The sequence below is a fragment of the Neovison vison genome, chromosome 1 (genome assembly GCF_020171115.1).
Source record: "Neovison vison isolate M4711 chromosome 1, ASM_NN_V1, whole genome shotgun sequence".
NCBI classification, from domain to species: Eukaryota; Metazoa; Chordata; class Mammalia; order Carnivora; family Mustelidae; genus Neogale; species Neogale vison.
In genome coordinates this window covers 148,966,448-149,088,343 of record NC_058091.1, presented here as the reverse complement: position 1 = coordinate 149,088,343, position 121,896 = coordinate 148,966,448, and the positions used below count along the sequence as shown (strand labels likewise).

General features: G+C 47.9%; 5 protein-coding genes and 2 pseudogenes across 14 annotated transcripts; 2 read left to right on the top strand and 5 right to left on the bottom strand.

Moving 5' to 3' along the window:
- Window positions 1–1,937: 1,937 nt before the first annotated feature.
- Window positions 1,938–2,497, bottom strand: LOC122909972 (annotated as a pseudogene).
- Window positions 2,498–9,229: 6,732 nt separating this feature from the next.
- Window positions 9,230–51,419, top strand: ZSCAN31 (zinc finger and SCAN domain containing 31). Of its 6 annotated transcripts, XM_044261250.1 has the most exons (6): window positions 9,408–10,406; window positions 20,009–20,480; window positions 21,443–21,593; window positions 22,058–23,156; window positions 25,316–25,547; window positions 25,650–25,932. In XM_044261250.1, exons 2-4 carry the CDS (start codon window positions 20,100–20,102, stop codon window positions 22,855–22,857), a joined length of 1,332 nt encoding a protein of 443 aa, XP_044117185.1. In that variant the 5' UTR covers window positions 9,408–10,406; window positions 20,009–20,099; the 3' UTR covers window positions 22,858–23,156; window positions 25,316–25,547; window positions 25,650–25,932. The 6 variants fall into 6 exon arrangements, with proteins under 6 accessions (XP_044117183.1, XP_044117185.1, XP_044117186.1 ...); XM_044261248.1 differs by lacking the exon at window positions 9,408–10,406 and adding an exon at window positions 9,230–9,293 and having other exon boundaries at window positions 25,316–25,932; XM_044261251.1 differs by lacking the exons at window positions 25,316–25,547; window positions 25,650–25,932 and adding an exon at window positions 51,236–51,419.
- Window positions 38,797–41,487, bottom strand: LOC122909907 (annotated as a pseudogene).
- Window positions 44,856–79,920, bottom strand: PGBD1 (piggyBac transposable element derived 1). Of its 5 annotated transcripts, XM_044261175.1 has the most exons (6): window positions 79,839–79,920; window positions 79,437–79,554; window positions 63,374–63,775; window positions 50,899–51,028; window positions 50,060–50,156; window positions 44,856–47,055 (listed from the first exon to the last, which is right to left on the bottom strand). In XM_044261175.1, exons 1-6 carry the CDS (start codon window positions 79,841–79,843, stop codon window positions 45,501–45,503), a joined length of 2,307 nt encoding a protein of 768 aa, XP_044117110.1. In that variant the 5' UTR covers window positions 79,844–79,920; the 3' UTR covers window positions 44,856–45,500. The 5 variants fall into 5 exon arrangements, with proteins under 5 accessions (XP_044117110.1, XP_044117126.1, XP_044117134.1 ...); XM_044261191.1 differs by lacking the exons at window positions 79,437–79,554; window positions 79,839–79,920 and adding an exon at window positions 70,308–70,518; XM_044261199.1 differs by lacking the exons at window positions 79,437–79,554; window positions 79,839–79,920 and adding an exon at window positions 70,308–70,518 and having other exon boundaries at window positions 63,374–63,770.
- Window positions 75,466–77,528, bottom strand: ZSCAN26 (zinc finger and SCAN domain containing 26). The gene has a single exon (XM_044261267.1). It carries the CDS (start codon window positions 77,269–77,271, stop codon window positions 76,306–76,308), a length of 966 nt encoding a protein of 321 aa, XP_044117202.1. The 5' UTR covers window positions 77,272–77,528; the 3' UTR covers window positions 75,466–76,305.
- An 8,982-nt stretch (window positions 79,921–88,902) lies between the features above and the next one.
- Window positions 88,903–90,427, bottom strand: NKAPL (NFKB activating protein like). The gene has a single exon (XM_044261265.1). It carries the CDS (start codon window positions 90,425–90,427, stop codon window positions 89,216–89,218), a length of 1,212 nt encoding a protein of 403 aa, XP_044117200.1. The 3' UTR covers window positions 88,903–89,215.
- Window positions 90,428–97,022: 6,595 nt separating this feature from the next.
- ZKSCAN4 (zinc finger with KRAB and SCAN domains 4) lies at window positions 97,023–104,041 on the top strand. The gene is made up of 5 exons (XM_044261235.1): window positions 97,023–97,642; window positions 99,102–99,246; window positions 100,375–100,457; window positions 101,727–101,850; window positions 102,726–104,041. Exons 1-5 carry the CDS (start codon window positions 97,208–97,210, stop codon window positions 103,583–103,585), a joined length of 1,647 nt encoding a protein of 548 aa, XP_044117170.1. The 5' UTR covers window positions 97,023–97,207; the 3' UTR covers window positions 103,586–104,041.
- Window positions 104,042–121,896: the final 17,855 nt, after the last annotated feature.

Sequence of the window (121,896 nt, the reverse complement as noted above, 5' to 3'; positions counted from 1 at the left end):
AAATGCTTTCCACCACTGTTTAAAATTTCCCTTTTAGTCTCAAAGTACAGTCAGTCAATGATGGCCAGTGTAGTGGTCAGTGGACCTATCACGTGATCCTTAATGAAGCTGGACGAAGGCTGTAGAATTCAAGCTGTCCAGGAGACAACACTCACCTCTGTCTGCTGAGGCCTGGGATTCCAGAGATTCGCGCTTGAGCAGAGCCTTCTTTAGCTGCAAGTCGGTACTCCAGGGCCTCTGAGCTGGGGTCAGCACCGTCATCTTGCAACAGAGCAGCTGCCTCTGGTCACCACCGAGGACCTGGAAGTTTCACTTACCGATTCATCAGAACTTCTAGTATACTTTCTCTGTGCTAGTACTTTGTTTTCCAGGCACTCGTTCTAAGAACCTTATGAATCACGATTCACTGAACGCAGGTAGCAACAGCTCTATGAGCGAGGAACTACTATTATCTGTGCTTTTGTGCTGAGGAAATGGAGGCCCAGAGTTGAAGCAACTTGCCCAAGGTCAGCCAGCTAATCAGTGGTGATGCTAGTGTGGGGGGGTCAGGCAGAGGGACCCCAGAGCCCATGATCTTAGCCGCTGTCGCGTGCTCCCTCGTTACATACATTGTGCTCTTATGAAGACTTTGGGAGCTAGTGTTAAGTTTCCAGAATACTGCTGTCTTTTTGTATCTGAAAAGTTGAGGGCAACATTTCTTGCTTACAGGGCTTTGGGACCAATAAGGTGACAGTACATACAATCACCTAACTCAGAATGCTGTATGTGGTTTGTCCCCACAAAAAGCAGGCTTCCTTTCAGAAATTTATAAACAACTGTTTTCTAGTTACTTTCTCCCATGGAGCTCAGACTTAACCACTTCTGTGGAGAATGAGGAGCCTGAAGGTAAGACCCTTGAAACGACTTCAGTGCTCAAGGGCTGGCAGGCAGCAGATCCCAGTCCACAGCCCTGGGCACCAGGTCACTGCCTGGAGGGCTCTGCCACGTGTCCTCTGAAGGTGTCGCTCTCGACCCGCAAGAACGACATGTAGCCTGGTCTCTTGTTAATGTTGCTTCCACTTTATTCTCATACCACACTTGCTTATATGCAGTAGGGCACCCTATCAGAAGACAGATATTCTCAACACATCCAATACAGACCTGCTGCTAGGCTTCCCCAGTGTCTGCTTTTCCTCCCCGACATGGGCTGCCGCCGATATTGACTTGTTTACGTGGAGGTCTGTTTTGGCACCTGGCCAGGCACCATCTTGCAACGGCGGGGACTTCCTTGGCCACAGGCGGTCCCCAACAGAAGGAACATCCACAAGTCGGCATATGGAGGACACAAGCTCATAGAAGACTCAGGGCTGTTTTTGAGCCTGAGATTCTTGAACTCCCACTCAAGTGGTCCAGAAAAAAGCATTTTAATGATTCCTAGCCTCTAAGAGAAATTCGGCATTTCCTTTCATTTTAATGGAAGCAACAAACCAATGTGGTGTTAAGCCATAGGACTTAGTCACCAATAGATAGTACAGATGTTTTCATACCACATCACAGCCGGGCAGACATTGTCAAAGTCATTTATGCTTAAAAAAACTTGGAAACTCTTTCAGTTACTGGGCCTGTCCCTTGGTCTTACTATTTGGTGCATTAATTTTAAAGAACACATAGATAATTTTATCACTGAATTGTTTCACACTTGGTTAACTGTGTTTCAGTACAATCGAGTTCTGGGGCATCTGGGTGGCTCAGTGGGTTAAAGCCTCTGCCTTCGGCGCAGGTCATGATTCCAGGGTCCTGGGATCAAGCCCCACATCAGGCTCTCTGCTCAGCAGAGAGCCTGCTTCCTCCTCTCCCTCTCTCTGCCTGCCTCTCTGCCTGCTTGTGATCTCTGTCAAATAAATAAATAAAATCTTAAAAAAAAATACAATCGAGTTCTTTTCTAATCCTTCATGTTCTTAAAAATACCAGTACTCCGAAGGGGCAAAGAGGTTTATGATATGAAAAGAGACTGAGAACTTCTGGGTCTTCCAGAAACGACCCTCACTGCGGTGTTGAGACTTCAGGAAGAGACAGCTCGTCTCAGACACTAAGCCCTTGGCTCTACCTGCGGCCCTGGCTCCTCCAGATGCCTCTGCAAATACTCCAGGAGCACCACCGCCTCGTCCCCGCTCTCCGGCTGCTGCTGCCGCACCCAGGCCTGCAGCTCCTCGGGCAGGATGGTCAGGAACTGCTGCAGCACCAGCAGCTCCACGATCTGCTCCTTGCTGTGCGTCTCGGGCCACAGCCACTGGCGGCAGAGCTCCCGCAGCCGGCTCAGCGCCTCGCGGGTCCCCGGGGTCTCGGGGTAGCGGAAGCCCCGGAAGCGCCAGCAGGAGTTTTCTGAACACTGCACAGGGTTGGCCTCCCCCACCACGGCAGAGGCCTCTTCCTCTTCCTCCTTTACGACCAGAAGCCCAGTCTGGTTCTCTGCAGATTGGCCCTCCAGGGCTGTCCCTTCCTTCGATTCTCGAGACATCCTGGGCCAAGGCAGGGACTTGGGCCTCACGCTAGTGGGCAGCTGTACTTCTGCAGACGATTCCTGCACGTGGGAGAGCGGTATCAACCAGTGAAGTGTTAGTAGTCCCTCATCTCCCTGTGCCCAGGGCTCAAGGACATTGCTGGGGAGCTCTGGGAGCACTGCTACACCAACAAATCTGGCCAAAGTCCGTGAAACTGAGTCTCATCAAGTCTCTAGATCCAAATACCAGCAAACAGGTGAAATACAGAAGCAAATTAAATGAAGGTTTTTCAAATTGGCTACACATTGGAATAATTCGAGAACTTTAAAAATATCCTGATACCTTGGGTGAACCAAGATCAATTACATCAGTCTGTGGGGGTGGGGGGGGCCTGGGCATTTAATAACTTATATTTTTTTAGATGATTCCAATGTGCAGCTGAGTTTGAAAACTAGTAAGTTAAAGATACTAAAATAAGCAATCAGCTAACAGTGTGAGACATTTTATAGGACAGAAGACTGAAATTGTTCCATAAATATTTTTTTTTTTAAAAAAAGGAGGAGAAGGGGTAAGGAAAACTGTCATAGATCAAAGGAAACTGAGTTGGAGCACCTGCGTGGCTCAGTTGGTTAAGCATCTGCCTTCGGCTCAGATCGTGATCTCAGGCCCTGGAATCTCAGGGTCCTGCAATCGAGCCCTGGGTTGGGCTCCACCCTCAGCCCAGAATCTGCCTGTCCCTCTTCTTTGCTCCTCCCTGCCTCCCCAGCTCATACTTCCTCTAAGATAAATAAAATATTTAAAATAAATAAATAAGAGACTTAGTAGACAAATCAACCGAATGCAAGTGGTAAGTTATTTTCGGATCCTATAAGGAAAACCAGCTGTAAAAAAGACCTATTTCAGGGGACCTGGCTGGCTCTGTTGGTAGAACATGCAGCTCTTGATCTCAGGGTCATGGGTTTGAGACCCACTTTGAGTATAGAGATTACTTAAAAATAAAATCTTAAAAAAATCATCTCAAATAATTAGGAAAACTTGAACACAGCGATATTTAGGAATTACTGTTAATTTTGTTGAGTCTAATAATAAGATTACATTAAGGTCCTTTTTAGAAATTGACACTGAAGTATTTGTATTAATTGGTAAACAGATAAGATTGTCGCTGGGTTTTCTTCACTAAAAGAAAGAGTGAGAGAAAGATGAAAGTCGGGGAGAGAAAGAGGAGAGGGAGGGGATGGAAGAATGAAAGAAAATGGCCAAAAGACAGTGGTTATTGAATTCAAGGTTCATCTGAAATGTTGGAAATCCACCCCCTCCTGCATTTAAAAACCAAGTCCTACCTTCCTCTTTCCTTCCTGCATTAACAGTGTAAAAGCATTTAGGTGGGGTCACGGGAGGTGGGAGCCCACTTTGGGGGCCACTTTGGAGCCTATGTGGTGTGAGGGGGGTGTTGTGAGGGTGGGGAAGGCGGGAATGACGGGAGAACTACCACCACCTATTTCACATCCCTATTCACATGTCACCGCCTGTCCTATTTGGGGTTTCAGCCAGGGGAACGGAGTGAGAAGGCACCGGATTGAGAAACTTGTTAAAAAGAGGCCGTGTTGGGGCACCCCGGTGGCTCAGTGGGTTAAAGCCTCTGCCTTCGGCTCAGGTCATGATCTCAGTGTCCTGGGATCAAGCCCCGCATCGGGCTCTCTGTGAGGCAGGGAGCCTGCTTCCTCCTCTCTCTCTGCCTGCCTCTCTGCCTACTTGTGATCTCTCTGTCTCTGTCAAATTAAAAAAAAAAAAAAAGTGTTTCCTGGTTTGTTTAAAAAAAAAAAAAAGGCAGTGTTGGTCAAATAAGGAAATGTATGGAATGAGCAAAATTGCTCATTATCAGAGAAGAGAATTACAAATCCAGAAAAAACCCAATCTGGTGTGAACCCTGTAATTTGGATTGGAGTTAGCAGTGTTAATATGAACTCAATTTCCCACACTTAAGTAACAACACAGAAACACATAAGGTCTGTACTGAAGTACCTCGGGCCAGGATTCCGGACTCTCGAGCTCAGACGCGGGCACATGTCCAGCACTGGGCCAGACCCTCATTCCTAATACATGAGGCCCTACACCTTCACTGTTAAAAACCATTCTTGATCCTGCTGAATCCAGGCAGCCCCAAGGAAAAGGCATCCCCAAACTGTAATGCCTTGGGGATCATAAGCATCACAACACAAACCAGTTTGGGTCTTTGCTTAGGGACAGATTTTTCTGTATTTTACTTCTCCCTCTTAAAATAGAGACATCATCCATTACAAAGAGAACTGATGGAAGATAAGGTTTAAAGAAACATCAGAAAAGCCAAGACCACGCATGAGAGAAAATGCGCTGTCATAATTAGAAATAACCACAGTAATAACCATGGCAAATCTTTAAGCCGTTCTTACCCTGTGCCTGGCACTGTCTTAGGGGCCTTACTCACCGTAACTCACGGGTCGCTCACAAGCCTGTGGGTTAGGTGACCTCATTGTCTCCCCATTTTATAGAGCAGTCTGCCGAGGCACAGAACCTACACAAATGTAGGTTCAGTTCTCTAGGTAAGAGATTCTGAGATGTATGTGCAAGACATTTATTGAGTGCCGTAGAGAAGCACTATTGAGTGGAGAAGGAGGTTGAAAAGACACATCAACAAATTCTGCAGGGAGCTCTGGAATCAGAGCAATTGTCCTTGGGAGTGTCTTGCCTCAAAGCAAGGAGTCAACATTGCACAAAGCCCTCAGAAGTCAGTGGCCGCTGAACGGGACAGGCCATGTTTGGGGACATGATCTTGAGCTGTGGAGTTGTCATTGTGCCTGAATGATGTTTATCAAGAGCTTCTCATTCACTGAAGCAGCGGGGGGAATGTGTGCCTCAGTTGTGACAGAAGGAGATGACCACCAAGCTATAGATTCACTGCAAGAATCAATGACTGAAGTCTAATATCCCACATTTAGAGAGTGAAATGATACAGACAGGATCCACAATGGAAACGATGCAGTAAACAACCAGGTAGAAAACTGTGAGAGGGAGACGGTGCCCCAAAGAAGAGTGTGTTTCAAGGAAGAAGGAGTATTATTTTTTTTTAAGATTTTATTTATTTATTTATTTGAGAGACAGATCACAAGTAGGCAGAGAGGCAGGCAGAGAGAGAGGAGGAAGCAGGCTCCCTGCCTCACAGAGAGCCCGATGCGGGGCTCGATCTCAGGACCCTGAGATCATGACCTGAGCCGAAGGCAGAGGCTTTAACCCACTGAGCCACCCAGGCGCCCCAGGAAGAAGGAGTATTAAAAAACGGGAAAGGTTGCCAAGAGGCTAAGATGACAATTTGTCACTAGAGTTGGGAACGTGGAAATCAAGAAGTTTCAGCGGAATGGCAAGGACAAAAACAAATAAAAAAAAAAGATTTCGGTGGGTTTATAAAAGAAGGGGTATTTTTCCATTTCTGAAACATGAGCTTAATTATTCAGACCCACTCTCTTAGCGAAAACAACCTGTGCAGCATGCATTATTTAGAAGTAACTTCTTAAAAGCATTGCAGAGCTCCTAAGATAGTAAGGATTCTTCATGTAAAATCTAAGCAGAAGTGAAAGTTCAGAGAGGCGAGCAAGTACTTAGGCTGATTTTTATCCTGAGACCTTTCGCCAAACAACAACTTGATCTTCAGTCTGATGGTCTTTTTTTTTTTTTTTACGATTTTATTTATTTATTTGATAGAAATCACAAGTAGGCAGAGAGAAGGCAGGCAGGGGGATGAGGGTGGGAAGCAGACTCCCTGCTGAGCAGAGAGCCCGATGCGGAGTTCGATCCCAGAACCCTGAGAACATGACCTGAGCCAAGGCGAAGGCTTAACCCACTGAGGCCTCCAGCCACCCCCAGTCTGACGGTCCTGAAAGTATAAGACAAAGCTGCAAGCCTGCCTAAGGTAAGCATCTGCTAAGAGACCCTCCTTTGATAAACCCAGCTTCCATGGGGCAGATGCAGCCATGGACCCAAAGTAACCTGACTCCTTCCCACATCTACCGGCTGCAGACTGGAAAGGAAGTTGCCTCGGTATGAACAGAACAGAACAAAACAGTGCCTGACAATTGTAACTACAAGGTCGCTCTCGCACAGATTTGCTTTCCAAATCCACAAAACTGAGATGGGCCCAAAAGTCTCGAATCATGCATTCAGTTTACAGTTATTCGCCTCTTACCTGACAGAGGCAAATGCGAATCCTGTTAGGAGTACCCACTGTTCTCCTTGCTTTGAGTTTATGATACATACATTCTTCTATATTCTGTGTATAGATACGTATCTATATATATTCTCTATATATTCTGTATCCTCTATATACATATGTACATACATGTTTACATGTTCTACTTGCTTTGAGTTTAGTTCTTTATCTAGCTTCTTATGCTGAGAGGAAAGGCTATTGATGTGAGATCTTTCTTGTTTGATACAGGTGCTTACAGCTATCAGTTTCCCGCTAAGCATGGCTTTAGCTACATCCCATACATTTTGGTATACTGTCATTTTGTTAATAGGCATCTTGAAGTATTTTCTAATTTCCCTTGAAGTTTCATCTCTGACTCATTGATTACTTAGGAGTGTGTTGCCTAATTTCTAAATATATGTGAATTCCCCAAATTTCCTTTGATTATTGATTTCTAATTTCATCCCAGTGTGGTTGGAGAACATACTCTGTATGATTTTAATCACTTGAAATTCGCTGAGGCTTGTTTTATGACTTACCATAAATCTGTCTTTGAGAATGTCCCATGTGCATTTTAGATCTCCATGGTTTTTACTTCTTTGCTTGTTTAATACCAGTGTGATTACCGTACAGTGTTATATTAGTCTCAGATGTACAATGTGTGGCTCAACAATTCTGTACATTATTCAGTGCTGATCACAATAAGCGTTTCCTTAATCGCCTTCACCTGCTTCACCCTTCCTCCCACCACTGTATATTTAAGAGTGTGGTTTCTTTGTCTCTGTTTTTACTTTGATCATTTGTTTTGTTTCTTAAATTCCACACATGAGTGTGAAACCAGGGGCGCCTGGGTGGATCAGTTGTTAGGGATCTGTCTTCAGCTCTGGTTATGGTCCTGGGGTCTTGGGATCGAGCCCCACATCGGGCTCCCTGCTTGGTGGGAAGCCTGCTTCTCCCTCTCCCACTCCCCCTGCTTGTGTTCCCTCTTTCTCTATGTCTCTCTCTGTCAAATAAATAAATAAATAAATAAGATCTTAAAAAGAAATCATATGGTATTTGTGTTCCTCTGACTTTTTTCACTTAACATTATACGCTCTAGGTCCATCCACATCGTTGCAAATGGCAAGATTTCATTCTTTGTTATGGTTGAGCAATACTCTGTTCCATTTATATACATGAATATACTATTCTTCTTTAACCACTCATCTATCAATGGGCTCATGAGCTGCTTCCATATATTTGCTGTTGTAAATAATGCTGCTATGAACAGAAGGGTGCATATATCTTTTTGAATTACTGTTTTCATTTACTTTGGACAAATACCCAGTAGTGGAGTTATGAGATTATATGGTAGTTCTGTTTTAATTTTTCAAGGAGCCTCCATATTGTTTTCCACTGTGACTGTGCCAGTTTACATTCCCACCAGCAGAGCACAAGGGTTCCTTTTCTCCACAAACTCGCCAACATTTGTTGTTTCTTATGTTTTTTGAGTTTCGCCATTCTGACAGGTATGACATCTCATTGTGGTTTTGATTTTCATTTCTCTGATGATGGGTGATGTTGGGCATCTTTTTAGGTGTATGTTAGCCATTGGCATGTCTTCTTTGGAGAAATGTCCATTCATGTCTAATGCCCATTTTTATTCTATTTTTTTAAAAAGATTTATTTATTTGAGAGAGGGAGTGCTTGTGGGGGGAGGGGCAGAGGGAGAGAATCTCCAGCGGACTCTCCACTGAGCAGGGAGCCCCATGCAGGCCTCGATGCCACGATCCATGAGATCATGACCCAAGCCAAAACCAGGAGTTGGGCTCAAGCAGTTGAGCCATCCAGGCCCCCCTGGAAGAAACTTGCTGAAGGTTTACCCACATATCAACAAATATAAAATGTGTTTGATGGGGCACCTGGGAGGTTCAGTCTGTTAAGCGTCTGACTCTTGATTTCAGCTCAGGGCTGTGAGATTGAGCCCCGCGGTGGGACTCTCCGGTTGCTCCGGGGCTCCTCTCCCTGTCCCCGCCCCTCCCCCCATGCTCCCGCGCGCTCCTCCCGCATCCTGCTCCGAAGCTCCCCGGCCCTCCGCTGATGCTCCCATGGAGGTCCGCCAGCTCTCCCCCGCCTTCTCGGCCGCCCGTTCGGCTTAGCACGGGTGCCTGTGTCCTACGTGCACAGGTGGCTGCGCCGTAATCGACTCCAACGCTAGTTTCCTTTCACCTGCGCGTCAGCTTCGTGTCGTTACTCGTGCACCTGTCCGCGTCTCAGCCTCGGCTCCTCGACGCCGGACGACAATCGCAGCAAACCTGCATTCCAGCCTCACAACCGCCGTCTCCTGTTGTGCTGCCAACACCAGGGGCGAGCCCTGGAACTGGAGGGACCGCCGCGTTTCTGAGGCCGCCTGAGCGCAAAGGACTGGCGCTCCTGGGCGGGAGCCGGACCGAGGTGGCCACCGAGACGCAGCGCCCTCCGGCGTCCTAGAGGGGACAGGAGAGCCCTTGGCAGGCGACGGGGCTCAGGCTGCTGACGCACTTCCGGCCTTCGTGGCTGCTGGGGTGCGGGGCTGCTGCTCCCTGCCGGGGCTCCGGAGCGTCCCCGGTCGGGAGGTGAGTTTCGGGCCCGGGAAGAGTGAGGGTCCGCGCCTTGGACTAGGCGGGAGGAGCCGTGGGCGCTGGCCTGGCCCCCGGACGCCGCCTGCAGCCGAGAGGGGTGGGAGAGACCCCCGCGGGCGGGGCTCCGTGGCGGCGCAGGAGTGTGGGGCGGGGGACAGCCGGCTGGGACTGCGCCCCGTGGAGCCGCACCCCCATGCCCACCCGCTGGGTTTAGCCGGTGTTCGCGCTGTGAAGTGCTCTTTTCTGCCGATATTTCAGAGGAAATATCAAGCCTCGGGAATGGTCATTCCGAAATAGTTCCGCGCGTGTATCTTCCAAAATTGGCGTTTTGGGGCCGCGAGTGGGGCCGGCAGGACGGTCCGCGCGTGTGGAGCGCCCGGAGCGCCGCGCGACGCCCAGTCCTGGGCGCCTCGCCGCGTGCGTCTCTGCGGCCGGTTCGCCGCGTCGGACGCAGCTACGGACCATTCGCTGCGGGCAGCTGCGTGCGGGCTGAGAACCGGCCTCCGGCCCCGTCTCGTCCCGTCCACGGCCTCGTCGCGGGGAAGACCGGCCCGGCCCCCGGTAGAGGACGCCGCCTCCGGACCTGCCCGTTTCCTCGTGATGGTCAGTGGTTCCTCCACTGGGCACAACCGCCGCACGGTGGTTTACGGTTTTCGTATCTCTCTTGTTGCTAATACGCGGAAGCTAGCAAGAAAAATGCTCTTCCAGGATTTTCCTTCTTGATTTTAGTTAAGTAACAGGAAATTCTGTTACAAATTCTGCAGTTGTGTCACCTTTATCACGTGTTCGCTGGCTGACACCCAGCAGGCCCTGAGCAGCTGTGAAGTGAATTCTTTTGCGGGTGACGGGTAATGCACAGAAACTGGATATCGGACTGGGGATGAGCTCTCCGGCTTCCCTCAAGAGTGTACGTGTACCTACCTACTACCTACCGACACGTTCCCAACCCGCCTCCAGCAGGATGACTTCTGTTTCACCAAGCTGTAAATCTTCCCTGCCCCTCCGTGAGCTACAATCTCCCGTGCACACCCAGCTCATAGCACAGCTCCAGAAACATCTGTGCGAAGACGAAGCACTTTTTTACAAAGATGAAGCTGTTTTGCTTTTGTTAGTATCTTTCAAAGTTAAACTAACTTGAAGAATACAGTAACGTTATACATACGTGGAAGTCTTTCCAGATCCAGTGCAATATCCTCTACCCCCTTCTTTCAGCTCTTCTTTCCACTCTGGCTTTTCTGCTTCCACGGCGGCCCCCACCTTCCTTCCCTCAGCTCATTCACCGTCCAGGAACAGGGCTTCTTGACACATCAGTCCAGTCTTTTCACTTCCCTTCTTAAAAGCCTTCCATGACTTTTGCACTTAAAATCCAGGCTCCTGGGCCCTGCATGATCTGGCGTGTCTTGCCAGCCTCAGTTTTTACCACCTTCTCTCACTTGCCTGGATCCACTCCAAGCTCCTTTCATGTGTTTGACCACACCCCTTCTACCTCAGGGCCTTTGAACAGAGTGGGGTGCTCTTCCTGTCCCCACTCTGCTGGTTGCATGGGTCACTCCTTTTCACTCTTAAGGGCTCCACCTAGATGTTACCTCACCTCCCACCGCTCTGTCCTCATAGGTCCTCCATTTATTTGGTCCTCAGGGTTTGGTTGGTTTTCCTCACAGTACTTCTGTCACCGAGTCCTTATTTCATATGTCTGCCTCCTTACCCACTTTTGTTGTTGATGTTACTTTTAGTTTGTCTTTTCTATTGGAATGTAAGCACCAGCAAAACAGAGAGGGGTCCTCTCTTCTTCACCCTTGAATCACTAGTGCCTCCCAAAGCCCTGGAATGTCACAGGTGATCAGGGACCATCTGTTGAGTAAAATGAGTGAATAAATGGCGACGGTATCTGTCTTAGAACACAGTCAGGAACCAGGATATCAGGAGAAATCAAATAGGGAAACTTTGAGTGCTTAATATAAACTGCACCACATCTATGTAGTATATTTAAAAAACACAAGAGTTTTAAAGTCATAAGTTGTCAAAATTCCATTTCTTGGGGTTGTAGGATTGAAGTTCTTGGTAGAACGGAGGTCCCCCTCATGCCTCAGCTTCTAGAGGCGGCCTGCTTTCCTCTACCCGAGGCTCCGTCTTGCGTTGACAAGCCAGCAGATGTGCCTCAGATTCTCCCCATGCTTCAAATCTGATGTGCTCTTCTGCCACCAGCTCAGGAATCCTCTACTGTTAAAGAAATCATGCAAGTAGTTTAGCCCCACCCAGAGAGCAGTCTTGCTGTCATAAGGACAACTAATTTGTAATCTTAATTATGTTGCTGAGTGAACTTGGGAGACCCCAGGCCCTGAGGCTTTGACTTAGTTGGTCCCAAAGATATCGCCAAAGGTCTTGTCTCGTGACATAAGGAATTTAAGGACAGATACAACACAGTAATGACACCTTCTCAGAGATGTGAGCGCGCCAGTGCATTGCTGCCCACTGAAGTTTGGGTCTTTTTTACAGACAGTTGTCAGTAAGGGGTGGAATATTCATTTCCTGGGGCGGGGATTTCTTGGAAGCAAGGTTTCGTGCTAGTTTGATTTGGCTTCTTTTGGCTTTGTTTTGGAGTACTGCCAGGGTGGGCCTCTGACCTTCCCCACAGCTGACCATGAGCTCCTCCTTACTGGCCTCTAGGCATCCAGTTAGAGCCTCACTGACTGCCTACTCTGACAATTAGATCTTAATTATACCTTTTGCCATGGAAACAAACAGTCAAAAGAGAAATACTTGAGGACAGAGATCATGGGGCCATCTTTGAATTCTGCCTACCACAGTCCTATTTATTTATTAGGCAGTTGATAGACATTTGGGTTGTTTCTACTTTGGAGTTACTATGAATAAATCTGCTCTCAACATGTATTTAGTTTTTAGTGGAGTGAACACTCGTTTCTTTAGGATCTGTATCCAGGAGTGGAATTACTTAGTAACACCTGTGTTCCACTTGTTAAAAAATGATGACACTATCACTCAGTATCTGAAACTGGAGGACAGAGCTGAAGACGTGTGCTGACTAGATAAAGTCCTTCTGAACAGAAGAGATTGCTGATCTCTAGGCGCTTTGAGAAGCATGGAGTTCATTATTGCTGGGTCTTAATGGGGTCAAGGGGGCTGACATCGTCTGTGGAAGTGTGGTTTCATGGAATAGACTGTTGTCTGTTGTTGGGACTTAGATGTGTTTATTGGGATGAGTTATTCTGAATTGGCTGATTTTCAGAAGCTGTGGTGTCACTGATTGATTGACTTGCAAAAATACGTTCTCTGAAGTGAATTGTTGAAATGATTGAACAAACCGCATCTGGGCTACTGGACACCATGGGTACAGACCAAGCAGTCTTTTCCTAGGAATGAACGAATTTTTTCTCATTCTAAAGCTTTTTTTTTTTAAGTCTTTATTTATTTATTTGACACAGAGAGAGAGAGATCACAAGTAGACAGAGAGGCAGGCAGAGAGAGGGGGAAGCAGGCTCCCTCCTGAGCAGAGAGCCTGACGGGGGCTCGATCCCAGGACCCTGAGATCATGACCCGAGCCGAAGGCAGTGGCTTAACCCACTGAGCCACCCAGGCACCCCTCATTCTAAAGCTTTAGTAGATCTAAAGAATTTTCCGGGGGCATCTCGGTGGCTCAGTTAAGTGTCTGCCTTGGTCTCAGGTCATGATCTCCAGGTCCTGGGATTGAACCTCTGTGGACTTCCTGCTCAGCAGAGAGCCTGCTTCTCCCTTTCCCTCTGCCCTTTCCCCCAGCTCGTGTGCTCTTGCTTGCTCTCTCAGCTAAATAAATAAAATCTTAAAAAAAAAAAAAAAGAATTTTCCAAAATGTTATACTTTGAACTCTCAGCATTCACAGCTGGGCACTCCATTCGTTCCATACGCTTGTGATTCACCCTTAAATTGTAAGAAATGTATTCACTTTTCGAATTTTTTAAATGAAGTGTGTCATTGTTTGGTATTTCCCTTCTCCTGACAACAGGGACCTTAACACTCTAACATTGAACGGAACATGCACCACATCTTGTCATTATACGTTAGAATTTTAATTTCATACCCTTCCCCTTTGTGTAGTAAAACATTCTCATGCAAAAACGAAAGTGTGAGGAAGGATGGCCTTGGAGAAATTGCAGGTCGCCCCTGCCCCAACGCTCCTCTTCCGTCCCAAAGACAAACAGTGTTGCTTGGGAATTCAAATATCTTCTTTTTTAATACAAATGTTAGCATGTTAGTTACACTCGTTTCTCACCTTCCTCTTTTCAGTTAACTGTCTTGGCAGCCCTTTCATATTTGTCATAAAGAGCTCTCTCATGTTTTAAAACTGCATCGTAATGCAATAAACCAGCTCCTGCAGTCTGCGGAAGCCGTGCCCTGCGGGCCCGCGCGTGGCGTTCCCGGCCTTTTCCTGTCGCAAAGCGGGGCTTCAGTGATAACCGTGGATGTACGGCACTTTTCGTATGACTGAATGTATTACTTTTTAGGGATTTTTTTTGCCATAATCGTTTAAATTTACTGTCAGATTTCGTCAGTTCTTGGGCTTCCGTTATTTCTTGTTTCACACCTTCTCTCTGATTTCACTTGTATTTGCTGTGCTGCACCCTTGCCTTTACGAGGGGTCCGTGGGTGGCGTGTGACTTCGCTGCGCCCACTGCTTATTCTCTCTGGCTGCGGGCGGGTTCTGCGTTGTTCGTCCTTCTGCGCACTCTGCTTGTGTTCTGGACTCCGGTTCTGCTCGTCCGGTCCGTTTCCCTTGCAGGCCGTCCGGCTCCTCCTCTGACAGCTTTTAAGATCGTCTCTTTGTCCGCAACAGCTGCCGCTTCACTGTATTCTGTCTCCATGTGTGCTCTTGATCGGAGAAGTCACGCCTTCAGCTCTGGAAAATTCTTAGTTTTATTATCATCAGTGATTTATTTCTCAGCCATTCAGTACTTCCTCGTCTTCCGAAGCTCGTGTATCAAAGTCGTATTCTCTTGGCACAGGTCATTTCATCTGAATTGCCCCGTAGTTCCCGTTTCCTGCCGCATTCAGGGTGAAGTATTTAGTGTCGTCAGATACTGAACAGTCAAAAACTTCTGTTACTCTTCAGCTGTATCACTTCTGTGGTGTATCCTCTAGTGTATTTTCAGTGTCAAAGTTTTTTCTATTCTAAGATTTTGAATTCTTTTTTATATCTACCTGATGTTATTGGTTTCACTGTTTTGGTTTCACTGTAGTTTTCAAAATCACTTACTATAAAAATTTCTTGGACTATGGATAGAATAAATTTCATCCCAAGTGAATTTCTTTTTTTTATTTTTAAGGATTTTATTTCTTTGACAGAGACACAGTGAGAGAGGGAACACAAGTAGGGGGAGTAGGAGAGGGAGAAGCAGGCTTCCTGCCAAGCAGGGAGCCCGATGCAGGGCTCTATCCCAGGAGACTGGGATCATGACCTGAGCTGAAGGCAGATGCTTAACAACTGAGCCACCCAGCCACCCCCCCCCCAAAAAAAAAAAAGTGAATTTCTATTTGAATTGTTGATTGTCTTTCTTAGGGTTAGAGTTTTGCATGTTTTGGAATTTCTTTGGAATGGGAAAGCATTTTAGATTTCTCTTACTTCATTCAGCATCACATCTAAGACCCTTTCTGGGTCTTATGCCTAGGGCTTTCATGTTGCTGCCCTGAGCGGTTATTAGGTGGGCAGACCTGGTATGGGGCCAGCAGCTCTCAGCGTTGGTTACTGCAAATGAGGCTGGTCCTGTCCCTGGGCCCCTGGCCCATAGCTCCCGATAAAACCATAGGCCGAGTCAGCAGCAGATCGTTTTTTCCCTGCCGCACCCCTCACCCCCATGAGTGTGGAACTCCCTTGATGCCCCTGGCGTCAGAAAGTGAGCCTGGATGCCTGCGCTCTGTCACACACCGTCACCTCGAATCTTTAATCCCTCCAGAGCTGAATTCTAGGCTGCTGCTGGCTGCGTACAGACCCATTAGCCCGTCGCTTCACTGCACTTCCTGCTGTGTGTGTCTGTTTCTGGTCCACTGTCATTTTTATCTCGCATTTATGGCTGGCCATGTCCTTTTCTTCATCTTTTTTTTAACATATCATCTCTTATGGGGCGCCTGGGTGGCTCAGTGGGTTAAAGCCTCTGCCTTCGGCTCAGGTCATGATCCCAGGGTCCTGGGATCGAGCCCCACATCAGGCTCTCTGCTCCGCAAGGAGCCTGCTTCCTCCTCTCTTTCTGTCTGCCTCGCTGCCTACTTGTGATCTCTCTCTGTCAAATAAATAAATAAAATATTTAAAAAACAAAGCAAAAACATATCATCTAATGTTTGGAGCCAGTTGGTAATTAGGGGTAACCAGCTGTGCCGTGTTACTCTGGAAATCTGAATCCAACCTTCAGATTGTTACTTTTGAGCTGCCATTGGGATTTTCAGGGTTATGTCCCTCGTGGGATCTAGAGGTAGGCTTCGGCACACATTGGGAAGGTCACCACAGGTCCTTTAGTCTGTCTTGACCTTTCTTGAATATTTCTTCCAGGATTTTTAACTACCTCCTGAATATTGGCCTATGTATTCAATGTTTTATTTTGTTTGTCCTATTTCCTCTATAAAAGAGGATATTCAACTCATTAATACTGCTTTGCTAAGAATACCAGGTAATTAGTAATTAGTTTAGCAGTTGCTGTGGACCAGAAACTGTTCTGAGCTTTTTTGTTTTTTTATTTCTTTTCAGTGTAACAGATGTGCTGAGCTTTTAATATGCATTTCGTTATATAATTATCACAACCGTCTTCTTTTTTTTTAAATTATTTTTATTAACATATAATGTATTATTTGCCCCAGGGGTACAGGTCTGTGAATCGTCATGCTTACACATTTCACAGCACTCAGCATAGCACATACCCTCCCCAATGTCCATAACCCAACCACCCTCTCCCTACCCCGCTTCCCCCGGCAACCATCAGTTTGTTTTGTGAGATTAATTGTCTCTTATGGTTTGTCTCCCTCCCGATCCCATCTTGTTTCATTTTGTCCTTCCCTACCCCCCAAACCCTCTGCCCTGCCTCTCAAATTCCTCGTATCAGGGAGATCATATGATAATTGTCTTTTTCTGATTGACTTATTTCATTTAGCATAATATCCTCTAGTTCCATCCATGTCGTTGCAAATGGCAAGCTTTCATTTCTTTTGATGGCTGCATAGTATTCCATTGTATATATATATACCACATCTTCTTTATCCAGTCTTCTGTTGATGGACATCTAGGTTCTTTCCATAGTTTGGCTCTTATGGACATTGCTGCTATAAACATTTGGGTGCACGTGCCCCTTCGGATCACTACATTTGTATCTTCAGGGTAAATACCCAGTATTTACTGGGTATTTGTGGGTGATTGCTGGGTCTTCGGGTACCTCTATTTTCAACTTTTTGAGGAACCTCCATTCTGTTTTCCAGAGCGGCTGCACCAGCTTGCATTCCCACCAACAGTGTAGGAGTGTTCCCCTTTCTCCGCATCCTCGCCAGCATCTGTCATTTCCTGACTTGTTGATTTTAGCCATTCTGACTGGTGTGAGGTGGTATCACATTGTGGTTTTGATTTGTATTTCCCTGATGCCGAGGGATGTGAGCACTTTTTCATGTGTCTGTTGGCCATGTGGATGTCTTCTTTGCCGAAATGACTGTTTATGTCCTCTGCGCATTTCTTGATTGGATTCTTTGTTCTTTGGGTGTTGAGTTTGGTAAGTTCTTTATAGATTTTGGATACTAGTCCCTTATCTGATATGTCGTTTGCAAATATCTTCTCCCATTCTGTCAGTTGTCTTTAGTTTTGTTGACTGTTTCCTTTGCTGTGCAAAAGCTTTTGATCTTGATGAAGCCCCAATAGTTCACTTTTGCCCTTGCTGCCCTTGCCTTTGATGATGTTTCTAGGAAGAAGCTGCTGCAACTGAGGTCGAAGAGGTTGCTGCCTGTGTTCTCCTCAGGGATTTTGATGGATTCCTGTCTCACATTGAGGTCTCTTATCCATTTCGAGTCTGTTTTTGTGTGTGGTGTAAGGAAATGGTCCAGTTTCATTCTTCTGCAGTCACAACAGTCTTCTGAGAGGGGTGCTTTGGTCAGTCCTACTTGAGAGAGACTGTATGATTTGAACATTGCTATGCAGCACTGTTTCTCTAAAGACGATTTTAAAGAATACATTCTACTTGGTTCACCAGAGGATGCCAAATTGCACATAATTGAATTGAGCAGGTAAATAAAACATTGGGAAAGATTGATCCATAATTTTGTGGCAAATCGCCCACGAGAACAGATGGGAACTTCTCAGGCAAGGCCAGGGCGCTGGGAGGGAACTCAACACAACAGGCCAAGCAAACGAATCCTCTTGGTGTTTTGTCATGGGAGGTATTTGGAATCGGTAGCAGGATGGGGCCGGGTTGAGTGGAGACAGACAGGGGAGGCCTGGTTAGGAGCACTGGGTGACGCATACAGATCCTGGGAGCAGGGGTGGCGTGGGGAGAAGAGAGAGTCTCTCTGCCCGTGCTTCTCCCCTTCCCTTGCCACAGCTTGACGAAATGACGATTCAGTTACTGATCCTGAGAACATCCCTGGAGCCCTTGCAGCGGGCGGCACAGGCTGGGACCGAGGGTAGAGACAGGGCTCTCAGGGGCACAGACCAGGAGGTCAGTCCTAAGCCCAGCAGCGGTGGGGGAGGCCGCCCCACCCGTGGCGGTGGGGCTCTGAGGAGTCTGCCTTGTGGTGCTCCTTGGTTTTTCAGGAGCAGAAGTTGTGACCCCATAATCAACCACATGACAGTTCGTGCCTGTGAATCTAACCCCATGGGAAGCCACACTTTCAATAATAACAAAATTCAGTGCAAGCTCATAGTTAGGGATTCTCAGATTTACAGGCTTCGGGACTGAATACTCAAAAACCCTGACACGCAGATTCTGCGGTAATGAGTGAAAATGGCGCGGTTGTTGGCCTTGGACACTGGCAAAGTGCAGGCTCCGCAATCTTGGCTAACTCTCCATGCTCTCAACTCTGTAACCTAATTTTACATGAACATTGCACAAACGTTTGTCTCTCCCCCTGGAAACGCCAGGCTGGCAAGGGCCGAGTCTGCTTCCTCTCGCTGCTGTGGCCAAGGCGCCCCACACTGTGCCGGACGTCTGCTGGACACACAGTGTTTGCCTGAATGGAATGAAGACATTTTCCCACAATGGAGCATCGCTGAGAAACTTCTAAGTTCTCTCAGACATTAATAATTTATTAACACAGGCGGAAGTCATATATGAAACGCAAATTCTACCCCAGAAGTGAACTAGAGTGTAGCCACCATTCAGCCTCCCTGTGTCAGCGCCTCAGCCCTGCCTAGACGCCTACCATTTCCTCTCGGGACCACACTGTCCCTCTCGCACACATCTACTGCGGGACACGAAACACAAGCCTCGCCGCCCCCACTTCACAGTAGAGTCTAGTCTGAGCGGCTCAGCCCGGCGTTCAAGGCTGTTTTCCGGTTCGGCGTGTCTTTCCTCACCTGACTTCCACACGCTTCTGCCTGCACCCGGCCGTCTGCAGTTGGGCCCGCAGGACTCCTGCGCGGTGTGACCGTAAATAGCCGAGGTCTGTCGCTTGCTTGGCCTGTTGCGTTGAGTCCCCTCCCAGTGCCCTGGCCTTGCCTGAGAAGTTCCCGTTTGTTCTCGTGGGCGTCGCTCACACACGCCTGCTCCCAAGCCACAGTCGTTCCCTGCTCCGAACCCCGTCAGAATTACTTCTGCTCTCCGGGCCGACAGCTGGGTGCGTGCTCCGATAGCGCTCGTCGGATCGAACCGCTGGCCGCCCGTGTCCGGGTCCTTACCTGATGCCTTTTCCATCACTGCTGTTTCTTTGTTTCCTTTCTGTAAGTATTTCAGTTAGCAATAATCGCGCCTCATTGGCTACAATACTGCCACTGCACAAAGCTCTTCCTGTAAGTATTTCAAATGGTACAAAAATGAGAAAAAATACAGTTTTCTGTGAAGGTAAATTGCCTTTTCTCTCTTCTGCACTTACCTACTCCTTCCCCAGTGGCTGCCCCTGTGCCGTCAGATTTTCGTTGCTCTGATAGCGTGGTGTGACAAACAGCTATTAATCTTTGGTGGCCAGCAGCAATCGGCATTTCTTTCTTTTTTCTAAAATTAAATTAAATTTAATTCCTTCAGTGTTTAGCCCATGAATCTGTGGGGTTCAGCTGACCTGGGCAGGACTTACTTGTGTATCTGCAGTGCCCTGTGGGTCTGCCAGACAGTTCTGCAGACCTCATCTGGGCTCGCTCACGTTCCTGGGGCTGAGCAGAGGGGACACTCCATCTGCCCTGCTGGGGTGACAGGCCTGTCCCACACGCCTCCTCCATTAGGAAGCAGATGCTCCTTGCAGTTGTGGAGGGCAAAGGGCAAGCCAGCTACAGTCACACTAGTACTTCCCAAGCCTTTGCTCGTGTGACATTTGCTGGTGTCACCCTGGCCAAATCTGGTCACATGCTTGAGCACAGACTCACAGGGGGTGGGGAGGGGGTTGTACAGGAAAGAGGAAGGATGGGGGCAGCTGGTGGCTGCTGCCAGGCGCTTTTCTCCAGATGCTACACACGTAACCTAGACGAGAGCGTGAGTCATTGTTCTGTCCTTCACTTTTCCCCACTTCTTAATTTCCATTAACACGTGATGTTTCATCATCAGGTGTGTCTTCTAAAGAAGAACACATCAGGAAATCTTAAATGAGGTTCCTCTTGACCCCTGGCTGGAGTGAACCTTCTGAATTCACCCTAGAATGGCTTCAGCAGAGGAGCAGGAGGGACTGAAGATTGTGAAGGTGGAGGAAGACGTGATCTGGGACCAGGAAACCTGCCTCCGAGAGAACAGCTTTTCTACCCAGGAGGCCTCCCGCCAGCTTTTCAGGCACTTTTGTTACCAGGAGACCCCGGGGCCCCGCGAGGCGCTGAGCCGGCTGCGGGAGCTCTGCCGACGCTGGCTGCGGCCCGAGACGCACAGCAAGGAGCAGATCGTGGAGCTGCTGGTGCTGGAGCAGTTCCTGACCATCCTGCCCGCGGAGCTGCAGGCCCGGGTGCAGGAGCAGCAGCCGGAGAGCGGGGACGAGGTGGTGGCTGTGGTTGAAGATCTGGAAAGGGAGCTTAGTGAGCCCGAGAACCAGGTGAGAGGGGCCACGGGCTCCCAGACACTTCCCAGACACGGAACAGGGCGAGGTTTGCGGACGCAGGCAGGTGGCTGCGGCCAGTTTTCGGGTGCCGTGGAACCGTCTGCCTCCAGCCTGCTCGGCTTAAAACCATCAAGCATTGTCTCATATTAGGAAGCCAGTTAGGGGCTCTCCCATGAGTGGCGGTGAAGACTTTTTTTTAACTTGAAGTCTCTCTTTACCAGTCCTGTGGGGGTGGGGTGATCTAATCCACTCTCCTGAGGTGGGGAGGGAAACAGGCACAGAGCAGCAAGGCCCTACAGGGAGTCAGGACCCAGACGCCGTGAGGGGGTGCAGCGCTGGGGAGGCAGGGCTCTTTTGGGCTTGCTCGTTTCAGCCCCAGGCAGCGGGGAGCGGGGGCCGGTGCACGGGCTGCCGGGATGGCTCCCGTCCTCCATGGACGTGGGCAGGGGCCGCGGTGCTCACCGGCTGTTGGCAGGGGACTTTGTTCTCTGCCATGTGCGTGTGCACTTAGGGCTCACTGAGTGTCCTCGCGTCCACCGGCTTCCCCGAGAGAGACAGCGGGAGAGGGAGGATGAGGAGGGAGCCCTGGCACTCGGTAGGACTTGGTCTCTGAGGTTGTGGACTGTCACTTCTGCCCCAGGTTCCCTTCTGTAGAAATGAGTCACTAAGCGCTGCTTCCTCTCCAGAGGGGAATTAGGGTCCACCTTTCTAAAGGACGGCGCGTCTAAAAACTCAAGGCAAAAAAAATAAATAAATAAAAATAAAAACTCAAGGCAGCGGTTTAAAGCAGCGTCAGCACGCCAGGCCACCGTTGGCATGTGGGGTCGCACTCTGGGCCTCTCCCCGTGCCATTCCTCTAGAGTGTTTCCTGTGGTTGCATGCGATGTCCTTCACTGAGCGTCAGCGGGGCTCCTGGGTCCCGTCTCATGAACACAAATGTCCCTACCTGCCTTCAGGCCCTGGCTCACGAACACGGCCCTTCTGAGACGCTCTCAGAGGATGTGCCGCATTTGAAGGCCAAGCAGGACTCGGTAGCCATCCAGCTTCAGTCCATGGTGACACAGCTCCAGGGTGAATCTTTGGGTCCCCACAGACTCGGAGAACGAGGTAAGGACGTGGCTGGGTCCCCTCGGGATCTCTGGTGGCTCTGCAGAGGGCAGCAGTTACGGCTGTGGACTCTGGGGTCAGTTGGCCTGGGCTGGCCCTTAAACACTGCGTCTTAGTAGCTCTGCGACACTGGGCAGGTCAGGTAGCCTCCCTGCACCCTCACCTTGCGCATGCATGGGACAGAGAGTCACAGTCCCTCAGTCACAGAGTCGTGTGGACGTGTAAGAAATTAACACAGGTGAAGCGGGAACAGCACCTGTTCACACGTGCTCTCGGGAGCCTCGGCCCCAGCCATGCCCACGGTGCTGCCGACCCGCCCTGGCCCGGTCTCCTCGTGTAGCCCTTCTGTCCTTCCCACCTCCGGTGTTGTGTTCTGGGAACGTGTGTGTGTCTTGGGGCTCCCTGGGCCCCGTCCTGTGGTTGAGCTCTTTCCTGAAGGGTGTTCGGCGTGTGCATTCTCCCAGGTTGTGAACCTGTACCTGAACGCCGGGAGCTGGCATCGAAGCAGGAAGTCTTGAAGGAAGTGGAGCACTTTGGAAACCGCAGACTCCCCGGAGATGTCCCCGTAGATTTTAAGTACAGAGAACCTTGTGCACCGCAGAGCAGAGCGGCAAAGCAGAGGGGACAGGCGGCCGGAGAGAGACGGCACAGGTGCAGTGAGTGTGGGAAGGGCTTTACTCAGAGCTCAGTCCTCGTCCAGCACCGGAGAACCCACACGGGGGAGAAGCCCTACGAGTGCGAAGAATGCGGGAAGACCTTCAGCCAGCGGTCGGGCCTGATCGAGCACCAGCGGAGCCACACCGGGGAGAAACCCTACAAGTGTAAGGAGTGCGGCAAAGCCTTCCGCGCCAGCAACGGCCTCGTCAGACACCGGAGGATCCACACCGGGGAGAAGCCGTACACGTGCGAGGCGTGCGGGAAGGCCTTCCGCCTGAGCTCGTACCTCGCGCAGCACCAGAGGATCCACACGGGGGAGAAGCGCTACCGCTGCCCCGAGTGCGGGAAGGCCTTCAGCCAGAACGCGGGGCTCTTCCAGCACCTGCGCGTGCACACGGGGGAGAGGCCCTACCCGTGCGACCAGTGCGGCAAGCGCTTCGGCCGGAGGACGCTGCTCGTCAAGCACCAGAGGAGCCACAGCGGCGAGCGGCCATTCGCCTGCGGGCAGTGCGGGAAGGCCTTCGGCCACCACTGCAACCTCGTTCGGCATTTCAGAACCCACGCCGTCGCCAAGCTGGCCTCATTCCGCGCACCCCCAGACCCTTGAGTGGGGCCGTCTAGGAAAGGAAGATTTTCGGGCGGCGTATTTTGTTTTTACCAACTTTATTCTGCTTTGGAACGAGGAGCTCGTCTGCAGCCTGGGCTGCGTCTCCGCGGCGGCTGTGGGTGTGGCGGTTGCCCGGCAGCCTCGTCCTCCCCGTCCCTCGCTTCATTTCTGAGGATTTCCCTAAAAAGGGACCAAAAATTACCTGGAAATAGATTGGTATGGAGGGGCTGGTCTTGAGTGATACTGAACAGCGCACGGCTCTGCGGCACTGGTATCTGTAGGGACTCTTCAAAGGCCGGGTAAGTTCAAGGGATATTCAGATGGGAGCCTTTTTCTCCCCCTGTAAAAGTTAACCTTTTTTTTTTTTTTTTAAGATTTTGTTTATTTATTTGACAGAGACACAGCGAGAGGGAACACAAGCAGGGTGAGTGGGAGAGGGGGAAGCAGGCTTCCTGTGGAGCAGGGAGCCCGATGTGGGGCTCGATTCCAGGACCTGAGATCATGACCTGAGCCAAAGGCAGATGCTTAATAGCTAAGCCGCCCAGGCGCCCCAAAAGTTCAGTTCAACACACTGAAGTTCTGGGAGTAAGAATCCTTGCCTTTTGCATGGGGGACCATCGCCTGGGTCTCCCCAAGGACTGTGGTAGCTGACCTGTCCGGTGCGTCCATCGGAAGGGGTAGCAGCATGCTCTCCATCCTGGCGGTTTGGAGCGGCGAGCCCTTGCTATCCAAGTGCAGGTCATTACCGTACTGAGGGCCTCTGTTTGTTACAGATGATACGGGGATGCTTGAAAACACGCACACCGTAAAACGCTTTCATTCACGGCCTTTCTGCCGACATCACCCCCCCCCCCGCCCCCGCCGCAGCCCTTTTGGTTAGTCGGGGGCCCTTGTAGGCAATGTCCTGCGACTCCGTGAGTAGGAGCAGCTGTGGAGACCACCAGGCCTGGGCCTTGAACTGTCTGAGTGACACACGGGCTCTGGCTCCAGACAGTCTGGGTTCAGATCCTGCCCCTCCACGTGTGAGCTGGGCGACTTTGCATGACTTATTCAACCTGTCGTGCAGTCTCCCCCTCTGTACCAGGGTGATTAACTGTGCCCTTCTCATGGGGCGCTTGAATTAGAGATTTCAGCTATTTTAATTAATAAGAAAGCTAATTTAAACATATTAAATTAATGTAAACTTTAAAACATTTACCGCAGCGCTCTGCAAACATGCGCTCGGATTTATGAAGAGATGGTCCCGTCTGAGGAGCGGAGGAGGAGTGGCCGCGACTGACTAGGGTCGTAAATGTCTCGGCTTCTGTACTTTCCCCGGCGCCAAAATCCGAAGCCGGACTTCCTGAGAGAGGAGATAAAAGTTCAGCTTGGAAGTGTGCTGTGCTAAACCTTTATCTTAGGAGTTTATAAAAAGTTAGAAGAGTGCGTGTGCATGCGTCTATATTTGGCTTTCCTTAGACTTTAGGGACCACAGCAAAAAAACTCTTTAATATTCCTTGACTGTTTTATTTGTGAATAGAACAATTAGCTGAATTCAGATTATTTGGAATACGTGTCAGATTTTAGAGTAGCTACAAATCAGTTGGGATCTTCTTAAAGCAGAGTGTAATTCAGAAGCTCAGAACGGAGGCCAGGAAGCTGGATTTTCGGCCAGCTCCCTGTGCCGCCGCCGCTGCTTCCAGGGGCCCAGCCCTGAACGCAGATGTGGTGCTTCGGCTGTGCACACCTCTTCCCAGCAACGGGGGAAGCAGGCTTCCTGCTCCACGGAAGCCTGTTCTCCCTTTCCCACTCACCCTGCTTGTGTTCCCTCTCACTGTGTCTCTGTCAAATAAATCTTAAAAAAAAAAAAAAGGTTAACTTTTACAGGGGGAGAAAAAGCCCCCCATCTGAATATCCGTTATCCCCGCATCCTCCAGGGACAGCAGCATGGAACCCCCGAACCCATGCTCCCCGCGGGAAGGCGAGTGAGCTGCCCCCAGTGCAGTCGGCGGGGGTTTGAGAAACCGCGGTAGCTACTTGTCCTCTCTCCGGGCGGGACTGGGAGGAGGGGTGAGCGGGGCAGAGGGGCGGTACTGCCCCCTGCTTCTGACCACACTGCAGACCCACGGGCCTCCCCCACGGCCCTCCCTGGGGCTGGCCGGCATCCGGACATGAGGTCTCTGCCGCAGTGTCCTTCCCCACGGTGGCAGCACAGACCTCACTCAGCTCCAGCTCCGTCCCTCCGGGCACTCTGCCCCCAGTGCTCGCAGCTGCTTCCCTTCTCCCCTCCTCACGGAGGACCCAGCAGCCACCAGAGGCCAGAGGGGTAAAGGAGAAGAGCAGAGGGAGGAGAGGCCTCCCAGTGGGGTGGGGTGGGGGGCGGGGGAAAGGCCTGAAGGGGCAGTCTGGCCACGAGGAGAAAACTGAAGGGGGAATTTGGGAATGTTTTATTTATTTATTTTTGCGGATTCTGTTTCAGCGATCTCGTTCAAATGTTGCCTGGTGAACTGGGGAGACTGGGGGCTCTGGGGTCTCAACTCAGCACACCCCAAAGATGTCAGCAGAGGCTCTTGGTCTCCTTGTGAGGAAGAATTCAAGGACAGACCCGCAGCACAGCAGATGAGTGTGACACAGACTGGAAAGTTTACTAAAGTCGAGTCCACTCGAGACGTGCGAGCAGGCCGGCTTGAGAGAAAGAGCTGCCTTCCTGGGTTGGAGTTTTACCTTTTAGTTCTTAAGGGAGGGGGATACTCATTATTGGAGGTGGGGATTTCTTGCTAGCAGGATTTTGTGCCTTTTTCTTATTTGACCAGGGGTTTCCAGTCATGGTGCCATCGTGGGCATGTCTGGTGGGATCCGGCTTCTTGCAGATACTGCCTGGACGGGCCTCTGACTCCCCACAGCTGGCCATGGCCTCCTCCTTGGGATGAGCTGAGTTGAGACCCCAAGGCCTCTGGTCTCCCCGCTGGCCTCCGGGCATCTGTTTAGAGCCTCATTAACTGCCTGCTCTACCAGTTGCAGTAATATTTGTGAAGAAAACATTAAAGACTCAATTTCCAAATATCCCCTTTATTAAAATTAGTCATAACACTATAATTTATGAATCTATTAATTAGTTATTTTCCATTTTCCAATTAGAACATGGCTTGTTTGGTGCAAAGATACCAAAAGCTACAGCAGAAACAAACCAAATGAAACCCAGAGTGTCTTTGTGAGTGTTCGTTCCTCCCCAGAGTTGGGGGCTTTCCTGATTGCTTAGTCTTACAGCTGGCTTTCTCTCATGGTGTGCACAAAAGATACTCAGACCTGACGGAAGAACCCTACCTGGCCCGTCTGAGACTCAGGTTATCTGTAAATTAGGAAGGACTTGCACATAAAAGCGTGTACGCATTGTTCAGACAGCCCGCCGCTGTTCTCTGTGGGGGTTGTTGCTTTTCCAGTGGTTTTGAAACCTGGTTCCCTGTTCCTTTTAGTCTCGTTTCATTTGCAGACTACGGCTTGAGTCAGATCTAAGGATATTAGATGTGGATCAAGAGAGTGCTGCCCGTGTGCCTCGTATGTGCTTTGGTTTTTCCCAGCAAGGCCCAAGACCACTGAAGGTGCTCAGGACACTGATGGCCTGTCCTTATGTGTGCATCCCCGGACAAACCAATCCTTCGTTGCCTTTGAGGTGGGAAATCCTGTGGGAGAGCTTGGCATCGCGAGGAATATTCTCATCCACTTCCGCGAGGCTCTCAGTCTCCTGAAAGCACCACGTGCCTAGAAGGAGCGCGTGTCCTTTCTCTTCTCATTTGAATGATTCAGTCTTTCATTTTTCCAGCCAGAAAATTTTATTCCAGCCTTATACTAATAACATCAATTAGTATAACACCGAATTAAGACAAACGACCCATAAACCACCCCCCAGATTAGTCCCACCCAGAGAACATGACCAGTAACCCTCAACAGCTGAAGTCAGGGTCAGTTCTGGATGTCCACAGAGTTCAGCAGGTACACCTGTGAGGGGCCAGGCTGGGCCCACGCACCCATTTCCAGACGGCCCCCAGGTGTTGGTAGGCAAGTGACTCCGATCCTACAGCTGTGCCAAGAAATGTTGATGCAAAATGAACAAACCTTTTAGAATTTCTTTTAAAAAGGGAGAGGTTTTTTTTTCCAATTTATTTATTTTCAGAAAAACAGTATTCATTATTTTTTCACCACACCCAGTGCTCCATGCAAGCCGTGCCCTCTATAATACCCACCACCTGGTACCCCAACCTCCACCCCCCCGCCACTTCAAACCCCTCAGACTGTTTTTCAGAGTCCATAGTGTCTCATGGTTCACCTAAAGGGAGAGTTTTTTATTCAAACCCAAGTTAGGGCGACTGCCCAGAATACCGTGTGCATGACGAAGGGAGTGCTCTGGTGAGGGGGCACTTGGTGTAGGGCTAGATTCAGTTTTTACAGAAGTTACAAATCATTAGACAAAGGGCATTTCAGCAACCTGCAGGGCTTGTGTTCCTCTTCTAGTGCCCGCAGGCTGCGCGACTCACAGCAGCCAGGACGTCCATGCCTCTGTGTTCTGAATGCGCCTCTTGGGTTATTTTCTTTAGGGAGGCAGACGTGCAGACCGCTGGGGCCGAGGTTTGAACGAGTCTTCTGACCTGGGCAAATGTTGGTGTAGAGCTTCCCCAGAGCCCAGGGGCAGCGCCCACACGCAGGGACGGGTGGACACTTGGGGTGCACCTCCCAGCGAGGGGGTCGGGCTGAGGGAAGGGATGAAACCGCCGCCCGCTGAGCTTGTGCCCTGGCCGCACAGTCGCCCTACGAGAGGAAGGCGCGCGTGGTTCCCGCTTTGCTGCTCGGATGCTCGGCGCGCTGGGAGCCCCCGTCTCCTGTTTTCTGCCCGGTGCGTGGAGAGTTGGCGCCTTGCTCCCGCGCACAGGAGGCCGGAAGACAGCGGTGCGGTGCCCCCGACTCACGGACTCGTTCTCGCCGCGTGGAGGGCGGGCAAAGGCCGCGCGGGTCTCTGGCAGGAAGTCCCGTTCTGCGGGCGCGGGCGCGGGGCGGGAGGTATTTCTAGGTCTGGGCGGGGCCGCGAGCGCGGAGGCCAGAGAAGCCGGAGCGGCCGCGGAGTGCCCCGCCCGGGAGGCGGTCGGTGCGGCCTCGGCGGACAGGGTGCGGCGTTCTCGCGGTGCGCGCGGCCGGCGTGGGTGCGGGCTCGGCTCCGCGGTGACGGCGCCGAGCGCGGGGGACCCGGCAAGGTAAGCCCCGCATCTTGGGCCTGGTCCCGACGCTGCTGCTGCCGGCGGCGGGCGCTGTGCTGGCCGCGGACCACGGCCTAAGCCCGTGTGCTCTGAGTCCGCCTCCGTGAGCAGCGCGGGGAGCTCGCGGCGGGACGGCCCGGCCCCGGTTACGCAGCGCGGGTGGGCCGCGGGGCCGGTGCGCGTCGGGGTGTAGTCCCGGGCACGGCCACAGGGTGGCGCCCGCGCGTCCTCCTCGCTGATGCGCCCCGCGGGTCGTGCGTGGGCCTGTGGGTCGTCTGGCACTTGGGTCTCCTAGATCACGGCGTTCCCCGTGGGAGGCGTCTGTGTCCGCGTAGCCCCGGGGCCGGCTTCTGCTCTTGTTCCCCGGCCTTTGCGGGGCAGGTGCAGCCGCAGGTTCTGCCGCGGTCGCCCGTCGGGTCGGGAAGGCCTTGCCCTGCGTCCGGGGCTGCTTGTCCGCGCGGAGCGGAGCGGTCCGGCCCGTCCCTTCGCGTGGCTGTCCCGGCGTCCGGCCAACACTGCTCGCGGGGCGCCTCTGGCCAAGGCCGATTAACCTCAAACCCGGCTTCGTTCCGGGACGCGTGTGGCCGCGGGGAGCGTGTGCGCGGCGCCGTGTGGCCGTCACCGCCGTGCGGGTGCGGGTGCGGGCGGAACCCCGCCGCGACGCCTCGAGCCCGCTCGTTCCCCGGGTCGCCGGCGCACGACTTGACAGCTGTTTGCCCGGGCCCGTGAGAAGCCCGTCGGCGTTGTCACCGCTGTTGTGACGAAGATTCTGTTTGGGCGCCTGGTTCGAGCGTCTGCCTTTGCCGTGGGCCGTGATCCCCCGTCCTGGGATAGAGGTTCGCGTGGGGCTCCCCGCTGCAGGGGCCCGGCGTCGCCCTCCGCGCTCCTCCCGCTCGTTCTCTCAATCCGTCTCTCTCTCCAATAAGCAAAAAAAAAAATTTTTTTAAGTTGAGAGATTGTAGTTACTCGAGAGCCCACGCACACAGGCACGCCCTGCAGGGTGGGCTGGGAGCGGCAGAGGGAAAGGGAAAATCAAGACTCCGCGCTAAGCAGGGAGCAGGACAGAGGGCTCTGTCCCAGGACCCTGAGATCACGACCCGAGCCCAAGGCAGACACGGATCCGGTTAACCTACTCCGCCACCCAGGCGCCCCGCTGGGGTCGTGTAGATGGGTAGATGGCGTTGGGTAGTATGGACGTTTTAAGGATCATTGTTCTCCCACTCCAAGAGCGTGGAATGTGTCACATTGTGTCATCACCAGTTTCTTTCACAGTGTTTTATAGTTTTCACAGTACAAGCCTTTCACTTCCTTGATTAAGTTTGTCCCGGCGTATTTCATTATATTTGGTGCAACTGTAAATGGGACTTGACTTAATTTCTCTTTGTTAGTTCATTATAAGTGTACAGAAATACAGCAGTTTTTCTCTGTATTGTTTTTTGTGACTTCACTGAATGTATCAGTTCTAATGGTTTTCTGGTGGTGCCTTAAGAGTTTTCTCTATGTAGTGTCATGTCATCTGCAAATAGTGAGTTTCCTTCCTCCTAACCAATTTAGATGCCTTTCTTTTTCTGTTCTGGTTGCTGGAGCTGGGATTTCCAGTACTATATTGAATAAAGATGGCGACAGTGGATCCTCCTCTTGTTCCTGACCTAAGGAGAAAAGCTCTGATTTTTTTCACCATTGAGTGTGATGTTCACTGTGGGTTTTCATATATGGCTTTCTGAGGTATTGCCTCTACACCTTCTTTGTGACGGTTTGTATCATGAATGGATGTTGTACTTTGTCATATACTTTTTCTACGTGCATTGAAAATATATGGTTGTTACTTTTTGTCTTGTTGATATATGGTTGTTACTTTTTGTCTTGTTGATGTGAGGTTTCCTGTTAATTGATTTGCAAATATCAAACCACACTTGCATCTGAAGGATGAATCCCACTTGATGGGATTGATGCATGCTTTTTAAAGTATGTTCTTTTATATATACTTCTATATACAGTGTATATAAAGTATGGAAAGTGACTTTTCCATAAAGTCATAAGTCCATAAAGTAAAAGTAATACTTTTAAAAATGTATTCTTGGATTCAGTTTGCTAATACTGAATACTGTTAAGGATTTTTGCATCTGTGTTTGTCAGGGATATTGGCCTGTGCTGCTTTTTTTGTGGGGTCTTTATCTGGTTTTGGTCTCTGGGTAATGCTGGCCTCATAGAATGATGTTGGAAGCCTTCCTTCCTCTTCTTTTTTGAGTGTTGTTGTTGGTGGTGTTTGAGAAGAACAGGCATTAACTCTTCTCTAAATGGTAGGGGCGCCTGGGAGCTCAGTGGGTTAAGTGTCCAACTCATGATTTCAGCTCAGGGCATGATCTCAGGGTCCTGGGATGGAGCCCCAAAGCAAGCTCTGAGCTCAGTCCAGAATCTGCTTGATATTCTCTCTCCCTCTCCCTCAGCCCCACCCCACCTGCACAGTGTCTCTAAAATAAGTAAATCTCTCTAAAAATATATATATATTTTTTTGGTAGACTCCACCCATGAAGCCATCTAATCCTGGTTGGTTTGTTTTGGGGGAGTTTTTTAAATCACTTACTTACTTTCATTGATAGTAATCAGTCTGTTCTATTTTCTATGTTTTCCTAATTCGCCTTTGGAAGGTTATGTTGCTAGAAATTCATGCATTTCTTCTAAGCTGTCCAGTCTGTTGGCATATAATTCTTAATTGTATTTTCTTATAATCCTTTGTATTTCTGTGGTGTTGAGTGTTGGTAATCTTTTTTTCTATCACTTGTTGTGAGTCTGTTGACTGATTTTTATAGATATACTTAATTTTACTGCTTTTTTGCTTCCTCCTTTATTTACTCTTATGGTCTTTCTCTTTCACTAACTGAGTCCCCTTCACCACTTCTGGTAAGGCTGGTTTAGTGGTGATGAATTCCTTTTACTTTTTTTTGTTTCAGAAACCTTTTATCTTCTTTTATTCTGAATGATAGCCTTTCGGGTTAGAATATTGTGGGATGCAGGGTTTATTTCAGTATTTTGAATATATCTTGCCACTCCCTGCTGGACTGCAGTTCCTGTTGAAAAATCAGTTGATAGCCTTATGGGGTTTTTGTTGTATGTAACTTTTACTTGAATTACTATTAAAATTTTCTTTATCTTTTTTTAAAAACTATTTTTGTTAACATATAATGTATTATTTGCCCCAGGGGTACAGCTCTGTGAATCATCAGGCTTACGCAGTTCACAGCACTCCCCATAGCACAGACCCTCCCCAGTGTCCATCACCCAACCACCCTCTCCCTGACTCCCCTTCCCCCAGCAACCCTCAGTTTGTTTTGTGAGATTAAGAGTCTCTTATGGTTTGTCTCCCTACTGATCCCATCCTGCCTCTCAAATTTTTCGTATCAGAGAGATCTCATATGATAATTGTCTTTCTCTGATTGACTTATTTCGCTCAGTGCAATACCCTCTAGTTCCATTAACATTGTTGCAAATGGCAAGATTTCATTTCTTTTGATGGCTGCATAGTATTCCAGTGTGTGTGTGTGTGTGTGTGTGTGTGTTTGTGTGTGTGTGTGTATCACACCTTTATCCATCCGTTGATGGACATCTAGGTTCTTTCCGTAGTTTGGCTACTGTGGACATTGCTGCTATAAACATTTGGGTGCATGTGCCCGTTTGGATCACTATGTTTGTATCTTTGGGTTAAAAACCTAGTAATGTGATTGCTGGGTCATAGGGTAGCTCTATTTTCAAATTTTTGAGGAACCTCCATGCTATTTTCCAGAGTGGCTGCACCAGCTTGCATTCCTACCAACAGTGTAGGAGGGCTCCTCTTTCTCTGTATCCTTGCCAAAATCTGTCCTTTCCTGACTTGTTAATTGTAGCCATTCTGACTGGTGTGAGGTGGGAACTCATTGTGGTTTTGGTTGGTATTTCCCTGATGCTGAGTGATGGGGAGCACTTCTTCGTGTGTCTGTTGGCCATCTGGATGTCTTCTTTGCAGAAATGTCTGTTCATGTTTTCTGTCCATTTCTTGATTGGATTCTTTGTTCTTGGGGTGTTGAGTTTGATAAGTTCTTTATAGATTTTGGATACTAGCCCTTTAATTGATATGTCATTTGTGAATATCTTCTCCCATTCTGTCAGTTGTCTTTTGGTTTTGTTGACTGTTTCCTTTGCTGTGCAAAAGCTTTTGATCTTGATAAAGTCCCTGCTGGGGTCCAGCCTCAGCGTGTCCAGGTGTCCCCAAAGGATGAACCATGTCAGCAAGAGGAATGAGAGAGCCACACAGAGAGTTCTGGTCAGTAGTCTGGCATCTCTATTTTATTCTGATTTTAGAGCTTCGTATGTAGGCAGTTTACTTGGGGTAGGGGGTTACATTCATGCAAAGGACATCAAAGGACTCAAGCACAAAGACAGTTTTCTCTTCAACAAATGGTGTTGGGAAAATTGGACAGCCACGTGCAGAAGAATGAAACTGGACCATGTCCTTACACCACACAAAAACACAGACTCAAAATGGATGAAAGACCTCAATGTGAGACAGGAATCCATCAAAATTCTTAAGGAGAATTCTTAAGTTCAGCACATGTTATTCTAGTTAAGCTATAATAGACTGGTACCAGGGATGGGGGACAGGGTCTTGCTTCTTGAGTAATCATGTCCCTCAGAAAGCCACGGGAGGTAGCACAAATGCGTGCTTTTTGGTAACTTACTCTGCAGTCTGCAGGAAAACAGAACATAGGTTAACGGAAAGCGAGAAGCTTTAGGGATGAATTAGATAGTATGGAACTGCAGGAAAACAGGATATGGGTTAATGGAAAATGAGAAGCTGTCTGGAGAAACTAAGTATATAAGAGAGAAGTAGGAATGAGAAGGTGTTCCCTTTGCAGGAGGCAGGGTGTATTTTAACAGCTCGGCTTGTGAAAGCCTTGGACAAACATCAACGTAGGGAGGAATCCGTCTATCTCGGCTACATAACTAAAGCTCTCCGGTGTCCTAGGTACAGAATAATCTACCTCCTTGAAGTTGCTCCGGCCCACAAGCCTCAGATGTTTGCAGCAGATTAGTAAGGGGCTCTTTATTTGAGAGAGATACGGGGATCAGAGGAAAAAGCAAGAGACTATCAGACCATGCTTATCTGCGGGGCGATCCAGCCCTTGGCAGGATTAGGCCTGCATCAATTCAAACCTTAACCAACGGGGGCAATACCCTTGACCAGGCCTCATAGCTCCCAACAAGTCCCAGTAGTTCACTTTTGCCCTTGCTTCCCTTGCCTTTGGCGATGTTTCTAAGAAGAAGTTGCTGCAGCTGAGGTCGAAGAGGTTTCTGCCTTTGTTCTCCTTAAGAATTTTGATGGATTCCTGTCTCACATTGAGGTCTTTCATCCATTTTGAGTCTGTGTTTTTGTGTGGTGTAAGGACATGGTCCAGTTTCATTCTTCTGCACGTGGCTGTCCAATTTTCCCAACACCATTTGTTGAAGAGACTTTTTTCCCATTGGACATTCTTTCCTGCTTTGTCAAAGATTAGTTGACCATAGAGTTGAGGGTCTATTTCTGGGCTCTCTATCCTGTTCCATTGATCTATGTGTCTGTTTTTGTGCCAGTACCATACTGTCTTGATGATCACAGCTTTGTAAAGGAGCTTGAAGTCTGGAATTGTGATGCCACCAACTTTGGCTTTCTTTTTCAACATTCCTCTGGCTGTTCAGGGTCTTTTTTGGTTCCATATAAATTTTAGGATTATTTGTTCCATTTCTTTGAAAAAAATGGATGGTATTTCGATAGGGATTGCATTAAATGTATAGATTGCTTTAGGGAGCATAGACATTTTCACAATATTTGTTTTTCCAATCCATGAGCATGGAACATTTTTCCATTTCTTTATGTCTTCCTCAGTTTCTTTCATGACTACTTTATAGTTTTCTGAGTACATATTCTTTGCCTCTTTGGTTAGGTTTATTCCTAGGTATCTTATAGTTTTGGGTGCAGTTGTAAATGGGATCGACTCCTTAATTTCTCTTTCTTCTGTCTTGCTGTTGGTGTATAGAAATGCAACTGATTTTGGTGCATTGATTTTATATCCTGACACTTTACTGAATTCCTCTATGAGTTCTAGCAATTATGGAGTGGAGTCTTTTGGGTTTTCCACATAAAGTATCATATCCTCTGCAAAGAGTGATAGTTTAGAGGCCCCTGGGTGGCTCAGTGGTTTAAGCCGCCGCCTTCAGCTCGGGTCATGATCTCGGGGTCCTGGGATCGAGTCCCGCGTTGGGCTCTCTGCTCAGCGGGGGGCCTGCTTCCTCCTCTCTATCTGCCTGCTTCTCTGCCTACTTGTGATCTCTGTCAAGTAAATAAATAAAATCTTAAAAAAAAAGAGTGATAGTTTAACTTCTTCTTTGCTGATTTAGATGCCTTTGATTTCTTTTTGTTGTCTGATTGCTGAGCCTAGGACTTCTAGTACAATGTTGAATAGCAGTGGTGGTAATGGACAGCCCTGCTGTGTTCCTGACCTTAGGGAAAAGCTCTCAGTTTTTCCCCATTGAGAATGATATTCAGGGTGGGTTTTTTGTGGATGGCTTTTATGATATTGAGATGTGTACCCTCTATCCCAACACTGTGAGGAGCTTTGATCAAGAAAGGATGTTGTACTTTCTCAAGTGCTTTTTCAGCATTTGTTGAGAGTATCGTATGGTTCTTGTTCTTTTATTAATGTATTGTATCACATTGATTGATTTGTGGATGTTGAACCAAACTTGCAGGCCAGGAATAAATCCCACTTGGTCATGGTGAATAATTCTTTGAATATACTGTTGGATCCTATTGGCTAGTATTTTGGTGAGAATTTTCACATCCATGTTCATTAAGGATATTAGTCTATAATTCTTTTTGATGGGGTCTTTGTCTGGTTTTGGGATCAAGGTAATGCTGGCCTCATAAAATGAGTTTGGAAGTTTCCCTCCCATTTCTATTTTTTGGAACAGTTTCAGGAGAAGAGGAATTAATTCTTCTTTAAATGTTTGGTAGGGGCGCCTGGGTGGCTCAGTGGGTTAAGCCGCTGCCTTCGGCTCAGGTCATGATCTCAGGGTCCTGGGATCGAGTCCCACATCGGGCTCTCTGCTCAGCGAGGAGCCTGCTTCCTCCTCTCTCTGCCTGCCTGCCTCTCTGCCTGCTTGTGATCTCTGTCTGTCAAATAAATAAATAAAATCTTTAAAAAAAAAAATGTTTGGTAGAATTCCCCTGAGAAGTCATCTGGCCCTAGGCTCCTGTGTGTTGGGAGATTTTTAATCACTGCTTCAATCTCCTTACTGGTTATGGGTCTGTTCAGGTTTTCTAGTTCTTCCTGGTTCAGTTCTGGTATTTTATATGTCTCTAGGAATGCATCCATTTCTTCCAGATTGTCAAATTTGCTGGCATATAATTGCTCATAGTATGTTCTTATAATTGTATTTCTTTGGTGTTGGTTGTGATCTCTCCTCCTTCATTCATGATTTTATTTATTTGGGTCCTTCCTCTTTTCTTTTTGATAAATTTGGCCAGAGGTTAATGAATTCTTTCAAAGAAACAGCTCCTAGTTTCGTTGATTTGTTCTGCTTTTCTTTTGGTTTCTATTTCATTGATTTCTTCTCTGATCTTTATGATTTCTCTTCTCTTGCTGGGTTTAGGCTTTGTTTGCTGTTCTTTCTCCAGCTCCTTTAGGTGTAGGGTTAGGTTGTGCACTTGAGACCTTTCTTGTTTCTTGAGAAAGGTTTGTACTGCTATATACTTTCCTCTCAGTACTGCCTTTGCTGTGTCCCAAAGATTTGAACAGTTGTGTTTTCATTTTCATTTGTTTCCATGATTTTTTTTTAGTTCTTCTTTAATTTCCTGGTTGACCATTCATTCTTTAGCAGGATGCTCTTTAGCCTCCATGTATTTCAGTTCTTTCTAACTTTCCTCTTGTGATTGAGTTCTAGCTTCAGAGCATTATGGTCTGAAAATATGCAGGAAATGATCACAGTTAAGACCTGATTTGTGCCCCAGGATGTGATCTATTCTGGAGAATGTTCCATGTGCACTAGAGAAGAATGTGTATTCTGTTGCTTTGGGATGGAATGTTCTGAATGTATCTGTGATGTCCATCTAGTCCACTGTGTCATTTAAAGCCTTTATTTCCTTGTTGACCTTTGGTTAGATGAATCTGTCCATTTCAGTCAGGTGGTGTTAAAGTCCCCCACAATTACTATATTATTGTTGATGTGTTTCTTTGATTTTGTTATTTTTTTTAAAGATTTTATTTATTTGACAGAGATCACAAGTAGGCAGAGAGGCAGGCAGAGAGAGAAGGGGAAGCAAGGCTCCCTGCTGAGCAGAGAGCCCGATGTGGGGCTCAACCCCAGGATCCTGGGATCATGACCTGAGCTGAAGGTAGAAGCTTTAATCCACTGAGCTACCCAGGTGCCCCTGATTTTGTTATTAATGGATTTATATAATTGGCTGCTCCCATGTTAGGGGCATAACTATTTAAAATTGTTAGATCTTCTTGTTGGACGGACCCTTTAAGTATGATATAGTGTCTTTCCTCATCTCTTATTATAGTCTCTGGCTTAAAAATCTAATTTGTCTGATATAAAAATTGCCACCCCAGCTTTCTTTTGATTTCCATTAGCATGGTAAATTGTTTTCCACCCCTTCACTTTAAATCTGGAGGTGTCTTTGGGTCTAAAATGAGTTCTTGTAGACAGCATATTGATGGGTCTTGTTTTTTTTTTTTTTTTAATCCATTCTGTTACCCTTTGTCTATTGTTTGGGGCCATTTAGCCCATTTACATTCAGGGTAACTATTGAACGATATGAATTTAGTGCCACTGTATTGCCTGTAAAGTGACCGTTACTGTATATTTTCTCTGTTCCTTTCTGGTGTATGTTACCTTTAGGCTCTCTCTTGGCTTAGAGGATCCCTTTCAGTATTTCCTGTAGGGCTGGTTTGGTGTTTCCAAATTCTTTTAGTTTTTGTTTGTCCTGGAAGCTTTTTACCTCTTTCTTTTCCAGTGACAGCCTAGCTGGATATAGTATTCTTGGCTGCATATTTTTCTCGTTTAGTGCTCTGAATATATCATGTCAGTCCTTTCTGGCCTGCCAGGTCTCTGTGGATAAGTCCACTGTCAATCTAATATTTCTACCATTGTATGTTACACACTTCTTTTCCCAAGCTGGTTTCAGGATTTTCTCTTTGTCACTAAGACTTGTAAGTTTTACTATTAGATGACAGAGTGTGGGCCTGTTTTTACTGATGTTGAGGGGGGTTCTCTGCACCTCTTGGATTTTTTTTTTTAGCAATACAAAAGATAAATATTTATTCAGAACAAAACTTAACAATCGATTTTACATTCTAAGCCACAAGGAAATAGCAAAACATAAAGCAAAGGGAAAACAAAAACTAAAACAAAAGCAGTGTACTGTCTTTTCTACTTTAACTTGATAACACTTAGTTGACCCAATGCCCTCTTGCTTGACCTGTTTTGCAAGCACATTTTAGAGTTAACAGCTTATGATTCCAGGTTAAAATCACCTTTCTCCTGTGAGTCAGGAAATTGTGGATGAGCTCCAGTTTGAGGCTTCTCTGGGGTTTCTAGCTATGGAGGTTAAGGTACAAATGCAAACGTCTGGGAGGTTTCCTTATTCAGGAACACCCCCATTTCTAAGTGGTGGCAATGAATGATGTAGGGTAAGGCCCCAAAGGACTTGGCACTTTAATCCAGATAAGATACCCCAGGGAGCAATGAGTACCCTCTAGCTTATGTTCCTTTGTCCCTTCCCTATCTCCCAAGTATTCAGAAGCCCCTGCTAAATCCCTTTCTGCTTCCTTCCCCAGATGATTTCTAAGCATTCCTCTGGGCTCATCATTCTGGAGAGATCAGACTTTCTGGGCCCTCAAGTGTTGAGGAAAATGTTGCGAAGTGGGAGGGGTAGTGGAATGAGCACTGGGCTTGGGGTCCGGGAACTCTACTCTAGGCTAGCTCTGGCACCAGACAGCTCTGTGATTTTGACCCAGTCATTCAACCTCTCTGGGCCTGTTCCATATGTTGGAAATCCAGGGGATTGGTCTAAACCAATTTTTAGGTCCTTTCCAACAAGAAGATTCCAAATTCCATGATTCTGTGAAAAATGGCTTCTGAGCCACTGAACAGCTGTCCCAAAGTCCATGCATTTTAATGCCATAAGAGAGGCCCTTGGCCACCATTCAGAGCTTATTGACTCAGATTACATACACTTCTAACAACACTGGTTTCACAAATTTTCAGACCACATAGATTAGAAGCAGCAAATTAAAGCAGGAGGGGAAGAGCTGCAAAAAGTAGACACCCTGACGGAAGCCACAGTCAACAATGTTCTCAATTCAACAGACACTGATGGAGTGCCTACCACATGGTGGGCCCCGTACCTAGTGCTGGGGCATAAAGATGAGCAAGGCAGCCCAGTGGGTGAAAGTCCAGGGAAAAGACAAGGCGTGGGGAGTAAAAAGTACAAAAAAACCCACACAAAAAACCCACACACACAAAAAAACAAAAACAACTCATACAAAAATGAAAACAAAATTTTAAAAAGGGCGAGGCGACACATCTGCGCACAACAGTTCTCGGTAGTTACTGATGAGAGAGTCACCAATTCAGAAAAGGCTGAAATGGAGTAAACTCGGTTTAAGAAGGCAGAGAGAGATGTCTCTTGTAGGTTTAAAAAGATCTCCTTCAAAAACGTAAAAAATGGTCTAAAAAAAAGTTTTGGCACTTAAGAGGGGTAAGCTGGCTCTGTATTCACCCTGGCAGGCAGGCGAGTGTTCAGTGCCCAGCCACCCCGGTCAGCTGAGCTGCCACGGAATTGTGAACTGCTTTGGGACACTGGGCAAAGGCGTGTCCTCGCTTGCCACAGAGGTTACACACGATGCCCTTCCGACAGTAAGGGCTCAGGTGTCCCTCCTCGCCGCACCTGGAGCACCTGTCCTGCGTGCAGCTGCCGCTCATGTGGGTCCGGGAACCACATTTAAAGCACGTCTTGGGCTGCCCCTTGTACCAGCTGTAGCCCCTCTCGGCCCCCAGGAAGAAGGCCCCCTGGCAGGTGCCTAACCCCGCCCTCCCCTTGGCGCAGCTCGATCTCACGCTTGTACTCCCGGTCCAGATCCCAAACCTGTCGGTCATGTTCACGGGCACGGCCAGCACATCACAGTGGCGCGTGAGCCAGGTCAGATGTCTTCCACGTGCACCGTCTCCTTCCGGAAGAGGATGAAGAGCGTCTTCAAGCTGGACTTGCTCCGCCCCAGCACCACAAAGTTCTCCCAGCGGTCCGCCTGCTCGCGCTTCTCCTCGTAGACGCGTAGGACCAGGGCCAGCTTCTCCGCCACGCGGAAGCTCACGTCCAACTCGCGGCTGCCAGGGATCCGGATGACCGCGATGTCGTCGCTCGGGTCCATGCCGGTGGAGCGCAGGGTGAGCGCGAAGTCCGGGTGGGGCAGGTGCCCTCCTCTCCCTGGAAACAGACGCGCACCAGGAAGCGCCCCTTACCCGGGCCACCGCGGGCCAACGCCCCCGCCTGCTCGTCCTGAGCGGACCGCCCCGCCGCATCCTCGGCCTTCTTCCGAGAGAGTGAAATACTAAAAGGATGGCAAAGACCCCAGATAAATATATGCTAACCAAACCAGAAGAGACCCGAAACTGTGGGGAGAAGAATGGAGGAAAAAATTAAAAAATAAAAAAATACACATATATTAGACTGGTGAATAGAACAGAACCACCCACTTGATTTTGGGTATATTCTGGTCTCTTAGAAGAAACTACCTTCCAGAATTTTAAAGAAAAGAAAACTTACATATACAAAAATAAGGGTAAACACGGTGAAGGGATGTAATATGACTGTAAAGATGAAAATTTAAAAAGATTCTAAAAAAGGAATTGATAGGTCGGTTGGAAAAAGAAGGGGAAAAAAGGAGAGAGTATGATCAGGCTGGAGCTAGATTTAGGGTATATTTTCATTAAAACCTATATGTTTACAAAAAATAAGGTTAAATACAATGATGGGATAAAATATGACTGTAACAATGAAAATTTTAAAAGGTTTTTTTTAAAGGTATTGATAAAATAGTTTTAAAAAATTAGAAGAGGAAAAGTTAAAAAAATAGAATAAGACAAAAATAAATTTAAAATTTTAACTTTGCAGGGCACCTGGGTGGCTCAGTGGGTTAAGCCTCTGCCTTTGGCTCAGGTCTTGATCCTAGTGTCCTGGGATTGAGCCCTGCATCGGGCTCTCTGCTCAGCGAGGAGCCTGCTTCCCTTCCTCTCTCTCTGCCTGCCTCCCTGCCTACTTATGATCGCTCTCTGTCAAATAAATAAATAAAACCTTTAGTCCTGCAAAGTTAATTTTTTTTAAAGGATCTTGGGGGAAAAGCCATGAATTCTATGCATTGTTTTCCCTTAGCTCTGGAGCTGCACTGTTCTCCTTGATTGGTGAGCTTGGTCTTGGCTGGATGTTCTTGCTCATCTTCTGGGGGAGGGGCCTGTTGTGGTGATTCTCAAGTGTCTGCCCCAGGCAGAACTGCACCGCCCTTGCCAGGGTCCAGCTAAGTAATCTGCTCAGGTTCACTCTTGGGAGTTTTTGTTCCCCGAATGCTTTCCATGGATCTCTGGAGGACGGGAATGAAGATGGTGGCCTCCCTATCTCTGGCCCAGAGGAGCCGAGAGCTCGGGGCCCTGCTTCTCAGTGCGCCCTCGGAGAAAAGTGCTCAGTCCCTCCCATCTCCCTGGTCTCCGGCCACGCTCTGAGCACTCTGACCGAGCATTTCTATCTCTGGCGCATGGCCCCATGCCCTGCTGTGTGCTCCCTTATGCTGTTCTTCCCAGAGGAGGAAGAAGGGGGTCTCCCCGGATCTGCCACTTGTGGGGACCCTGCTCGAAGAGCAGTGGCCCGAGTGTCCCCCGCATCACGGTTTAAGGTAAGCCCGAACTGAGAGCTCACTCCTTGGCTCTGTCTCTGTATTTGGCTTCCCCGCTCTGATGCCTGGGGGCTCTACCACACTCAGGCACCTCCAGTCTTTCTGTGACCCCATGGGACCTGAAACCACACTGTCCCCCAGAGGCCCCACCCCCGCTTAGCCTCTGGAGCAATGTCCCTCGGTGGAGCAGACTTGTAGAAGTTCCGATTTTGTGCTCCATTGCTCCGCTGCTTCCCGGGGCCGGTCCCTCCCCGCTGCGGTCTATCTTCCCGTCGCTTCTGATTCACTTCTCTGCGCGTCCTACCTTCCGGAAAGTAGTGATTTTGTTCCTAGAATTGCTGCTCTTCTGTCTCCTGTTGAGTTTTTAGTTGTTCAGAGTGGTTTGATAACTATCTAGCTGATCTCCTGGGACCTGATGATGTTTCAGACTCCTACTCCTCCACCATCTTGCCTCCTCCCTTGGGGGCGAGAGCTGACATTTTATATTGACTTTGGCCATTTTAATTAGTATGTGTCTTGATGTGGACTCTCTTGGGTTTAAGAGGGTTCCCCTTTCTCTGCTTTCTTGCCAACACTTGTGTTGTGTTGTTGATTTTAGCCATTCTGAGGTGTGAGGCAGTATCTCATTGTGGTTTTGATTTGTATTTCCCTGATGCCGAGTGATGGAGAGCATCTTGTCATGTGTCTGTTGACCGTCTGGATGTCTTCTGCCCATGTTTTAATTGGAGTATTTGTTTTGTCGGTGTTGAGCCATATAAGTTAAGTTGGCTACTAACCCTTTATCTGATATGTCATTTGCAAAGACCTTTTTCCATTCAGTAGGTCGCCTCTCAGTTTTCTTGTTTCCTTTGCTGTGGAGAACCCAGTGGTTTATTTTGGCTTTTATTTCCCTTGCGTCAGGAGAATAATGTTGCTATTGATGATCAGTGTCAGAGAAATCACTGCCTGTGTGCTCTTCAAAGATTTTTAGGGTTTCAGATCTCACATTTAGGTCTTTAATCCATTTTGAGTTTTGGGTTTTTTTAAATTTTTTTTAAAAGATTTTATTTATTTATTTGTAAGAGAGAGAGGAGCGAGAGTGAGCACAGGCAGACAGAGTGGCAGGCAAAGGCAGAAGGAGAAGCAGGCTCCCCACCAAGCAAGGAGCCCGATGTGGTACTCGATCCCAGGACGCCGGGATCATGACCCGAGCCGAAGGCAGCTGCCTAACCAACTGGCGTCCCTATTTTGAGTTTATTTTTGTGTGTGGTGAAAGAAAGCGTTCTGGGGCTTCTGGCTGGCTCAGTCAGTAGAGCATGTGGCTTTTGATCTTGGGTTGTGAGTTCAGGCCCCACACTGGATGTAGACATTACTTGAAAATAAAAGCTTTTAAACAATTTTTTTAAAAATGCAAAGTAAATAAGTAGAAATACAAAGCGATCAGAGAGTGATTGAGTGTGTGTATGTGTGTGTATTTTAAGCAATGTCTATACCCAGGCAGTTTTCCCAACAGCATTTGTTGGAGACACTCTTTCCCATTGTATATTTATTTCTCCTTTGTCAGATCGACTATAACTGTGGAGTTATTTCTGGATTTTGTGTTCTCTTTGATAGATCTGTGTGTCTGTTCTTATGTAGTACCATACAATTTTAGTTACGACTACTCTGTAATATAACTTGATATCTGCACTTGTGCTATCTCCCATTTTGTTCTTTTTCAAAACTGCTCTCTTTGGGGTCTTTTGTTTAGGAAATTTTAGGATTTTTTTCTAGTTCTGTGAAAAATGCTATTGGTGTTTTGATAGGGATTGAGTGACATCTGTAGGTTGCTTTGCATAGTATAGATGTTTTAACACTATTTGTTTTTCCAGCCCGTGAGCATGGGATGCCTTTCATTTGTGTTGTCTTGAATTTCCTTCATCAGTGCTCCATTATTTTCCAAGTACAGGTCTTTCACCTCCATGGTTACATTTGTTCCTAGGTATTATTTTTGGTGCAGCTGTGGGGCTATGTTCTTAATTTCTCTGTTAGTTCATTACAAGTGTATAGAAATGCAGTAGGTTTCTGCTTACTGATTTTGTGTCCTGCTTCCTTATGAATTTATTTCTCAGCTAAGAAGTTTTTTGGCGGAGTCTCTAGGGTTTTCTATATATGGTATCATGTCATCTATAAACAGGAAGAGTTTTATTAATTCCTTACCAATGTGTATGCCTTTTCTTTATGTTGTTTAATTTCTGCGGTGAGGACTTCCAGAACTATGGTGAATAAAAGTGATGACAGTGGAATTCCTTGTCTTGTTCCTGATCTGAGGAGAAAAGCTATGTTTTTCACCACTGAGTATGCTGGCTGTGGATTTTTCATATTAGACCTTAATTATGTTGAGATCTGTTCCCTTTGGACCTACGTTCTAGAGGGTTTCTGTCATGAATGGATGTTGTATTTTGTCAAATGTTTTTCTGCATCTATTGAAATGATCATAAAAGCATTTTAGTGCTTTCCCTTATTAATTTGATGTATCATGTTGATTGTTTTGTGAATATTGAACCACCCTTGCGTCTGGGAAATTAATCTCACTTGATAGTAGTGTATTATTTATTTAATATACTGTTGGATTCAGTTTGCTGATATTTTGTTGAGGATTTTTGCATCATATGCATCATGACCTACTTATTGCAAAAGGAGGCTAGCTAGGGGCCTCCCTCTCCAACTGGTTCCTGTAAGATCTGCCCCAAGATCTCGTGAGAGTTGGGCTGGGATTTCATGAGATTTACCCAAGATGGTGTAAGAGCTGGGAATAGAAAGAGGTGGCTTGATTTTGGGAGTGCAAGTCCCAGACAGATCGTCCTCAAGTCGGCAGCTTGGGAGAGCCTCGGGCGATGGCCTGTATTCTCACATGAGCCTGCTCGTGCGCACATTGCTCCGTCCTGCGAGGACTGCCCTCCTGTTTCTGCCACCTCTGCTCTACTGTGAGGAAGGGACCACAAGGTCCATTCATCTCTATTTCTGTGCTGTAGCCTCTAGTTCCTTTTTACGTGGTGTCTTTATCTGGTTTTGGTATCATGGAATGATTTGGAAGTTTTCCTTCCTCTTTTTTTTGGGATATTCTGGGCGTAGAATTGGTATTAACTCTTCTTTATTTTTTTTTAAAGATTTTATTTATTTATCAGAGAGAGAGAGGGGAAGAGAGCAAGCACAGGCAGGCAGAGGCAGAGGGAGAAGCAGGCTCCCTGCTGAGCAAGGAGCCCGATGTGGGACTCGATCCCAGGACGCTGGGGTCATGACCTGAGCCAAAGGCAGCTGCTTAACCAACTGAGCCACCCAGGCGTCCCTTAACTCTTCTTTAAATGCTTGGTGGAATTCTCCTGTGAAGCCATCTGGTCCTGGATTTTTATTTGTTGGAGATTTTTGATTACTGATTTAATTTCTTTGCTGGTTATGGGCATGTTTGAAGTTTTCTCTTTTTTTTTTTTTCCTGATTTTTTTTTTTCTTTTTAAGATTTTATATATATATTTAACAGAGAGACAGATCACAAGTAGGCAGAGCGGCAGGCAGGGCAGGGGGTGGGGAGCAGGCTCCCTTCTGAGCACAGAGCCCAATGTGATGCTTGATCCCAGGACCCTGGGATCATGACCTGAGCCAAAGGCAGAGGCTTAACCCACTGAGCCACCCAGGCGCCCCTGTTCGTGATTCAGTTTTGATAGTTTGTGCTTTGAGGAATTTATCCATTTCTTCTAGGCTGTTCAGTTTGACATACAGCTTTTTCTCCATGGGCTTTATGTCCACTTTACCCTGCTGGTGACTTCTCCTTTCCTCCCGTGAAGATGCTGCTGTTACTTGATTTGCTTCCTGTTTCCTCAGTTTTCTTTACTCTTGGCTGCTTCTGCCAGTCCCGAGGCCCAGCAGCCACAGCTTTCATTTCAGCCTCCAGAGGCACTGCTTCCCCCGTTTCTCCTTTACAGTACGCCCTGCAGCGTGCTGGCCGGGCCCCCTCTCCTGCCCACCATCTGGTCCAGTTTTATAGCAGCACTGAGGTTTTCAGCCTGTTATCACCTAAGGTCTTTCTTCGATCATCCTTATGTCATGGGCTCTGCCGGATTTTCAACTGCAGATTCAGCACCATGCTGTGGTTACTATGACAGTGCTTGCATTTTTAAAAAATCTCCACAAAAAATTAATTTGTGCGCTGAAAGAATGAAACTGTACCTCTTTAATCAGTTCAACAAATGATTTCCCATATCTCACATCAAAAATTAGTCATAGAAAAAGATAACACTCAAGTTCAACATTTTTACAGATAGTTTTTAAAAAAATTACTTGTTACAGTAGTCTTTGAAACTCTACACAGATTCTCGGCATTTTAAAATACTTACTTAATAATTCCATTACATGCATCAGGTTTGCTTTGGAAGGGTATAATCGGATTTGTACCTGTGATATTTTTGTCCTGTTAATATTGGCATCATGTTCATTTTTTCTGCCTTAATCTGACGGATTAGCGTTGTGCTCCAAGTAGAAATGTGCAACGTATCTCCGAAACTCTAGGAGATCTAGAGTGGTGCCCGGGTTACAGGCTCTATGTAGCTGCCAGGCGTTGTTCATGGCCACATCAATTATGTAACTCACCAAAATTGAGTACCATTTCTTGCTTCTTATTCTCACCCTGTACTTGGAAATGATTTGATCCATTTTGGCGACACCTTCCCTGCACTCACCATACAGTTTCACTAGGGCCGGCTGAGCTCCCTGGTGGACGTCCTCCTCATTAGCAGAACACCTGAGCTCCCGGGCTGGTGCTATGCCCACAGCGTTGGAGCACAGGCTGATAATGCCATCGCCATGCCAACGACACAAAATTATCTCCTCGTTTTCTTCTACTCGGAAATCAAAATATCCCTTCTTCATTTTCCTCATATGTTCTGCATTCATGAGGGGACATTTTTCAGTCCTGTTCTCTCGAATTGTTCCTGTTGCCCTCAGTCCTTTTTTCTTCAAGGCTGACACCAATTTGATACTCGTGAAGAAGCTATCAAAAAACAGGTGGTAGGGATACTGGCCTCTCTCTAGAAGAACATCAGCGAAATGCAGCACGAGATTCCCACCTAAACCCAGATCGACGTCCTTACCCACCATCACTGCTGAGTCTTCTTGATAAGGCTCAAACCACACCAGATAACCCTGTGTGGTTGTGCCACACCAGATTTTATAGCCAATTCTAAGAGGTTTCCCATTCAGGAACTGGTCACTGTCAAAGCATTCACACATCGTCTTACCAAAATAATAGTACTCTTCCAGGGGAGCATAGAGGAGGAAATTTCTATTCATTTGCTTTATGAGAGGCCTCAACTTTGTAAACTTATCTTTTTGATCTAGGTGGCTATTATCTGCAAAATGTAGGTATGAGAAAATCAATTCAAATCTGTCCCTTCTAATTGCATCTCTAACCAGGTTCTGGTCAGCATCAGAGATGTCCCAGTACATTCCCCTTCGGGGACGCCTCACAAATCCACTCAAAAGCAAGATACCCAAGACACACCTTATTTCCGGAACTGTGACTTCCAGGTTGACATTTTTCTGAGATGCGTAATTATTGGTTTCATTGACAATCATGTTGAATATTTCATCATCAAAAAATAACTCAAAGAGCTCTACTGGGTTCAGCTTCTCACTCTTGAGATTCAAAAGTCCAGAATCCAGCACTGACCAGCTTGGGAAGTTGGGTTTAATGTCTCTTTTGGTCCAGTTCTTCTCTGGTACATCTGACATCTTTAGCTTCTTTTGAGCGTGGTGGGCCTCAAGCTTGTTATCTTCTTCCACATCTGAGTCCCCAGAGAATGCAAGGCCTTGGAGCAGTTCACTCACCCGAGCTCTGTCCTTTCTCCTCCCCTTGCGGGTCATGTCTCCTGCAGCATATTCCAAGGAGGAGATGTGCATTCGGGCCCACAAGTCACCCGGGTAACGGTCCTTCAGGGTGTTCAAATGCGCAACTGTCCTGTCAGCAGGGACAGAAGTACAAGGAGGCTGGCGCATGCCATCTCTGGAATGAAAAAAGAAAACACCACAAAAATCCTTAGTCTCACTATAACATGAATCCTGTGTGATTACCTGCTTCTCACAACTAGGACCTAATGCTGTGGCCTCTCCCTGGCTTGCGCTCACTCCTCCGGACAACCAGCTGTGAGTCTGGAAGGAGCCGGGCATCTTCGGGCAGCACCTCCCTCTTTGGGAGCAGGTGGCAGATGCCCCAAGCTCCTTTTGGCCCCAAGCTGTACCGGGCAGGCCTGTGTAGGGGGAGGTCTGCTGGGGCGCTCCTTTCCTAGCCGAGCTTCTGTTGGTAATGAAGTCGAGGTTTCCAGAATCCTCTTTTACTCCTGTATCTCCATCAGTTCGTCTAAAACTTGGACAAGGAAGGGGGTTGTTGTTTACTGGGCTCCCTCACGCCTCCCTCAGCACTTCTGAGTGTGGAAGGATTGAGTCTCTCCCAGCTCTACGTTCAGCTGGGGGACACACTGTTCTGGGGAGAAATTTAAGAGACATTAAAACTTAACTGCCGCTGAACTGGTTTTTATGGGGTTTACAAGGAAGGAAGCTAATGTCACCAAGATGAGAAACGTTCTACACAAGCTTCTTTTTTCATGAGAAGTTTGGATTTCCCCCACTCGTGTCCTCTTGGTAAAGAAACAGTCTAGACTAAGGGGGAAAAGACACTGAAAAGAATGTGTGATAACTTCCGCTGCGTGTATTTACTTGGTTGCCTACAGCATTTGTCCTGGGTGTCTCCAGTGCGCACGCGCGGCCCCTTCGGCGTTGCCTAATGTTCCCGCCGCGGGGACCCTGTGCGGGGGCCGCCGTCCCGCCGCGTCTTCTCATCTCGCCGCCCCAGGCCTCTGCCCTCCCATCTCACGGCCCCTCCCCGCCCAGTCCGCTGGCCCCGCGGTCTGCCCCCTCACCCGTCCCTGGCCAGGAGCGTCCGGAGCGCCTGCCCAGGGGCCTTCTGCAGCCCGACTTCAGCGCCGGGGGAGGCCGCCACTGGGGCTTCTGCAGTCCTCGCCCCCGCGTGGGCGCCGCTCCGTGCTCGCCGTGTGGGTCTCCGAGACTCGGCCAGTCACCACCCTGTCTGGAGTCCTGCTCCCCGGGCCTCGCTCCCCACACTTCACATCTTCATCCTTCTCAAAGCTTCAGCCGCACACCCTCGCGCCCGGCTCCAGAGAGGCCCTAGAATGGCTCGGGCAGGAAGTGCCGCTGACCCCGCCGCCTGCTCCGGCTCCCGCCTCAGCTCTCGACCCTCTCGGGCGCCGGCGTGGTCCCTCCTCTGTCCTTCCCACCTCATCTGCAGCCCCAGACCCCCGCCCAGCCCCGAGTCCCGTCCAGACGGCCCCTCCCCTGCCCCACGCTGTGCCCTCCCGGACTGTGCCCGGCAGGGACAAGGCGCTTCCTGACCGGGTGGAGCCAAGGGAAACCGGCTGGAAAGCCGGAGCGTAAGCACAGTGGCTGCCAGAGAGTCGTCCAGCTCCGCTCCTCCTCCGCCTCTCCCACCAACTCATCACTGATCCTGGATCCACCGTGTAGCTCGAAACCCAAGGAGCTTTCCCAGACCATCTGCTCGGGGACAGCGGCAGCCCGCGACTGTCCTGCCAGCAGCCCGAGCCTCTCCCGAGTCAGCTCGTCCAGTAAAGGCAGAACCCGGTCCACGCCGGTCCTTCCAATCCCGTTCCCGGTACTCGGTGCCACCAGCCTCTCTTTCGCCAGACGTCCCCGGAGTCCCTTTCAGCCCGTGAGAAACGGGAGGCCGGGCAGGGCCTCCGGGAAGCCGTCTGCACTCGGTCCCGGGAGGGCGCAGGTGTAGAGGCGGCCTCCTGCCCGCTGTAGACCTAGTACTTGGCGCCGCAGGGACCGTTCCGCGGTCACGGGGGCCAGAAGTGGGTGATGACACTGGCTGGCCAGTAGGAGCCTCCTCCCGCTGGTCTGAGCACGGGCGGTGCTTCTCTCCGCGAGTCCAGGCGGCGGTACTGAGCGGAAGTGAACCGAGACTCGGCCTCGGCCTCGGCCTGGGCAGTCCTGCGGCCCGTGCTCTGGCCCGGAGCAGTCCCCCACGAGGGCGTAGAGCGGAGTCAGCCGCGCGCAGCGGTGTCCCTGCCGAGGGCCCGCGGGCTCCGTGGCGCTGTGAGTACTCGGAGACACGCGCAGGTCTGAAAACGTGCCCAAGTGCGTACTTTATACAAACAGATATGGACGATGGACGTGCCTCGTGGCCCAAAATGGTGGGAGGAGGAAAGGGGAGCGAGTAGCAGGGAAAGGAGGTAAAGCAACTGTGGCTGGCGTGGCCGCAGCGGGTGGACACACGGGGAGTCAGGTTTCTGGGCTCTGAGGCCAAGCGCCCCCGGTGGACGCCACCGGATTCCCACTGCGCGCGCACGAGGACTCACACAGCGTCATCTCCTTCGGTGGACCTTGGCTCAGGCCTCTGGACTTTATGAACACTTTCACTTTTCTTGGGATTTAAGACATTTCCGCTCTCTCTCAGCTGCGGTTCGGAGTGCCCCCCCTCCGCTGCCGAGGCAGGCTAATTTCCCGCACCGTTTCCTTTCTCCTCTTCTTCTCAGCTCTGAAGGGCTCATGGCCTCACCCCAACGCAGCCCTCTGCCTCTGACCAGGTCCCTCCTGTCCTGCGTGAGGAGTCCCCGTGCTCCATTCCCACAGCCAGCACCAAGTACCCGCTGCTGTCTTGACTTCCTTCACCACCAGCCACTTTGCTAAAGCGAGGTCTCTCTCCACCGCCACGACAGGCCTCTCTCTTGTCTAAATCCTCTGCCTTCTCTGGCTCATCTGTGGTTCCACAAAGACCTAAGGGCGCTCAGGGAAGGGGGAAAGGTAAACGGAGTCAGGATGGGATTCTTGGAGGCAACTGTGCGCCAACTGAAGGTTTTGTGTAATGTGATACTGGTAGGTCGCTGTGCCTCGGGCCCCCCACAGTGACAGAAGCGAGAGTTACTGGTCCTGCACTATCCCAGGGAAGCAGCTCTGGACCAGTGGACACTCACCTACTGGCTGTTCCGGGGGCCTCAGCAGCATGCTCCATTTCTTGAGAAGTTTCTGTCTTTGCATTAAATAATCCATCTTCATTTACAACTTCTTCAGCTAAAATAATAAAATTTATATGTCATCTATTGCCTGAATTAAGAAAGAGGAAAAAAAAAACATTTCCAGAGTAGGGAACAGAATTGTCTTTTTCAGGGAGCTCTACGGCCAAGGTGGGGCTCAGACTCACAACCTGAGATCGGGAGTCGCCTGCTCTACTGCCAGAGCCGGCCAGGCGCCCTGGGAACAGGATTTTCAAATTAATGTAATCGTCAGGCATCCCAGGAGCGCTGTCCCGTGGCCCTACAAAGTCTGGCACAGTACGGGAAGATAATGAGGAAGGTCAGTTAGCTGGGGAGACGGTCTAGCAAGATAAAGCACATTTAAAGAAAATTATATGAGGACAATAGTCTTTTTGGAGCTTGAAGAGAGCTTCTCTGAGGTAAAGAAGGGATCAGGCAGAGGCGTGTGTGCGGTTTCCAGACTGGAGATGTCTCAACCGGACACTTACATGGAACCCTTTATAGGAAAGAAAATGGGAAGCAGAGGAGTCGTGAGGGGGTCAGGGAGTATGGAGGGATGAGCGAGAAGGTGACAAGAGCCAGTAAGCTGAGTGATGAGTGACGGAAGAAGATGGGGGGGATGTGAAAGGGCAAGGGCTGGGACAAGTCCGCAGGCAGAGGACAGAGAAGGGGAAGGGAGAGCGACGGGCTGTCGGGAATGTTGGCTCACAAGGGTCATTCAGAGCTAATGACAGGAGAAGGTGCGCACAGACCGAGGACCGGCCAGAGGCTGCCCTCACCCATCAGACAGACGTCTGGAACCTTCTCCTGAGCCGACTTCCCATGGGGGCTCCCGGGGGTCTGACTCAGAGGTGGCCGCTGCTCTGTGACAAGGGCCTGGGTGGCTTCTTCCTCAGTCTTCACTGATGTCTGAAAAGGCAAAAGACGGCCTTAGTCTTCCCTGTGGTAAAGCTGAGGGTCCTGTTGTGAAGGGCGCGTCCCCCACTCCCGGGGCAGTGGCGCAGCCCCCCCCCCCACCACAGAGCCGTGCTTTCGCTGAGGGTCATGGTGTGGGGGGGTCATCCTTGCCCCCCTCCTGGCTGCTGGTGGTTGGCAGGAATCCGCGTTCTCTTGTAGATGTGTCCCTCCCGTCTGCCTTCACACGGCCTTCTCCTAAGGACAGCACCAGACCTGCGCCTGCCCTGATCCCGGACGACCGCATCTCACCCGCATCCCATTTCCAAAAGTGTCTTTCCAATAAGCTGACGTTCACAGGTACCTACCGTGCTAGGGCTGCAGAGTACCTTTCAGGGGGACACAGTGTGACCCACAACATCAACTGTACTGATTTAAAAACATGTACAGATGACTTCTTTTCTGTACAGTTATTTTCCTAAAGATAAAATATTTGTAAATAGATGGCACAAGAACTAATTAGAAGCCACAGAAAGGACCAAGGGAGGAGAGGACTCCACAAGGACCACGCTTTGAGAAAATGGATCCAGCCACACAGGCCTTGATAGAAGACTTAATTATTAAGTAAACGACTAGGAAAATGACCGAACCACTGAGAGACTAAGGGGTTGTGATGGGAAATGTTGCGTTACCATCATTACCGTCCTGAAGGTCAGGTCTGTGCCAGAAAACCAAGAACGGGAAGGAAGAATCCTGGAGGGCTCCAAGATAAAGCGCACGCAGGGGTCTGCCTCTTCCCTCTCACACGGCACACGGCGCAGACTAGGGCAGGAGCAGGTCATCCACACAGGCCCCGCAAGAGGCATCCGTGCCCTGACCCCTGTCACAAGCTGCTTGCGAAGCTCCCCCCAGTGAGGGCCGCCAGCCTGACAAGGGCAAGGAGGAGATGGGAAAGCGGGCTGCCACCCACCACAGCCCCGTGAGCCGGGCACCCCGCTCACCTGGGACCCTGCTGCGACCTTGCCTCTGGCTGGTCGCGGGGGAGCAGGCCCTGTGGGGGAGGAGACGGGCGTTCTGTCTGAGCCACCAGAGCCTGGAGCAGTGCCAGTGCCCTCTGTGGGGGGGGGGGGCGCTGCGCAGCCTCTAACATGCCTGAAACTGAGGTGGCACACCACAGCTGTCCCCATTCTGTCCGGAACCTGGTTCTAAAACTGCAGGGTCCCCCACCCGCACGACCGAGAGTTTGCGAACTCTTCAGGTGCTTTATAGCAGTGCCCTGTCACATAAAGCGAATCTTAAAGTCACAGATGAAAATAAGCAGGAGGAAGAAGCTAGTGCTCCAGGGAAACCTGAGCCGAGGGGGGGTGCCCGGCCAAGGGGAGCCGGGACTGTAGGAGAGCCACAGGCGCGGCAGCGGACAGCAGCAGCGGCTGCGTGCGGGTGTGTGTGGGGCGCGGGGGGCTCTCCGGCTGTGTGCGGGTGTGTGTGGGGCGCGGGGGGCTCTCTGGGAGACGAAAACCCTCCCACCGACGAAGCCACGGTAGGCAGGAGGTGGGAAGGCAGGCAGTCCGCCTTGTCGGAAGCCGCCGATCCGAGGGACCAACAGTGATCAAACAGCAAGGAGGATGCACGGGGCCGGGCACCGCGCTGCTGCTTGAAAAGATGATTTCTCGCCCAGAATAATCCCGAGTCCAGATCCTCATCTCCATTTATCCTCGCAGGTGCAGGGGCATCGGAGCGAAGTGCGGCGACATGGGGAAGTCCAGAGCCATCCAGGGGAGACGGTGCAGCAGGGCGCGCTGAGCTTACCGGGTCCCGTGGGTACAACGAGGTCGCACCCGCTTCAGCGCACACAGCCCAGAAAATGCCGCAGAGACTGGCAGGACAGACTCTCGCAAGCGAAATGCAGAGAAGCAGCCACGTGAGAGAAGACGGGAGGGTGGAGGTGCGGTCAGGAGGCAGACGGACCCTTGCCACTGTCTGTGGAGGGGGGGCGGACACCCTGGGCACCGAGAGGGGAGAGCAGCAGACCCCGCCTGGCCTGGGAGCCGCAGGGGGAGATGAAGCCTGGAGCCTCTGGCTTGGGAAACAGAGCGGCCGGGTTCCCCCAGGGCATCCGATCAGGGGTGCTTCAGCGGGGACTTTAAAGATCCACTGCTGAGCTCTGGGAAAGGGAGGCGGGAGGAGACGGGAGCCCCCGCTGTCTGCCGCCCTCTGAGCATCCCGCAGCCAGTGGGGGCCGGGCCAGTGCCGCGCTCCCCGCAAGCCTCCGACCCCTATTCACCTCCAGCCACAGTCCCTCCGAAGCAGTTCTGGGCGCTGCAGTGCCCTCCTCCCCGGGACCTGGACGGCCCTGCCACAGCACACGGCGCGTCCACATGCTCAGTGGCCTCCCGATCTGGCTTGTGGCAAGAGTTTTCTAAAGGGGCTCCTGGCCACCCCTCACGGCCAGCCTTACCCACAGGCTGCCAACGCCACAGCCCTCCCCCCTCCAACGCATCCTGAGCCCGAGCCCATCCAGACCCAGGCCACATGCCTGGCAGTGGGCCAGCCCCACTCTCCCCTGTGCCTCCTGCCCCAGGGAGCGGGTGAGGTACCCGCACGCCCCAGGCTGACATGGCCCCCAGGGCAGAGCAGGGCAGACATCTGCTCTGAAGCTGCACAGGGGCAGAAACGGGGCACCCCGCGACTTGGTGCCACTGCCTCTTTGGCAAACACCGGGACTGTCTCCGCTCGAGGCAGCCTCAGACTGACTCACAGGGACCGAAGGAGGCTCCAGCAGGCGGAGGGAGCCCCGAGGGCAAGCGCAGCTCCCCCACAGCCCTGGGGCGCACACAACACAACCCCCCCCCACGCACGTGTCCTGATGAGTGGGGCACGTTGCCTGGCAGGCGGAACTCCCCACAAGGCCGCTGCTTAGAAGAGCCGCAGACGTAGCTGACCGTCCTAACACCGAAAGAGAGACAAAATGAGACCGAGGAACACGTCCCAGATGAGACAGGTAAGTAACGTGCCCGACAGCATTTCAAGGTAATCACTGGACTTCATAGCGTAGGATCTCCGTGAGACCCTTAAAGAGACAGGAAAGATAAAAAAGAACCAAACGGAGGAGAAGAACAAATTAAAAATACACGAGAGGGAATAAAGAGTAGACGAGGAAGCAGAAAAATGGATCCATGACCTGGAGGATAGAGGAACAGAAAATAATCAAGCCGAACAGAAAGAACAAAGATTAATAAATGATGAAAATAGATAAAGCATGACTGACATTAGAGGAATCCCAGATGTCAGGAAAGAAGGGAGGCAGAAAATTTCCTTAAGAGCTGAAAAGCTCCCCAATCTGGAAAAGGAAATGGAATTCCAAATCCAGAGGCACAGAGAGCCCCCAATAAACTCAACCCAAAGGAGGTCTGCACCAGCACACACGGAAATCAGGAGTGCCTGGGTGGCTTCATCAGTTAAGCCTCCGCCTTCAGCTCTGGTCATGATCTCAGGGTCCTGGGATGGAGTCCTGAAGTGGGCTTCCTGCTCAGTGGGGAGCCTGCTTTTCCCTTTACCCTTCCCCCTGGCTCATGGTCGTTCTCCCTCTCTCAAATAAATAAATAAAATATCTGGGGGATAAAAAGACACATAGTAATTAAAATGGCAACAATTCAGGAAGAGAAACTTAAAAGCAGCAAAAGGAAAACCATTACATACAAAGAAAAACCACATAAGGGTATCAGCTGGTTTTTCAGGATAAACTACACAGGCCAAAAGGGAGTAGCGAGTTATATTCAAAATGCTTAAAGAAAACAATCTGCGGGGCATCTGGGTGGCTCAGTGGTTTAAGGCCTCTGCCTTCTGCTCAGGTCATGATCCCAGGGTCCTGGGATCCAGCCCGGCATTGGGCTCTCTGCTCAGCGGGGAGCCTGCTTCCTCCTCCTCTCTCTCTCTGCCTCTCTGCCCACTTGTGATGTCTATCAAATAAATAAAGAAAAGAAAAGAAAACAACCTGCCACCCAAAATATTCTATGCAGAAATGCTATCACTCAGAATGGGACAGGAAGAGCTTCTGAGACAAACAAAAGTTCTAGGAACTCGCCACTAATCCAGCCTGACAAGAAATGGTAGAGGGGACTCGAGTGGGAAGGGAAGAGTGTACTCAAAAATAAGAACAGCAGGGAGGACGCGAGGAAGAAAATCAAGTGTATCTGTAAAAGTCAACCAAGGAATCCACAAAACAGAAGGATGTGAAATATGAAACCACATACCAAAACCGCGGAGGGGGAAGAGTAAAGAATGGGTTTAGGGGCGCCTGGGTGGCTCAGTGGGTTAAAGCCTCTGCCTTCAGCTCAGGTCATGATCTCAGGGTCCTGGGATTGAGCCCCACGTCAGGCTCTCTGCTCAGCAGGGCACCTTCCTCCTCCTCTCTCTCTCTCTCTCTGCCTACTTGTGATCTCTGTCTGTCAAATAAATAAATAAAATATTAAAAAAAAAAAAAAGAATGGGTTTAAACATAAGCAGCCGTCGACTTAACACAGACTGTGGGGTGCAGATACTATGCACAAGCCTAATGGTAACCACTAATCAAAACAGTGAATTGCAAAAAAATGAAGGAATCCAAGTAATCTTACTAAAGAAACTCAACACACCATGAGCAAAGAAAGCAAGAGAGCATGAGGCGGACGGAAACTCCCGGCTCCAGCCCCTTTTCCATCCCTGGCTCCCCTTTGCTCCAGCTGGTGCCAAGGAAAGACCAAATAGCCATCCCATTTGACTAAGACAAGATAACAAGTCTTTGCTCCTGCTGAGACAAGAAAAAGACCAGGTGCCCAGTCCTGTTTAAGAAAGAGAAACAGCCCCCTAAGTGATTTAGCACTCTCTTGACTTACCTCCACACAGATTTTATTTCCGAGTGGAAGGGCCATTTGGCTTTAAGAGACCTCAAAAACACCCTGTTACCATCCCCCATTGCCTGTACCCATAAAAACTTCTCCTAACCCTGTCCGGTGCTCAGTCTTTGGGAACGATCCCACTGGGCCCGCTAGCGTTAATAAAGCTGTGTTCTCCCTTCTCCCGTCTCTCTGTGTGCCAACTGAGTTTCCTCAGTCACCTGGGATCTTCCACAACAAACAGAAAAGAACTTTAAAAAACATAAAAGAGGGGCGCCTGGGTGGCTCAGTGGGTTAAGCCGCTGCCTTCGGCTCAGGTCATGATCTCGGGGTCCTGGGATCGAGTCCCGCATCGGGCTCTCTGCTCGGCAGGGAGCCTGCTTCCCTCTCTCTCTCTCTCTGCCTGCCTCTCCATCTACTTGTGATTTCTCTCTGTCAGATAAATAAATAAAATCTTTAAAAAAAAAAAAACATAAAAGAGTAACAAAATGGCTCTAGGCTCTATGTACATACCTGTCAATAATTTTTGACTGTTAAAGGAATAAATACCCCAATCAAAACACAAATGATGGAATGAACAGAAAAGCAAGACCCGGCTCTATGCTGCCCACAAGATACTTCAGCCCTAAGTCCCAGGCGGATGGGAAGTGAAGAGACAGAAAAACAGTCATCGGGCAAATGGAAGTGAAAGGAAACATGGGTAGCAACACTTCTATCTTCTATCAAGTATATTCTATTTCAAGAATATACTTGAAAACAGAGACAAACGAGACAAAGACAGATATTACATAATAGGAACGATCCAACAAAAAGACATACCATTTGTAAATATTTATGTATCCAACATGGGAGCACCTAGATGTATAAAATAGTTAATAACAAACATGAAGAAACCAAGTAATGCAGTAACAGCAGGGGACTTGAACGCCCCGCGCACATCCCCGGACAAGTCACCCAAACAGAACATCAACAAGGAAACAGTGGCTTTGGAGGACACTCCGGACCAGACGGATCTAACAGAATCAGAACATTTCATACTAACGCAGCAGAATACACATTCTTTTGAAGTGCACACAGAAGATTCTCTAGAATGGATCACATACTAGGCCACAAAACAAGTCTTACAAATTCAGAAAGACTGAAATCATCGTTTCAATAAATGCAGAAAAAATACTTGACAAAGTACAACATTCAGTCGTGATACAAACCCTCAAGAAGGTTTAGAGAGGACATACCTCAACCTAATAAAGGCCATATACGAAAAAATCAAAGCCAACATCACAGTCTGTGGTGAAAACTGACTTTTCCTCTAAGATCAAGAACAAGACAGGAATTTCCACTCTCACCACTTTTATTCAACGTAGTACTGGAAGTCCTTGCCACAGTAGTCAGGACAGGAAAAGAAATCAGAGGCATCCAAATTGGTTTGGAAGAGGGAAAACTATTTGCAGTGACATGATATTCTATAGAGAAAACTCTAGAGACCGCCAGGAATCTATGAGAACTAGTAAATGAATTCAGTAAGGTCACAAGATACAAAATCAGTATGCAAAAGTCCACTGCACTTCTATACATACACTTGTAAAAAAGTAGCAGAAGGAGAAATTAACAAAACAGTCCTATTTACCACTGCACCAAAAATAATGGAGTCCTGGGAACAAACTTAATTAAGGAGGTGGAAGACCTGTACTCTGCAAACTACAAACCCTGGGTGAAAGAAACGGACAATGACCCAATCAGAAAGATACTCCTCCTCATAGACTGGAAAATGAGTAACTGGTAAAATATCCTTACTATGCAAAGAAACCTACAGATTTAATGCAATCCCTATCTAAGTACCAACGTATTTTTCACAGAACTAGAACAAATAGTCCTAAATCTGTGTGGAACCACAAAAGTTCCCAAATAGCCAAAGCGATCATTAAAAAGAACAAAGCTGGAGGTGTTATAATCTCCGATTTCAAGCTCTACTCCACAGACGCAGTAACTACGCAAGATACTGGCACAGAAATAAACACACACATCACCAGAGCAGCTAGAGAGTCCAGAAATAAGCCCGTGATTTTATGGTCAATTAATTTTCGACAAAATAGGTAGAACATGCATTGGGGAAAAGGCAGTCTCTTCACAAGCGGTGCTGGGAGAACTGGACAGCCACGCAGACGATGAAACTGCCACACTTTCTGAAACCATACACAGAAACTGGAGACAAGAGCGCAGGCAGTATTGTGTCTGAAATTGTCCATAACATTTTTTTATATGTCCCCAGAGGCCAGGGAAACAAAAGCAAAAATAAACGATTGGGGCTTTATCAAAATAAAAAGCTTCTGCACAGTAAAGGATACAATCAGCAAAACTAAAAGAAAACCTACCGAATGGCAGAAGATATTTGCAAATGACATCCAAAATATATAAAGAACTTAGCACCAACAAAATAAACCGGGCAGAAGACACAAACTGGCATTTCTCTGAGGACAACATACAGATGCAAACAGAACCATGAAAAACATGCTCAGCGTCACTCAGCGTCAGGGAAATGCAGATCCAAACTAGGAGATACCACCTCACACCGGTCTGAATGGCTACAACCAAAAACTCAAGAAACAAGTGTTGGTGAGGATATGGAAAAAAGGAACCTTTCTGCACTGTTGGTGGGAATGCAAATTGGTACAGCCACTGTGGACAACAGTATGAAGTTTCCTCAAAAAATTAAAAACAGACCTACCCTACAATCCAGAAATCCCACTACTGCATATTTACCCAAAGAATATGAAAATGCTAATTCAAAAGGAATTACTATAAACCACTGTTTATATAACACACCACTGTGTTTATAGCAACATCATAGTAGCCAAATTATGGAAGCAAAGTGTTCCTCCACAGATGAATGGATAAAGATATGGTATATTTCTACAATGGAATATTACTTGGCCATAAAAAAGAATGAAATCTTGCCATCTGCAACAACATGGAAGGATATCTAGATCAGTATGATGCTAAGTGAAATAATTCATAAAGACAAATGTCATATGATTTCACTCACATGTGGAATTTAGAAAATAAAACAAAGGAAAAAGAAATCAAAAACAGACTCTTGGAGTGTCTGGGTGCCTTGGTTGGTCTGCCTTTGGCTCAGGTCATGATCCCAAGGTTTTGGGATCAAGCCCTGCACTGGGTTTCTTGCTCAGCGGGGAGTCTGCTTCTCCCTTTCCCCTTTCCCCTTGCCCTGCTCATGCTCCCTGTTGCTCTCGGAAATAAATAAAACCTTATACAGGAGGCAAGAGATCCCCCCAAAAGATCCACCTAAGGAGGTCCACTCCAAGACACGTAGTAATTAAAATGGCAAAAGGACATCATAAGGAGAGAATTTATTTTTTTAAAGATTCATTTATTCGAGAGAGCATGACTGGGAGAGGGGCAGAGGGAGAGAGAGAAGCAGACTTCTAGCCGAGCAGGGAGCCCAGTGTGGGGCTCCATTCCAGGACCCTGAGATCATGACCTGAGCTGGTGGCAGAGATGCAGCTGACTGAGCCGCCCAGCAAGCACCTGCTTAATGAGACTCCAAACTTGAACCCTGTAAGATGTTGCCACGTGATCGCCCCATTCCTCCCTCATGTTCGGGCTAAACAAACCCTACCCTTTAGCCATGCTGGTTGACTTACTATCCCTTGAAAATACCAGCACAGGAAAAGGGATGCCAGTAGCCTAGGAAATGGTCTTCAGTTCATGTAGTCTCAAGTAACCTGGAGAAACGTGCTGGGATTATAACTGGTAGGCCTTTAGCTAGTGTCTCTAGAATACCGAGGAGCTAAAATGATATATACTTTTTAAAAAGCACTTGAAAATGACAAGGCTTGCTTCCTGAGGGGCCAAAGAGCATTCTCATCCCGATCACACACACCACAGCAGTGGTGCCTACCTGCAGGGATGCAGGAAACCACAGCAGATCATCACTCTGCCCAGATGACCGCTGGCTTCTGGCTCTGTGAGCCATTTTGGGCAGCTTTTAAGAATTCACGTACCTCACGGATTGCATGGAGCACTGGGTGTGGTAAAAAAATAATGAATACTGTTTTTCTGAAAATAAATAAATTGAAAAAAAAAGAAGAATTCATGTACCTGAGACTGTCTCTTCAATAAATGGTGCTAGGAAATTGGACAGCTAGGTACAGAAGAATGAAACTCGACCATTCTCTCACACCATACACAAAGATAAACTTGAAATGGATAAAAGACCTCTATGTGAGGCAGGAATCTATCAAAATCCTAGAGGAGAACATAGGCAATAACCTCTTTGACATCGGCCACAGCAACTTCTTTCAAGATATGTCTCCAAAGGCAAAGGAAACAGTCAACAAAACAAAGAGCAGCCCATGGAATGGGTGAAGATATTTACAAATGACACTACAGACAAAAGGCCGATATCCAGGATCTATAAAGAACTCCTCAAACTCAACACAAAATAGGTAACGTCAAAAAATGGGCTGAAGACATGAACAGTCACTTCTCCAATGAAGACATACAAATGGCTAACAGACACATGAAAAAATGTTCATCATCATTAGCCCTCAGGGAGATTCAAATCAAAACCACACTGAGATACCACCCTACACCAGTCAGAATGGCCAAAATCAACAAGACAGGAAACCACGTGTGTTGGAGAAGATGTGGGGAAAGGGCAACCCTCTTACACTATTGGTTGGAATGTAAGTTGATGCAGCCACTTTGGAAAAACAGTGTGGAGATTCCTCAAGAAATTAATAACAGAACTTCCCTATGACCCTGCAATTGCACTACTGGGTATTTACCCCAAAGATACAGATGTACTGAAAAGAAGGGCCATATGTACCCCAATGTTCATAACACCAATGGCCACAGTCGCCAAACTGTGGAAAGAGCCAAGATGCCCTTCAACAGACAAATCGATCAAGATATAGTCCATATACACTATGGAGTATTATGCCTCCATCAGAAAGGATGAATCCCCAACTTTTGCATCAACATGGACAGGACTGGAAGAGATTATGCTGAGTGAAATAAGTCAAGCAGAGAGTCAATTATCATATGGTTTCACTTACTTGTGGAGCGTAAAGAATAACAAGGAGGACACTGGGAGAAGGAGAAGAGAAGTGAGTTGGGGGAAGTCGGAGGGGGATATGAACTATGAGGGACTGTGGACTCTAAGATACAAACGTTAAGGGTGTTGGAGGGGTGGGGGGTGGGAGGTTGGGTAAGCCTGGTGGTGGGTGTTAAGGAGGGCACGGATTGCATGGAGCACTGGGTGAGGTGCATAATGAATCTCAGAACACTGAAAAAATTAAATTAAAAAAATAAATCATTGAGAAAAAAAAAATTCACTTACATGAAAGAATCTCCCATCCTATGACCGCTGTTATCTTTTGGTCAATCATCCTCACCATTCTGACAACTGCCCACCTCCATTCTTTCCCCTGCTCCTATCTCCAGTGAAAATGAAACTGCTTCCAGCAGATGAATGTTCTCTTAAGTAAGTGGTAATGTCTGCCCACTGTGGGGCTCCCTACCATCTCTCAACTTCACGTAAACCATTCTGGGGCTTTATTGTAATGCTGGCTTTTCATAGCTGAGGAAATAATACAGAACCATCAACCATGGGGCACCTGGGTGGCTCCGTCATTAAGCATCTGCCTTTGGCTCAGTTTGTGATCCCAGCGTCCTGGGATCGAGCCCCACATCAGGCTCCCTGCTCAGCAGGGGGTCTGCTTTCCCTCTCCCACTCCCCCTCCTTGTGTTCCCTCTCTCACTGTGTCTCTTGTCAAATAAATAAGTAAAATCTTAAAAAAAAAAAAAAGAAAAGAAAAAGAACCGTTAGCCATGTAAGTAGGGAAATATCAAGGCCTATTTATGCTGTATGCTGTGGGTAAACACCACAAGCAATGTGAGCCCGATACATTCTCCTCTCCCTCTGATGACATTATTACGTGAACCGTTTACTCTACACTTACTGTCAAAATACCAATATTCACAGATTATCACTTATTGGGGGTTCTTCTGGCATAGCTCTGGAGGTTCGCACTTCAAGCCGGTTACCCTGGGCAGGAGCTGGAGGCTCTGACTCTCCAAAGAGGCCCCTTGATACTCTGACACCGGTGGGTACATGTCCTGTCCCACAGACACAAGCCTGAGGACAAAAGGTTCACCTTGAAAAGGCATCCGGGTGGGAAGCAGACTGCACAGCACTTAGGGACATCTTGCAGAGGGCCAGATGAGCCGCTGTCCTCTTCTAAAGTGGCAGCGAGTGAGACAGAAGAGCAACACAGGACAGTCATCCGCGCGGTAGACAAAGACTGCACATGCACCAGGACTCGGACCTTGTTCCACACGCGGAGCTTGTGGTGGCAGAGCAGAGGCAAGGCCCACCCAGAGTCGCCGCCCAGGAAGGCAGGAGAACAAACGCGGGTGGGTGCTGACGCTACTGGGTGGGACTTTAATGAGGAACAGGGTATGTGCCTGATCCCAAACCTCTCCCGAGGGTTACTTACGAATTATAAGGGGGAGATGGTCACTTTACACTGCAGACATCTGACAGACCCCCCTTAGCCTCATAATGGGACAACCCAGCACCGTGTGCCTCCTGACGGGATGCGCCGAGAACACGGAGCTTCTGGGGGTTCTGGCCTAAATGCACAAGTGGGATTCCATTGTGAGAAAAGACGACAAACCCAGATTTGTGAGTGTTCTATAACGTAACCGGTTTGTCCTCTTCAAAAATACCAGTATCATGACAAAGGAAGACCAGGCCGCTATTCCAGGTTCAAGGAAACTAAAGGAAAGCGATCAAATGCAGCGTGTGAGGCCGGACTGTATCCTGGGAGCGGGATGACACTGGCCAAAAACCACTCCTGGGAGGATACGGCAAAAAGTGAACAAAGACTCCTCTGTATATCATAGTACGTAACAATTTCAATTTTCTAAAACTTGATTTTTGTGTTCTGGTTACACAAAAAAGAGTGTGCTCGTGCTTCGGAAACCCGTATTGAACACTTAAGTGTTCCTACATAAACAAGTAAGGTGTCCCCGAGAACCCCGCTGGTTGAAGAAAACACAGTGTGAGTGTGTGGGTGACCCACATACCGCGCAGGCGCGGAGAGGATGGGGGCAGCTCCCGCACGCAAGGGGGCACATCAGGATCCAGCGTTCACTGGTGAATCTGGGTGAAGAGGATACAGGAGTTCTCTGAGCTACCTTTCCAGATACTTCTGTCAGTTATAAATTATTTAAAAGTAGTAAGAGATGCCTGAGAGGCTCAGTCAGTCAAACATCTGCCTTCGGCCCAGGTCCTGATCGCCGGGGTCCTGGGATCAAGTGCCACATCAGGCTCCCTGCTCAGGGAGTCTGCTGCTCCCTCTGCCTCCTGCTCCCCCTGCTTGTGCTCAATATGACAAATAAATAAAATCTTCAAAGAAGAATTAAAAAGTTCAAAACTAACAGTCAGGTATTCACCAACCTGCTGTCCTGGGTCTCCCGTGTCTTTCTCCAGGTCCTCCAGCGCGGCCACCGCCTCGTCCCCGCTCTCCGGCTGCTGCTCCCGCACCCGGGCCTGCAGCTCCTCGGGCAGGATGGTCAGGAACTGCTCCAGCACCAGCAGCTCCACGATCTGCTCCTTGCTGTGCGTCTCGGGCTGCAGCCAGCGTCGGCAGAGCTCCCGCAGCCGGCTCAGCGCCTCGCGGGGCCCCTGGGCCTCGGGGTAGCAGAACTGCCGGAAGCGCAGGCGGCAGAGCTCCTGAGCGTGGCGGCTGCTCTCCCTCGAGCCCCATGTCTGCTCCCAGGGGGGGTCCTGCTCCTCCACTTTCACAAGGCTGTCTCCATTTTCAGGTGTGAGGCCTGGCAAAGCTTCATCCATGCTGAGCTTAAAGGAAAAGGTTCACTTAGCCCAGATCTACACTTTAAAAATGTTCTTCCACATCCAAGATGTAAGAATGGATCAATAATGCATTAATAAGAGCTTTCAGAACTCCAGAAACATGTATTTTTGTCCCCACCATTTAAGTCATGCTCAGAAACAGAGCGTGCTTGCCTGTGATGCCAGTGACCATCAGAAATCTATCTTGAACCCTAAGGGGGCTGAGCCAGCAGGTAAGGGACGTAAAAGATGGGAGGCAGGAAGGATGCTCCAGCAGCCTCTGCCTCAGCTGGAGAGAGGAGAGAACTGTATCCACGGCAGAGCCAAACCTACTCGTCTGTGTGCTTCCCACAGAGAGCCCACCTCAAATGCAGGGGAGACAGACTGTTTCCCAAGTCTCCTGTCCCCTAGAATTTCTTAGGATGAAGTTTTGTCACTCCTTTCCTCAGGAGGTGGAGTCTGTTTCTTCTTCCCTTGAGTCTGTGCTGACCTAGGACTCGCTTTGGCCAGGAGAACATCGCAAAAATGGCTTTGCAAGAGGAAGCACGTCGCAGCCCTTGGCACACCGCAGCGGGCCTGCTGCGCTCTGGGAAAGCCCGGACTGGCCGTGGACGGGACCCCAGAGGCCCCAGCTGAAGTCCAGCAGTGCCCAGCTCCCAGCTGATCACAACACAGGTAACCCCACCAATACAAATGGCCAGTCCGCCCACAGAATGATGAAAAATAATAAATTGAGGACGTTTTAAGACATTGTTTGGGGTTTCAACTAATTTTTTAACCCAAGAATAGGAAATTGAAACACATGCTTCAAGGTTTTTTTCTCTCTCCTTTTATGATCTCATTAATCCAATTTCAGCACATCTCTATTCCAAGAATACACAAGTCTCTGGCTGACTCCAACTCACCTTTACGTTCCTGACGCACATCATAAAATGCCAGTAGGACGCCTTCCAGATCCTCCTGGGTCATAACCTCGGCACATCCCAAGCTGCAATCGGGGTCCGTCACAGCTGCACTCAGTGTTCTCCCCACTCCCACTGGCATCACCACCATCCCCGATGCGCGCAGGTTTCAAACCTGCCCCTTCCCATCAGCATTCTGAGTCCAGGGAATCCTCCAGAACACCTCTACAGCCGTTCCCTCCCTTGTATTCCCCATTACCTCTGACATTCACGACTACAATAACGTTCTGTGTGGGATCCCTGCCCCACAGCCCACTCTACTGTCACTGCATTAGTATTTCCTAAAGCACCACTCTGACCACGTTCAACACCACTCCCCCACCAAAAACAGGGTTTCAACTTCCTCTGTGGACTGGATTCAAACACCCCAGGATCTGACCTTCCGTATTTTGTTTTGTTACTGGTTTGTCATTCAGCAAACTACCAAGCACATTATTTTACAGGCACAATGCTAACCCCAAATTAAAAGACAGTCCCTATTCCCTAGAAACCCCAAAATAAAAGACACAGTCCCTACCCCCTTTGCAGACTCCTCACATCACTGCCATGCTGACCTCGACTTTTTCCCACCCACTTTGTCCCTCACGGCCAGGACTACCCTCACAGGAGGGCACATTTCCCCAGCACCAGTGCAAATGCCCGCCTACACCACCTATCTGTCCTCAAGGATATTCTCTCCTCAAGGAGATCCTGGATCTCTGTCCAGGATATTCCCAGAAGAGCCAGCCAACCCGCCATCCAAATCCAGTCCCTCACCGGCTCCCCCCACCCCACCCATACAAGGACAGAGGCTCCTTCCAACAGCCCTTGCGAGCCTGGCTCCCCCCACCCCAAGTCAAAGGCCCCGTCCACACAACCACAGCGAGCCTGGCCCCCAGCCCAAGAAGTCAGAGGCTCCATTCACACAGCCCCAGTGAGTCCGGCTCCTGCCCACCGAGGTCAGAGGCCCCGTCCACGAGCCCCAGAGAGCCCGGCTCCCATCCCTCAATAACAGAGGCCCCAGCCACACAAAATGGCGAGCCGGGCTCCCGTCCACCCCACCATCCCCTGAGGTCAGAGGCTCTGTCCACACAGCCCCAGGGAGCCCGGCTCCTGCCACCCCGCGGTCAGAGGCCCTGAGCACACAGCCCTGGCAAGACCAGCTCCCGCCCACCGGGATCACACCCACGTCCACAAGCCACAGTGAGCCCGGCTCCCACGCCTTGATGACTGAGGCCCTGTCCACACAACCCCAGCAAGCCTGAATCCCACCCCACCGAGGTCAGAGGCCCTGTCCACAACCCCAGCAAACCTGGCTCCCGCCCGTTCCATCCCCCAAGGTCAGAGGTCCTGTCCACACAATCCCAGGGAGCCCAGCTCCCGGCCTGTCCCTAAAGGCTGAGTCTGGACAGCCCCAAGGAGCCTGGCTCCTGCCTTCCGAGGTGAGAAACCCTATCCACACAGCCCCAGGGAGCCTTGCTCCCACCCCCAAGGTCAGAGGCCCCATCAACAAGCCCCAGCAAACCCAGAGCCCGTCCCTCGATGACAAAGCCCTTTGACACAGCCATAGGGAGCCCTGCTCCTGCCCCTTCTGCCCCCACCAACCCCGAGGTCAGAGGCCCCATCCATACAGTCCCAGGGAACCCAACTCCAGCCTTCCGAGGTCAGACGCCCCGTCCACACAGCTCCAGCGAGCAAGGCGCCCACTCCTGGAGCTCAGAGGTTCCATCCAGACAGCCCCAGCGAGCCCGGCTCCCTCACCTGACGACAGAGGCCCCGTCTACAGAGCCCTAGCGAGCCTAACTCCCAGCCCTCTGGCCCCCAAAGTCAGAGGCTCCATCCACACAGGCCCAGCGAACGCAGCTCCTGCTGAGGTCAGAGGCCCTGTCCACAGTCAGAGCAAGCCCGGCTCCTGCCCACTGGGGTCAGAGCCACATCCACAGAGCCCCAGAGAGCCCGGCTCCCCCACCCCACCCAAGGTCAGACGCTGCATACACAAGCCCCAGCGAGCCCAGCTCCTGTCCCTCAAAGACAGAGGCCCCGTCCACATAGCCCTAGCGAGCCCAGCTCCTGACCCCCTGCCCCAGCCCCCCAAGGTCAGAGGCCCCATCCACACAGCCCCAGCGACCCCAGCTCCCGCTGCCCTGCCGAGGTCCGAGGCGCCCTCCACGAGCCCCAGGGAGCCTGACTGCCGACCCCCGATGACAGAGGCTGTGCATAAAACCCCAGCGAGTCCTGCTCCTGCCCGCCCCCCACCCCCAGGTCAGAGGCTCTGTCCACACAGCCCCAGCGACCGCAGCACCCAACCACAGAGGTCAGAGCCCCCATCCATACAGCCGCAGCAAGCACAACTCCCGCCCCCGCGGTCAGAGGCCCTATCCACACAGACCCAGGGAGCCCAGCTCAGGCCTTCCCAGGTCATAGGTCCCATCTGCAAATCCCAGCAAGGCCGGCTCCTGTCATTCTATGAGGCCCCATCCACACAGCCACAGCGAGCCTGGCTCCCCCGCCCCCCCCAAGGTCAGATGCTCTGTCCAAAAGCCCCAGGCAGTGGGCTCCCACCTTCTGAGGTCAGAGTCCCTGTCCATACAGTCCCAGGGAGCCTGGCTCCCACTGCCCCGTCGAGGTCAGAGGCCCCATCCACAAACCCCAGCAAGCCTGGCTCTCGTTTGCCACCGACAGGTTCTGTCCCCAGGACCCCAGCAAGCCCAGCCTCCACTCACCCAGGTCAGAGGCGTGTCCACACAGCACCAGCGAGCCCAGCTCCCCCGACCCCACCTGAGGTCAGAGGCGCCGTATACATGCCCCAGTGAGCCCAGCTCCTGTCCCTTGACAACAGAGGCCCAGTCCATACAGCCCTAGCGAGCCTGGCTCCTGCCTCCCCGCAACCCCGAGGTCAGAGGCCCCATCCACTCGCCCCCACCGATCCCAGCTCCCACCCTTCAAGATCAGAGGCCTGTCCACACAGTCTCAGCAAGCCCGGCTATGGCCCACGGAGGCCAGAGGCCCTGTCCAAACAGCTCCAGCGATCCCGAACCCCTACTCCCGCAGGTCACAGGTGCCGTCCACACAGCCCCAGCGGGCCAGGCTCCCACCCACCGAGGTCAAAAGCCCCATCCACACAGCCTCAGCAAATCTGGCTCCCACCCACCGAGGTCAGAGCCATGTACACACAGCCTCCGCGAGCCCGGCTCCCCAAGGTCAGAGGCCCCATCCACAAGCCCTATTAAGCCCAGTTTCCGTCCCTTGACAACAGAGTCCCCGTTCACACGGACCCAGGGAGCCTGGTTCCCGCCGAACGATGTCAGAGGTCTCATCCACACATCCTCAGCGAGCCTGTCTCCTGTCAAGCAAAGACAAAGGCCCCATCCACACATCCCCAGCAAGCCTGGTTCCCGCCCCTCCTGCCCCGCCGAGATCAGAGGCTCTGTCCACACAGCCACAGGCAGCCCCACTCCCACCTTCCAAGGTCAGAGCCCCATCCACACAACCCCAGTGAGCCCGGCTCCGGCCCACCGAGGTCAGAGGTCCTGTCCACACACCCCCAGGGAGCCCAGTTCCCACCTTCCAAGCTCAGTCACCCTGTCCACACAGCCATAGCAAGCATGACTCCAGTCTCTGAGGTCAGAGGCCCCAGGGAGTCCGGGTCCCACCCCCCTGAAGTCAGAGGCTGGGTCCACACAGCCCCAGAGGCCGGTTCTTGTGTTCCCAGGTCAGAGGTCCCATCCATACAGCCCCTGCGAGTAAGACTCCCACTCCTCCCACCCCGCCCCGGAGGTCAAAGATTCCGTCACCACAGCCACAGTGAGTGCGGCTCCCACCTTCCCAAGTCAGAGGCCCTGTCTACACAGACCCAGCAAGCCTGGCTCCTGCCCACAGAGGTCATAGGCGCTGTCCACACAGATCCAGTGAGCCCCGCCCCCACCCCTGGATGTCAGAGGTTCTGTCCACACAGCCCCAGGAAGCCCGGCTCCTGTCACCGGACGACAGAAACCCGGTCCACACAGCCCCAGCCAGTGCAGCTCCCACCATCCAAGGTCAGAGGTCCCGTTCACACTGCCCCGGGGAGCCAGGCTCCCACCTTCCGAGGTCAGATGCCCCATCCACACAGCCCAGGAAGCCCAGCTCCCCACACAACCCAGTAAACCCAGCTCCTGCCCAGAGGTCAGAAGCCCCATCCGAACAGCCAAGCGAGCTCAGTTCCTGCCCACCGAGGTCAGACGTCCCATCCACACAGCCCCAGGGAGCCTAGCCCCGGCCCCCAAAGTCAGAGGCCCTGTCCACACAGCCCCAGTGAGTGGCTCCCACCTTCTGAAGTCAGAGACCACGTCCACACAGCCCTAGCAAGCCTGGCTCCCACTGCCCCACCAGGTCAGAGGTCCCCTCCCGTCCACAACCCCCAGCGGGCCGGGTTCCCGTCACCTGACGACAGAGCCCTATCCACACAGCCACAGCGAGCCCGGCTCCTGCCCTCCCCCCATCAAGGTCAGTGGTTCTGTCCACACAGCCCCAGGAAGCCCAGCTCCTGCTTTCCCAGGTCAGAGGCTCCATCCACACAGGCCCAGAGAGCCTGGCTCCTGACTCCCCGGAGCTCGAAGACCCCATCCACAACCCCCACACACCGAGCCCAGCTCCAGCCCTCCGAGGTTAGACGCCCAGTGCACACAGCCCCCAGCAAGCCTGGCTCCTGCCCACCAAGGTCCGAGGTACCATCCACAAGGGCCAGGAGCCCAGCTCCCATTACCCAACGACAGAGGCTCCATGCACACAGCTCCAGCGAGCCCGCCCCGGCCCCCAGAGGTCAGAGCTTCTGTCCATACAGCCCCAGCGTCGCTGGCATCCGTCACCCGACGACAGAGGCCCTATCCATACAGTTCTGGCGAGCCTGACTCCCGCCCCACAAAGTCAGAGGCTCCATCCACACAGACCAAGGGGGCCTGGCTTCCACCTTCCGCAGTCAGAGGCCCCGTCCACAAGCCCCAGCGAGATCGGCTCCCGAACCCTGAACGACAGAGGCTTTGCCCACACAGCCCTTGCGAGCCCGGCTCCTGCACCCTTCCCGCCCCCCGAGGTCAGAGGCCCCGTCCACACAGCCCCGGCGAGCACTGCTTGTGTCACACGACAACAGAGGCTCGGTCCACACAGCCCCAGCGAGCGCGGCTCCCGCCCCCCGCCCGAGGTCCGAGGTTCCGCCCACAAGCCCCCGAGCCCGCCCCCCGCCCGAGGTCCGAGGTTCCGCCCACAAGCCCCCGAACCCGCCTCCCGCCCCCCGCCCGAGGTCCGAGGTTCCGCCCCCAAGCCCCCGCACCCGCCCCCCCCCCCCCGCCCGAGGTCCGAGGTTCCGTCCACAAGCCCCCGAGGCCGGCTCCCACCCTCCGCCCCCCGCCCCCCGCCCGAGGTTCCGCCCACAAGCCCCCGAACCCGCCTCCCGCCCCCCGCCCGAGGTCCGAGGTTCCGCCCACAAGCCCCCGAACCCGCTCCCCGCCCCCCGCCCGAGGTCCGAGGTTCCGTCCACAAGCCCCCGAGGCCGGCTCCCGCCCCCCGCCCCGGGACGAAGTCCGAGGTTCCGCCCACAAGCCCCCGAGGCCGGCTCTCACCTGGCGTCCGGGCAGCTCGGCGGTCGGAGGCGGCTGGCGGGGCACCTGCGGCGCCCGGAGCACCCCGATGCACCAGGCGGGCGCGCAATGCCTGCGGGTCCGACTGCTGGTCAGCGGGCCCGAAGCTCAGGGAACACGTCCAGCAAAGGCGCGGCGCCCCGCCACCGGCTCCCGGCGGCTGAGCGCTAAGGTCCCAAAGCGTCTCCTTCCGCCGCTCGCGCCGCCGAGTAGCGGCTTTTCTAGCATCGCGGTCCCGGCCTCTCTAGGACTGCGGCCGCCCTTCTCTCTAGTGCGCCCGGAGGACCCCCGCCGCCTCCCCGCGCACGCGCGTCCGGAGGACTCGGGCGGCCCCTCAGCTCTGTAAACCGTTTCAGTTAAAAACAAGATGGGGGGCGCCTGGGAGGCTCAGTCGGTTGACCGTCTGCCTTTGGCTCAGGTCATGAACCCAGAGTCCTCAGATCGCGCCCCGCATCCGGCTCCCTACTCAGCGGGGTGTCTGCGTCTCCCTCTGCCGCTCCCCCTGCTTGTGCTCTTTCTCTGTCAAATTAATGTAAAAACAACAAGAACAAAACCCCTACAAGATGGCAAAGGCAAACCCGAGTCTCTCTTTTTAGGATACTCTCAGGTTGCTGGTTAGATGAGTGAACAATTACAACCTAGCAAGCAGCACAAATTCTTAAAATTTAAATATGCGGATTATACATGCCCAATAAAAATTAAAATTGCACAGAAACTATAAAATGAAAAGTACCCCATCCCCAAAGCTAACCATTGTTAATGGTTATTGGTTAATGGTTAATGGTACTCTGTGTGTGTTTTCCCAGGACACTACCAGTCACATAGTAGCATTTAATAAACATTTGTTTAGTGAATATGTAAGCTATTTATTTTTAAACACTTACGGGTTCACATGAATTTGCTCCTTAGCCTTTTCCGTTAAGATAGTTTGGATCTTTCCATATCAGCTTATTTTTTAATAGTTTCCATTGTATGGATGCACCCCAATTTACCTAACTGTCCCCATTGTTGTATAGTACATATTTATGTGTCTGTGTAAATGTGCATAAAGTAACGCTGCAGAGAACATTTAATATCTTCATGTATTTTTATAATTCCAGCTTAAATACTACATACTGGAATTGATATGTCAAAGAGCATGTGCATTTAAAATTTTACATACAGCTCCCTTATTAATTTTTAAAGGTACTGCTGTTTAAAAGTAAAAGAAAAATCTAATTGAAAAAATCCAGAAAAATGTGAGCATGGCTGTTCACAAAATTAGAATTATAAATGACCAATTCACATGCAAGTAGATGTTAAACTTTGATAGCAAAAGTATTCTTTTATTTATTTTTTCAAGATCCCACTTATTTGAGAGATAGAGAAAGAGAGCAGGAGCAGAGAAGGGAGCAGAAGGAGAGGGACAGACTCCCTGCTGAGCAGAGCACCAGACATGGAGCTCAATCCCAGGACCCTGGGAGCATGACCTGAGCCAAAGGCGGACACTTAACTTACTGAGCCACCTAGGAACCCCAGAAGTATTATTTTAAAACTGCTTTAAAAAAGGACTTATCTCATACGCACCAGATTGTCAAATTTGCAAAAGAATAATTTCCATGTTTGATATGGGTATGGAAAAACGGGCATCTTCACAGACTGCTAACAGAAGGCATGGATTAGTATAACCTTTCTGGAGGGCATTTTGGCAAATGAACCCAAAGCCTTAGAAAATGTGCCTACCCCATAGTCCCTTTCATTTAGGAAATGAGTGAAGGAAAAGAGTTCTACAAAGTGAGCAAAGCTCTTATGTCCGAGGATGTTCACTGGAATGTTTGTGGTGATGAACTATAAACGACTAACAATGGGAAAATATACCATAGAATCATCTTTGGGACGCCTGGGTGACTCAGTCAGTTAAGCAGCTGTCTTCGGCCCAGGTCATCTCAGGGTCCTGAGATCGAGTTCTACATCTGCTCCCTGCTCAGCTGGCAATCTGCTTCTCCCCCTCCCGCTGCTTGTACTCTATTCCGTGCTCGCTCTGATCAATAAAATCTTTAAAAAAATGTTTTAATTAAATGATCTTCCATGAAAACTTTTATTTATCTGAGTGTCTTGATCAGCTTGATCAGGGACTTTTTTTTTTTTAATTGTTAGCAAGGTTCAGAAACCCAATCAGATGGACTTAAAAGAAATCTTTAGCAGAAGCAAACAAGGGTATTCCTTGGACTCCCGGGACCAGCTGGGAGTGTGGCCGACCTCAGGAGATGAGGGCCAGAGTCGCTTCTCCTGAGTGTCTCTGGACCTTCATGGGTTCCAGCTTCAGGACTCGCTGCCTTCATTACTTCTCACTGGGCTGCTTTGTTTCCGTTTGGCTTTTATGTGACCACAAAAATGGTTCCAGCTCTAGATCAGTTTCTTGTTCAAATGTTTAACAGAGACCAACCAGAGTCTGTGACCCAGTATCAACCTTTAGGGGTATCTGAATGACCAAGCTCGGCTTAGGGGTTCCTCACCCGAGTCCAATCCTCAGTGGTCAGAGAAGGGTCACATGGCCACTGCCCACCCAGATCATGGCAGAACTGGTCTAGAATGGACTGAGCAGGTAGGCAAATGGACTGTCCTTCTCTTTTACAAGTCAAAACTGTTCATGAAATCCAGCAGAATAGTAAAGTGTTTTTATGCATAAAAAAGATCAGTATCTCAAAATACATTATTAAGGAATTCTATCTGGACCATGAAGCAGAATGATTTGCTTTCTTTACATTTTTCAAGATTTTTACAAAATATATGAATTTCTATCATAAACAAGAGTTAATTTATTAAGAATTTATGAAGATAAAACATGGACCATTATATTAAAAATTATCAGTACTAATCACCATTTGAGAGAGAGATTGTGTGTGTGTGTGTGCACACGCATTAAACAGTGATTATTTCTGACAGGTGAAAATTTAGGGTGCTTTATTTTCCTGTTTTTCCATACTATATTATAATGGCACGCTTACTAATAACTTTATGTTTTTTAAGCAGAAAGTGAGCAGGAAATGAAGACACACAAGGACCATCTTTTCTGAACATTACAGGATATCCCAACAGAAAAGCTGATCAGTAGGATACCTTGTGACACAGCTCACCCCTCCCGAGTTGCTGCCCTCTCAACAGACTTTCGGCTTTCCTTCTAGAGCATCTAACACGGGTTGCATCACAAGCAAAACCTTCATCAAGATCTGCTATAACATTTTGCCCTTTGCTAAATGTTCCTATAACCTTCAAGAATAGAGAAGAAAAGCATGTTATTAAAATATACCCATATCCAGGGTCACCTGCTCTTGATTTCAGCTCAGCTCATGATCTTCGGGTCTTGGGTATGGAGCCTACTTGAGATTCTCTTGCCCCCACTCCTCCTTCCCCTCCCCGTCCCCATGCTCACATTCAAAAAAATTTAAAAATAAAATATACCTGTTTCCAATACTTCTGTTCAAGTGGCTAGGGGTACGCCCCCAGGGTACTGATGAGAACACCACTGACTTTGGGACCGTGTGAGGGATTAGGTTGGTTAAGGTGTCCATGAATTTAGAACACTTATAATGCATGTACCTCAGAATCATCATAAAGAAAGCTAAATTTTTCAGATATTTAAGAATATATCACTCTCGGGAGCCTGGGTGGTTCAGTTGGTTAAGCAACTGCCTTCGGCTCAGATCATGATCCCGGGGTCCCAGGATCAAGTCCCACATGGGGCTCCCTGCTCCACAGGAAGTCTGCTTCTCCCTCTGAACTTCTCCCCTCTTACGCTCTCTCTCTCTCACTGTCTCTCAAATAAGTAAATAAAATCTTTAAAAAAGAGTGTCTCACTGTCATACTTTAACTCTTATCACCATCATTGCTTTTTCATGAGAATAATAAAGACATTCTTTGTTCTTTATTCTTTGTTCCCTTCTTAAAAGGAACAGAATCAAACAGATTTGAACTATGATACAGAGCTGAGTGCTTAGGTACCGACCTCAGCACAGCTGTCAAAACACTTGGGGAGAAAATCCCTGATACCCACTTAACTTTACCCATCAAGGCAGAATGAAGGACAGCTTCACGACTTCCTATAGAATCGAACATTACTGTTTCCATGGATTCTTCAAAGTTGCCTCAAAAAGTTGCCCTGCTTCTCCCACATATTTGGTCCTCCTCCCGGAAATGGCATTAACGGCGGCAGACTGGTGCAGTCACACAGTCAGACTGTGCGCAGACTGACCACTAACTGGTCAGACTGCACACAGCCAGATGCAGTTGGGAAGTGGGTCAAGACTGCAAAGTGCCTGTTCCAGCCTTCATGTTTCCCCTTCTTCTTAGTGATAGAAGCTTAGTTTCTGGCTGGGCCCACCGCAAACCACAAGACACTCTCCAGACTCCCTTTCCCAAGTTTTAGTCTGCAGCGTATGTGCTGAACTGACTTCTGGGAGGCTGTGCATGGAGAGCTGGCTGAACTGCGAGGAATTTTTTCCTTCTGTCTCTGTCTGCATTTTGCATGTGATGGCTGGAGCTTCAGCAGCCACCAAGGATCATGTGACAACCTCAGGACTGGTGGTATGCACTAGGAGGTTAACAGAAAAGCAGAGGCAGGGTCCCTAGTGGTGTCATGGAACCACTTTATCAGTCCTGGACTGCTTGTCACCGGATTTTTCTGAGAGAAAAACAAGCTTTTGTGAGGTCACTCCTCACTTGTTTCTAAACTACATGCAGCTGAACCAGAGCCTCAGCAATACCCGAGGGTTCATTCCCACAGGAGACTGAGATACTTTTTCCAGACACAATACCCTATACAGCTACTGACCATCAGCAAGCAATGACAGTTCAAGGGCGGACTCCCCTATGCTCAATGTTCGTCATCATTACCATGACATTTGGTGTTCACAGTATAAAATCATGATCTCCTCTGAGCTGACTTTATTATTTGACTTCCAAAGAATTCCAGAACAAGCAACATTTAAAAATCATATTATCAGGGGCATCTGGGCGGCTCAGTCCGTTAAGCATCTGACTCTTGATTTTTGGTTTAGGTCATAATCGCAGGGTCCTAGGATCAAGCCCAGTGTTGGGCTCTGTGCTCAGCAGAGAGTCTGCTTCTGCCTTTCCCTTCTCCCTCCCCCCTACTCATGCTCTCTCTCAAATAAATAAATAAAATCTTTAAAAAAAATAAAATAAAGTTGCATTATCAATCTTTAAGGAAAAATGTCTAATCTCTTTCTCCACCTATTAAACAGCATCTGTGCAGGAGCCACTAACCTGGCACTGGAGTTACCGAGCAAGACAGCTGCTGCCTGATTTAACTCAGCACTACTCGTTGAAATGACTTATTAAGTCTCTTCCATACTTGAAATAAAATCCTGATTTCTAACTCGAATCAGTGAAGTATTGTGACAAGAATGGGGTGAGAAGTGGTCGAATTAAATTTTCTTTGCTTTCTAAAATGCTTCAGCTGACTGAGGTGGGGGAAGGTGGGGGGATGCCCGCAGGGGTGGTTAGTAAAGCCAGTAGGGGAAAATGCCAACCTTAACCTGCACTTTAAGATCCCTTTGAGAGTGGGATTTTCCAAACATCTTTAGTTTTACTTTATAGCTGTTGCTGTAGCAGATGCAAACGTATCGGCCTGCTCTGGCTCCATTCAAGCCTATAAATCCATAGGTACTTGGGTGACTCACTGCTGACTTCAAAGTCCTCACCCATCATGAGGGTCTCTACTACTTGGAGGTGTGCAATCATATGTTTACCAAGTTAAAGGCTCAGAGAAGTCCTGCAGTGAAGAATGCTGTTCCGCTTGTTCCCATAGTCCCATCAAGGGTCAAATAATTGTGCTCTGCACCTAAGCACACGTGAACGGGCAGAGCCTCCGGCTTGGCCCCTGGAGTTCTCAGAGGCTCGAACCGGCTGGAGTGACTCTTCCTAAAGTGCTGCTTGCTTGTCAACGTACTGTCCCTGATGTTCCCACAGACAGGATGCCCCATCAAGGCGGACTGTGTTTGTGGTGATATCTCTGATGCTGAAAAAGCCCCGACCTCTGCCTGAAGGCTTCGCCACACTCACTACACTCATAGGGCTTTTCTTCATTGTGGATTCTCACGTGCTGGGCCAGGTGGGAGTTCAGTCGGAAGGCTTTCTGGCATATGGCACACTTAAAAGGCTTTTCTCCGGTGTGAATCCTGTGATGGCGGATGAGGTCCGAGGTCAAACTGAAGGCTTTCCCGCACTCGTTACAGCGATGGCTTTTGGAGTGGCTGTGGATTCTCTGGTGGTGCGTGAGGAAAAGGGCCTGACTGAAGGTCTTCCCACACTCCTTGCACTCACAGGGCTCTTCCTGGCTGTGAATTCTCTGGTGTCGGTTGAGGTGGGAGCTGCGCCTGAAGTTCTTCCCACAGTGGATGCACAGGTAAGGTTTCTCTCCAGTATGGATCCTGAGGTGTTCCAAAAGGCCTGCATTCTGGCTAAAGACCTTTCCACACTCTTTGCACTGATAAGGCTTCTCGCCAAGATGGATTTTCTGGTGTCTGACAAGGTGTGAACTTCTCTGAAAGGCTTTCCCACACTCGTGACACTGATGACCCTTCTCTCTTGAGCAGACTTTCTGATGTGCCACAGGCCTGGGGCTCTGACAAGCCTCAGAGCCACAGAGCTTTCCTTCTGTGTGTGTCCCTTCGTGTCCAATCAGGTCTGAGCTCTGGGTGAAGCCCTCCCCACATTCTAAGCATTTACACTCAGTCTTCTCCGTGGGCCTGACCTGCTGCTGTTCCAAGTTAGGGTCCTTAGGACCAGGTTCTACAGGTTCAGACACTTTCCCAGATGATTCCGCTCCTCCGTGAGCATCTGTCTCTACAACCACCTTCCCATTCTCAGTCTTTGTCCCCTCACCTGAAACATGAAATATACACCACCAATTACTTGTTTTTTGATGCTTAGGGAAGGGAATCCGCATTTAGGAGGAATAAATTTAAACCAAGCTGTGTGTGCCAAGTGGAAATGCTGCGGAAGCACAGAACAGATACACAGTGGCCCACAAGAAACTGTGAGCAGTGGTTGCTCAGGGGAGGACGGCGACCATAGGAGGAGGCGGCTTATCGTAAATGGTTTGAACTTGATCATATGACATACACACAGCACACAAAGTTAGCAAGCAAGCCAACAGTCTCAAAGGGCATGGCTGTACATTCTTTTTTTTTTTTTTTTAAGATTTTATTTATAATTTACCTGACAGAGAGATAACCAGTAGGCAGAGAGGCAGGCAGAGAGAGGGGGAAGCAGGCTCTCTGCTGAGCAGAGAGCCCGATGCGGGACTTGATCCCAGGACCCTGAAGTCAGAGGCTTAACCCACTGAGCCAACCAGACGCCCCAATGGCTGTACATTCTTAAAAACGCTTTTGGGGCACCTGGGTGGCTCAGTGGGTTAAGTCTCTGCCTTTGGCTCAGGTCATGATCTCAGGGTCCTGGGATCCAGCCCTGCATCGGGCTCTCTTCAGTGGGGAGCCTGCTTCCTCCTCTCTCTCTGCCTACTTGTGATCTCTCTTTCTCTGTCAAATAAATAAATAAAATCTGAAAAAAAAAAAAAGAAAAGAAAGAAAGAAAATGGTTTGTCAGCCGAGGTCAACTGAAGGCCCTCGGGCCAGTAAGAAGGTGCTGGAAATGAAGAAATGCAGACACAGAGCCCATTTCATCACTGATTACCTGTGTCATCTGAACCCTCTGAGCTCCGCGTCCTCACCGATAGATCAAAACCACTGGACTACAAGACCTCGAGATTAACATAAGTTCACAAAGAGGTCTCGGACTTTCCCGGTCTCTTTGGACAGCAGTAGCTGCCTTCCTGTGGGGCTCGACCCTGGGAGTCTCGATGCTGTAGCGGCTCACACGTCTGGTACGTGGAAGACCACAAGCAACAACTGACGAATAAAGCCAAAGCGCAGACACACAGGCACAGGTGGGGGGGTAGAAGGCCTTCCAAGGCCAGGAGCCTGAATGAGGACGCAAAGCTGGAGTGAGAGGAGGTCCTCGGCAGCACCCATGACAAGCTAGTGCGAGTTCAGGAGTGTGGCCCCGTGAAGGCAGCAGACCAACCGTAAAGGGAGAGCACGTGAGAGCCAAAGCGAACAGTGGGGGACTCGCCAGGAGAGGCCAGAGACCGTGAGTCCCGCACGGGGCACCTTGTGCACATCTTCCTGCAGTGGCCACAGGGGTGGGAGGGCTTAAAGGAAGAGAGAGCCTTCTCCAGCGATGATCTAAGAACATATACAACTAAAAGGAGGGGGCGGCTCTGAAACCCGAAAATTACCTGAACTTTGAATGTAAAACAGCATTTTCAACAGACCCAGAGGGCAAGGGACAGTGTCAAGGATCTACTATGACCACATTTCCTTGTCGTACTTAAAATACATGCCCATCATGGGGCGCCTGGGGGGCTCAGTCAGTTAAGCATCTGCCTTCAGCTCAGGTCATGATCTCAGGTCCTGGAATTGAGCCCCTCATCGGGCTGTCTGCTCAGCGGGGATCTGCTTCCCCTGCTCCTCACCCCGCTCATGCTCTGGTGCTTTCTCTCTCAAATAGATAAAAATCTTAAAAAAAAAATGTAAGGGACAGAAACAAGAAAGAGGGATTTAAGCAACAATGAAAACACCATACAGGAAGAAACAAATCTAGGTGACATTTAGAAACAAAAGACAGTAGTAACACTCCAGTAACTTGAAGGAGACAAGAAAAAGTGAGGATGGTGCACCTGGCTGGGGTTCTCTGCCTCGGGTGAGACACTAGCAATCCTCGTCTGGTCATCCCTGTTGTAAAAGGAAGGAAGAGGAGATGAAGGACAGTATGGGAGAAGCTTTTGGTTTCAGCTGAACAGAAGCGCCAAGGAAAGGACGGGGGGAAGCGTCTGGGCTGATGGGAATCTTCCAGATCTGGACTGTGGTGATTAGACAACTGAGTTTTGTCATGTTTGTGAAAACTCACTGACCAGAACACTCACAGAGTGAATTCTGCCGAGTGTAGATTAGGCCTCAATAAACCCAACTCAAGACAAACACAAAAGCCGGGCCTCCGCAGGGGACGCCGAAACGCGCCTGTCCCATGAGGGAGGACGCCGCTGTTCCTTACCCTTCTCTTCTTCGGGCCCCGGAACGTCCCGCTCAGCCTGGACCTGCGGCTCCCGCACCGCTGCCACAGGGGCCGCCTCCTCTGCAAGCACCTTCTGCTTCTTTGCCCGGTCTGGGCCCTAGGGACAGTTATGTAGGGACAGTTAGGGACCTGAGGGCTTGGGAGGAAACTTTCAGAAACACTTCCCTGTGAGAAACGAGCGAAGAGGAAACGGAGGGGGCATCAGCATGTTCAGTTCCTCGCAGCAGACAGCGCGAGAGGCTGACCTTCCCTATGAGCCGCCAGGCTGGAAAGAAATGGAACCACAGCTCAGCAGCTCTCCTGCTGGGGAACTCACGCCCCCTGCTCTGGCCCAAGGTCTCAGGTCCTGCTTCTCTGCAAAAGAGCCCATCCGCTGCTTACCGCATGCTGTCCTGCCTTCCCAAGCTCTGGCTGCAGGTGCTCCAGCACGACCACCATCTCGTCCCCGCTCTCTGGGCGGTGCTCCCGCACCCGGGCCTGCAGCTCCTCGGGCAGGATGGTCAGGAACTGCTCCAGCACCAGCAGCTCCACGATCTGCTCCTTGCTGCGTGTCTCGGGCTGCAGCCAGCGTAGGCAGAGCGCCCGCAGCCGGCTCAGCGCCTCGCGCGGCCCTGTGGTCTCTTCGTACCGCAGCTGCCTGAACTGCTTGCACAGTGGCTCTTGTCCGAGGCCTGAGCTCTTTCCCTGTAGCCTGAACCCCTGCTCCCAAGTAGAGCAGCGATCCTCCTTCCCTGTCCGCGGCCCCTCCTTCTTCAGATTCAGAGGAGCTGGGGAATGAGCGTTCACCAGGGCCATGGCCATCCCTAGCGCCAGCCGCTTCCGCTCTGCCCCGGAGAGCTTCCTTCTCACTGTCTCCTCCTGCCAATGTGAAAACAAGAATCACAGGGCGCCTGGGTGTCTCACTATTAAGCATCTGCCTTCGCTCAGGTCATGCACCAGGAGTCCTGGGACAGAACCCGGCATCAGGCTCGCTGCTTGGCAGGAAGCCTGCTTCTCCCTCTCCCACTTCTGCTCCCCCTACTTGTGTTCTCTCTCTCGCTGTGTCTCTTTCTGGCAAATAAATAAATAAAATCTTAAAAACAAACAAACAAGCAAACAAATAAGAATCACAGAAACAGGTGGCTCAACTGCTGCAGCATCTGCCCTCGGCTCAGGTCATGATCCAGAGTCCCGGGATCAAGCCCCTCATCAGGCTCCCTGCTCAGTGGGGTCAGCCTCTCCTTCGCCCTCTGCCCCCATCCCTGTTGTGCACCCCACCTCAAATAAATAAATAAATCTTAAAAAAAGAAAAGAATCACAGGAACAGCAATGATAACAGTAACAATAACAGTAATACACCTCTGCTGTACTCACACAATTCCAATGATTAGTATTAATCCCTTTCTCTCGGGAACAACCCTTCCAGAAACAGAATATACATACAAAATGAGAAAACTCGGTTCTACACAAGATTGCCAGCTGACAGAGCAGGCATAACAAATCTGAAAAATCACGATTTTGCAGCTTGACGAAATAACAGATTGAATCAAGAACCACAAACGGGGGGACGCCTGGGTGGCTCAGTCAGTTAAGCCGCTGCCTTCGGCTCAGGTCATGATCCCAGATGATCCCAGAGTCCTGGGATCGAGTCCCGCATCAGGCTCCCTGCTCAGCGGGGAGCCTGCTTCTCCCTCTGCCGGCCGCTCCGCCTGCTTGTGCTGTCTCTCTCTCCCTCTGACAAACAAACAAATAAATAAATAAAATCTTTTTTTTTTTTTTTAAAAAAAGAAAGAAAGAAAAAGGACCCCAAATGGGTGAAGTCACTGGGCAAAGGAGTGGGGGAAAAGGACACTCTCACAGTCTCAAAGAATCACCACATGATTGCTTATTAATGACAAAAGAAACAATGGAGACATCTGGCAGCCACAAACTTAATCAAATGCTCAAGCCCAGGAACACCAACAGCCAGACAACCAACCTGTGCCTTCTTGCTTACGCATTTGTAATAAATGTTTCACATGAATCTAATAACAAGGAGACTTTCAGATAAATCCTGAATGCAGCTCACCTACAAAAGTTGACTTCACAAAAATAAAAAGCGGTATTGTTCTTGATTAAACAAACACCTAAATGAATCATGAAAATTGGCTCTTGGGTTTTGAAAACACTATAAATCCTGGTTGGGCTCCAAATACAGCTTACTGTTACACCGTCCTGGATGTGGACATGGTAACTCTCAAATTATATATATATATATATATATATATATATATATTTTTTTTTTGGTCAAAAAATGGACTTAAAATTTAAAGTTTTAAATCTTACTGTTCTTAATAGAAATAAAAAAGTCAAAGGAAGTGATGATCATTAGCCAGAAATAAAAGTTTGGTATTTCAACAGTTAATTTTATGTGAAAACTTGAATGGATCATGGCGTGCCTAGATATTTGATCAAACACTATTCTGGGGGTTTCTGTGAGGGTGTTTGGGGAGGAGAAGAACATTTACATCAGTGGACTCTAAAGAACATTTACATCAGATGCCCTCTAAAATGTAGGTGGGCTTCGTCTAATCAGTCAAAGGTCACAATAGAACAAAAAGGCTGACTCTTCCCCAAGTAAGAGAATTCCCCCTGCTTGACCACCTTCACACATGCCACTGGCTCTTTTCTGGCCTCCAGACTCAAATGGAAACATTGGCTCTTCCTGGACCTCAAGCCTGCTGGCCTTCCTACTTCCTACAATAAATAACTGTGCCATTGGATCCCCCGGTTCTCAGGCCTTTGGACTCAGAATGGAACTAAACCATAGGCTCTCCTGGGTCACCAGCTCACTGACTCACCCTACAGATCTTGAGGACGTGCCAGTCTCTGTAATTTCATAAGCCAATTCCTTATAATTAATGTGTCTCTATGTGTCTATGTCTATGTATTTCCTATTGGTTCTGCTTCTCTGGAGAACTCAAATACAGATATATAACACATGTTGCTAACTTAGTGGTGGTCATTTCTATGACAGGATTAAACACACCAAACACAATATATAATAAAAAGTATAATAAATGAGCTCCCAGCCAACTTTCATATCTTATGCATCAGATCATTCAAGATCTATTGATTCTGCCTAAATAGCTCTCCTCTCCTCCCATCCATCTCCTCCCATCCAGACTACTGTGACTGATCTTTCTGACTCACCAATCTATTTCTCACACTGCAAACAGTGATATTTCTACAGAGGAGAAAGGACTGCACCTCTGCTGTGCATTTACTGCATTAAGTAATTTATCACTACCCTTAGTATCAAGTTAAAGACATCTAATAGGGCTTAAAATTTTATTCTGATGAACTTTCAGTTCCTCAAATTCATGATATTTCCTCTTCCTGGGTCTTTCCACATCACTCTTCAAGTCCCCAATTTTTTTTCTCATTAGTGCCCATATACCTTCATGTCCTGGCATAATGAAACAATAAGGGAAAACAACTGTTTTATGTACTTTGAGTATTAATGCATTTACTCTTCACACAACTGTATCAAGACACAGCTGTCGGGACGCCTGGGTGGCTCAGTAGGTTGAGCCGCTGCCTTCGGCTCAGGTTACGATTCCAGGGTCCTGGGATCGAGTCCCCACCGCATCCGGCTCCTTGCTGGGCAGGGAGCCTGCTTCTCTCTCCGTCTTTGCCTGCTTGTGCGCTAGTGCGCGCCACACGCTCTCTCTCTGACAAATAAATAAAATCTTAAAAAAAAAAAAAAGATACAGGTGCCAACGTCACTGCACAGGGGATACTGAGACATGGAGCGTTTAAAAACTTACACAAGATCCCAAAGCTCAACCTCAGATCTTTTCCTCCAAGAGCTCTTGAACCCTTGGAATTAACTTTGCCTTCTCTCTCTCTCTCTCTCTCTCTCTCTCATAATCCACACCTGATCCAACAGCAACGCCTGCTGGCTCCACCTTCCAGGTAGACCGTTAATCTGACAGCGACTAACCACGTCTACAGTAATACAAGTTCAAGGTATCCTCATCTCCTACTGAAGTACCGGTAATAGTTTCCCTGATTCCGTTCTTGCGGCCCTAGGGTCTAACCTGATCGTGAGTTCCCAGCTATAGATGCTTTAAAACCTAAGTCAGAACATGTTTTCCCTCTGCTTAAAATCCTCCAAAAATTCTTCACACCGAGAAACAACCAGGTGACTTACAGGACACAGTGCTACTTCTACGCACAGCCTCTCCACACGGTCCTCTCCACAGCCCGCCCCGCTCACTGCGCCGGGTCGACATTCCCGGTCTCCGTGCAGCCCACTCCTCGAGAAAGCCAAGCGCGCGTGGAGGCCTTTGCATACGCTGCTCCCTTCGGCCTGAAAGTGCGTGCCCCCAAGGCCACACAGGTCTTTTCACGTCCGTCAGGTTTCTGCTCGAGCAACTATCTCTAAGGTTCACCTTCAACACGTGTTTAAAACTGCGTTCAATGGGCGACGCAAGGGCTGCTTAAGCTGTGCCCCGGGAGCCGATCCGCAGCTTCAGGACGCCCCAGACCCCCGCCCCCCGCCCCCCTCCCCGGCCCGCGGGCCCTCTGTCGCAGAAGGCTCCTCTGCACCCAAGAAACAAGCTGCTTCCCAGCCCGGGGCTGCAAGACTTTCCCAGTCGCAGCGCAGTCACCACACACCCAGCACCCACCCGCAGGGGCAGCCGGCGGCGCTCCAGCAAGGGCCGCGGTCCTCACCCTGCACCAAGGCCAGCTCCCCAGCTCCCCGTCGCCTCCGCTCTAGGCATGCGGGAGGACCACGGCTCGATGGTGTCCTGCTTCCGGCGCGCGCAGTGGGGCGGAGCTCCGCCCACTCGCGGCGCGCAGGTGCGTGCGCAGGCGGGTCTCACCGCGAAGTTTATCTTATTAGAGTGAAAACGGGCCAGTTCGGTTTCGTGTTACCGCGAAGAACTGGCGTTTCTGCTTTGCTCATTCACAGATTAAATACAGACACATACTTTTCCATTTCTCCCCAATTTAAAAAAAGTCGTTAAACACAATGACAACACTGTCAATTTATTGCTTTTTAAACATTTTTTCATAGTATCAAGAATTGAATATTAAATTGAACAATGAAACTATGATTGGATTGAAAGATTTAAGGTAATGAAAATTAAGTATATTACTATAAAAGTATAATCAGCCATACTTTGCAGTGAATGTAGTTTTCGGGGGAAAAAGAGTCAAGATATCACTTTACCAAAATAATTCTACAGAAGAAAAGAGAAATATCCCCTCTTGTTCATCCTACCAAAAAGTGTTTTTTATGGTCTTTGAGTAAAATAAATCCTTTTAAAAAATCTAAACAAACTAATGTTTAATTAGTTGAGAGTTTTGAAAAATCATTAAATATATGAATTGTTTTATGACAGGTAATTTATTCAGTGTTTTCAGCATTGAAATTATCACAACAAAAGAAAAAAACACGTTTCATTAGGACAAGGAGAGTTAACATTTCTCCTTGGGTGCCAGAAGCTTGGAAGTATCTTTCAGAAGTAGCAATTCAATAAATTCACCTTAGAACCTCCTTAGGCAAACAAATGTAGTCAACGCAAATACTTTACTAATTAGAAGTTAACATTTTTTCTTGCACAGAAAACTCATATGTCTGATTTTTTTTTCTTTCTAAAGAAGGGCTTAGATATTTTTTTAAAAATTATGTGGATAAATAAAATTTAAAAAGGAAATAAATATATCTTAATTTACTGCCCCTTTCAAACTCTACCATGGCTGGCTTCTTAAACATCACTCATAGTATCAAGGCTTAGATAATTGGCATTGTATTGAATAACCCATGAAAATCAAAATGTAGTTTACCAGAGTTTTTAAAAAAATTCAAGGTCTGCATTTTTAATTTAAGTAGTCTGTATCTTTTGGAAGGGGTAGAGTTGATGAGAATGAATAAAAATGCTATCTTATAGGACAGACTACGTGTTGGTAATTTTATAAATTGATTTTCAAATTTGAGACTTTCATTTTCCAGGATTATCATTTTTATAAACAAAATGGTGGTCTGTGTGTTTTCATCAGGTCCATTCTCAAGATATTCAAAATAAAAACTTCCTTTTCCATAGGATCTGCTGAGGCACTATTGCATTACAAGTCATGCAATACTTATTATGGTTAATACCATTTTATAGCATAAGAAAGCAGTTCTTACCTTTTTGTTATGATGCTTTCTGCTTTTCTCTCTGCTGCACATTCAGCGAGATATTACTCATTATTCTGAATTTTAAATAGAAAATTATGTGACCAGTGATTGTTCTAAACAATAAAAAACCTACAAATGAGTCCAATAAACCTAACCCATAGTTTTATATTGGAAAAATCTATAACTTTAAACCATCATATGAATAAACTAGTAAAGAAAAACCCTAGGGGTGCCTGGGTGGCTCAGTTGGTTAAGTATCTGACTTAAAAAAATTTTATTTATTTATCTTGAGAGAGAAAGACACGGTAAGAGAGGGAACACTGGCAAGGGAGTGGGAGAGGAAGAAGCAGGCTTCCTGCTGAGCAGGGAGCCCCATGTTGGGCTCCATCCCAGGACCCCAGCATCATGACATAAGACCAAGGTAGATGTGTAATGACTGAGTCATCCATGATCTGAACCAAAGGCAGATGTTTAACGACTGAGCCACCCTGGTGCCCCTAGCATCTGACTCTTGATTTCAGTTCAGGTCATGATCCCAGGGTCTTAAAATTGAGCCCCAAGTTTGGCCCCTCACTCAGCGGGGAGTCTGCTTACGACTGTCTCTCCCTATCCCTCTACCCCTCCTCAGACCCACTCACGCTCTCTCTTAAAAAACAAAGAAAAAAGGAAAAAAAAAAGAAAAAAGGAAATTCCTTTTTTCACCTATTAGACTGGTGAAGATCAAAAGGTTTAGGAGTACAATATTGTTAGTTATCTAGGTGTGTAAACTGGTACATCTTATTTACAAAGCAATGTTGCAAAATCTACTAAAATGTAAAAGCACATAGAACATGTGACATTCTTAGACTTCTCCTGACCACCTTATCAAAAACATCCCCATATTATTGTCTCTAGTCCCTTATTTTCTTCATAGCATGCTGCAATTAATACCTATTTGTCTGGTATTTTTTTTATTTTTTTAAAAGATTTTATTTATTTATTTGACAGATCACAAGTAGGCAGAGAGGCAGGCAGAGAGAGAGAGGAGGAAGCAGGCTCCCTGCTGAGCAGAGAGCCCGATGCCAGACTCAATCCCAGGACCCTGAGATCATGACCTGAGCCAAAGGCAGCGGCTTATCCCACTGAGCCACACAGGCGCCCCTTGTCTGGTATTTTTAAAGGTCTATCTCCTTCAGTAGAATGTACAATTCTGTTGTGATTTCAAGGATCAAACTTCGCTTGCTCTCTGGCTTATACCCAGTACCTGCCATAGTGCCTAGCATAAAAAAAAAAACCCAATAAATATTTTCCTTTTAATCCAAGAACTCCACTTCTAGGAGGCCATTTTTAGACGATCCAAAGAATTCTTTTTGATCCGATAATTCTATTTCTAGGTAAGAATGCCACAGATAATATTCTCACATATCCACAAAGATTTTCAATTCAGTACCCTGTAATTGTAAAATATAGGAAACATCTTAAACATCTAATAAAATACAGTCATTTCATTCAATAGAATATTATAAAGTCATTAAAAAGAATAAGGTAGGGGTGCCGGGGTGGCTCAGTGGGTTAAAGCCTCTGCTTTCAGCTCAGGTCATGATCTCAGGATCCTGGGATCGAGCCCCGCATCGGGCTTTCTGCTCAGCAGGGAGCCTGCTTCCTGCTCTCTCTCTCTGCCTACTTGTGATCTGTGTCTGTCAAATAAATAAATAAAATCTTTAAAAAAAAAAGAATAAGGTAGATTTATATGCATTGATTAAAACATCTCCAAGATTAAGTGAAAAAAGCAAGATGTAAGTCCATGGGTGAAATGTGGTATGGTTTGTTGCTAAAGAAAGAAATATACATAATAATAATAAAAGGTAACATTGGCTTTCACCAGTGCTCCCCAACAGTCTGGGGAAATGCTCAAGGTTGTGTGGTCCGGTGCCAATTGAGTCATCTACTGGGATGAAGATCCCCTTTCACATCATACTGTCCTGTGAGATTCTAGAACCCCACTCGTTCACCTTAGGTTCTGTGGGGCTTAGCAGGGTCTTGAGCCTTGAAAAGGGAGTCCCCTTTTCAAATGAGATAGTTTGCTTAGTGATAAAATGAAGTCTTGGATTCAGGCAGATTCCCTGGATGACAATGAAAGCTTTATCACAGACCATGAGTGGAGCTCACTCTAAAATCTTCTCTAACGCAGGAGCCAGCCAGGCTCTCGATGCTAACTTTGTTGTCCATGAGGTCCCTCCTGATCTGATCTTTTCATGAGCTCCACCGACTTCATTCTTTATACCTTCTCATTTTTTCCCCTTTCGCCTCTTAGTCTAAGGTGGCACCTAATCTACTCTTTGGAAGACCCAAGCACAATGGACCTTCATCTTTTCTTTTTTAGACCTATTTTTATGGATAAACTCTATGTCCCCCTCAACAAGCATTCCCTTTTTTTTAAGGTTTTATTTATTTGACAGACAGAGATCACAAGTAGACAGAGAGGCAGGCAGAGAGAGAGGAAGGGAAGCAGGCTCCCCACCGAGCGAGAGCCCAATGTGGGGCTCGATCCCAGGACTCTGGGATCATGACCCGAGCCGAAGGCAGAGGCTTAACCCACTGATCCACCCAGGCACCCCAGGTATTCCCTTTCTAATAGTCAAAAGCAAGCTACAAGATAATTGTGGCTTTCATCACATGTACTGTTTTTTTAGAAATCACTCAAAACCATAGTGGGCATTTGTTGGTTACTTATACATCTTCCCAACGTTACTCTGATTTTCATTCAGGTATCCACTTCTACCCCATGTAGCCTATAAACTGACTGTAACCACAGTTCTAGAAACAGGCTTATCTCTGTGGCAACAGTACCTTTTTTTGAGAGTGGGCATGTGACCTGAGCTATTCCTATTAGGGTCAGTGTCAGAATTCTTGTTTGGAATGCCAAGACAGAAATGTTCTTTCACTCTTCAGAGGTGGACCAGGAAGTATATAACCAAACTTAGGACCTATGGCAACCCCTTTTGTTATTTAAGGAAACCAGACTAAGGAGGGAAATGACCCAGGGAAAAGAAAAAAGTCAAAGTCCCATAAAGGCATGCAGGACTTTTCAGTTACATGAACCAATAAGTCTACTTTATTTTTAGTTAGCTCAGTCTGTTAACTGCAACCAGAAGGAGACACTCAGTTGAATCCTTTGTTCTTTCTGGGGTTCTTCTGGTCCTCTTAGGGGCAAATGAAGGGCTCCATGAAGCCCTTTGAGAGACAGAGGTCATGGTCAACAGGGAAAATAACCTTCAGGTTAATAGCTCCAACCTTGATCCTGCAACACGCTTGTATAGATACAGAACTTATGAACAGACGTAAAAGACATAAAAAAATTATTTCTTTGGGGAGAAGAATCAGAGACTAGGATGAAAGACCTTTTATTAACTCTCCAACTGTAGTATTTGAATATTTGTTCAGCCCTGTGCACATATTAAGTTAAAAATAACAAAATAGTTAAAGAGATCTCAAACAGCAGCTTTTTCTTGAAGGACTTCCTAACATAGTAGATATACAGTAGATACAGGAGCACCATGAAGTCTTTCCACACTATTTTGGTCATAGAGAACCGCTGTTAAAAGTCCTGCTGAACAACAGGAAGTCCTTACTTGTCATCCTTCCCTTTTGTCTTTCTGTACACCATCTCTCGGAAACTGGCTAGAATCTTATTCTCTCTCTTCCGTCTCTCCTCCTGGTTGAAGGACGCCAGGGCTCGCTTCTCATCCGCACTGTAGATCTGGTTCTCTTTACGCAGCCGCACAGCCTCCATTCTACGATGCCTGCTACCACTCATAACATAACCCGAACATTCGAACGAAGCGATCTCTTCACTTGTCAGCCCAATTTCACCTCTCCGTGGGATTCGCTTTCCAGCTTTTACGTACTCAGCCATGGCCGCACCTTCCCCGGGGAGCAGAGCGTGGCCGTAGTTCAAAGGTCTCTCGTCTTGGGAGGGGGGTGCTCTGGGCGCTTCCGGACCGATCAGATCCGCGGGGTCCGCCGCCTTGGACGGCTCAGTCCAGACACCTCCCGGCAACTCCCCTTCCGAATCTTTAAAGCTTGAGTCACTGGAGTCCTTTCTACTCTTCTTACTCTTCTTCTTCTTGGTTTTTTCCCCTCTGTGTTTCTTTTTCTTCTCCTTCTTCTTGGCCTTTTTGGCTCTCTTTCGATCAGTATCAGAGCGAGAATCCGCGTCGGAGTCCGAATTCCCGTTACTACGATCAGAACGCTTCCTATGTTTCCTTTTGGACCGTTTCTTCCTTTTTTTCTTGCTTTTTGGATGACCAGTCTTCTTCCTTTTTTCTCCGGAGCTGCAGTCGGAGCTGCTGGTCCCCGGAGCCTTCACGTCGTCGCCCCCCACGGGGCTGTGCTCATCGGAGTCCGGCTCCGGAAACCGTGGGGACAGCCCCCACACCCCGGGAGCGCCCAGCTCGCCAATCCGCTCTCTCTCTCTCAGCCTCCTCCGCCGCAAGCTCTCCTCCTTCTCCTTCCCGTACTCCTCCGCCCACTGCCGGTCGCCCGCGAAGGGGCGGGGACGGTAGCGGCACCCGCCGTAGTAGACGGACGAGGACGAGAGCGCGCCGTTGCGGGGCGCCGCGGCCGGCTCTCGAGAGCCGCCGAGCGGGCGGGCGGCGCCAACGCCCGAACCTCCCCACGCGGGCCTGAAGCCCTCGCGGCCGCGGGAGTGAGAGCGGGTCCGGCCTCCCCACGGCGAGCGTCTGGCCGGCGAGGACGGCGGGCTCCCCGACGAGCTGCGTCGCCACCTCCGAGAGCCCGCGGCGTCCTCGGGAGAGCGGGACCGGGACACCGGGGCCATGAGCCACGCCCTCCCCGGCGACCGAAGGACCAACGCCGGGCAGTTACCACAGAAACAGCGCGGGCCGGCACTTCCCGCCCACCCAGGCGCACGAGCGACTTCCGCTTCCGGCGGGTTGCTAGGCGACGGGACGCCGGCTCGACTGGGACCGCGGGTGGGGAGGCGAGGCTGCGCCCTGCGTAGGGTCTGCGTCTGTGCCCTGAGCCCTTGGGACACGCAAACCAGGAATTTGCATCAGTGACCCCTCTACTGTTCAAACGTCTTCTGTGCTGCTTGGATGCTCGCCTCCCACCGTCTTGATACCCTTCACTCCTCCTTCCTCCCTTCGGCCCTCTTTATCACTGCCCCTTGGGGGACTTTTCCTGCTTCCCACGCTCCTTTGCTGATCCCTTAGAAAGAAACCTGTCCACCATCTCCATGGCGGAAATAACTTCTACTTGTGAACTGCAAACCCCATCTGTGCCTACGGGGAGCAAAAATGTCTTTTGATCACTTTGTTTCATTTTTGCTTTTTTGTCTTCCCAAAGTGATAGTGTTATAAACATTTTTTAAGTTTTTTAATGAAAGAAATTACAGTATTTGATTAGAAACTTAATAAAAACTTAATTTTGTTAAAAATAATACATTTTTTGTAATCAGGTCTTCTAATGGGAAGAAAATAAGTTGAGGAATAACATTGGGAAGAAAATAAGTTGAGGAATAACATTTTGCTTAATTGGGTTTCCACCATTGCAGGGGAAACACAGCCATAGAACATATGTAAATCAACATGGATGTGTTCTAATAAAACTATTTTTAGACACTGAAATTTGAATTTCTGCAAATTTCACGTCACAAATTTCTATTGTTCATCTGATTTTTCCTCAACAATATGAAAATATAAAATAATTCCCTGCTCATGCCCTACAAAAACAGGCAGTGGGCCAATTCTGGTCTGCAGACAGTAGTTTGTTGACCCCTGACTTAGTAGAGAAAGCAGTGGTACAAAAAATACACAGCTAGGAACAAAAATAAATGCCTACCATACATTTTTCAGCTATTATTTTCTTACTTTTATGTATAGATGAGCAAATATTCATTCAGATAGAGCACTAAAATGTTTTTGAAAATCTTTTTATAAAAAATGGTAGTTTGGGGAGCACGTGGGTTGGTGTGTTAACCAAGAGTTGGTTAAGCATCCAACTCTTGATTTCAGCTCAGGTTGTGATCTTGGGGTCCTGGGATCAAGCCCTGTATTAGGTTCCACGCTCAGTGGGGAATCTGCTTGAGGATTCTCTCTCTCTCCCTCTCCCTCTGCCCCTAGCCCTGCTTGTACATGTGCATGTGCTCTCTCGCAAATAATAAACAAATCTTTTTTTTAAGGAAATAGGTAGTTTTAAAATAGAAATACATTCTAATCATCAAGAAAATCACCAGATGTTGAAAGCTCAGCTAAAATGAAATTGCTCTTATAGGTGATATTTTACTATCTTTTTCAAAATTTCTCAAAATTGTTTTCCATAAATTTCCCCCCAAATTTTTAAAAGCTTTTAAAAGCTTCCAAACCTACAGAAAAGTTAAACACCTGTATATCCTTTACCTAGATTCACTGATTATCAGGATTGTGGTTCTTACCCAATTGAAGGAAAATTAGACATTATGAAGCTTCACTCCTAAATACTTCAGTAATCAATGTCTAAGAAGGACATTCTCCTTCACAATCAAAATGCCATTTTTCCTCTTAAAAACCTTAATATTATTATTAAACGTTAGGTGGTGGTGTCTAATATGTAGGATATGTTAAAATTCCTCAATTGCTCCCATAATGTCCTTAAAAATCCAATTAAGTTTCATGCATTGCACTTGATTGTGATTACTCCTTGTTCTGTTTAATGTAGAATGGTTTCTCTCCCTACACTCCCACTTCCACTTTTTTAAAAAGATTTTATTTATTTATTTGACAGAGGGAGAAATCACAGGTAGGCAGAGAAGAGGGGAGTGGAGAGGAGCAGGCTCCCTGCTGAGCAGAGAGCCGGAGGCAGGACTCCATCCCAGGACCCTGAGATCAAGACCTGAGCGGAAGGCAGAAGCTCAACCCACTGAGCCACCCAGGTGCCCCCCACTTCCATTTTTTAAAAATTATTTGACACAGTTTTTCAAGCTCCAAGATGATGTTTTATAAAATGTCCAACATTTAATTCATCTGATAATTTCCTCTCCTCGTGATTAGATTTAGGGTAATTCTGTTTGGCAGATTATACAGAAGAAACACACTTTTTGCAGTATCTCATCAGAAAGCATATCACATTATGAAAAGTATCACAATCTATACTTATGACTAGGAAATTGCTAACAAGCAAATTATATAGAACTCTGAGGACAAGCTGGAATTAAACACCCCTCCAAATGACTTCATACTTGTTGCCTTTACAAGCATTTAGTGACCTTTCCTCAGGAAGCGACAACAAAGGCCCTCACGATGGGACTTAAGCCGGGCAGTACGCGTTCACGCAGTGCTCTGCGCATTTCACCGGGCGCTTCTACAAGGCGTAGCTTATCGGATATGCCCGTGGTCGCCTCAATTTATACTGCGAAGAGCACACCAACACCTCGATTATGACTGCGGCCCGTTCCCTAGCTTCACCCCGATACGGGCAGATGCAATGCGACTAAAAGAAGACAGCTGATCCTTGAACGACACGGTTTGAACTGCGCCCCCGCCCCGGTATTCCGCGGTTTTGTAAGAGTTGACAGCAAAGGTCTCAACGCATTTATTGACAACTGCACACCCCAGTCTGCACGGGCCTTCTGCTGCCCTCTGAGTACCTCGGCAGCCCCCAGAGCCCCAGGAATGACCACCCGGTGGTCGTGCCCCGGCCCCGGGACGGGCTGGGCCGAAGCCGAGGAACCGGCCGGACCGTAGGGGCCGCGGGTTGGTTAGGGAGCACTCGGCAAGGCGGCGCCCGCACGGTGGCCGCGGCCGCCCCGGTTCATCCGGGGGTGCACCTGCAGGCGGGAAGGCGGGCTGCTGAGCCCAACCTCCAGGCCGGGAACACCACCCGGGAAAAGCGCTGCCCACAGTCTGGGGCACCAACACGCTGGGGAGGCGGCGGAGGGGTTGTTTGTTTTTGCAATGAAAGTCCATGCAGTGGTATTGTAAATGCATTTTCTCTTTCTTACGATTCTGTGACAGGCGGACTGCGCCAGGGCCAGCGCCCCTAACTGTGGGCTGTTGAAGGGGCGACCCCACAGTGGTTTTAAAGCCGTATTCAACCTCTTCTCTGCGCATTCTTATTTTGTAGTGTGACTTTCTGTGTTTTTAGGTATTGCCTTTTGATTTCCTCCTGATACATTTCTAGGCATCGTAAGGCCAAGAACCACACTTTTCTTCTGTGGTTTCTCCCAAACTCCACTTTGTATCTGGTGTGAAATCAAATAAACACAGCGGGCTGAATGAATGAACCAGGGATTCTCTCGCAAGGGAAACAACACCCTTGCTTAAACGTACAGTTTCTAGGAAAGAGACTGGTAATGGAAGTTAGAAATAAAGGGTGAAGACATGAGGGAGACTCCTAGCAAGGAGGGGAAGGGGCAGAGAGATAAATTAAAAATGTTTAATGGACAGAGCGGGGACGAGGATGAGGTGAGACAGACGCTGAGGGCCCAAATTAAAGGACACATCCACTGTCTTAAATTCTGTGACCTAAATGCTTCTCTCACCTTACCCTACCCGCAGCTCTGTAAACAACAGGTGTAGGCAAAGAAACATCCTTTTTTCCCGATGCAACATATAAAAGAAATTCTGTTGAATCACCTATAGTCTCACACAGAGGATACAGAATTAGGAAAAACACTGTACAGTTTTGGAACTATATACAGTTCATTTTGTAACAGTTTCCTTTGGCACCACTTAAAGGCTTTTGGACTGAATTATTCAATATTCAAGAAAGAAGGTAGGACTTTGTATAATTAAAAAGCAGATTTCTATGGAAAACTTCAAATATGTAAAAGCGTAAAGAGAATATTACAATGAACTCCTATGCCTCTTGCCCAACTTCAACAACAGCTATTGTGGTACTTTTCTTTGTGTGTTTTCTCTAGTTCTGAGTATTTCATTTTTTTTTTCAGGAAGGCTCCATGTCCAGTGTGGAGCCCAACACAAAGCCCAAACTCAGACCTGAGCTGAGATCAAGAGTCCAAGGCTCAACTAAGTCACCCAGGAGCCCCTAGTTCTGAGTATTTTAAAGCAAATCCAGATATTATACCAGATATTACACCTGCAAGTACCTCATTATAAATTTCTAACAAATGAGGACTTTTTTCCTTCACATAACCAAAATATCATTATGACAACTAAACTGATAGTAACTCCTTAATGTCATTATGTTTTAGTTTTCCCAGTTGACCCAAATGTATTTTTTACAGTTGTTTTGTTCTGATCAGATTCTGAATAATGGCTACATTGTGTTGGCAGGTATATCTATTCGGTCTCCTTTAATCTAATCTAATTCTGTTTTCTCAACTGTCTTTTCAAAAAATGCCCTTTATCTGTTGAGGATCCAGGTTCTTCTGTCCTGTGGAATACCCCACATTCTGAATTTTATTTATTGCTTCTTTTAAGTATCATTGAACTCATTAATTCTCAAACGTACCTGCCTATTGCACTTACCTAGGAAATTTTTATTTATTTATTTATTTTTTACCTTTTTTTTTTTTTTAAAGATTTTTATTTATTTATTTGACAGAGAGATATTACAAGTAGGCAGAGAGTCAGGCAGATTGAGAGAGAGAGAGGAGGAAGCAGGCTCCCTGCTGAGCAGAGAGCCCGATGCGGGACTTGATCCCAGGACCCTGAGATCATGACCTGAGCCGAAGGCAGTGGCTTAACCCACTGAGCCACCCAGGCACCCGGAAATTTTTATTTTTAAAATTTATTTACTTGACAGAGAAAGACTGTGAGAGATGGAACACAAGCAGCGGGAGTGGGAGAGAGAGAAGCAGGCTTCCCTCTGAGCAGGGAGCCCGACCTGGGGCTGGATCCCAGGACCCTGGGATCATGATCCTTAACAACTGAGCCACCCAGGCGCCCCACCTAGGAAAATTTTATGGTTATGCCCACCTGAGTTCCATCCTTCAACATTCTGATTTAGTTGATCTTGGTTGCAACCAAGATCAGGATGTTTTAATGCTCCCCAGTAATTCTAATATGCTGAGCAGTGTGAAAAATGCTAACAATTGCTTCTGAATCTCACCTATATGCAACTATTAGGATCTAGAAACATAATTTGATTCAGGTTCACTTATTTTGCCAACAATACCTCGTGGCAGTGCCTTGTACCTCTTGGGGCAGCTCATCAGGAGAAAAATATTTTCTAGTAGTTCTCATTCGTAACAGCCTTTGGGACCTCTCCTTTTCTTAAGTTCTATCCCTTCCTTGCTACCCTTTGAACTGCAGAGGGACAGATTGAGGAATAAAAACTCAGGAAGCTACCGGCATGGTATTTTTCCACTTTATAAACTTCTACCAAATGTGCATTCCACTGAGTAGAAAGGGGACTTACCGACATCTCAGTCCAGCGAAATAACTGCTTTCACTTCTGGCTTAAGCCTTGTCCCCTCTGGCTCAAAGGAATCTCAGGGTTTCCTTCCATTTTAGTGAAGCCCTAGCTTACTGTAGATCAGCCAATATTCTAAGAACCTTACGCACACAAAAACTCACTGCTCGGAACATCCTTACCTACTATTACTACCCCCAGTTAAGACTCGGCAAGTCAGGCACAAAGAGGTTATGTAGTTAACCGAGGTCACCCAGCTAGTCAGTGGTAAATAAAGCCAGAATTATGAGCCCAGATAACTTGGCTTCAGAGTTTGTGGATCTACTCACTGAGCTAGACTCTGAATGCGAGCTGGGAAGAAACAAGAAGAAAGTATGAGAGAGTAGGGATACCAAGCAGCCAGGGATACCAAGTTCCCCGAAGTAGGGGGCAGCATAAGCCTGACTGCCGAAAGGAGGCCCTGGACAGTGGGAAGTGGTAACGGGTGGGGGACGTTGGGGATTTACAGTTAATTGCCTGGAGGGGTCGGCATGGCTTTGCTGGCCTTTTGCTGCCGACAATGTGGTAAGGATGAATGGCAGCGGACAAGAGACGGGGTAGGGAGGGCTTTCTTCCAAGCCTTTGGCCTTAAAGGGCAGGATGGAGAGTGACAGCTGGAGGCAGGCAAGGACCAGGGGCAGCCACGGCTCTCTTCCTAGTAGGCGCCTGTGATTGCTCCGGCTATTTTTGCAGGCCCTGCCGCCGGAGATCTAAGAACACCGAGGAAGCCGGGCTTCAGAACGTTAGTGTCTGGTGCGTGCCGGCTCTACAGCCACGTGGACATGAGAGCCCCCGGATTTCAAGGTGAGGTCTTACTTCCTCTGCAGAGCTCGCCGTCCCCTCTTCCTTCCCGCCCCGAGCGCAGCCTACCCGGCGCGAGCCCGGCAGCTGAAGGGTTAAACTCGGGGCGGCCGCGGAGAGGCGCATGCTCGCGGGTCCACGCCCCCTGACTTCCGGGGACCAACTTCCGGGGACCAGCTTCCCGTGCCTGGGCTGCGCGCACTCCGGCGGCCCCGACGCCCGCCCGTTCTGCTCCGCCGCGGGGAGAGTGGCTACCGGGCTCGGGGCGGCAGCGGAGGGGGCGCGGCCGGGGTGTGGCCGCGGGGAAGCCGTGCCCCGTGTGGCCCGCAGTCGTGCCGGCCCGCGGCGACTTCGCACTCGAGGAACTGCCGGGGAAGTAGCTCTGCTCGCCGGTGGGAGGCCCGAGATGGCCAGAGAGTCGACGTCCAGCGCGGCCTTGGACGCCGACGCGGCAGAGGAGCGGCCGGGGCTCCTGACGGGGGTCCTGACGGTGAAGGTGGAGGAGGACGACGTTCCCGCGCCGGCGGTAGAGGCGGGCGCGCCGGGCAGCCCGGCCCCCGGCCCCGAGCGCTCGCGCCGGCGCTTCCGGGGCTTCCGCTACCCGGAGGCCCAGGGGCCCCGCGAGGCGCTGAGCCGGCTGCGGGAGCTCTGCCGACGCTGGCTGCGGCCCGAGACGCACAGCAAGGAGCAGATCGTGGAGCTGCTGGTGCTGGAGCAGTTCCTGACCATCCTGCCCGAGGAGCTGCAGGCCTGGGTGAGGCCGCAGCAGCCGGAGAGCGGGGACGAGGCGGTGGTGCTCCTGGAGTATTTGCAGAGGCATCTGGAGGAGCCAGGGCCGCAGGTAGAGCGAAGGGCTTAGTGTCTGAGACGAGCTGTCTCTTCCTGAAGTCTCAACACCGCAGTGAGGGTCGTTTCTGGAAGACCCAGAAGTTCTCAGGCTCTTTTCGTATCATAAACCTCTTTGCCCCTTCGGAGTACTGGTATTTTTAAGAACATGAAGGATTACAGAACTCAATTATATTGAAACACAGTTAACAGAGCATGAAACAAATTAGTGATATATGTGCTTTTTAAAAATGAATGCACTAAATAGTAAGGCCCAGTCAGGCCCAGTAACTGGTCGAGTTTTATGGTGGTGCTGAATGCCTTTGACAGCGTGTGCCTGGTTTTGCCTACTTAGGCTTATATCACTTTCATTTGTTGCTTCCATTCATAATTGAAGGAATTGCTAAATTTTGCTTAGACACTCGTAAAAATAGAAACATATTTCCTGTTTACATTCATAGAACAGTTGGAAGGAGTCCACGAACCACAAGTTAGGAACTTCTGGGTTCATTTTTATCTGCATCTTCCTGCTTTTTGTGGACCATTTTCCATGTGCATTATCCTGTATTTTTGTGCCTTCCAGGGGACATAGTAACTGGTGACCAGGAGACCAAGGTTTTTTCGTTGTTTTTTGTTTTTAAGATTTTATTTATTTGACACAGATAACAAGTAGGCAGAGAGGCAGGCAGAGAGAGGAGGGGAAGCAGGCTTCCTGCTGAGAGGAGAGCCTGATGGGCTCCATTCCAGGACCCTGAGATCATGACCCAAGCTGAAGGCAGTGGCTTAACCCACTGAGCCACCCAGGCGCCCTGAGACCAAGCTTTTAAATTGGCCATCGTGTCCCCAAGCCCTGTAACAGTGAAAACTCATTTCAAGTCTCTTGGTTTCAGGTTGTGCATTTTATATAGAAAATGTGGAAATTCTAAGCTGTATATAAGCTTATGATCACTAAAGTGAATTCAGAACTAATTACAAAAGCCCAGAAAGAAACTTGTTTAATGAGGGCATACCATATCCCTGGCCCTGTGTTAGGTTATTTCATATGCTGTCATCCTATTTGCTAGTCCTCCAAACCTCGTAAGCTAGAAATTATTATTTTTACTTTTCAGTAAAAAAAAAAGAAAAAAATTCTGAGAACTTAACACTAGTTCCCAAAGAGCACAGTGTATATAACGAGGGAGCACGCGATAGTGGCTAAAAGCATGGGCTCTGGGGTCCCTCTGCCTGACCCCCCCACACTAGCATCACCACTGATTAGCTGGCTGACCTTGGGCAAGTTGCTTCAACTCTGGGCCTCCATTTCCTCAGCACAAAAGCACAGATAATAGTAGTTCCTCGCTCATAGAGCTGTTGCTACCTGCGTTCAGTGAATCGTGATTCATAAGGTTCTTAGGACGAGTGCCTGGAAAACAGAAAGTACTAGCACAGAGAAAGCATACTAGAAGTTCTGATGAATCAGTAAGTGAAACTTCCAGGTCCTCCGTGGTGACCAGAGGCAGCTGCTCTGTTGCAAGATGGCGGTGCTGACCCCAGCTCAGAGGCCCTGGAGTACCGACTTGCAGCTAAAGAAGGCTCTGCTCAAGCGTGAATCTCTGGGATCCCAGGCCTCAGCAGACAGAGGTGAGTGTTGTCTCCTGGGCAGCTTGAATTCTACAGCCTTCGTCCAGCCTCATTTAAAAGACAGATCTGTTGACAGGTGCTTTATATGCTCAACACAGATCTACTTTACTTTGAGACTGAGATGACAGGGAAATATCAGACAATGGTGGGAAGCTTTCCTAACCAAACCTGGACCTAGTAAATAAGACTTTTAAAATTGGTATTTGGAAAGAATTGATTTTTTTAATAACGTGACCTCCATTTATTTAACATGAGTTTGTGGAGATGCCCTATGTGGTAGCCAGTGTTCTGGCACCAGGACAGAGCTGTCAGTAAGACAGATCCCTTGCTCCACTGGAGCTTACATTAAAAGGGAAAATGACAAAGCAATGATATTTTAGTTATTAGTGAGTGAGGAATATAAGGCAAGAAATGTAAAGCCCGCCATAATATCCCTGACATTGTAGGAATGCTGCAGGTCAGAGTATAAATCTTCTCGACCCTTGGTCTGTAACTTGGACAGGGTGAGAAGTACTCCACGGGAAAGCACCATATGTTCCCAGGTGTTCCCCATCTGCTGTGCACATGAGGGCGTATTCCCAAGACACACGGCACTGGGACACACCAACCAACGTGCAGTCTTTCTCCACAGAGGTTCTGCCCTAATTTTTGCAAAGTTCAGCTCTTCTAAGAAAACCAGAAGTGACCCTTTACTTCTCTCAGATTTGAGCAAGTTCCATATAAATAACCTTCATTTTCTTATTTCTAGGTCTAGCCTCATCTCTTAGTTTTTTAAAACCAAAGCAGAAATACCCTAAAAGCTACTAAAGAGTTACTTCACCAAAAATCTTATCCATTCTTTCGACAAAATTCAAGACTAAAGATCATCAAATGGAAAGCTTTGTTTTCTTCTGATGTTGCTTTCCTGTCACAGTTCCTCCCGAGGAGCCTGCCTGCGAATCTGCAGCAGCACACCACACCTCTCTCGGCCCTAGGGCTGCAGCTGGAAGGACCAGGCACTGAGGAAAGGAGCACATTGTGTATAAGTTTTCTGGGGAATTTCCTGGCCCAGTTTTTGAGCTTGGAATCCACAGGCCAGGGAGGCTGGGTGCCAGGGTCCATCTCATCCAGAGCGTTTTTCCTTCTTAGTCCTCCAGGTTCCCAGGCTTGCCCCGGGAGGGCGCCGCAGAGGACGCGCAGTGGTGGCTGCCAGGCTGCCCCCAGAGCCCCAGGTGAGCCGGAACCCCCTGCTGTGCATCCTTTCCCGGTCCCTCTCTCCCGCCCTACATCCTACACCCACCCAAGTCCTAGGTGGGATTTTAAGTTTCTCACGCATGCCAGTGTCGCTTGTCATGGTCTAACGTTCTGATGCTTGTGGAGGAGCCTTTTCTTATTTTATGACTCGCCTGGGCGCTGTCTCTACTTCCACACCCTCCCTGCTCTCTGGTCAGCCCCTTCCATTTTCTTCAAGAAGTACAATTCGGCAAATGCAAGCTGAAGCTTTTGTTGTGATGGTGCTTTTGTCGTGAAGTGGGATTTTTTTTTTTTAAGGATTTTTATTTGAGAGAGAGGGAGAGTGAGCACGAGAGCGGGGAGGGGCAGAGGGAGAAGCAGGCTCCCCGCTGAGCAAGGAGCCTGACACAGGGCTCCATCCCAGACCCTGAGATCATGACCTGAGCCAAAGTTAGAGGCTTAATGGACTGAGCCACCCAGGCACCCCAAGTTGTTTGGTTTTTTTTGTTTTTTTTTTTTTCTTTTTTTAAATGCCATGACTAGGGTATAAACAGTCTCTGGCTCTCAAGGAACTTAAAAGTTGAGAGGAAGGTGGGGCATGTCTATTTTTCTCAACTAATAGTACAATCTGAGCAAGCTTTACCTAACGTGGATTTTACTTTCTCGTCCAGTTCCTCATGTCCTCGAGATTCTGTAGTTGCACTTTCTTCCCTGACTGTCCTCACCTCAGACCTACATTTCTTTGTATTTTATTCTTTTTAAGATTTTATTTATTTATATGACAGAGAGAGACAGCGAGAGAGGTAACACAGCAGGGGGGTGGGAAAGGGAGAAGCAGAGCCCCCGCTGAGCAGGAAGCCCAATTGGGGGCTCGACCCCAGGATCCTGGGATCATGTTCTGAGCTGAAGGCAGACGCTTGACCACTGAGCCACCCAGGCGCCCCTCATTTCATTATATTTTAATCATTCATGTCAATGAGCCCCCATCATTACCTTGCTGAAAATCACACCAGAAATCTCGTGAGACGTTTCCGTTGGTTCCAGGCCTTTCACTAGGTTGCCCGTTATTTTGTCTAGACACTGATGAACACACCCTCACGGTTCTCTCATTCTTTACTTCCGGGCTGTTCTGCTGACCGGTGAGGCGGGTGTTAGTTCCTAGCAGGCGTGGTTGGCACAACCGTTCGAGGGGACATGGAGTCTCCTGTGCCCAGCTGCGGGCGGGACTTTGGGGCAGAGGAACTAGGTGGGACCGTGTGCTGTTTCAGGGCTTGCTGAAGACGGAAGACGTGGCCCTGGCTTCCTCCCTTGCGTGGACACAGCTGGATTCATCTTGGAGGAGCTTCCACGGAGAGGAAAGGCAGGAGAACTGCGGCGGCCTGACTCCCCTGGGTAAGACATGGGTGCTGGTCTCTGCTAGGGTCTCGTGGCTCCCCTTGTTGGTCAGAAGCTACTGGGCTGTGAGAAGCTGTCTGAGCTGTTTGCATCCAGAGCCACCATTTCTGAACCCACTCTTAACCGCAGCGTGACCAGCTCCTTAACCCCCATGACGCCGCCTCCTTCCTGTTCTGCCAGCATTCTGGGCAGGGGACGTGGGATGCAGCAGACGCAGCCCCCAGCCTCGCTCGCAGCAGGTGCACAGTCAGTGTTGATCCCCCGCCCGGTGCCAGCCTCAACAGGAGACTGAGTCCTCCTCAGGAGATGGGCCACAGGACCGTAGAGCGTGAGAGCAAGAAATGACCCGGAAGGGATGGCAGAGGTGACCTAGAGATCAGGACACAGGGCAACAGCCGGACTCGTGAGAGCTCACACGGCTCTGTGGTGGGCAGTGGCAGTGCCAGGTCAGCTGTCAGCAGCCAAGCCGGGCCCTGCCTGGGGTCAGAGTGACCGCACGTGTCCCTGACGCAGATCCGTTTCTTGGTTCCCACTTGCCCCGTTTCTTACAGAATGTTTCATTAAGTCCTTACATTTGCCTGCTTCCTACTGCCTTCCGCCCAGCTCCCCGAGCATTCAGCCCCAGTCAGGGTCCTGCCTCCGTCCTTAGGACTTGGAGCCTCTGCGTGTGTCCCCGGCACAGTCCTCACCACCTTCCCCACCTCCCAGCAGGCGCCCTGCTTCTCACGGCCCCGTGCCTGTTCCCCGGTCTCCCCCCAGCATCCGTCGTCCCCCTTTACTCCCATCCACATCCTTGCACGGAATCCTCGTCCGGCCTCTGGGGAACTCCACGGCAGGGCAGAGCCGACCGGTCTGACCACTCGTTCTTTCAGGTGGTGCCGTGCAGGCTGAGATCGCGGACCCGCCCCCAGATGAGCAACATCCAGGGCAGGAGCCTGGGGAGATGCCGTGCCCTGTGGGTGAAGACACTGCCCAGGCTCCCGCCTGCACAGAAGCTGGTGAACAGGAGGGCAGGTTACCAAGAAAGCAGAAAAATGACACAGGACGTAGGCGGCACTTTTGTCATGAATGTGGAAAGAGTTTTGCTCAGAGTTCAGGCCTGACTAAGCACAGGAGAATCCACACTGGAGAGAAACCCTACGAATGTGAAGACTGTGGCAAGACCTTCATCGGGAGCTCTGCCCTGGTCATCCATCAGAGAGTCCACACCGGCGAGAAACCGTATGAGTGTGACGAATGTGGCAAGGTCTTCAGTCACAGCTCAAACCTTATCAAACACCAGAGAACCCACACTGGGGAGAAGCCCTACGAGTGCGAGGACTGTGGGAAGACCTTCAGCCAGAGCTGCAGCCTCCTGGAACATCACAAGATCCACACGGGGGAGAAGCCGTACCAGTGCAGCACGTGCGGCAAAGCTTTTAGGCGGAATTCACACCTCCTGAGACACCAGAGGATCCACGGTGATAGGAGCGTGCAGGATCCCGAACGTGCAGAGGCCTGGGAGAGTCGGGGGAGGGTGGGAGGCCAGTGGGAAAATGAGGCTCCTGTGTCTTATAAATGTCATGAGTGTGAGAGAAGTTTCACTCGCAGCAGAAGCCTTACTGAACACCAAAAAATCCACACTGGTGAGAAACCCTATCAGTGCGACACATGTGGAAAAGGCTTTACCCGTACTTCATACCTTGTCCAGCATCGGAGAAGCCACGTCGGAAAAAAAGTACCATCACAGTGACCATGTCGTACATGGCAGAGTTGGTGCTCGTTCCTCATTGAACCGAATCCTTCGCCAGCCCTTCCTGATCACAGACCCGGGGCTGCGCTTGACTGACTACTTCCCGTCATCTTGTGGCAGAAGATGCAGAGTCTGGCTGAGATGGATTCTCCTCTACATCCTAGAAGGTGGCTGAGGAACAGCTGGTTTGACAGAAGGCTACGGGAGAGTAGTCTGGAAGGGGTAAGACCGGAAACATTTATTCTCACCTACTGGACTGAAATGGGCTTCCAGACCGGCTAAGCACCTCTGGCCAGCACTTTATGACGTCTCCTGTGTAGACGGCTCTGATGAGGGCTGCTGACCATTTTGCCTATGAAGAATCCTCCATCATTCGGTCAGATCCATGACGTCTTACACTCCCCGCTGTGCCTTGCGTACAGGTGCTTATAAACATTAAATATACCAGTGAGGTGACATCCGTAGCTCTGAAAACCTAAATGTGGTCTGAATTTCTGAGGTCTTTCTAACTAAGGCCACTTACGTTTGTGTCAGATTCTCTGAGGTTCTAGATCCTGGGTCAGTTGTGCATTTACTGCCACTCACACAGGACTGTCAGAGTTGGGGTCGGGGAATCCGTTTTCTTCACCAGCTTAGTACTTGTAGACGAATGCCTTAAGCAGCTGATCATTCAGACGCGGTGAGACTGCTCATCCGTGTAACTCCATTTTGTTCACATTAATTTTGCTATTTTTTAGGAGGAAACCTTTCACAGGTAAATAAAAAGTGGATTGATCAAGTCAGATCCAACTGATTAGGAATTTTGATATAATTTCTGTGATGTTCAATAGCCTATTTCTCACCTTTTAGTTATCTTGGGCCTAACAAATTGCCAAGACACCACCTGTATCCCTCGCCCATGTTTGAGCCAACTTGAAGCACAGCTTATGTTAGCAAGGCTTGAATTTCCTCCAGGCGAGGGGATTCACACCAGATATTGCTGACAGGCCTCAGTCATGTTTTCAGAACTGGTCTGTTCGTTGGGTCGGGATAAGAAGATCGAGTCAGAGGCAGCCAGTGAGGATGGGAGCCCAAGTATGGACAGAAGGAGAAAATGTATCCGTTCAGAATTCCACTGGACTCCTACTCCACAATATCCAAAGTATCAACCTGTAAAGCCACAAAAAGACTTGTGTGATCTCTTTTGTTTTCACCCAGACCACCTTCTGAGTTCTCTAAAGACTGGCGTCTTCTTGATGTGACCAGCTTCCAGCTTTCCAGGCTATACCAAGAATGGATTCCATTTCTCGTGGATCTCAGGACCATGTTTTGTTCGGTCACCAGCAGGGTGGTTCCTGTGCTCTCAAGTACCCTTTCTAGGCTCCCACTCTGAAGCAGCACAGGCTGCCCAGAGAACTGGCAGATTCGGGGGCTTTCCCTCTTCCCACTTTCTCACAGTCTCATTATCTTCATTTCCCCTCAGTGTAGTGTAATTTAAAACTTTAGTTTTCCAAACTTTTACAGGCTTTCTCCACCTTTTTAGCCTTCTAAAATGTAATCTTTTTTAGCCTTCTAAAATTTCCTTAATCTTTTGTTACTTCCACAAAGCTAGCAATTTTCTTTTCTCTATTCCTAAATGTTAGCGAACAGCCTTGATCTTAAACACTGTTCATATTTCTTTGGTATTTTTTTTAATGTCATGGGGAGAAATGCAGGTGAAAGCTTTTTTATAAACCAGAAACGATTATACACATGTAACTTGCTGGAATTAACGGGACCGCTGTGCTTCCTTCACTTTCTCCTCCTTCCCAGCCTTAGAGGCTTCTCCGTAGAGGAGGGAATACTGTAGAAAAATACTTCCAGTGCCTGTTATGTCTGATAATGAAAGATAAAGCATATACACACATACATGCTTGGGCTTAGGGTTTTAGTGTGCTGAAGATGGTAAGACATGCACATTAATTGGTATGCCATGAGAAATGCCTTGGGAATGGTGAGCTGAAGGGTACAGAATCTCAGGAAAAGGGTATTTCTGGTTGTCAGCTGTCAGCACATGGATAGGGTTATGTGTGAAAGAGCTGGGATTACAAAAAGTTTGTCAGATTTAGTAACTAAGGCAAATGAGAAATAGGCACATAGTAGGGGTCTTCAGTGCCAGAGTAAGGAGTTTAAATTTTAGTAAGTACCAGGGAGCCAATGACATGATCAAAGTATTATCTAACAGTATTATGTAATTTCAACTTAAAAAGTTACTTTGTCGGTAGTCTTGGACACCTTGGTTTTATATAAAACAAACGTATGTTTATGAAGTAAACTATAAAATGGCTTCAAACCTAGTCTATTTAATAGGGCAGCCAAAAAATTATTTCCAGGTAAAATTAAATTGAGTAAAATAAGCTGCTTAGTTAAGATATGACCAGTATTTGGGGCACCTGGGTGGCTCAGTTGGTTGAGTGGTTCAGCTCAGCTCATGGTCCCAGGGCCCTGAGAGCGAGCCCCCCATCGGGCTCCCTGCTCAGTGGAGAGCCTGCTTCTCCCTCTACCTCTGCCTGCTATTGTGCCTACTTGTGCTCTCTCTGCCAAATAAATAAAATCTTTAAAAAAAACTTTTTTAAAGATATGACCAGTATTTAAAGTAGAATAAAATGCCACTTTTTGTGCTGTTTAAAATTGTTTTTTGAATTTTAATGTCGATTAGTCAGCCATTCTATTTCATTTCTCCAACTGCTGCAGAGCAGAAATCCTCCATTTTATGTTTTCTCCCTTTGCATGACTAAGTAGCTGGTTACAACATTTTTTCCACTTGGGTAGAATGAAGAGTTACTAGGAAAGGAGATTTTGAGGAATAGACCTCCTAGATATATTCTTAATTTTGGTGAAGTAGATAACCCTATGAAACACTTTTTTTCTCCTTTAGAAAGAAAAAAAAGAGGGGTACAGATTATCCACAGGGTTGAGAGGACCACTTATACAAACAAGTGCTGGGAAGTTCTAGTTCAAAGTGGCACCATAGGAGGCCCTGAACTTGCCTCCTCCCACAGACATACTGAATTAAGCTACAATGAATGGAACAATCTCTTCTTAAAAAACAAAGGATGGCTGAGTGACAGCTACACACCTGGCAACCAAGAAGAAAACCACACTGAAGCATGTAAAAGAGTTGAAACACAATTTCCCAATAAAGCCCACCCCTGGCACAGTGACCCACAGCTGGGAAGGAACTCAAAACCTGGAGCTTCTCCCTGAGGAGCAATGTGTTCAAACCCACATATACCAACTTTTAAGACACAAACTTGAGAGACAGCTCCCTGAAACATGCCTGAAAACCAAAGGGGACCTGTGTCCCAAGACCCACAAGACTGAAGTGATCTGAGAAGCTACTCTTAGAGGGCTCAGAGGCAGCTGATAGCACTTAGATTGAAGGTGAAGGAGGCTGACCTTCTATTAAAACACTGGCCTGAGGAGGAAATCTAACTGAATATATATGTAGGAGCCTGCTGGAACATTCCAGAGAGGAAATTGGCAGGTTTCATCTATGCAGTCTCTCTTTACCATGCTCCAGAGCACCATATCTCACAAATGAGCTTTTATGTACCTCTGGTGTTCATTTTTGTGGCTGTCACCTCGGGGATGCCTCTGGATCATCTGGCTCTGGAGGCCAGGGGAGCTTACGCTCCTGGTCTCATGGGAGTATAATATTTGGTGTCACCCCCAAAAGGAGCTCATACCCATTCTGGTGCCCCAGTTTTTGTGACTGCAAGAAGAAAGGAACAGAGAGGAACTGCAAAAACAGCCAGAAAACAATTTCGATAAGCAGTTACCTATCAGTAATTACCTTAAATGTAAATGGACTTAATTCTCCAATAAAAGAGTGGCTGAATGGATAAAAAGACAAGACCCATCTATATGCCGCCTACAAAAGAGTCATTGTAGATATGAGGAACACAAGACTGAAAGTTAAGGGATGGAAAAAGATACTCCATGCAAATGGAAACCAAAAGAAAGCTGGAGTAGCTATACTTTAATCGGATGAAATTGACTTTAAAACAAAGACTAATAAGAGACAAAGAAGGGCATGACATAATGATAAAAGGGTCAATCCAACAAGAAGATATAACATTTGTAAATATTTATGCACCCAACTTAGGAGCACTTAAGTAATATAAAGCAAATATTAAATAAAAGGAGAACTAGGGGCACCTGGATGGCTCAGTGGGTTAAAGCCTCTGCCTTCAGCTCAGGTCATGATCCCAGGGTCCTGGGATCGAGCCCTGCATCGGACTCTCTGCTCAGCGGGGAGCGTGCTTCCTCCTTTCTCTCTACCTGCCTCTCTGCCTACTTGGGATATCTGTCTGTCAAATAAATAAATAAAATCTTAAAGAAAAAAAAAAAGAACTAACCAGAAAAACATATTGCCCTATATGTTAACTAACCAAAATTTAAATAAAAATTTTAAAAAGGAATAAAAAGAGAAATAGCAATACAACAGTAGGGCCTTCCATTGATGGGTAATTATCCAGACACAAAATAAGGAAACACTGCCCTTATATGATATATGAGACCAGATAGACAACAGATAATTACAGAACGTTCCAGCCTAAGGCAACAGAATACACATTCTCCTCAGGAGTACATGGAACATTTCTCAAGATACAGCATATGTTATGCTACAAAACAAGTCTTTTTTTTTTAATTAAAATTCAATTAGCCAACATATAGTACAGCCTTAGTTTTGTTTTATTTTTTTTAAGATTTTATCTATTTGACAGAGATCCCAAGTAGGCAGAGAGGCAGGCAGAGGGAGAGGAGGGAAGCCGACTCCCTGCTGAGCAGAAAGCCTGATGTGGGCCTTGAACCTAGCACCCTGGGATCATGACCTGAGCCGAAGGCAGATGGCTTTAACCCACTGAGCCACCCAGGCTCCCCCATCTTTAGTTCAATGATTCATTACTTGTGTATAACACCCAGTGCTCATCATTATCACGTCACAAAACAAGTCTTAATAAATACAAAATTACTGAATCATGTGTCTTCTAACCACACTGGTATGAAATTAATTACACAAAACTTAAAAATTCACAAATATGTGGAGATTAAATAACATGCTACTGAACAACCAATAGGCCAAAGGAGATATCAAAAAAATACCTTGAGGGACGCCTGGGTGGCGCAGTTGGTTGGACGACTGCCTTCGGCTCAGGGCGTGATCCTGGAGTCCCGGGATCGAGTCCCACATCAGGCTCCCAGCTCCATGGGGAGTCTGCTTCGCCCTCTGACCTTCTCCTCGCTCATGCTCTCTCTCACTGTCTCTCTCTCTCAAATAAATAAATAAAATCTTTTAAAAAAAATACCTTGAGACAAATGAAAATGGGAATGTAATATACCATATGGGATGCAGCAAAAGCAGTTGTAAGAAGTTCATAGTGATAAATGTCTATCTTGCAAAATAAGTCTCAATCTAACTACACATTAAGAAACTAAAAAAGAAGAACAACTGAAGGCCAAAGTTAGCAGAAGGAAGAAATGAGATTATGTCAGAAATAAATGAAATAGAGACTAAAAAAACAGAAAAGATTAATGAAACTAAAAACTGGTTCTTTGAAAAGATAAAATTAACAAACCTCTAGCTAGAATCACCAAGAAAAAAAAAAAAGAGGACTGAATAAAAAATCAGAAAGGAAAGAGATGATAGAACTGATACCACAGAAATCCCAGAGATCATAAGAGACTACAATGAACAATTATAGGCCAGTAGCTTGGACAACCTAGAAGAAATAGGTAAATTCCTAGAAACATACAACCTACCAAGACTGAATCATGATGAAATAGAAAACCTGAACAAGGAGGAGTCAAGATGGCGGAGGAGTAGCAGGCTGAGACTACTTCAGCTAGCAGGAGATCAGCTAGAGAGCTTATCTAAAGAGTGCAAACACCTGCAAATCCATCGGCAGATCGAGGAGAAGAAGAACAGCAATTCTAGAAACAGAAAAACAACCACTTTCTGAAAGGTAGGACTGGCGGAGAAGTGAATCCAAAGCGACGGGAAGATAGACCCCGGGGGGAGTGGCTGACTCCCAGCAAGCGGCAGACAACGGAGCACAAAATCGGGACTTTTAAAGGTCTGTTCCTGGGCGCCTGGGTGGCTCAGTGGGTTAAGCCGCTGCCTTCGGCTCAGGTCATGGTCTCGGGGTCCTGGGATCGAGTCCCGCATCGGGCTCTCTGCTCAGCGGGGAGCCTGCTTCCTCCTCTCTCTCTGCCTGCCTCTCTGCCTACTTGCGATCTCTCTCTGTCAAATAAATAAATAAAATCTTTAAAAAAAAAAAAAAAAGTCTGTTCCGCTGAGGGACATCGCTCCAGAGGCTAAACCAGGGCGAAACCCACGCGCAGTCAGCGTGGCCTCAGGTCCTGCAGGGTCACAGAAGGATCAGGGGTGTCTGAGTGTCGCAGAGCTTGCGGATATTGGAACGGGAAAGCCGGCTGCAGAGACAGAGCCGACAGTAAGCTCACAGCTCGGGGTTACCTTGAACCGGTCGCAGGCTCGGTGAGCTCGGAGCGCAGCCGGACCTCAGGCAGACGGGAGTTACTGGGCACTGTTCTCTGAGGGCGCACTGGGAAGCGGGGCCCCGGGCTCTCGGCTCCTCCGGGCCGGAGACCAGGAGGCCGCCATTTGTATTCCCGACCTCCGGAACTCTACGGAAAGCGCTCAGGGAACAAAAGCTCCTGAAAGCAAACCCAAGCGGATTACTCAGCCCGGCCCCTGGTAAGGGCGGTGCAATTCTGCCTGGGGCAAAGACGCTTGAGAATCACTACACCAGGCCCCTCCCCCAGAAGATCAACAAGAAATCCAGCCAAGACCAAGTTCACCTACAAAGAAGTGCGGTTTCAATGCCAAGGAGAGCAGCAGATTTCCAGAGGAGGAGAAAACAAACCACGGAACTCATGGCTTTCTCCCTGTGATTCTTTAGTCTTGCAGTTAATTTAAATTGTTTTTTCTTTTTCATTTTTTTTCTCTTCTTATGCTAAAATTTTTTTAACTTTTACCCTTTTCTTTTTTAACGTTCTTTAACTAGTTTATCTAATATATATATTTTTTCTTTTTTATACTTTTCTTTATTCGTTTTCTTTTTTTATTATTTTCTTTTCTTTTCTTTTTTCTTTCTTCTTTCTGAACCTCTTTTTATCCCCTTTCTCCCTCCTCATGATTTGGGATCTCTTCTGATTTGGTTAAAGCATATTTTCCTGGGGTTGTTGCCACACTGTTAATATTTTACTTTCTCCTTCATATACTCTTATCTGGACAAAATGACAAGGCGGAAAAACTCACCACAAAAAAAAGAACAAGAGGCAGTACGGAAGGCTAGGGACCTAATCAATACAGACATTGGTAATATGTCAGATCTAGAGTTCAGAATGACAATTCTCAAAGTTCTAGCCAGGCTCGAAAAAGGCATGGAAGATATTAGAGAAACCCTCTGGGGAAATATAAAAGCCCTTTCTGGAGAAATAAAAGAACTAAAATCTAACCAAGTTGAAATAAAAAAAGCTATTAATGAGGTGCAATAAAAAATGGAGGCTCTCACTGCTAGGATAAATGAGGCAGAAGAAAGAATTAGCAATATAGAAGACCAAATGACAGAGAATAAAGAAGCTGAGCAAAAGAGGGACAAACAGCTACTGGACCAAGAGGGGAGAATTCAAGAGATAAGTGACACCATAAGATGAAACAACATCAGAATAATTGGGATTCCAGAAGAAGAAGAAAGAGGGGAGCAGAAGGTATACTGGAGAAAATTATTGGGGAGAATTTCCCCAATATGGCCAAGGGAACAAGCATCAAAATTCAGGAGGTTCAGAGAACACCCCTCAAAATCAATAAGAATAGGCCCACACCCCATCACCTAATAGTAAAATTTACAAGTCTTAGTGACAAAGAGAAAATCCTGAAAGCAGCCCGGGAAAAGAAGTCTGTAACATACAATGGTAGAAATATTAGATTGGCAGCAGACTTATCCATAGAGACCTGGCAGGCCAGAAAGAGCTGGCATGATATATTCAGAGCACTAAACGAGAAAAACATGCAGCCAAGAATACTATATCCAGCTAGGCTATCCTTGAAAATAGAAGGAGAGATTAAAAGCTTCCAGGACAAATAAAAACTGAAAGAATCTGCAAACACCAAACCAGCTCTACAGGAAATATTGAAAGCGGTCCTCTAAGCAAAGAGAGAGCCTACGAGTGGTAGATCAGAAAGGAACAGAGACAATATACAGTAACAGTCACCTTATAGGCAATACAATGGCACTAAATTCATATCTCTCAATAGTTACCCTGAATGTTAATGGGCTAAATGCCCCAATCAAAAGATACACGGTATCAGAATGGATAAAAAAACAAAACCCATCTATATGTTGCCTCCAAGAAACTCATTTTAAGCCCGAAGACACCTCCAGATTTAAAGTGAGGGGGTGGAAAAGAATTTACCATGCTAATGGACATCAGAAGAAAGCAGGAGTAGCAATCCTTATATCAGATCACTTAGATGTTAAGCCAAAGACTATAATAAGAGATGAGGAAGGACACTATATCATACTCAAAGGGTCTGTCCAACAAGAAGATCTAACAATTTTAAATATCTATGCCCCCAACGTGGGAGCAGCCAACTATATAAACCAATTAATAACAAAATCAAAGAAACACATCAACAATAATACAATAATAGTAGGGGACTTTAACACTGAAATGGACAGATCATCCAAGCAAAAGATCAACAAGGAAATAAAGGCCTTAAATGACACACTGGACCAGATGGACATCACAGATATATTCAGAACATTTCATCCCAAAGCAACAGAATACACATTCTTCTCTAGTGCACATGGAACATTCTCCAGAATAGATCACATCCTCGGTCCTAAATCAGGACTCAACCGGTATCAAAAGACTGGGATCATTCCCTGCATATTTTCAGACCACAATGCTCTGAAGGTAGAACTCAACCACAAGAGGAAGTTTGGAAAGAATCCAAATACATGGAGACTAAACAGCATCCTTCTAAAGAATGAATGGGTCAACCGGGAAATTAAAGAAGAATTGAAAAAAATCATGGAAACAAATGATAATGAAAACACAACGGTTCAAAATCTGTGGGACACAACAAAGGCAGTCCTGAGAGGAAAATATATAGCAGTACAAGCTTTTCTCAAGAAACTAGAAAGGTCTCAGGTACACAACCTAACCCTACACCTAAAGGAGCTGGAGAAAGAACAAGAAAGAAACCCTAAACCCAGCAGGAGAAGAGAAATCATAAAGATCAGAGCAGAAATCAATGAAATAGAAACCAAAAAAACAATAGAACAAATCAATGAAACTAGTAGCTGGTTCTTTGGAAGAATTAATAAGATTGATAAACCCCTGGCCAGACTTATCAAAAAGAAAAGAGAAAGGACCCAAATAAATAAAATCATGAATGAAGGAGGAGAGATCACAATTAACACCAAAGAAATACAAACAATTATAAGAAGATACTATGAGCAACTCTACGCCAACAAATTTGACAATCTGGAAGAAATGGATGCATTCCTAGAAACATATAAACTACCACAACTGAACCAGGAAGAAATAGAAAGCCTGAACAGACCCATAACCAGTAAGGAGATTGAAACAGTCATTAAAAATCTCCAAACAAACAAAAGCCCAGGGCCAGACGGCCTCCCGGGGGAATTCTACCAAATATTTAAAGAAGAACTAATTCCTATTCTTCTGAAACTGTTCCAAAAAATAGAAATGGAAGGAAAACTTCCAAACTCATTTTATGAGGCCAGCATCACCTTGATCCCAAAACCAGACAAGGATCCCATCAAAAAAGAGAACTACAGACCAATATCCCTGATGAACACAGATGCGAAAATTCTCACCAAAATACTAGCCAACAGGATTCAACAGTACATTAAAAGGATTATTCACCACGACCAAGTGGGATTTATTCCAGGGTTGCAAGGTTGGTTCAGCATCTGCAAATCAGTCGATGTGATACAACACATCAATAAAAGAAAGAACAAGAACCATATGATACTCTCAATAGATGCTGAAAAAGCATTTGACAAAGTACAGCATCCCTTCCTGATCAAAACTCTTCAAAGTGTAGGGCTAGAGGGCACATACCTCAATATTATCAAAGCCATTTATGAAAAACCCACCACAAATATCATTCGCAGTGGAGAAAAACTGAAAGCTTTTCCGCTAAGGTCAGGAACACAGCAGGGATGTCTATTATCACCACTGCTATTCAACATAGTACTAGAAGTTCTAGCCTCAGCAATCAGACAACAAAAGGAAATTAAAGGCATCCAGATCGGCAAAGAAGAAGGCAAACTATCACTCTTCGCAGATAATACGATACTCTATGTGGAAAACCCAAAAGACTCCACTCCAAAACTGCTAGAACTTGTACAGGAATTCAGTAAAGTGTCAGGATATAAAATCAATGCACTGAAATCAGTTGCATTTCTCTACATCAACAACAAGACAGAAGAAAGAGAAATTAAGGAGTCAATCCCATTTACTATTGCACCTAAAACCATTAGATACCTAGGAATAAACCTAACCAAAGAGGCAAAGAATCTATACTCAGAAAACTATAAAGTACTCATGAAAGAAATTGAGGAAGACACAAAGAAATGGAAAAATGTTCCATGCTCCTGGATTGGAAGAATAAATATCGTGAAAATGTCTATGCTACCTAAAGCAATCTACACATTTAATGCAATTCCTATCAAAGTACCATCCATCTTTTTCAAAGAAATGGAACAAATAATCCTAAAATTTATATGGAACCAGAAAAGACCTCAAATAGCCAAAGGGTTATTGAAAAAGAAAGCCAAAGTTGGTGGCATCACAATTCCGGACTTCAAGCTCTATTACAAAGCTATCATCATCAAGACAGCATGGTACTGGCACAAAAACAGACACATAGATCAATGGAACAGAATAGAGAGCCCAGAAATAGACCCTCAACTCTATAGTCAACTAATCTTCGACAAAGCAGGAAAGAATGTCCAATGGAAAAGAGACAGCCTCTTCAATAAATGGTGTTGGGAAAATTGGACAGCCACATACAGAAAAATGAAATTGGACCATTTCCTTACACCACACATGAAAATATACTCAAAGTGGATGAAGGACCTCAATGTGAGAAAGGAATCCATCAAAATCCTTGAGGAGAACACAGGCAGCAACCTCTTCAACCTCAGCCGCAGCAACATCTTCCTAGGAACATCGCCAAATGCGTGGGAAGCAAGGGAAAAAATGATTTTATCAAGATCAAAAGCTTTTGCACAGCAAAGGAAACAGTTAACAAAACCAAAAGACAACTGACAGAATGGGAGAAGATATTTGCAAATGACATATCAGATAAAGGACTAGTGTCCAAAATCTATAAAGACTTAGCAAACTCAACACCCAAAGAACAAATAATCCAATCAAGAAATGGGCAGAGGACATGAACAGACATTTCTGCAAAGAAGACATCCAGATGGCCAACAGACACATGAAAAAGTGCTCCATATCACTCGGCATCAGGGAAATACAAATCAAAACCACAATGAGATATCACCTCACACCAGTCAGAATGGCTAAAATCAACAAGTCAGGAAATGACAGATGCTGGCAAGGATGCGGAGAAAGGGGAACCCTCCTACACTGTTGGTGGGAATGCAAGCTGGTGCAACCACTCTGGAAAACAGCATGGAGGTTCCTCAAAATGTTGAAAATAGAACTGCCCCATGACCCAGCAATTGTACCACTGGGTATTTACCCTAAAGATACAAGCGTAGTGAAATGAAGGGGCACATGCACCCGAATGTTTATAGCAGCAATGTCCAGAATAGCCAAACTATGGAAAGAACCTAGATGTCCATCAACAGATGAATGGATAAAGAAGATGTGGGATATATACACAATGGAATACTATGCAGCCATCAAAAGAAATGAAATCTTGCCATTTGCCATCATGTTTAGCAAAATAAGTCAAGTGGAGAAAGACAACTATCATATGATCTCCCTGATATGAGGAAGTAGTGATGCAACATGGGGGCTTAAGTGGGTAGGACAAGAATCAATGAAACAAGATGGGATTGGGAGGGAGACAAACCATAAGTGACTCTTAATCTCACAAAACAAACTGAGGGTTGCTGGGGGGAGGGGGGTTGGGAGAAGGGGGATAGGGTTATGGACATTGGGGAGGTATGTGCTTTGGTGAGTGCTGTGAAATGTGTAAACCTGGCGATTCACAGACCTGTACCCCTGGGGATAAAAATATATTATATATTTTTTTTAAGGTTTTATTTGTTTATTTGACAGACAGAGATCACAAGTAGACAGAGAGGCAGGCAGAGAGAGAGAGAGAGGGAAGCAGGCTCCCTGCTGAGCAGAGAACCCGATGTGGGACTCGATCCCAGGACCCTGAGATCATGACCCGAGCTGAAGGCAGCGGCTTAACCCACTGAGCCACCCAGGCGCCCAAAAATATATTATATGTTTATAAAAAATAAAAAAATTAAAGATAAAAAAAATCTGAACAAAACAGTTAACTAGGAAGGAGATTTAATCAATAAGCAAAATGTCCAAACAGCAACAAAAAAGTCCCAAGACTAGACAGCTTCACTAGAGAATTCTACCAAATATTCGAAGAATATTGATCTTTTTCAAATTTTTATAAAAAAGAGAAGAGGAAGGAATTTCACATTCCTTTTATGAGGCCATCATTACCCTGGTATCAAAATCAGACAAGGATGACACAAGAAAAGAAAATTACAGGCCAATAGTCCTATTGAATATAGATGCAAAAATCCTCAAAATATTATCAACATTCAACAATATAGTAAAATAATTATACACATGATCAAGTGGCATTTATTCCAGGGATGCCAAGATGGTTTGACTTCCGCAAATCAGTCAATGTGATACACCACATTAACAAAATGAAGGAGAAAGAGTGTATGATCATTTCAATAGTTGGAGAAAAAGTATTTGATAAAATTTAACATCATTTATGATAAAAACTCTCAACAAGGTGGGTATAGAAGGAATATAACATAATGAAGGCCATATATGACAAGCCCACAGCTAACATCAAAAGTGAAAAGCTGAAAATTTTCCCTCTAAGATCAGGAACAGATGGCTGCCCACTCACCACTTTTATTCAACACAGTATTGAAAGTCCTAACCAGAGCAATTAGGCAAGAAAAAGAAATAAAAAGGTACCCAAATTGGAAAGAAAGAGGTGAAACTGTCATATTTGCAGATGACATGATATTATATATAGAAAATGTGGAATGCCTGGGTGGCTCAGTTAGTTAAGCATCTGGTTTTGACTCAGGATAGATCCCAGGGTCCTGGGACCAAGTCCTGCATTGGGCTCCTCGCTTGGCAGGGAGCCTGCTTCTCCTCCTGCCTTGTGCTCTCTCTCAGGAAAATAAATAAATAAAGTCTTTTGAAAAGAATATGCTAGACACATACACAGTTCAAGCCACTAAATGAATTCAGAAAAGTTATAGGATACAACATCAATACACAAAAATTTGTTGTTTCTCTATACTAATAATGAATTATCAGAGAAATTAAGAAAATAATCCCACTTACAATTACACCAAAAATATTTACATGCCCAGAAATAAATTTAACTAAGGAGGTAACAGATCCATATATTGAAAATTATAAGAACATTAATGAAAGAAAAGGAAGACAAATAAATGGAAAGACAGTCAATGTTCATGAACTAGAAGGATTAATATTGTTAAAATATCCATACTACCTGAAGCAATCTACAGATTCAATGAAATTCCTATTAAAATTCCAAAGATTTGGGAAGCTTTTGCCTTGGATGGGAAATGGAATCATGGATTCAGCATGCCATGGTGGCACATTCACCCTTCGCTCTTTCCCTCAGGATCAGTATCTATTTGTGCTTTCAAATATAGGGTTTTTTTCATCTGAAAGAATTCTCCTTATTTAGATAAAAAAATGTAATTCTAATGGCATTTTTCACAGAAATAGAACAAACAATTTAAAAAATGTGTATGGAACCATAAAAGACCCTAAAAGAGTATCCAAAACAGTCTTGAAAAAGAACAAAGCTGGAGTCATCATATTCCCTGATTTCAAACTATATTACACAATTATTGTAATTAAGAGTATGGCGTTGGCATAAAAACAGGCACACAGATCAATGAAACAAAATAGCCATCCCAGAAATAAGCCCATCCATATATGGTCAATTAATTTACGACAAAGGAGCCAAGAATATACAATGGGAAAAAGACAGTCTCTTAGGTAAATGGTGTTGGGAAAATTGGACAGTCACATGCAAAGTAATGAATCTGGACCACTATCTTTTGCCACCTACAAAAGTCAACTCAAAATGGATTAGACTTGAATGTAGGACCTGAAACAAAATTCCTAAAAGAAAACATAGGCAGTAAGCTCCTTGGTATAGGTCTTGACAGTGATTTTTTTAATCTGACACCAAAAACAAAGGCCAAAGTAAACAAGTTGATTTGCATCAAACTAAAAAGCTTCTGCACACCAAAGGAAACCGTCAACAAAATGAAAAGGCAACCTATGGAATGGGAGAATATATTTGCAAATCACATTATCTGATAAATGTCTAATATCTGAAATACATAAAGAATTCATACTACTCAATAGCAAAACAAAACAAACAGAACGAACAATCCAACTTACTAAAAAATGGGCAAAAGATCCAAATAGACATTTTTCCAAAGGAGACCTACAGATGGGCAACAGACACATGAAAAGATGCTCTACATTATTAATCATCAGGGAAATGCAGATCAAAACCATAACAGGGTATCTCCTCACACCTGTTAGAATGGATCTTATAAAAAAAGACACAAGAAATAACAAATGGGGGCGCCTGGGTGGCTCAGTGGGTTAAGCCACTGCCTTCGGCTCAGGTCATGATCTCAGGGTCCTGGGATCGAGTCCCGCATCGGGCTCTCTGCTCAGCGGGGAGCCTGCTTCCCTCTCTCTCTCTCTCTCTCTGCCTGCCTCTCTGCCTACTTGTTATCTCTCTCTGTCAAATAAATAAATAAAATCTTTAAAAAAAAGAAATAACAAATGTTGGCAAGGATGTGGAGAAAAGGGAATCCTCGTGCACAGTTTGTGGGAATGTAAATTTGGTGCAGCCATGGAAACAGTATGGAGGTTCCACAAAAAATTAAAATTGAACTACCTTTGATGCAACAATTCCACTTCTATTTATCAAAACAACGGCCACCAACAAAACAAACAACAACAAACAAAAACAAAACACTACTCAAAAAGATATATACACGTCACGTTCACTGCAGCATTATTTACAATAGCAAGATATGGAAACAAGCTAAGTGTTCATGGATGGATAAGAGGGTAAGAAATTGTGGTGTAAATATACACACTGGGGTACGGTAAGAGCATGGTTTAGAACGGCTCCCTCCCCAGGCCCTTTGCTTAGGAACCTGTCTCTGTTGGTATCACATCCAGCAGTCAGGCAACATTAATCGGTGGCTGATTTCTCTACTGTTTTCAACAATACCTTATGCCATACAATATTCAAGTATGATACAATTAAATTTGAATCCCTCTGCAAGGATAGTTTTGGGGGGCGATATGTAGAGGTTTCTATCTGACCCCAGGAAGACTCTTGTCTTTTTCCCTGGCTCTCCTTGGTAAACCAGCCAGCCCAAGATTTGTTACTCAGCTTTCACGGAGTCATTAGCTTCCTTTAAATTGCCTGCACTGTTTCAGAGAGTACCTTTAGGCTTGATCTTTCCCATAATCTGTCCCAGGTATAGCCCGTTCCATTGGGGAGAGCCTCGAAGCCCTCTGCTCTTAGACCACCCCTTCACCAGGGCGAGATATGGGTCACTGCTCCAGAGCTGAGGACAGGGACAGTTACCTACTTCTCTCAGTGACACTTCCGCATTATGATTATGGTTCTGGGCCGGGCAGTAGCCTCTAGTCTTCCCAGCGCAGAACCTCTGCCCTATGAGTGAGCTTGGGTGAGGGCTTTTGGGGCTCCAGTTTTCTTAGCTGGCCATCCCCGAAGTGGAGCCTCTGCCCTATGAGCAGGGGCTGGGTGCAGGGAGGAGCTCTTGACTTCCTGGTCATTCTTGTCCGGAATTTAGTCTCTGAAAAAGAGAGCTTTGGAGGGATTTAAAAAATGTTGGTGCCTTGTGCCTCTTGGGGGGTACCTTAGGCTTTGCTTGAGCCTGGGGAACTGGGAGCCCCATCTTGTTGGACATACCCACCCAGACTGGAGCTTCCCTCATGCTGATTCAGTGCAGCTGTGGCTAGGACAGGAAGTAGCTCATGGCACAAGTGCAACAGATTGTGTTCGTACCAAAATTTAGTAGATTTTCTTGAACAAATGTTTCCTTATTTGCTGTTTGCTCTTAGGATAATTTCCAGAGATTATAAGTGGTAGTGTTCACCAGTTAAGACTGTTTCACTCTGAATTGGTCCAAGGAGCCCCTCATGATGCCAATTCAGAAGTTATATTTAAGATTTAATTTTTAATGATTTATTCCTAGCTTAATAATGGGTATTAAATGTGTATCAGTCATAGTCCATCCTTCCTGTGCTGTGTGCTACGTGCTATGGACCTTTTGGGCTAGTATTTATGTGAGATTTTTGAATTAATATTTATAAATAAATTTGATGATTAGTTTTCTCTATGCTAGTTTTGACAGGTCTTAATATTGATGTAATATTTACTTTACAAAAGAACTTGGCTTAAATGTATACAGTAATGTATGTCAATTATTTCTCAACAAAACTAGGGAGGAAACCCTACTTGGAATAATTTCCTCTTTTCTCTATGCTCCAGAAAAGTTTTTATAGGTTTTACTGTGAAATTCACTGAACCTGGTGCTGTCTTAGGACTAGAACTTTGACAATTTTTCTGTTTCTTCTCTGTCTGTAGCAGAGATTTCTCACTGTCCACCCAACATCCATTTTCCTTTTCCTCTTCAGAACCATAATCCTGATTCTAACTGGAATACAAGACAATGTTTTACAGCCTCCCAAGCAGCTGGCCGTGGCCTTGAGACTACGTTCCAGTCAATGGGGCACCGTGGAAGTGCTGTGGGGCTCTCAGCGAAGGGCCTACAGGGAGTTGGCTCAGCTAGGACTAGAATTCTTTTATTCTGCTTTTCTTACCCCTTTACTCTTATACTGTAGATGTGACTGCTGGAGATCTAGCAGCCTCACTGGATCTTAAGTTGATCTTGAGAAACGTCAGAAGACACCACAGCGGTTTAACAGAAATGTATAAGTCTATAGCCCTGGAAACAACGTGTGTGTGTGTGTGTATGTGTGCATGTGCGTGTATCTCCCTATATGACACAATGGAACTGCCATATCTGTCCTAAACTGTCTCTATACTTCTTTTTTTTTTAAGATTTTATTTATTTATTTGACAGAGATCACAAGTAGGCAGAGAAGCAGGCAGAGAGAGAGGGAGGAGGAAGCAGGTTCCCTGCTGAGCAGAGAGCCCGATGTGGGGCTCGACCCCAGGACCCTGGGATCATGACCTGAACTGAAGGCAGAGGCTTTAACCCACTGAGCCACCCAGGCGCCCCATACTTCTTTTATAAAAAAGAAAAATGAAGTTTTATTTAAGCCACTATTACTTGGACTGTTTTATCATATTTAATCAAACCTGATTCTAAGAAATATGTAGTTTCTTTAAATTTTCTGACCTTTCTGAAGTTAATTTTAGTAATTTGTAATTTTACAGAAAATCATATGTTAGCATGTCCAACTGGTACAAGTAAATAATAAAGTATAACAAATGAAAATTTAACAGCTGAGCTCCAAAGAAAGAACAGGAAATTCCCTGGCTCCAGAAGTGAGGAGGGAACCTGCAGGTACTGTGCAAGGTTGTGAGATGGCGCTAAAGAAACCTTCAGAGATCCGGTGCCTGGACACAGGTCATCAGTAAGGTGGTGCACTGAACTAGCTATTTCTCTTTCTTAAAGATCTTATATTTATTTGAGAGAGAGAGAAAGCATGAGTGGTGGGGAAGGGCAGAGAGAGGGAGAAGCAGACTCCCCGCTGAGCAGGAAGCCCAATGTGGGAGTGGATCCCAAGACCCCAGGATCATGACCTGATCCCAAAGCAGATGCTTACCGACTGAGCCAAGGTGTCCCTACCTATTTCTGTGCAACATATTACTTCAAAACTCAGTGGCTTGAAATGATATTTATTATCTTTCACAATTCCTGTAGCTCAGGAACTCAGGAATACAGGAAGTAGGTAATTCTAGCCTAGGG

Bases quoted from the DNA above. Each gene is read 5' to 3' on its own strand.
- PGBD1 (XM_044261175.1), bottom strand. The intron at 63,776-79,436 runs GTAAGGAACAGC...TTTTCCTTTAAG, and splicing joins GGGGCCCGAAGAAGAGAAGG to CTCAGCATGGATGAAGCTTT. The intron at 51,029-63,373 runs GTTGGTGAATAC...TTGCCTTTTCAG, and splicing joins CGGGAGACCCAGGACAGCAG to ACATCAGTGAAGACTGAGGA.
- NKAPL (XM_044261265.1), bottom strand. From the start codon at position 90,427: ATGGCCCCGGTGTCCCGGTCCCGCTCTCCCGAGGACGCCGCGGGCTCT.
- ZKSCAN4 (XM_044261235.1), top strand. From the start codon at position 97,208: ATGGCCAGAGAGTCGACGTCCAGCGCGGCCTTGGACGCCGACGCGGCA. The intron at 97,643-99,101 runs GTAGAGCGAAGG...TGAAACTTCCAG, and splicing joins TGGAGGAGCCAGGGCCGCAG to GTCCTCCGTGGTGACCAGAG. The intron at 99,247-100,374 runs GTGAGTGTTGTC...TTTCCTTCTTAG, and splicing joins CCAGGCCTCAGCAGACAGAG to TCCTCCAGGTTCCCAGGCTT.
- ZSCAN26 (XM_044261267.1), bottom strand. From the start codon at position 77,271: ATGCGGATTCCCTTCCCTAAGCATCAAAAAACAAGTAATTGGTGGTGT.
- ZSCAN31 (XM_044261251.1), top strand. From the start codon at position 20,100: ATGGCTTCAGCAGAGGAGCAGGAGGGACTGAAGATTGTGAAGGTGGAG. The intron at 20,481-21,442 runs GTGAGAGGGGCC...ACCTGCCTTCAG, and splicing joins TTAGTGAGCCCGAGAACCAG to GCCCTGGCTCACGAACACGG. The intron at 21,594-22,057 runs GTAAGGACGTGG...GCATTCTCCCAG, and splicing joins CCACAGACTCGGAGAACGAG to GTTGTGAACCTGTACCTGAA.